Source organism: Lygodium microphyllum, chromosome 26 (assembly GCF_053477565.2).
Source record: "Lygodium microphyllum isolate KBCC chromosome 26, Lygodium_microphyllum_v1.1.10, whole genome shotgun sequence".
Classification (NCBI taxonomy): Eukaryota; Viridiplantae; Streptophyta; class Polypodiopsida; order Schizaeales; family Lygodiaceae; genus Lygodium; species Lygodium microphyllum.
In genome coordinates, this window is record NC_141160.1 from 97,616,193 (window position 1) to 97,760,371 (window position 144,179).

Genomic DNA, 144,179 nt, shown 5'->3' on the forward strand with positions numbered 1-144,179 from the left:
CAACAGACTGGCAGGCAGAGAGTCTCCATCCTCTAAAAGCACGGAGAGAAAGAAACCTTCCTCAAAAGCCTCTTTCATCAAATATGGAAGTGTGCTAACAGCCATCATCTAGGAGGTTGTAAAAAAATCTCAACAAGGAGAAGAAGGAGAGGATGAGACTCTAGATAGGTCGCCAATCCACCATGAGAAAGAGCCATCGAGTGACAAGACAGAAACTGAGACAGAGAAGGAGGATTAGGAGGTTCAATCCAGAAGGAAAAAAGCAAAGAAGCCCACTAAAAAGATAGCTCAGAAGAAGAAACAAGATGAGGATAGGAAGAAGGAAAAATAAGATCTAGAGAGAGCCTAAAGGGAATCCCTAAGAGAGGCTGAACAGAGGGAGAAGAAGAAAAAGCAAGAGGCAGAGGAGTTGAAAGAGGAAGCTAGAAAAGCGAAGGAGGAGTCGGAAAAAGAGGATGAAGAGAGGAAGAAGAAAGAGAAGGAAGAAGATGAAAAGCTAGCAGAAGAATCAAGGAAAATAGAGGAAGAGAGAGAGAAAAGAGTTGTGAAAAAAGAGGTGGAGTTGAGGAGAAAGGAGGAGGAAGACATGGCTGAAGCAACTCACCAGAGAACAGCAAAGCTGACTTGATGACCTAGGGGCCACCATGATGGATGAGGGACCTGGCTCAAGCACTCATGTACCCGAAATCATACTGCTTATGGTCATCGAAAGCAAGGGCAAGGGTCCCATCCATCCCATCCCACCCCTCTTGGTGCCCACCAGTGAAGCAACCACTCTCACTCCAAGCATCCCAGCTAATGTCGATGTAAACAATTTTGTGGAATGGATGCAGTACTTCATTAATAAGGAACTGGCCCAAGGAAAGAGTGTGGAGACTACGGCCATTGGGAAAAAAAGACTTGCCACAAATGCCGGATCCAAAATTCCAAAAGGTAAAAGCTTCGACCACTCCAATCCCTACTACTATGATGCCACCAACAAACTATGATGAATATGTTTCTGAACTGCTCTCTCAGCTAGAGAAGGCAAAGGAGGAAAGAAATGTAGCGGTGGCCAAGTTGGAAGCGGAAAAGGAGTCGGTGGCAACCTTCCAGCTTGAAAAGATGTGGCAAATGACTATGTAACAAAAGGAGATCTTTGATCTAAAATAGGAACTGAAGGCCAAAGATGACAAGGAGGAAAGCTAGCGACAATGGCTCGAAAATGAAAATCAAGAGCTAGTAAAAATGTAGAGAAGATATAAACCTTTAATCATGCAACATGAGGATTTGGCAGCAAAAATAGATGGGATCGAACGAGACATGGAAGAGTTTGCCAAAAGGGAAGAAAAAAGGAAGCAATAAGAGGAGCAACACCACAGAGAGATGGAAACCATGACTAAAAAGTTAAATCTTGAAAGAAAAGAGCAGGGAAGAATGAGTAGGGAATTGGAAGACCATGAGCAGAGACTCATGGCCCTGGTACAAAGATAAGGAGAAAGTATGGAGGAGATGAAAAATAGAGCTGAAGAGTGGGCCAAAATAAATGAAGAGTGAAGACCTTGGCGCATCACCTGGCTCTTGTGGAAAAAGAGAAAGTCCTAGTAGAAAGTAGAGCATACTCAACAACGAGCTTTCCTAAATACTTTGATGGATGCCACTCACATGGAGCAAGGGGAGTCCCTTGATGTGGTAAAGAAGAAGCTGAGCATAGCACGCAGAGCTCTGCAAGCAGGGCTACACATGCCACCACAACCCGTTGGAGTTGGGTTGAGCTTTGATGAACAATGCAAGTACTTGTTGTTGGCCGGCCTAACCCCCTAGAAGACTGATGCACTGTGGTTTGTAGAGGAGGTACAGCAAGAAGATCGCCAAAGGGGTGAAGCTGAACTGCAATTTGACAGGGGTAGATTTGAAGAAGAAGTGATCCCACAACCCCCTTCACCCCACTCTGAAGAACAACAGCAGTCAATATACACATTCGCGAAAACAAAAACCGCCCTAAGGGAAAAGAGAAAGAACATGGTGGAAAAAGCTAGACAGAGATTGAGGGACAACCCTATGGCATAGCCGTTCGCACCTCTTCAACCATGCCTAGGTGACCTGCCAACCAGCTTCCATGCAAAACTCATCAAGAAAAAGAGAAACGACCTTTTAACTTCAGCTTCCTCCTCCCCAATGGCCTGCGCACAGAGTCCTTCCCCTTAAAGTAGTGGAAGAGGAGATTAGTGTTGGAAGCCGGCTACGCCAACAATGCCTGGAAGAAAGAGAGAAGAATCCCACTCTCTGGGGCATCGAGGATGCGGAGTATTGGCAAAACAAGGTTTTTGAAGTGCCTTGGTTTGTGCTCAGATACGAGTGCTAGCCAGTATGGCAAAGATGCATTTGTGACAACAATGTATTCTCTTAGATGACTTTTTGTAATACCCTTCCCTCTGAGAGAAACAACCCCACCTTCATGGTGTATCCTCTTAGGATAGGAGTAGATTTTGATACAAACACCCATGGTCGCTACAACTTCCCCATCATATATAACCCCCGTAGTACTACCTTAGCACAAGCTCTCACTTTCACCTCGGATAGCCTAGATGCTACCATGATCTGCTTCATTGCTAAATTCTCCTCTTGCCGCCTTCATTACCACATGCAACTACCTTAGGCTATTAAAAATCTTACTTAAGCAGGATCCCACCCCGGCAAAACGTGATCTCCCCCCACTCTTTTTTGATCCTAATGTCATAGATAGTTGTGCAATGACCTGCCTAATGATGTGAGCCAACCTTCTACCTTCCTTCTACCTACCTATTTTCGAATATATGAGTGATGGCCAACTCACTCGCTGTAACCACCCATTCCTCTCCACCACCTCTCTCCATGTTTGAACCTTAAGGGTTACATGTAGAGCTGGAAATTTATTAGTCACTCCATTAAATCCCCTTTCCCACTACATTTTGATGATGATAACTAGCAATTAGCTACTGCCCGAATCATGTAGCTCAACGAGCAAAAATAAATAAAATCAAAGAAAATAAAAGAGAAGGCCAAACACAAAGACAACAAACAAATAACAATGAAAGGAGCACACGACACATCCAAACACAATTCGCGGCACATGGCTCACAATCACTACACCTAGGGGTCCTCAAGTTAGGCACATTCGATGGCCTTGGTTGACCGGCTTCATTCCTAGCCCCCTAGCCATTTTTTACTCCCCACTTCATGCTTAGGGCACCTCAAGGGAAGGACATACCTAGGGAGGTAACACTCACCCATGGTTAGACTTGTCACCCTAAGCTACACACACCGCACCTCCCTTTGCATGAACGAGGTCCTCAAGTGTGGGACATCACCCAGGCTTGCATGTGGTTAGACCCAACTCCCCATTCCACCAGCACGAGCACAAAGCATTGCACGATGAGGTAGACACTTCCCTTAGGTAGAGCACTTTCTCCTTTCAGGTACAACAAGATGCTGCAAACCACCAACTTCGAAGTCCCCCATCATCCACTCAACATACCTTGGGTTCTCCATCCAAATCATTACCAAAGCTTCCCAATCAACGGAGTCCACATGTGGCTCTATCATCACCCCACCAGCCACTTGCCCAAAACCCACCCTTCCACAACAAAGAGCTCAAAGTGCCATGGGACTGGCACCCATCTCCTAGAGGGGGTAATGTTAACCTCAATTTGAGATGGCAGAAATACGAAGCAAAGAGTGGAAAAAGGACAAAAAAAGAGCAAAGGCGGTCCCTAAAGCTAAGATGAGGCAAAAAGTACAATTTTAAATGGAAGGCACCTTTAAAAAATCTAAAAACTCTTGTAAAAGAGCGCCAGGCTCCCTCCTGTGCCATTTGTAAAAGAATAGACGAGTGTAGGCTTAAGGCATGAGGCAAGAAGAGGGAAATAGGAAAAAGGACCTTGGCACAACATCCGGTCATGTAAAAAGCGATGGGTGCCCATGGGATTTTAGGCTTGTATATAAATTTCAAAAAGTGAATGGAAGCTCATTCTTTGGTGTGTGGCTAGCAAGAGTCCTCTGTTCTTCTCTTCTTCTCTTTACCTTGCTTGTGTGTGTGCTCTTGAGAGAGGAAACATGAGAGTGTGAGGGAGTGAGTGTGTGGGAACGAGGAATCAAGAGGGTGAAGCTATTCACTATCTCCTCTTCCCTTTTTCTCTTCTCTTTTCTCGCACGTGTGTGGCTATGGTGGATGGAGCTCGATGGAGGAGGCTTGAGGATGCTTGAGCTAGCATCTAGGATCGTAGAGCTGTCGGTGTGTGCGAGGGAGGATGCAACTTATTTCAGCATCGAGGTAAGCTCACTATACTCGTAGGTTTGAAGGCGCATCGGCTAGGTGAGAGATAGCCATTAGAGCTTGCTTGAAATGCTTGAAACGATAAGCAGTCCGTGGATCTTGGTGGTTGAGTGTGAGAGACATCCACACAAGTCAATATAAATTCAAGGTAACCATTCCAAGCTATGTGATAGCACATAGTAATAGCAAGAACAGGGTCTGGGGCTGAATGAAACTATTAGCAAGACCGAGACTTAAAACAAGAGACACATTTACCCAAACACTCGAAAGATCATAATATAAAAAAGGAAGTGACTGATTCGCCACCTAATTCAGAAGATCAGCCCGTTTTTCCCATTCCTTCAAAGATTAAAGAGGGAGTAGCTCCATTTCCTCAAAGATTGAGAGGATCAAAAGCAGGCAAAGATAATGACAAGGATAAAGGAAAATCTTTTGATGTATGGGATAAACTAGAAAGTTTACACTTGTCTATTAATTTGAGACAATTACTTGAAATTGCTCCTCCTTGTAGAATAGAGATATATTGTAGATTAGTATGGTGAAGGGCTAAAAGGAGCAATCCTATGACTGTAAATACAAGAGGTGATAATACAAATACAGGTGTTAGATCCGTAAGAATCGTGGATTTATTCTTGGAGATCCAGGGGCTCTAGTTGTAGGCATGGAAGTGATGAAGCACATGATATTTGGGGCTTAGCCGGATGGCAGAGCAACAATGAATTTAATGAAGGAAGAAATGATGCTTAAATTAGGGTTGAACAATAAGAAGGAGATTACAAGTATTGTCTTACGTTTAGTTGATCAACGAAAAGTGACACCTTTAGATCTCTTACATCAAATTCCGACTGTGATTTGCGGGGTTAGATTTTAGCATTAATTTCTTGGTTGTCCAATTCTTTTGGGTAGACCTTGGCTATTGTAGTCTCGATGCAACCAAAGCTTCACAAAGGTATTATCACAATAGGACCCACGCATGATTAGGTGCAATTGAGAGTTGTCGCAAGAGAGTTTTTGCATGAACCGATGGAGGAACACATGGATATGAATAGATCTAATGCCTCTATAATTGAGGAGGAATTACATGAGAGTTTGGAGACTGAGCAAAATTATGCTTGGTTATGTAGGGATTTGCATCATCGAGCCTCATTAGATGGGGACAACGCAACAGTCAATATGGTGCACCAAAAAAATGTTGCAAATCCTTTGGGAATAGGGGAGTATTCTGTGCACTACTCTTCGGAAGATGACAGTGATAGTGATGGTTAACTACTTCCGATAGTGCTTTATTTGATTTATTGGAAGTTTTTGTGGATGAGAAAAATGTGGAAGATGAATGGGAAATTTCTCATCTTGATGCTAAAAGCTTAGTGAGGGAGCGTACAAGGTCAACTATTAATGAAATGCAAGAGTATGATAATTTTCAAGATTTCTTCTTTGGGTTTAATTCCCGAGTTATGATAAACAAAGAAGAATATTTGATGAAATAGAGGAGACAAGCAATGAGCAAGATACTGAAGAGCTTATAACAATATTGGAGACTAATGAAATTATGACAAAGGATTTGCATGATACCTTTGCTTCTATGCAAAAGGACGAGATTCCGTTTGGGTTTGATCAATTATCTTCACCCATTCAACAACTTTACTTCCATTATTGGAGAGAGAGAATCAGAGAATCTCATAGTAGTAGGAGTTGTAGGTTGAGTTCAAAGACAACTTGCAACCGTTGTTTTTCCTTGGCACCTTGCCTGAATCATGGGATGTCTTCCGTATTTCCATATGCACGAAGAAGCTTGATGGGCTGAAAATCAAAGATGTTGAGAGTGCGTTATTGACTGAGAGAATCAACAAGAGAAACAATGATGCTTCCCACTCTTAACATGCATTGACCGTTAGAGGTGGTAGACATTGCAGGTATGATAATGATCATAAGGGACAGGGACTCTTAGAAGTCCAAGTCACGTGGTTGCAGTAAGTCCTGTGGACAAAAGTCTAATCTTACATGTCATTATTGTGAGCAAGCAAGACATATTAGGCCGTTGTGCCATAAGATGCGCGACGATAAGCGCAAGGAAAAGGGAAAAGAGAAAGTGGAGGAAAAGTCTTCTGAGCGTAGTATTGTACCTGCAAAGTCCAGTGTGAAGATAGAAGAGGTTAATGCCATGCAGGCCACTGATTCAGATGAAGATTACATACTTGCGACTTCTTCATGCGATGCCTTACAGGCTTTTGAGATACATTCTATGTATGCCCAATGCTGGCTTTTCGATTCGGGTGCGTCATTTCATGTGACACCCTGTAGAGATTGGTTTCATACCTATCGTCCCATCTCTGGTTCTGTGCATCTTAGTGATGACAGGTCTCTTGACATTGTGGGCATTGGAGACGTTAGGCTACAGTTTCCTTCTGGTAGTTCTTTTTTTGCATGATGTACGCCATGTACCTGTGTTGACTCGCAGCCTTATATCAGCTGACGATGGAGGGTATTTTGTGTCTTTTGGAGACTCTACATGGAAAATTACTCATGGTAGACTTGTGCTTGCAAGAGATGCCAAGTCTCGCAGCCTCTATCCCTTACTTGTATTTGGAGCTACCTTGGATCATATTTTGTCTGTGGGTTCTATCCCCCATGTATCCCTTTGGCATGCTCGTTTGGGGCATATGTCCCTTAAAAGAATGAAAATGCTCTGTGCTTTGCAGTATCTTCTGCCTTTTGACTCTTCACATTTTGATTCTTGTGATCATTGTTTGTATGGCAGCCAGACTAGAAACACGCATAAAAAGTTAGGTAAGAAGTGCATGGGTGAGCCCTTGGCTCTTGTGCACTCAGATGTATGTGGGCCCATGCCTTGTCAGTCACTCGGTGGGGCAAAGTATTTTGTTACTTTCATAGATGATTACTCACGTAAGGTTTGGGCTTATCCCATAAAGAGAAAATCCGATGTTTTAGACACATTCAGCATTGGCTTGCATTGGCAGAGAACGAGTCTGTGAAAATACTAAAATGCCTAAGGTTAGATAATGGGGGTGAGTATGTATCACGTGCTTTTGAGCAATTTTGTGATGAGCGGGGTATTAAGTGTCAGTTGACCACCCCTTACACCCCTCCCCAAAATGGTATGGTTACACGCATGAATAGGACCATTCAGAAAAGGGTTCGTAGCATGCTTAGCTAGGCTGGCTTATTGCAGTACTTTTGGGCTGAGGCACTTACTACTGTAGTGCATCTCATTAACAGGTTGCCTAATAGTGACATTGACTTTCATGTTGTAGAAGAGGTATGGGTAGGCAAGCCCCCCTGTTATGATCATTTGCGTGTCTTTGGATGTGAGGCATTCTGTCATATGACCAAGGACAAACGCAATAAGCTAGATCCTAAAAGTGTAAAATGCATTTTCATTGGCTATGGAGATGCAAGAGAGATGGGTTACCATCTATGGGATCCGCAGGCGCGGAAAGTGATCCACAGCCATGATGTCAACTTTCATGTAATATTTCCGTTTGAATAAAAATATTACTAGACCAACCTCCCGCACACCCTAAATTCGTGAAAAGATTATCTCCATTTCCGGTAGTTGACTTATGACCGTACGCAAAGGAGTACTCCGCATTGGTCAACTAGGACCGAGGATCAAAAAACCGCATCACCTACGAGGAAACATCCTCTTGGTAGGAGGCCAAAGGGATAATGGATGGATATATGGCTTTTTAATTTCTTTATAAAAATTATTAGCCTTCTTCCCCCCAGTCGAAGGCCGTCTTGGAGGGAAGGGAGTGAGGCGCGGATGACTAAGCTCGTCTCGCTGGAGCTCGTACAAGGGGTAAACCTATGCAGGATGCCGCGTGGGGGGAGGGAGAATCCCCTCCCCTCCCCTATATAAATCATGAGGAATGATCATGAGGGGAAAAAGGAGCTAAAAGACACGCTGGCTGCCGTGAAGGAGGAGGCCGTGCTACGTCATGTGAAGGGAGGTAGCAGAGAAACTGTGCCGTATTTGTGAAAGGAGGGGAGGACTGGAAGTCGATGCCGTGCGGCCATGCTGCAGGACCGGGAGGACGCCGCGCTGAAGTAGTGGGAGGAAAGAGGGATTGGAGAGAGAGGGTGGGAAATTCTGAGCATGAGGGGTGAGAGAGGGAGAACGACGCCCTGACTGTGGATGATGTCGTGGTGCCGCGAGGAGGAGGGAAGAACCACTATTGTTCTTGGAGTCGTTGATAGAATCGCCATCATCGTGCTGGAGTATACCACCATCCAGTCGCCAAGAGCCGTCATCGAATCCTCTTCCCTCCACGCCACGTACAACATTACAGAAGCTTCCAAGAAGCTTCTTGGAAGCTTCTAAGGGGCTCTTTAAGCCCCTTTCCCCCCTTGCATCCCCTATAAAGCCCACCTTAGCTCAGGTTTTTTAAACCCCCTTCTCGTAGACTCACACTAGCCGGTTTTTAAACCCCCTTTCTTTCCACTAAACCTCCTTAAGTTCACTTTACCACCCGGTTCCTTTTAAACCCCTTTTCCATTACAACTTTCACAAGCCTTTATACCCCTTCCCCGTTTTCTAACCCCCTTCCCATGGATTCCCCATAAAGCCCATTTTACCCCCACGGGTTCTTTTTAAACCCCTTTTCCACTGTAACACCCACAAGCCCCTATCCCGGGCTTTGAAGAGAAGAAGGAGAAGCCTATAAGCCCCTTCCACCAATCACCCACAAGCCCATTCCTAGCCTCGGAATTTTGAAGAGAAGAAGAAGAAGCTTATAAAGCTCCCTTTCCGTGAGACCCATCGTAAGAGCCTTTCCGCAAATAGGCTTCAAAGCCCACAAGCCATCCATAAACCCATTCCTAGCCACCACCCCGGTTTCTTCCTAAGAAGATTATAAAGCCCCTTTTTCAGCAAGCACCGTTCATCTGAAGTCTCGCGAAGGAATCTCCTATGTACGATGGAGAAAGGCAAAGATCATAAGGCTGCATACCAAGATGAGTAAAATTGGTAGACCGCGAAGGCAAACCACAAGCCGAAATCATGCCTATGATGGCCCTAAAAAGTCACAAGGCGCGACTGCGGAAGGATCTTCTCCTAGTATTTTACGTGGATATTTCCCGGAGTCCACAAGTCCAGGTTTTATCTATTTGGATTCCACACAAAAGTATTGAATTAGTCACGATAACTTCATGGATTAGGAAGCACTCATGCATGTTCAAATTCAACTAGTCAAGTTAAATGCAATTGAAAAATGAATTGGCTATTTGAACATTTACTAGAATTAAGATATGAAAATTGGTCATTGGTATGTTCAATGGAATGAATGAAAAGAACATAAGGTGTCTATGCATTTTTAGGACCTTACCAGTAAGTTTCCTTTTGTGCATTCAAAAGTGACGAGCCTAGGTCAACTGTTGCCTCATTACAAGGTTGAAATTATTGAGGTACACCTTTTTTACTAGGCATGGAAAGATTAATGGCATGTCACATTTTTAGATAAATCTTCTTGGTAATGATTCATTAAGGAAGTCGTTATCACCCGTAGGAAATAGCAAAACATGGGAATAATTCTAAGGGCTGCATTAAATAGGTTAACTCTAGCTTCAATTGGCATAAATCTCATTTAACTATGTGTAGTTAGGAAAGGATTGCATGTTGCACACTCATCGCACGTAAGAATTTCATTCATTCAGTGTACGAATATTTCTTTCAGAAATGTAGTTAGGGAAAGGCTACACGGTTCATTTTAACATAAAACCCTAAAAGCTTAGTAGCATGAATCGTGAATGCAGGTCCTAATAGGATCAATGGAAGTTATGTGAATTTTAGCAGGTGCTTGGTCTTAACAAGAGTAGTTAGGGATTGCGAATCTAAAGGAAATGAATCGCGTGCTTACGTGAGTTATGACGTAATGCAACTAGTTTTTCCCCTCTTAGATCAAGACAATATCTTTAGGAATGTTTCGTCCTTTTTGTAAGACAAGTAAATGGGTTTACCCAAAACACCTAAACCGCAAAGGACTCATTTAGGATGGTTAAATCGATACAATATACTCCAAGTGCTAGCTAGGGTTTAGCACATTAAGGACTTGACCTAGTTTCACGCACCTATTACCAAGACGAACCAAAGGTCCTACCCACATTCACGGAATGTAGGGCACAATTGGACGCTCATGCATAAAACGATCTAAGGTTTCTACCCTAAGGATCACTCGTTCAAATGATGAAACTCGGATTGAGTTGGAATTCCTAGGACCGAACGTTGTTGGCCTAGTATAATTAGGAATGGGTTGGGTAAGAAGACACCCTAAACCCTGCTTCTCGTCTGGAGATAATTCCGTGACTAGAAAACGCCATTCAATGGGTGAAATGATCCCATGGAATAGATGCGACACTTGTGCAATAAGTTGCAACGTCGCATAGACTTGTGGTTTGTTCACAAGAGAGTTTTGCCATTTCTTGAAATAAGGTTGGTAAGTTCTTGCGCAAGTTTAACTTGCAAGAGGATGAGTAGTCATCCTGTTACATCACCTTTCTTGGGGAAAAATTGCCAAGTAAAGGGAAGTTAGGTATTTGCTTGGAAGCAAATGATCAATCAATAAATTGGAGCGACATGGTTGCCAGGATTTACTGTTTATAAACCCTAAGGTATTGGTTAAGTTGGGTTAACAGGGTATGGCCCTAACCCAAGGACAAAAAGGTGAACAAACAAACCCTTGGGGATCTTGCCAAGTCGTAATTGATCCCGGATCGAATGCTGGATGCATTCGGAGAGAAGGATTCACTCCTTAACAGTTGGCCAATTAAACGACCCCTGGAATTGATTGTGCTTGTAATAGTTTAGGAAGCACTGTTTGCATTGTTTGCTCAAAGAACTAAAGGATGAAATGATATCTAATGCTTCAAGTTGAAGGCCTGAAGGGAGAGGCAGTTTCAGTTACCCCCGACTGCCTGCCTGACCCTAACCAAGGGGGTTGTTGACCGCGCCGGGAACATGGACCGAACCCGCTGCGAGAGGTCTCTCCGTTGAGCTCTACTTGGAGCAGGAGGACGCTTGGGTGCCAGGGGGGCTCTGGCCGTAAATCCCTCGCCTTCCTGGTCCTGCACAAGAGGCTAACGTGACTCGGGATTGGATCTCGAGGCCCGCGTACTAGTCTACGGGCGGAAGCTTGGATTAGTGATCCCTGGCGGATTACTGGATAGCCTTCGGGCGGATTATGGACAAGCCTACAGGCGGAACTCCTTGTATTTCAAAGATAAAATGATGAAATGATAATAAAGAATTTGTCTGATATTGTTTTTCTATGTCACGTGATAAGATTACGTGAAGGAACCAGTGCTTAACAAGATTAATTAAAGAAGCTGATTGTTATATGTCAAATTAATGTGTTAGATAATTACATAACTAAAACAAACCGAGGAAAGTGCGGAGGATGGACCATGGGTCCGTCCTGCGGTTGGGTGGTCCCGGTTAGCCGGGAACTTTTCTCAAAAATCTCGAAGAACAGCGGGATGATCATCATCATCAAAACGAATAACGAGAGCGATGACCTAGAGTTACGTCTTACCCTATTTTACACTGTTTTAGGGGAACGGAATGGGACTATGCCTTATGGCAGAGAGGTTGAGCCTTGCATCCCTCTCGTTTTCCATTCTCCTTGAACCAAGTGCAACGTGAATCTGCTTCGGACCTGGCGTTTCTGCGTAAAGTAGTTCGCTCGGGTTTGACGCTAGTTGCTGTTAGCTAATGACCAAATCAAGAAAACCCTAATTCAGGTCGATCCTAAGTGGGAACGGCCAGGATACTTCCGCTACGTGGCAGACGCGGGAAGACCTAGATCGCAAGTCCTGTAACATTCCATGGGAATGCCGAGCGGAGCTTTCTAGATATCCTTTCTGATAGACTGCTAAGACGTGTCCTGGATGATTCTAGTGGGCACATTACATTTCATGAGGACAAAATGCATATGCAGATTGAGAAAGTGGTTGAGGTACGCAGAGTTATCTTTTAGGAGGAGCCACATGCTCCCATTCAGCTCACTCCACGGCCAGCTAAACAGCGTGCAATATCACCTGATGCTCATAGCCCAGATGTTAGACATACTGATGTTAGACAGGATGTCAGTTAGGCAGTAGAGCCTTGGTTGATGCACTGTACTAGGGATAGACAACCTCCTAACCATTTTGCACCCTCTATGGATTGTGTACTGGTTACAGATGTAGAAGTGGCTCTCACTTATGATGAGACTATGCAGAGGGGTAATTGTCACTCCTGGGAGAGGGCTATGCAATCTAAGCTTGACTCATTACATAAGAATCAGACTTGGGATTTGGTTTCCTTGCCTCAGGGTAAGAAGGCTTTGCCATGCAAGTGGGTGTACAAGCTAAAAAGTACCCCTGGACACCCCAAGCCGGTAAACAATGCTCAATTGGTTGCTAAGGGTTTTAAGTAGGAGCATGGTGTTGACTTTGATGAAGTCTTTTCTCTTGTGGTCAAGATGACCACTCTATGCTTAGTCTTGGCCTTGGTTACATAGCTTGACCTGGCCTTGTACCATATGGATGTCAAGATGAATTTTTTACATGGGGACTTGAATGATGAGATTTACATGGAGTAGCCTAAGGGCTTTGTAGACCCTGGCAGGGAACACCTAGTGTGCAAGCTAAAGAAGAGTCTATATGGCTTGAAGCACGCACCTAGAGAATGGTACCATAAATTTGATGCATTCATGCAATCATAGGGCTACCACTGTAGTGCTATGGATCTGTGCTTGTACACAAAGAAAGCTCGTGATGTTTCTTTATTGATTTTGGTACTCTATGTGGATGACATGCTTTTAGCAGGGACAACTAATGAGGAGCTAGATGCTCTTAAGGCTCAACTCAAGAAGAGCTTTGAGATGAAAGATCTAGGACATGTCTCTCATATTCTTGGTATGTGCATTACGTGCAATAGATCTCAAGGACTCCTCTATCTGTCACAGAGGGAGTACATCCATAAAGTACTTGAGCGCTTCCGCATGCAGGATGTTAAGCCTATTGGCTATCCATTACCTTCTCATGTGAAGGTTTCACAGGCCAATTGTTCGCAGACAGATGAGCGGAGGGCCGAGATGCCCAAGATTCCCTATGCATTAGCCGTGGGCAGTCTTATGTATGCCATGATAGCCACCCGTCCAGATATAGCTTTTGCAGTTGGGGTTGTGGCACATTATATGGCTACACCTGGCAAGAAACATTGGGATGTCGTGAAGGGTATCATGAGGTACCTGAAGGGCACAACATATATGTGCCTTTACTATGGAAGCCAGGATACGGGAGTCGTGGGATACACTGACTTTGATTATGTAGGACATGCAGATAGTAGGAAGTCCACTTCTAGCTATGTGTTCACTTATACTGGAGGGGCTATCTCTTGGATGTCTAGGGTACAAAAGTGTACGGCTCTTTCTAATACAAAGGTTGAGTATATTGCAACCACAGAAGCTTGCAAGGAGGCTATTTGGTTAGGCCATTTGATTGTAGACCTTGGTATGACAGATGCTATGCCTACACTGCATTTGGATTCTATGAGTGCCATTCAGTTGGCCAAGAATCCAGTCTTCCATGCAAAGACGAAACATATTGAGGTGAGGTATTACTTCATTCACGAGGTCATTGAGGACAGTTCTGTTGACCTTGTCAAGATTCCGACTGAGCAGAATCCTGCAGACTTGCTCACAAAGAGCCTCACTATAGACGCTTTGCCTTCCTCAGGAGATTGATGGGTGTTGTGGATGAGATGATGTCTTTTTCCTCATCCTGTTGTGCATGTATACATGTTGTACTATCTTTTCTTTTTTTCCCTCTCACTGGGGTAGATTCGCCTTTAAGTGGAAGGTTGTTGGGGGTAAAGGCGCTTCCACCTAGCCGCCCGTGTATTACTACACTTTACTACACTCACAGTATCTGCCACTACACACTGCAGGTGGCGGGCGCCTGTCACAGTCACTTATTCTTTATTCTTTTAGTGACAGTTTGAATAAAAGGAAGGCCCGGCCACACATTGTGCTTGTTGGAGTTTCCACTTTGAGTTTCACTCGCTCTCTTGCTCTTACTCTCCATCCGCCATAGCTCTCACCACCAAGCTTCTTCCTCTTGGGTTCCACTTCCCTTTCACTTTGCAAATAGGAACAAATTCAACATTAGAACATGAAAGAATCATGGTACCCACTAATAGGGGGCAAGGAGCTACAAATGTCCCTTGGCTTTATCATCAATTCCATCAAATAAATCATCTCGATTGGGGAGTGTCTTTATGATCAAGGATGGGAAGTTTATTTGTATGTGTAAGTGGTGAGTGTGGTATAAAAAGGATTTTACCACATCCTGTTGAAAAAGGTTATGGATTTTACAATTTATGGTGATGGTATTGAACCACATCTTTTATGGCATGAACCAGTGGCTCCAACCAATTTCATAGAGCTTAAGAGGATTTTTTCACTATTTATGTTGTCGTATACAGGGTGAAGCAAATGAAAATCTTCATTTGTTGATACTCAAACTGAAACAAAAGAAATGGAGGTGGGCTTACCAAGATCAACAATGTCTTGAGCATCATAATCATATTCTATGACATTATCGTCAAAATTTGCATGATCAAAATAAAAATAAGCATACAGGTGCACAGAATTGTTTAAAGGAGTGGCAAGTGTCCATGGGGCAAGATGTGTTAGATCATTATATGGTTGAGATTATTGAGTTCTCACAATCAAAAGAGTCTTTCAAGGCATTAGTTGTGTATCAAATGTCTTTCAAACCTCCATCTCAAGATTTACTATTTGACATTAATGATGGGCAACCTATGGGAGTGAGTAATCAGCTAGGTCATGTACTTATGAAGAAATCTACTGAGATACCTGTTATCAAACCTAACAAGGTTCAAACAACTTATGTGTGCAATTTTGAAATCGAAACAACTTGTTTTGAAGTGGCACCTAATAAGTTTATGTTATTGGGTGGTCAATTGCAAGGTATTGTTTTGGAGAAATTACAGAATGTTCTTAAGAAATATTCTCATGTGTTTGCTTGGAGCTATGCAAATTCAAAAGGCATGAAACCTGAATTGTGCCAACATTATATTGATATTGAACCTAGTGTTAGACCTATATGCCAGCATCAGCGGTGCACAAATCCTAACTGCACAAACAAAGGGCATGTTGAAATTACTAAATTATAAGATGTGGGTTTTATCTATCTTGTTGCGTATAGTGATTGGGTTTCACCTATAGTCATTGTTCCTAAAAAGAATTCTAATAAAATTCATATATGTGTGGATTATCACGTATTGAATAAGCATACTCGTAAATATCATTTTCCTTTATCCTTCTTTAATCAATTATTAGATCGGTTGGCAGGACACCAATTATATTCCTTTATGGATGGATTTAATGGCTATAATCAAATTCTAATCAACCTTGAAGATCATCCCAAAATTACTTTCACTACAGAGTGGGAGAATTTTTCCTATAAGGGAATGCCATTTGGTTTGTGTAATGCACCAGCTACTTTTCAGATAGTAATGATGGCAATTTTTCAAGATTTTTTTATTAAATTGATGGAAGTATTCTTAGATGACTTCTACATGTATGGTGATGAAGAAATTATTGATGATCGATTGGAAGACATATTCCAACGTTGTGAGAGTACATGAGTTTCTTTAAATCCAGAGAAGTGTGTTTTTTGGTGTCACGGGGCATATTACTAGACCATGTAGTTGCAGGTGATGGTATTGCAATGGATATGGCAAAAGTACATAAAATTGTTGATTTACTTGTACCACAAAATTTGAAGCAATTACGAGGGTTTCTTGGTCATTTAAATTTTTATCGACACTTTATTGAGTCATTTGCAGTAGTAATTGCACCTTAAACTGCCTTACTTAGGAAGAATCAACCTTATGATTGGGATTCAGCAATGCAAAGCTGCATTTGAGAAATTAAAACTTAGATTAGTTGAAGGACCAATTTTGGTCTCACCTAACTGGTCTAAAGAGTTTCATATTCATGTTGATACTTCTATGGATATAATGGGAGTGGTTCTATGCCAAGTAGATGACAAGAATATCGATGTCAACGTAATGGGAGATTGACTAAGGTTCTGCAATGCCATTAACCCCCATATTAACCCTTGTACCTTTTGAGAAGTAGGGTATCAATTTTTTCAGTCCAATTGATCCACCTACATGATATCATTCTAATAGGTATATTTTGGTAGGTACTAATTATGTAACTAAATGGGTGGAAGCTAAAGCACTCAAGACTGATCGAGGTAAGGATGTTGTTTTATTTCTTTACGAGAATATTATTACTCGCTTTGGCTATCCACTAGAATTGGTTAGTGATCTTGGATCTCATTTTTTGGATAATTTAGTTTTGAAATTGATGGATTTTTATAAAATTAAACATAAAAAGTCTACCCCTTATTATCCTTGTGCCAACTCTACTGTCGAAGTGACTAATTGTATTGTGATGGCAATTTTAACCAAAACAATAGTTGAGAATAGATGTGATTGGGATGAGTGTTTACTAGAAGCACTCTGGGCGTATCGGACTACTTACAAGGTAACAACTAATATTACACCTTTTAGTTTGGTTTATGGGACTGAAGTTGTATTTCCTATTGAGTTGGGAGTTCTACGTTGTGTGTTGCATTATCTAATCGCCTTTGTGAGCGAGAATCTCTTACTAATTGCTTGTGCAAGTTAGTTAAGTTGGATAAGGATCGTATATTTGCTTTACAATGTATCGAAGCTCGTTATAAACAAAGGAAAGCTTGGCATGATAGACACTTGAAGCTTAAAGATTTTCAAAAGAATGATTTAGTTTTATTATATGATAGTCGTTAAAATAAATTTTGAGGGAAACTTCGTATACAATGCTTAGGTCCATTTCAAGTTAAAGAAGTGTATGATAACGGTTCAATGGATATTCAAGACTTAGAGGTAGTTCATGCACCTTTTCGAGTTAACGGTCTTTGTTTGAAACCTTTTGTGACTTAGTTGAAAATTTTGGGTTGGATGATGTACATGAATTATTAAAATGTTTTTCTTACTTATTTTGGTGTTTTGTTTTGTTTGTGGGGGAAAATATTCTTTATGGGATACATGTATGGAGATTTTGTGGATGGATGCCCTCAAAACTCACCTTGATGATGATAGTCCTAATCATATGCATACATGACCTTATAGCATTCCTCATTTTTAGACACATAACAGGTTTTTGTATGATCCGCGAGAGGTGAGGCATGTTGTGGTACATATTTTGTGGTTGTCTTTTGTCTGCAATATATCATCCACCATTTGGTTGTAGATCTTGTCAGTGGCATCTATTTGTATGTGCTCGGTTCCTCTGTTGTGACAGTGTCACACTTATTTTTGATACTATGGTACCACTTCCATGCACAATGCTATAGGTTACACTTGCCAGCATCATGATTATGCTAGTGACTTTTCTTCTGAGCATGGCATTGGTCAATCTAGGGTGGGTAGAGAGTAGCAAGAGTTTGCTAGATATCAATCTATTGTCTGTCACCTTACTCCATCATATTATGACCCGTAGACTAGTGTTAACTATCCTTGTTGGGATTTTATATGTTGGTATATGGGCGTGACTGAGGGTCATTTGTTAGATTGTTTACCAGTGGCACCTATGCCCTATTATGATGATGATGCCTTAACTCCACTTCATGATATAATAGAGATGTCTAGTGATGCACTTGACAATGCTTTTGATATATTTGATGTGAGGGCACTAAGGATTCTTTAGGATCCTCCTGTACATTGTGATTTGCCTGATGGATTTGATGTTTACCATTTACATGATTTTGGGTTACATTTGTTGTTTGTTTAAGAGGATTTATGGGAATGTGATGATTTTTATTTAGCTTTTTTATTTTCTTAGTTTGTTTATTATGTGTTCTAATTTACATAAATTAAAAAAAACTACTAATAAAATAAAACTTTTTTTTTCAAAAATGATTCAATTTTAATGTAAGGTTTCCTTTGTTTCTCAACTTTTCACACATTAGCTTAGATAACTTTCACTTAGTTAGGTACTTAGATGCACGTACAGTTGGGTTTACCTTTCAGTGTAGATTTTCTTTTCAATTCATTCTGGGAACCATGAAGTTACAATGCACTATTATTAGGTGTTTCCTTACCTTATTTTATTTTGAATTTCTTGTTATTACTGCACTTTCTCTTATTAGTAGTCTCATTTTGTTATGATAAGAATGTTGCACTTATGAGTGTTAAGTTTTAAAGTGAGGGGGTTCTTAACTCATGCATCATTGCATATTTTCTAGTTTGAATTGGCTAATTAGAAACTCCATAGAGTATATCCCCTAAGGATTTGTTTTATTTCTTGCTTGGACTTGTTGAGTAACAAACCATCACTCTGTGAAATTTTGACTGGTTTGTCTATGATGAAGTTACTTCTGTTGAGCCTTGTGAGATTAGCCTAGATGTCAACTAACTAGTTAATATAGCTCTCATGATTAAGTTTCTCGAGGAGGATTGTTGAGCAAAAATGTTTGAAGGCTCGATGCTAAATAGTGACCGTGTAAGTACTATTTTAAAAAAAACTCAAAATATACTTAACCCAACAAACTCAAGACTTGAAAGAAAAAAAAAATCCATGAAAAGAAAGAAAGAACGAAAGAAAAAAAAAACTCTCAAAAGAAGATATCCATCGCGTTTGAGATCCTGGTAGGCTGTAGGGATTTCCTTGACGAGTGCCCTAGATCTGATGCCTTGCATCTCTTTGGGGTGGGACCTTTTGAGCATGGTTAAAAAATTGTCTTTAAAAAACAAAAAATAACCAAACCTCTGATAAAAGGAGATAGAGGTGTAATAATAATTATATTATATAAAGTAACCAGTTAGTAGCTAGATACATTGTCTCTTCTTTCATGGAGGGCTAGTAATTTTTCCCTAGAGACTCTATCTTGTGGAGAGTCATTCATTAGTTTTTTTACAGTCTAGTGTTGGTATTGCAAGCGTAAGCAAAGTCTTTGTCATGGATATCTGGAAGGAGAGTAGCATAGCACTTCTTTGGTTCGAGAGGTTTTTCATTTCTTAACAACTCTTATGGTTTTCTTTTTGGTTGGATTCTTGCTTGGAAATTGTAATGTCATGCATGTCAGTGGGGACAGAGTGGTTAGAGAATTGGTTTTACTGCCACATTAAGTTAGTTCTTAACTATAGAAGAAATAGATTATTATTTATTGGAATATATTGATTTCCTTTGTGTTCCTTTTGCAGGATGGCTACAGATGTAGCTCTGCTCTTGTGGGGATGCTCGCGGGGCTTGGAGGGGGAGAGTAATTATTATTATTTCCACACTTCTCAATTATGGTCTTTGGAACCTTTCATGGATGATGTTGTCGCTAAAGCCGTTCTTAAAAACTGGAGTCATTTTCCCTTTGTTAGTTTATGGGAGCTCACTCAAGCTAGTGAGGGAGAAATGATAACTACTTATTTTGAGCCATTTTTCCACTATTTTTTGGCAAAAACTAAAGAGTTTTGGCTTTGTATTATGCATTATTTTTCATAAAATTTAATTTAAAAAATATTAGAAATCCATATTTGGGCTTTACTGAGGTGGAATTAGAAGTTGAGGGTCACGATATTTTTAATGGAGAATTTAGGGACCGAAAAAAGATAATGGTACTAAAAAGCAGATGTGGGGAAAAATTTAGTGAAATGCATATACATTTTAGAGATGGGTAGAAATGCAGGTATAATTTAGTATGCATACATAGAATTCGGGTCAAGAATCCATAGGTGGGGACAAAATAGGTCCAAAGATGTGGAAAGGTGTCAGGGAAACTCTTGCAAGTCCTATACATGGACTATTGAATTGATGTAAGAAGATAATATTACCTAGTTTGAATTAACATATTTTTTAAAATATATATTCTATTATTTTTATGTTTGTAAGTAAGTTATGTGAATGAACCTTGTTCTTAATGAGTTAATTAAGGAAGCTATTTTTGGTATTAAACTAAATGTGATATGTAATTATATAACTAAGCAAACCTGTCATGAAAGGAAAGCAAGAGTGTAGATTTCCAATAAATTCACACCCTAGCCTGGTCTTAGTTAGCCGATAGGTTCCCATGAGAAGTGATAGATTAAGGGAATTATAGGAAAGGCTAGATGCTGACCGAGTCATAGGAAATTATCATAGATATCTACCTCATGTCATTTTAAGGGGCCAGATTGAGACTTTGTCTTCTAGACTAAGGGGTTGTCGCATTAGTCCCCCCCTTGTTTTTTATCCTCTTTAAACTAAGTGGATACAAATATTTTTCAATTTGGGTTGAGTTACATAAGTAGTTATCCATAACTATGCTAGAAAACTCTTAGTCAACCTTAGAAGTTATTCAAGAACCTTGTTATAAGTCAATCCTCATGGGAATGGAGTGGAGCTTCCTTTATGATGGTAGATTCAAGCAACCCTATGCAACAAAGTTTAGATATTTGGAGGGAGTTTTGGATGGCGTCACCCAGGTCTATCTCTTGATGAACTACCAAAATTGTGTTGTCAAGGGTTCGCTAGATAGGCAAGTCACATGCGATATTATAGTAAGAGGAAATTGTAATTTTGAAACTTACATTAGAGCTATTTGCAAGCGTGAATCAGATAAATTTGACTTAATGATCGCTTGTGAAAAATGATTTATTACAATTGATGATGGATTTTTTTTAAGAATGATGAAGCATGATAGAGATTCCTAGGGTTCCTAGCTATTTTCACTTTTGTTATGCACTCTCCAAACTTTGATTATCAATTTATGTGTATCTTGAAGCACATTTATAATCCTTCTCCTTTGTGTTGAGAACAATATTGAATGTAAATCAGTGTATATTGTTTCAATAATGCAAATTGCCTCACTTATATTCAAAACAAACTCAAGAAAATTAAATGGATGGAACATCTCAAGGTTATTAATTTGTTCATTTAAAAAATATTAATTAAATCATATCCTCCTCATAGGTGGACATTGGATTCAACCCAATCACTACATATATTACCAAGTAACCCGAGTTATTTCAGTCAAACTTGTTGCTATTCTAAGCCGCTCGTGCTGTAATAATTATTATATTGAATATTTCCATGACCTTCCTTCAAAATACAAAACTCTAGACATTTTTTCTAAAATCCTCATTTATAAAGCCATTGATGTATTTGAATTCCATGGGTAAGCTATGTAATTAGAATAATCCCTACTTTGATGTATCATTTTTCTAACTATTGCAACTAGATGTTTTTATTGCTCCTTCCATCTGTGCATTAAATTGTGCAAGATCAATGTTTCCTTGAGTCTTATATTGTGAATGTGTAAAAGTTTAAATGGAATCTTGAATGAATTATGCAAAAAATTAAGTATGCGTATTGTAATTTAGGGTATTACTCCTATCTCTAATCCTATTAAGGTCCAAGAGAAGAAATTTTCCCTTAAGCAAGTCAAGCCATTCGAGTGCGACAACAAGGGAAAAGATAATCAATAGATGCCAAAGTTTGGATCAAGAAAATAGAGGATTATTTCCTTTCGATTCAAATTAGGCCATGATAACCAAGCTTAAGTTGGCAAGGGAAGCTCAGCTATAGTGGAAGTAATAGTGTCACAACAATGGGAAATCCGAGCTGGCTGCTACATGGGAGCTATTAAAAAAAGATGTGCGTGGAAAATACCTTTTGCTATCTTATTACAGTATGAAAATGAACGAGTTCTTTACCTTTCACAAGATGGGGTTAAGCTTGGAGCCTACTATTCTTGGTTCCTAACAATCTAGAAATAGGCATCAGCTATGGACTGATAGCTAAATTTTATTATGGGTTAAATCCCCCATTGGATATTCAGCTAGAAGTAATGCGACCTTAGACCTTCAAAATGCATTGCTACGGGCAAAAACTCTTTACTAAAAATTCTAATCTAGATCAAAGGGCAAAAGATATTAGGGGCAAGGTCCCCTAAACAAAGGACCATGTGCCTTTATTAAGAGAGTCCATGTGTGTATTAAGAGAAAATCTAGAATGCAAAATCAATGGAAAGTCGAAGTATAAATGAGAGACTTATTCATTGGTGTATTATTATTTTTGTGTAACGTCCTTCCTGGTCACGACCCCATAGAGCCCCCCCTTTGTAAATTAAAAATGATTTTTTTAAAAATTCCTCCCCCCTGCCGTCACCGACACATGGTGAGGGGGGGAAAGAGGAAATCGACGTGGCGAGCGGAAGGAAGATGACGATGGCAGTGGACATGGACGGGAGGGAGATGAGGTTGACGATGATGCCAAGGCAGGAGGAAGGAAAGCTAGCAAAGACAATGATGTTGATGATGGAGAGGGAGAGGCCACGGGCCTACTATCCCTCCACAGTGCCATGCAACCAATAAGTGGTGGGTCGGGGACACCACCACTACTCCACATCCCCCCCCCCAATTGCAATAAGGAAAAGGCCTTAGGGAGAAGGCCTAACGGCCTAAATGTTGGAGAGGAGAGAGAGAGAGAGAATGCGAGGAAGAGAGAAAGAGAAAGAGGAGAAGAAGAAGAGAGAGAGAGAGATGGCAGAGAGGGAAAGAGAGACCCCCCAAAAGGGTCTCCTCACTTTCCCCTCCTTAGAGAGTGGCCACACGCACCTACTCCCCTTTCACGCGAAATTATCCCCCACCGTAGTTTATTTCTCTTCCCAAAGTGGACCCACTAATCAAGAAAAAAAGCACAGAAGGCTTGTGTAATTCACGTCCAGGGAAGACGAAGATCGGGAATGGCCCCCAAGAGGAAGATGTCACACGCGAATGGCAATCCCGCAACAAAGGCATTGGGCAAGGACATCACTACCCATCCAACAGCGGTACCAGTTGTAAGTAACGTATTTTCAAATTTGATAAATGCTTGCTTTGATTCCCACATGAGATGCATTAGACCCGTGTTATGCCATACGAGAATAGGACCTTAAAAAGGATAAACTGCATCGTAAGTATTCGAAAGACTAAATTCCCCAAATGCGCGTATCAAGAGAAGACCATAGTATTTAGATGCTATACAATGAATTCATAAATATATAAGACTCAAGAATTGTCAACTTCCCGTCCTCGCAATAGTAGGTGCATTTTTCATCACTTTGAAGGTATATGTCGCAACTCGCATGTTTGATAGATTGCATGATAAGCAACTTATTCTAGAGGATAATCATTTTTGAACCTCTAGACCCTTACCAAACTCTCGCTAATAGCTCATGCCGTTAGATTGGGAATCTTGATATTGTGCTTAACTAGTACAAACAATGATCGTAAGGATTAAAGACTAAGATGCCTTTGGGATCCGCCCGATAACCACTACATTTATCAATCCAAATTTGGGGATTGGGCTAGATACAAACAACTCCGTGCCTCAAAGGCAAGTAGAGAGCTCAAGGGGTTGGGGAAACCCGAGGCAAAGGAAAGACCGATGCTTTCCTACTTGCTGAGAAGAGGGTTATGTTATTGATCAATATAAGTGCTCAATAAAATTTACATTCTTGCATAGTTATATAAGACCTTGGCATGTGTCTTAGTCGAAGTGTTAAGTAAATTTTGCATGGAATCGCTTAGATCCCAAGGGGGAGAGCAAATATACGATGGAAAGGTTATCATGACTATTACTATAATGTTTGGAAAAGGATACCATTGTTTTGTTGATTGATCAAATAAGGTCCTAAATGCTTTTGCATTAAACTGATTGTTGGATGTGATTTGGATGATTATTCCAAGTGGTTATGCTTGATGGTAAATGCATGGCAGGGGTCTGTGACCACAAGTTGCCATGGGAAATAAAGAAATGTTTTCTTGGATGATGATACCAAGCTGATTGCCTTGATTGTGCTTGATTCTTAATTGGATTAATTAAGGAATGATATTTTTCACGGGTGGATCATATCCAAGGTCACACCACGTTTCAACCCGAGAGGCCACTGCTCGATTCACAGGCCGAAGGTCGAGTGGTGAAAAGGCCAACCACGGAAATTGTGTCTCACTCCTAGATTGCTTGGGGTCAGTGGAGCTCTGGACACCCCTTGCTGAGAGTCCAGGACGGAGTTGTAGATTGTCGTGAGCCCAACGTCTGGGGCATTGGAAAATCCTATTCTAGATAAATGATAGAAATTATGGTGCCATGTGTTTTGGACCAGGTACTTTTGTTGGACAGAAGGGATACATAATTCTCCTATATCGATAGGAGACAAAGATTAACTGGAAAATAAGTTAAGGAACTTGTTTGTCAAAAGGATTGCGTGCTCTATATTCGTGTTTGTATTGTAAATTACACAAACAAACCCTGTTCCCTAAAGGCTTAATTAAGGAATCTGTTTTTAAATGTCGCACATAAATGTGATAGGACCTAATTAGAAAACTAAAGCTATCAAGGGAAGCGGGTGGGCAGAACCCTAATAAGTCTGTCATCCTACGGTAGCAGGGTGGGGTCTCAGAGAATTGGGAGGCTTCTCACAAGGTTTTACCGTCATCCGACCTTTAAGTATTTATAGGTTAGAACCCAATTCATGCCATTTTAGGATACCGGAATGGGACTATGCCCTAGGGGCAAAGAGGTTGAGCGGCACATCCCTCTCGTTTCCCATTCTCTTTGAACCAAGTGTTGCATGGGTCGGCTTCGGATTGGGTATCTCTACGTGAAGTAGGATGTCCAGAATCCAACGCTAGAATACTGTCATGAGACCTTGACCCTAGGAGCCTAGATTTTTAGGTCGATCCTAGTGGGTTCGCCGCAAATGTTCCATTGCGAGATGGACTCGATAAACGCTAGGCGACAAACCTTGGAACATTCCATGGGAGTGTCAGGCTGCAATGCTTAGATTCGTTTCTCAATGGACTGCTAGAAAATGCGCTTGGACAGCTGATAGGCGGGTGCGTTACATTCTGGAATGCTTTAGTATATTATTAGATACTCGTATTACTTTATAGATATATTATTTCATGATTGTATTATTTTGTGAGAGTCAAGCTCGCTCTCCTCTTGCATATTGTGTTTATCACTCCGAGTTGTATTTTTCACACCCACAACGATTGCATGGGTTGCACACATGGAAATATAATTACAATAGTATAGGCTAGTACTAATTAGGTTAAGGTACGAGTTGCTTTAAGGAATGACTAGGCGAGAGTCTACAAAGTAGATATGATATGCAATTGAGGGTACAAACCCTAATTCATAGTTGTGAAAATCCTAAAACACAATGTGGAATGCAATCCTAAAACACAAACAGGGTGCCATCCTAGAGAAGGGGCCTAACTCGAACCCTAATGTTGGTTTATATATAAGAGTGGGAAGTCTTAGTTGTATTTATCATTTTGGTATATCCATAACACGAAAGCTCTATTAGTGCAACTATTAAAGCTTTTCATTCACTTCTTCTATTCTATCATCTTATCTCTGTTGTTGAGAGTGAGAAAGAGAGAGAGTGTATGAGAGTTGTGTTGAGTGAGAGACTAAGGGAAAGTGAAGCTCTACATCTTCTTCTTACTTTTCTTCTTCTTATTCCTATCCATGATAAGAGATTTAAGTTTAGAGTGTGTGAGGTTGTGAGTTTACAAGAGAGTGAGGGATCCAAGGAGTGAACCTCTTTTCCATCTTCTTTCTATCCTCCTCCTCCTCCTTCTTTTTCTTCTCTCGTATGCTTGGTGGTGGATGCGAAGAAGCAATGGCATTGAATTGTGTTGCTTAGGTTGTGGAACCATCTTCAATCCTTTAAACTTTTGGACTACAATGTGGGAAGGTAAGTTGGTGAGTTCAGTGAACCTCAAAGCTAGTCTTGTGCTCTTGCTTTCTTGGGTTGGAGAGATGGATGCATGGTTACTTAGAACAGAGTGTCGAGAAGATAAGGTGAGAGATTATCGTCAATGTGAGTTGTAGCTTCTAAAAGAATAGGAGTCCACCCAATCTCTCAATTGTTGTGCGTAAGCCTAAGATTTTGGTTTTGTTATTAAGACAAAGGATAGTGCAACCACCGAGGTTCTCATACACCTACAATTGGATGGGATAAAAGACTTTTCCACTTGAGTGTGGATGGGATCCATGGGGTTATTGATCATCTATACTTGTGATTTGTATACTCCAAAACATATGCATGTAGTTTAGAAATGCCAAATTGGAAGGAATCAGTTTGTTAAATTGAGATTGGAAAGATTGAATTTGTTAGAGGAAGAGAGAACACAAAATTCAAACTCAAAAACATAAGAAAACTAAAAAACAACACTATGGCACAAAAATACACAAAATACAAAACACAAAACTAAAACTCTTCTTGCTTTAAAAAATTGTGTGATATTATTGTGGAGAAGATACGTCATGGTTGTCATACTTGTTTGCTTGTGTGTCCATTGAAGTGAAAACAATACAAAAATGAAAAACACAAAGATACCAAGACTCAATCTACTTTGTTCAACATGGTGCACACATTAATGCTATTGAGAATTTGTACTTGTTTTTCATCTTGTTGCTCCAATGTTTGCATATGCATAGGGGGGAAAAGCTTGATGGAAACAACACAATGTATTGGACAGAGATGAAGGTTGCGAATGTATTTGTGATTATATGTAATGAGAGAGTTTTTATCCTAAATGTTTGCTAAGCATCATTGTTGATGATCGGAGAGCCTGGTCCTTATCTTTATTGCATGAGACTTTTGACACTTAGGATTTTGAGGTTAGTTTCATTCATTAAAGAGGGGTATTCATTCATGAAACATGATTAAGGGGAGGTCAGGCAAGGTCTAACAACAAACCAATCTAGGTGCACAATCATGGTGCTCCCATGACGGTCTCGGTACATGTTAGGTGCTCCTCTCCAATTTTCCCACGACAAAGCTATTCAAAGCTTGCCTAGTGCTTCCACCCTCTCTTAGATTATTTGCCTAGCGCTTTCACCCTCCCTTAGAGTTTTGATGAGCTAGCTGAACTTTATGGTTGTTTTCTTGATGCTTGACATTTAGTCGACATAAAAAGTAGAAGCTTTTTTTTATTTTCTGACATTAAGTTGGTGTGGGTCTACTTCTCGATTGCTACCTCCACCCCTCCCAATGTTGATCCACACCTCTAACACCTCGAGGTCAACATGATCCACGCATCATTGGCCCTATCCACGCTTACACGTGGTGCATCTTGATTGCCGTGGACCTTGGGTGATAAGTGCTCCATGCAACTCTCTAGCTTAAGCCTTACAAGTTACTAGTGGCTTGGGTTGTTCACAAGGAACTTTAAACACTTTTCCATATAGTAAAAAAAGAGAGATTTTCTAGATACTTATCAAAGTATCTAGAAAAAGTCTCAACTAGTAAAAGTGGAACACTTTACAAGTTAGTGATCTAGTAAAATATTTCTATATAGAAAATTTTTAAAATTTCTAGTTGATGATCTAGTAAAATATTCCTAGATAAGAAAACTAGTTGAAACTATAGATATAGTAAAATTTTCCTATACAAGAAAACTAGTCGGAACCATTAATACAAGCCATTATCACACTAATATATCATGTTAAGAAAACTAATCATGATTTGTTCACAATGTTGTATTATTAGTAATAAAATTGTGATTGGATTCACTCAAAAAGTTGTCTTGAACACTACACTCTCCGCTTCACCATGTTCTACAGCACCTAAGGTAGGTCTAGAGTTGTCATCCTCTTCGGATCTACCCACCATTAAAAAAATTAAGTCTTGTTAGGTCTTACTAAGCCTCCCTTTCTTTTTTTGAAATGCAAATCCTTCCTGCTTCACCAACCATGTTGTCTCTACATGCATTTTATGCTTACAATCAGCAAGGATATCAAAAGTCTCAAACATATACATAGAGAACAAAGCTCAAAAGCAATAAGAGAAGACCTACCATTTTTAGCAAACTTCCTTCCATTTTATCCTAAAAGCACTGCAATCTCCCATAGCTCCACAACATAGATCTACTCTACTGGTTGTATGCTGCAAACCCTGTAGTCCTATCCACAACAAGACAAATTATGAAATTATATTTAAATTATTTGCTCATGGGACCATATTGTATCATACTTACTAATGGGGATAAATGTAATGCCCATCCAAATCAATGCATACTCTTATGGGAATATGCAATTCTATCTAGACTCTTAAACAATAAGATCTACCAAACACATATGATAGTGTTGAGTTTGCCCACATGATAGGAATCCAATAGATTGAAGTATCATACCAAGTCAAATTGATTTAGCTTACCACTACATGCAAATAGGATATCAAAACCCTCAACTTACATTCTTCATTTTCAATGTTTTAGCAAGTTGTTTAGATAGGAGGATGAAACATATAGATCCATCAAGCTCAAACTTCAACCAATCTAACCTTTTATTGGGCTTGCTACAACCAAAGTAGCAAGAGATGCATCTAATGTAAGAGCACCAAAGTAGGAATAGCTATACCTTCTATGGATTTCCTTCATAAGGATACATACCTTCTGGTGGCAGTCCAAGGTTTGATATGCTTTCCCTCCTCCAAGCACCTTGTTGGCATTGCCCGTGTCTAGAATAGCTGCTACCATGACCACTCTGACTCCATAGGCAAAAAGCTACTAGATAGAACAATCCTCATAGTGAGGTTTCAAGTGCACATAGGCTTCATCTAAAAGATTAAACAAAGATTCACAAGAAATAAGCATTGATTTTCTCAAATGCTAGCTAAACATTGATACTCTTATTAGAAATGATGATGCCGATGAAAAATGTCCTACAAGCAAGCCATATCCCACAAGAAGTTAGTTTGGTCTTAGCTATTGAATATCCAAGGTGAACTAAAGTACCAATCCATAGATGGTCTCAAGAGAACTCAGGAAGCCACTCCTTCAAATCCAATATGCCCAATGATTCTTATTAATTCATTAAGCTCCAAGATTTGATACAAAAGGGATCATTTTCTAGTTTTATTCTACAAATTTTGTGCATCATGGAATTCAGTGTGATCTTTGCTGAATACATCTCCTACTTCTTCCACATGTCACCATGAGCTTTCAGCCCTTAGCTTACCCATTGCTGCTAGTGATGTTTCCACTAATGAGTATACTCCCAAACATGTCTATCCACATGATTTTTGAACAAGGCCTATGATAGGGGGTGCTTCAAAGGAGAAAGGCATGCACTATGTTGTTAATTGCGATCCTAGACAAAGTTTTGATAGTGATTGTGCATCAAAATAAAGATTTTTGTTGGTGAAAATTGGTACCTGAGCAATGTAGCAATCAATAATTTCAAATTATGTGTTGTTTCTCCCTCAGCCACATAACCTGTTTGAAGAGTCAAAATTAGCACAATGTAAAGTTGCAGCTTGCGATCCTTCACATAATGGCTGCAAATTTTGGAGCTAGTATACTGATAGCATTATAAAGAAACCAAATTCATCGTTTATACACTCATACATACAAAGCTTTTAGTTGGTTACACCTTAACACCACCTAATACTACAGAATCATAGAAAAACCTATCAATAGTGTTTTACAAAATCATAAGGCAGCCCCTCCTAGCTTGCCGTGCCCATCCTTACTTATCCTCGGCCGGCTGGCCTGACCCACCACTCTCCTTTCTAGTGTATAACTTTATGTACATGATACATCAGCTCCCTGCCCTGTTATTCCTCACGGCTTTCCTTCATAGCTTCTCAAGGAAATTCTTGTAGTCTTCTTTCTCATCTAAAAGATTGCCACAAAACTGACCCAACAACATCTGGTTGATATTGCAGGAGCTTTGACCATATTAGGCTGCATACTGGAGGACACTCTTCTTGTACTTGTCAATGACCAAAATCTGTGCATCCTTCTAACTCTCATGCTTATGTGTGCTTGCACACATGCATGTGTACTGATTTCCCTTTTGGGGTTTTCCTTGTACAAACTCTCATTAAAAATCCTGAGAGGATCCCTCTAAAAGAAGAGCCAAGAAAGTTATGTTGTATATAAGTAATCAGAATAGCTTTGACAAATTATGAAGACCCAAACAAAAGAGAGAGAGAATATATGCCACCTCATTTGGAGCATCATGCTTCTGCCCTGGTAAACTATACACCTTTCTTTTTTTTTTCTTGTTCCTCCTTGGAGCCTTTACTCATCTTTGAAACATCCTTTTATGATGATGCTTTGCTTATTGAAATTGAAACCTGTATATGTAGCAAATATCAATACACATAGTGAATGTTAGATGAGAAAACCTCACACCATCCTAGTCCTTGAAATATTAGCACACATTTTGAACATTGAGAGTGAGAAAACGTGAACACCAATGTACTCTCGGCTAGTGTTGTCACTTTTCAGAGATGATGATGTAACATAGATGTACCTTCGGATCACAACTACTAGCTGCTACTGTTGCTACTCCTGTTGTCGCATTTTTCATGTAAGGCGAGCTCAAAACCTACCACACATTCAAGCATCATTTAACATAGTTATTAAAGCATAATCTGTTCAAATTAAAGAGAAAAATCTTCAAGCAAGTGTGTTAAAGTTGAAGATTGATGTTGCCTTATCATCTGAGCTTGCTTCAAATTGCTATTAATTGAACTTATCTAATCAACCAGCTACTACAACTGCCTTAATATGGCAGCAGCTAGTCCAACTCCAACAAATCTCACATTGTGATGTTGATGCTGATCATGGTAGGACAATGATGCATGGAAATTCATGATACATGGATTCTACATGTGTTGCCCAGCTGGCAAAACTCCCTGATGTAAATAATTAGTAGATAAACTATTTGCCACGGCTTGCATAGAGCTCTGGTTTGAATTAATGTGGTTTTGACAAGCCAATACACATAGCAAATGTTAGATGAGAAAACCTCACACCATCCTAGTCCTTGAAATATTAGCACACATTTTGAACATTGAGAGTGACAAAACTTGAACATTGATGTACTCCCGGCTAGTGTTGTCCCTTTTCAGAGATAAGTAATTCATACTGTGACTAACTAGGTGGTGTGCTCCTATTTAAGGGGCATCGAAAGTGTGATCAAATTATGTTTAGCCATACTATCAAAAGCCTACCTAGATATGTTTAATGCATGTGCTAAAAAAAGACGAATGCCTACAGAGCTTCAATCAGAATCATCAGCAGATCCATAAACATTACAATATCATGAAAGTGAACAAGTCAAATTAGGAAGTAACCAAAGCCTTGTACAATTTACTGTTGTATATGGGATTCATCCCTACTGGAATTGATGTTACCCATTGGCAATGTCATTGATTGTATTTATCTTCCTTTCACCATATGGCAGATTAGTCATGAGAACGCCAAATTGCTAAAATTTGTCTAGCTATTACAGAAATTTGGTCAAATACAAGTTTCTGATCATACCTCACCAATGCCAGATGAAGCCCGGGTTATGATGACAAACTTCCCGCGCACATTCTCCTCGAGGACCTCATGGAAGAAGCGCAGCAGCACGCTGTGGAAGAGGAGCGAGAGCCACAGGACAAAGACCCTGGAGAGGCCAATGACAGGAAATAAAAGGTTGAGGAAGCCCCACATTAAACCCTACTATGCTCAAAGCTGGGAGCTTGTGTCGATTCACAATTTGTGTCTCCCCACCATCGTGCACATAAACATCAGGCCTCTGCATTTGGGTATTGCACACAAGTTCTTTGAAGTAGTCGAAGCTACTTTGGCTGTGTTTGGCTATTTGGGCAACATTACAATTTGTTAGTCAATAAGCTCCTCTAGTTCTACATGTAGGCTCCCAATCTCTTTCCATATTACTTTAGGTATTTTTCTTTTGTGAAAATCTTGCACTAATGGAGAACTAGTTAAGGCGAAAGTCATCCTCTTCTCTAATGGTTGAGAGTCCTATCATTCTCTTACATTGCCTTGCCATGAGCAAACCCATCATCTGAGCCTATCCACATCAATATCCTTTCCATTAAGGCATGTTGCAAGCTCTAGTTTCCTAATAAATTCCCTAAGGTCCTATCTCTCATGGCCTTGGGACTCAATATAACCCAATAGTGCCATCTTGAGTTGTTTTGGAGTGATAACTCAACCCCAAGAACAAAAGAGGTCCTCAATGGATGGATGTCTTTTCATTTGAGGCAACATACCCTAGAAAGTCACCAAGAAGAATAGGAACTAACAAAGTTTGTGTTTTAAGATGATTTTGCCACTAATAGCCAATTCCCTTGGTCAAAAACTCTAGCTCTACATCACAAGCCTTGGAACAAAGATGCCATCTATGCAAAGGCACATTAGCATGTGACTAGTATAAGATCTCTAGTGGGTCCTTGCATTGGCAAAGCTACTATGATTGGAGGGGCATGCGGACATTGGTGGTATTGATGGTGCAGTTTTACTAGTCTGGAAGTGGAAGCATTCATAGGGATGCAAGTTAGCTCGGAAGTCATCAATGCCAACTACTAGGCCTTCATGCTTCCTTCTCACTCTCTGATGACTCATGTGGACTTTAAATATAGTAATGCAACTCCTCAATGGCTCCTCCTAAATGTAATGATTGGCCTCTCTCCAAGTAAAAAAGAGAAGACAACCCTATTGAATGCACACACACATACACCCACACACATCATTATAATAAAACATACAATTTCTTTTAAGTTAATTCCTTGTGATGTCCATCAATATAATAAATGTGGGTTATTACTAAAACATACAAGAGAAATATACTTTCATGAGATATTTAGTAAGGGTTATATAAGCTTTTCTTATAATGAGTTCTCCTCCCATGGATAATTCCAAATACCTTGCCACATTGGACCTAGGTGGTGGCATATAAATATCCAATCAAGTGGCTTTGGGAATCTTACACTATAAGTCTCTCTCTCTCTCTCTCTCTCTCTCTCTCTCTCTCTCTCTCTCTCTCTCTCTCTCTCTCTCTCTCTCTCTCTCTCTCTCTATATATATATATATATATATATATATATAAGCTATCCAATTTCTAGAGCTAGAAAGGAAGGTAGACAAACACATGGGTGAGTGTTACATCCATGAATATCATTGATGATTACATGACTTATCCATCTTGTTTATGTTTTTATGACATTGGTGGTATTGATGGGCCATTATTTTGTGAGGTTGAATGGTGACTTTCTTTTAACTAATTGGTTATTGCATCTCCATTGTGACTCCTTTGTATCAAAATCCAAAATATGTGTTTGTCCGTGCTAAAAGTCATGGATTCTAATTAAGAAATTGTGTAAGCATTGTTTCATGTCAAGAACCTAAGTCAGAGCACCACAATCAAACGATGAAGAGCCAAGAAGAGGAATTTTTAGAGTCGCCTGAAGAGTGGGAGAAAAGGGACATCAATGCTTTTACAGCCATTGCCATATTCTTCAATAAAACAACCATCCTTGTTGAATTTGACTTGTAGATTCTGTTTTGCCATCTATCCACCAAACCGACAGTAAACTCTTGGTAATAGAAGGTACGTGTAGTACATCATGTAGGCTCTTCTTTCTACCATTGGGCATGAGCAACGGAACCACACCTATATGCGGAGTATCATGCTATGTATCATCACCAATACATACAAATCCATGAGGCCCTGCTATTAACTCATCAAACCATTCACCATGAGGAGTCATATGATCGGATGCTCCTGAGTCTATGTACCACTTCTCATCTTTGCCTTGCTTAGTTCATGATGAAGATGCCATTGCCATCCTTCTGAAGTATGTGAAGAAGGTATTTCCAACCCTTGTGAACCTTAGCAAGTACCATCTAGTCATTCCTGGATGAAGAGAAGAGGAACCATAATGAAGGGACTTCAGCATTTACTTCCCGTGAGCAAGTGTTAGTCCATACAACTTCTACAAAGTGCTCCTTCTGTCATAAAAAGGGCATATTGTAAGCAATTGCAGCTACCAAATATCATTCTCAACCAACCCAAGGCCTTCCATATCATCATCCTATGACTTTACAAGCACCCAAAACAAGCCAAGCTATTAGCAAGAACATTTAGGCAATGTATACATGAAAATTAGCATAATCTAGGCCTAAGATAAAGCTATTAGTTCATAGTCAGCAAGACTAGAGAATTTTGCAATAGCTTTTCACTCACACAAAGTCCTTGAAGATTATCTAGTCTAGATGGAAACTTCTAATGCAATGATCCACATGGCATGTGGGACCATAGGTGGCATTGCCTTAGCAAGTCAATAATGTGAATGAAGTTGATGATTCCTAAAATTGCCGTTACTCTTCAAACTCAACTTTACAACCTCTTGTACACAAGTGATGAAACTGCCCAAACCTCATTAGCCTTAGTGCCTTGGAAAATGTGATCTATGTATTTAAGATCGATTATAATTTCCAAAAGGTGGTGCTTTAAACATTCATCAATGCAAGTGCAAGGGAAGCTATAGGGGATACTAACCACTAATGCCAGTGAAGCAAGGAAAGAAGAATAAGACCCACTATTGGGTTCATGGCAAGAAGGAATCTTGTTAAATATTGTTCTTAGAAGAAAACCCAACATGTAGGAGATTCAGTTATCGCTACTAAGACAATCCCTTTGATCCAAGGTGAGGTGGCCCAATGTGGCCACTCCCACCTAAGAGCTTCTTCTCTAACCTCATGGTGACAATGTCCTAGTTTATCTTATGAATGGGAGGATTACATGAAGTGGTATTTCAAGAGGAGGAACTAGTGCCTTCCTAGGAAATATTAGACCATTCACCTTGAGGACCATGGTACTTATTGGGTGTACTTTTATTTCACTTTCTTGAATGAATCCATTGCTACATTTTGGGAGCTAATTTGTGAGTCTAGTCCTCAATGTGATTAGCAGCTTGGGACTGGCTTTTGCTTCTACTTTGAGTGCTCTTTCAAATATTATGTATGATTGATGAGAATAGGATGGCCTTCATGGACTTTGAGCAATTAGACTACCCTAGAAATTGGTAAGCGGCCATATGTGGGGAGTTGTTTCTTCATCCCATGCTTTGACTTGAGGAGTCTTTTTTGTGCTATCCCTCATGCATATCTAGTCTATGCATAGGACTGGGACAACCATGAATCTAGCATTTTGTTGAAGTCTTTTAATCATTTCTGTTTACTCATAACATTTATTGAGCATCAAGAACTTATGGATGTGAGTGATCAATGCAAAAGTCTAATTTTTGCAGCATGGAATGCCACACATTTTAGTACATTTAACATTTTTCTTTGGAGGCTAGTTGTGTTGAAGTTTCACATAGACATAAACTTAGTAAGTGATACATCTTTTATAACATTGTACATTGTGCAAAGGAGAATTTGAAGTGGTTTCTATCGTATATAGGTATCGAGCTAGGTCAAATGATGGTAAATGTTAAATCATTGATCAATAGAATTTACGAAGAAAAATTTTGCAAAATATTGTAGGTGTTAGTTAGCTATGGAGGTTGAAAGACCAAGATGGGAAAATGAAGCTTTTCTTGTACACTTAGGTTGAGCTGAGGCTTGGGGAACCTAAAGGGATTAGAGGTGGCTCTAATACCAGTTGAAATATGAGAGTGAGGTCAAGAGAGTGTGCAAAAGAGAGAGAGAGAGAGAGAGAGAGAGAGAGAGAGAGAGAGAGAGAGAGAGAGAGAGAGAGAGAGTACAGGAAGAAGATCTTGCTTAATGAGTTGTTCACAAGTACAACTGGTACACTCTCCTCTACATTGAGAGTGACCTCTAGACTATTTAAATAGCCTCTAGATGGCTAGGGTTAGGGTTTCCCCCTGCCCTCTAGTTCATTCACACCCACCTACCCTTGCCCACGCTTGCATACATAGGGTTCATATGCCTATGTCTCAATATTCAGTTCCACAACTCCTTGGACATTTTATATAAAGATAGACATCATAGATATTGTCTATCATAGACATAACAGGCTATTATGTCCTTGGCCACCAAACATGAGTTACTTGAGGTAATGCCCTTGGCCACAAACACAAGTGATTGAGGAAAAATAGATTACTAGAAGCTAGCAAGGAGAAATTTTCTCTACTCTATTCTAAAGCTACCATAATTAGGATGGTGATAGAGGCTCTACCTCTCAATTTAAAGAAAACTATAATTATTTATTGGTATATCAAATCTAAATATCTTAAATTCTAAAAATCTTGTCTAAGATTCTAAAAATATGGTAGGTTTTGAGACTCCACATGGGTTGAAAAATACAAGATGAAACTGATTTTGAGCTTTTATAAGAGCATATGGAAATTTGATTTATGGGTAAAGAATTATAATAAATTCAGTTAGACATCTCGATGGATAATCATTATAACTTGAATATACAAGTGGCCTATGCATCATTAAAAACATTTGTACTTTTGTATTTATAGCATTTTAAACAAAGATTTTTCCCTTACTTTGAGAAAATAGATCGATGTCATGCTCACTTTGATATTCTCACTGAAGGTTACACTATGAATGAGGCTTCTTCGTTCATGTCTAGGAAATTTGTTGCATGAAATACGACCAAGAAAAACTATTGCTTCAATTCCAGGATGCCTATGAATTTGTATTGTGTATGTGATAGTTTATTGAGAGAGGCTAAATATTCTTTTTTGGCTAGTCACGACAAGACCGTGTTGTGTTTTGTTGGATTATGAGAAAGACAAAGTAGCTTTCTTGGGAAACATTGGTTCCCACCACACCAACATCCCCCTCCCCCCCCCCCCCCCCCCCCAAGATGGAGCTTCTTGTTTTAATGTATTTATTTTTCTAATACTTAGTAAATCTCTATAAAACCAATACCTTTGTAAACCTTTGGTTTTTTTTTTTTGAATTGCAAACGAATGTAATGGTGGTTTAATCTCAAACATTAAATATGCCCAAAACTAAACTAAAGGGATCCAAAGCTATCCAATAGTAAACTCTTGGCCATTTGTGATGCACCAATACACACGGTTGCCATTAGTTTAATATATTTTTAAAATATTTTATTCAACAAGTATCTTGGTTTATATTCATCTCATGACATTAAAACTTTTAAAGAAAAATATTTGTCTTTTAAGTATTTTTTTCTTTCAAATTTCTTTATCTATGGTAATTTTTTGAAGATAAAATAAAAGTGATTGTTTTATTTAGTCATTTTATTGTTTTTTCTAGATCATGTATGTAATTATATATGCTTACACATCACTCGGACATCTAGAAGAAAGAGGAATATCTAGGGATTTGACAAAACTTTAGTGTGAACTCACACTTCCAAGGAGCCGCAGCACAAGCGTCTCCAAGCGAAGCGTCTCGAGAGTCGACCCTCAAGCTTATGTCGATTGTCTTCCCATGATTGGCTCCCGATGTTAGTCCCGCCTCGATCTGCTGGGCGCTGCGACTCATCTCTCTCCAGCTACGTGCACACTGACTGAGGCAGCTGCTCGCGAACCTTCACCTCCTTGGTCAATGGTGGCTGTCATGAGCAGACGGGCGGGTAGGCTACTGGCTGCATTTGCAGCTTGGTGGCAGGCGTGGTCTCCTAGTAGCGCCCTTGAGAAGGCGGCTGGCGTCTCGACTCAGGCTGTTGCAGGCGCTGGTGTTGGCATTGACAAAGAGAGCTGGCATTGGCGAAGCATCCTGATTCCTCTGGTTGATCAGCGCCGCATCCAAACAGGTTTTTCCTCAATTATTTAAGCTTTGGGTAAATAATCAAGGACGTCCTTGAGCCCCACTCACGCACACACACACACACACACACACAAGCTCTCTCACACATTCACCCTATCGTCAGACTCACACGTGCATACGCAGCCCACCCCATGCACAACAAACACACACAGGGAGAGAATGATAGGATGGTGGTCATCCTGAATGATCTTGAACCACGTGATCCTACAAAGCATGCACATCAGTCGTATCTGTCCTTCAAGAAGTGCCTGTAAGAAAACATAAGAACATGCTGCAACTCGGATGCCCTCCACCTATTCAAATTTTGTCGATCTGCTGGTCAACAAAGGACATATATAGAACAATATAAATGGGGAGTATCTGGGTTGAGAGAGATGACTTGATGTAGAGAAGGCATGCTAACATGTAAACACAAGTTCCTATAGGCTATAAGATGTAAACACACCCTAAAAGAGGCTGAAATTTAATCAAACTTGCATGAAACATGGCCCTTCCATGCTTTTGGCCTTTAAGAATAGGTTGCCTTGATGTCGCCTAGGTTTAGAAAGACCTACCCAACGTGAATGTCAAGAAGGTATCACCTAGTCTTGGGATGAGGCCAATCAAGTCAACTATCACCGAGGGAGAAGAAGGCTACCTAGGCCCAAAACAGAACATACACAGGACTAGCTGCCGTAAAATGCAAATGATCAAGCATTGTTCTAGTAATAGCAATCGTCACCAAGTTGGACTTGACACCATGTGGAACTAATAAGGGGCCGCTTGCAGTAAAAACAAGTCTACAACATGCCTAGAGGAGACAAATCCCTAGCCTAAGTGTCAATGGTGTAACCTAGGGAATGTGGCTCTAGGATACGAGTGTATGGTTAGGATGAATGAAGAGCGACTAGGTTGTGCCCAAATGCTCTAAAGGGAATATGTGGATATGGAATGTGGCCAACCTAAGGATGCACTAATGGAGTGTCTATGTGTGATGGTGTGCCTAGATAAATGGAGAATCTATGAGATGTGAATGGGGTGCCTAGGGTGAGATACACTCCTTAAGGTTGGGTGTCTAACCTTAATGCTTGTGGGATCAAGGAGCAGAGGTCTGCAAGGAGAAGCATTTACCAAGATTGAACATCAAACTAACTAGAAATTATGCTAAATGGGGGCAAGAGACAAGCATCCTCACCTTATGGTGAGTTTTGGTTCTTTAGCTTCAAATGTTTACCTAGGCTCTGCTTCACTTGGGCCTGCTTTTCTTTTGAGGATCGGGTATCCTCACCCTTAAAGTCAGTAGTAATGGAATATTATTCTGATTGTGTGTCCACAAGGAATTTCATATTGCAATCTTTGATCTTGGGTAATTCATTTACTTTGGTGGAGAAACAAGATTAGTAGATGGTGACTATTGTTCTTGTGGATCCGAAGTTATGAATTTAGTAGCTTTTTTGGTTTAGTCATTTACCTTCCACTACATGTTTTTAACAAGAGATGGGGGTTGTAGATCAATTCAACTCAAGAAACCCTAGTTGTAATGATTGTGAACATACTATGCATTGCTTCATCTATGCTATAGGAAGAGAGCAATGCTATCCAATACTCACTTATGGCTCCTCGATTCCCACTCCAACTATGTGAGGACAAACTTCCTTGGCATGTCCTCCTCATCTCTATATTTCATTACAATGACATAACTAGAGTTAGCATTAAAATTAGATTCACATTATATAAACAAGCTTTGGTTTATACTTACGCCCACTACAAATGAACATGTGGCAAAATAGAGGTCGACAATATCAAGCATCTATCAAAAAAAAATCAAACCTCCTCTGATCTAGATAATGCGGCCATTCCCTTCGATCTCACAGGTGACACCATATGTCCCCGTGCAAGTGCTGTAACGTGTATAACAAAGGAATCTAAATATGTAAAGAAATGTAAGAGACAATTCCCAAACACATGCATAATTAAAGTAAAATTCAAAATCTAGAAGAATATACTAGGGGGTTTTGTTGGGGGGAGGGGCTTGCTCTTAAGGTAGCCTTTGCAGTAACTTGTGCTACTGAAGACTAAGTGTTGGGGTAAAGGCGTCTCCGTCGTGCCGCCCCGTGTATTACTACACTGACAGTACCCACCACTGCACACTACAGGTGGCGAGCGCCCATCACGTCACTTTATTCTTTATATTCATTTTAGTGACTAGTAAATAAAGGAAGGCCCGGTCACACATTGTGACGATTGGAGTTCCCATTTCTTGTCTCTCTCTTTCTTGCTCTTGCTCTCTCGCCATAGCTCGCGTGCAAGCTTCGATCCTTCTCACCTTTCAACTGGTATCAGAGCTTGGCTTCCTCTTGCTCGAGCTCGACTCGGTGCCTCTCTACCTTCGCATCGACTCCCTTCACGCATTGGGTCTCCATCCCGACAGCCATAGCCGATCTCCCGAGCTTCCGACACTCCGCGGCTTCCCGAGCTCCCTCCGGGCATTGTTGGGCTTCTTCAAGGCCTTGCCCTTGAGGTATTGCATCAAAGTTTGAAGGGTTTTCCTTCAGTTCTCAGTTTTAAACAGGTGGAAGAAGAGGGGCAACCATCATTTGAAGCTTCCCCGAGCAGCCCGTCAGCAGTTCCCCTTGTGCTCCATGTGGTTTGAGCCCACTCAAGGCTTCTTGGAGCACTACTAGTGCCTACCTACCCTCCCCATTTGTCTTCCCCAGCACACGTGGCAGTCCAGGCCTGCTCTGAGATCACACAGGCTGCTCCCTGCTGTGGCAATACTTTACACACGTGGCATTCCTCTTCCTCCAGCTCCCACTTCCTCCTAGAGCTTATTGGGCATTCAATAACCACGTTGGCCTTGCTTTATGCCCTTTGGTACTGATCCATGGCACTTAACCTTTGAGCTTTGAGCTCCACATTTTCAGATAGGCTAAAAATCACAGGTCTACATGTTGTAATACAGGGCAGCCCCCTGCTTCTCATGCCTGAGATCAGTGGTGATGGTCCGATGATGCCCCTTTTGTGCTCGGTAAATGCCTATATGATTGGGGATGATGTGCCATTGTTTGGATAGGCTTTTGGAGCTGGATTGAGCCCTTGTTTGCTCAGATTTTTACTGTTATACAGTGCTGGAAACAGGGCAGCCACACTTGGCATTGGCATTTGATGCTTATACTCTACTCCGGTTACCTTGTTTGATGCCCGTATGCGGCCTACATGATGCCTAGTGCCTTGGGAATGTATGCACATGATTATGCCATGATTTTGGCTTGAAATATTGGCTGAAATTTCTCAGTTTTGATAGTCAAACTTAGCTATAATAATAGTGGGCTGAAGGTACTTTGGATGCTTTGTCACTTACCTATTGGTACCGGATGTATGCTTTGGGATTTGCCATCATGTATCTGACATTTGGGGACGACTTTGAGCTCATGTTTGAATCTATGGAATGTATTTGAGCTATGCATAAGCTCTGTCTTGGTTGGTATTCACTGGCATTTGGACCGACTTGGCATGCTCTTGGACCGCTTATGCCTCATGTCTATGCTTGACAGTTAAGCTTCAAACATTACATACTTTGGTTCGTGATATATGCCGCTTGGTTCGTCTATGCTTTACCGACATTGGGAGCTTTGCCTTGGATGTATTTGAGCATTTCCGACTCAGTTTTGATCATTTACTTGGTTGCTATCGGATGTCATTCAGTTGACAGAGATCTTATTTTGGAATTATGTATTGCTTGTTGGTTGCTTCCATCAGTTGCTAATGTATGTCATGCTCTTGGGATGCGTATGATGCATTGACTTGGTCACTTGTCACTGGTACTTTGTCTTGGGTTGCTTGAGCCCTTGAGCTCGTTTGTACACCTTTTGTACCAGTGGGAGTATCTTACATGCTTACTTGACCTTGAGCAAAGATTACATGCTATTGGAGCAGTCTATGTCATTGAGCAGTTACAAATGTATTGAGACTTTGGGATTATACTCCGACAATTGGATGTTACATTGAGTATATGTCTTGGTTCACAGGATGCTTATGAGCTGAGTCTCAGTTTTGGATCCGCTTTCTTTTGAGTAGACACCTATTTGTGTCAGATTTTGGCAGTTGCAAGTATATTTTGCCTAGATTATCTGGGGGTGTGCCTCTTACTGCCAGATGCTATTTGACATCTCTCGGTGTTATGCTCATGTATTTTCACTGACATTTGGCTTTGCTTTGTCCTCTTTATGCAGGCTTTGGACCTAGTATTGTTTAGTTGACATTAGATCCAGTTTGGGACAGTTTGCTCTCATTATTGCAGTTCTGAAATTTATTACAGCAAGCATTTATTGGTGGACTGAGCCGTATTTTTTATGCTGAAATATCCTGATTTGGTATACCACACCTAGTACTAAGTGGGCAGCATCTTTTGGCACACTTTTCTCGCCATTTGAAGCTCATTTCAGTGGACTTTGGGCATTTTCAGCAGTAAAACAGCCAGCAGTTTTACATTGTCTGTGCATTTCCAGCCTGCATTATGGCGTCCTCTTCGACTGATAATGTCATATTTAACATCACAAAGTTGGATGGTACCAACTACTCGTATTGGAAGAGTCAAATTTGGCATGTCTTGGTACAGAAATCTCAGATTGAGCCACTTCGGTTGAGCGGGGAGCAGCCTGAAACTATGGACAATGACGACTGGCTTGAACTTGATGAGCTATGCAAGTCCACGATTGTATTGTCTCTCACTCAACAGGTACATTATAATGTATTTGAGGAAGTAGAGAGTGCATGGGATCTATGGAATAAGATCAAGAATCTTTATGATAAGAAAAGTCCGGCGAGTCAGATGTACTAGTTGAAGCAACTTATGGATCTGCGCATGAAGGATAATGTGACTATGTCTGCTCACTTGAGCCAGTTCCATGCTATACTGAAGAACCTAACTTCGCAGGATATAACCTTTGGAGAGGAAGTAACTCCTCTTTTCTTGCTTGGGACTCTGAATGAGTCATGGGATGTATTCCGCACTGCCCTATGTGCCTCTAGTGCTACTCTGAAATTGAATGATGTTGAGAGTGCTCTTCTGCAGGAAAAAGTTAATCGCAAAAACTTGGATGCCTCTCGTGTTTCACATGCTTTGACAGCTAGAGGCAGAAATGACAGGAATGATCGTGGTCATGGCCGTGGCCGTGACTCGTAGAAGGGTCGGTCTGAATCTCGTGGAAAGTCGCGTAGTAAGTCGCGTGGGCGCAACGCTAATGTCACTTGTCATCATTGTGGGAAAAATGGCCATATCAGATCACAGTGTCATGAGTTGCGCAATGAGAAGCGCAAGGACAAGGGGAAAGAGAAAGTGCAGGAGAAGTCCTCTGATCGCAGCATAGTACCTGCGAAGTCTAGCGTCAAGATTGAGGAAATTAATGTCATGCAGATGAGGATTCCGATGGTGGTGATGAGTTCATACTTGCAGCTAGTTCTTCTGATGCCTCACACTTGACTGAGACACCTAGTATGTATGCACAGTGCTGGTTATTGGATTCAGGTGCGTCCTTCCATGTGACGCCTTACAGTGAGTAGTTTCACTCTTACCGTACGGTATCTGGATCAGTCAGACTTGGAGATGATAGGTCTCTTGATATTGTGGGCTGTGGAGATATTCAGTTGCAATTTTCCACTGGCAGTTCCTTTTTGCTCAGGAATGTACGTCATGTACCTGCGCTTACGCGCAGTCTTATGTCTGTAGGACAGTTGGATGATGCAGGGCTTCATGTTTGTTTTGGGGATTCTGCCTGAAAGATTACCAGAGGCAGACTTGTGCTTGCTAGAGGTGCCAAGGCTGGCAGCCTCTATCCTCTTGTTGTATCTGGGTCTTCTGTAGACCATGTTTTGGCAGTCAGTTCTATCCCACATGTATCACTTTGGCATGCCCATTTGGGGCATATGTCTTTAAAGGGAATGAAAATGTTATCTGGTTTGCAGTATCTTCCGCCTTTGGACTATGCATGTTTTGACTTGTGTGATCATTGTCTTTATGGTAAGCAGAATAGGTCTACGCATAAGAAATCGGGTAGGCCATGCATGAGTGAGCCCTTGGCTTTGGTGCATTCAGATGTTTGTGGGCTCATGCCACGTATGTCTATGGGTGGCACGAAGTACTTTGTTACCTTCATTGATGATTTTTCTAGGAAAGTGTGGGCTTATCCCATAAAGTAAAAGTTCGATGTCTTGGCAGTCTTTCAGCATTGGCTTGCTCTTGTTGAGAACCAGACTGGGTATAGGTTGAAATGCCTTAGGACTAACAATGGGGGAGAATATATCTCACGTGCTTTTGAGCAGTTTTGTGATGACAGGGGTATTAAGCGTCAGTTGACGGCCCCTTACACCCCACCCCAGAATGGTTTGGCTGAGTGCATGAACAGGACTATTCAGGAGCATGTCCGCTCTATGCTTAGCCATGCAGGCCTACAACAGAGCTTTTGGGCTGAGGCAGTTTAGTATGATAATGCATGTCATAAACCGATCGCCTTCAAGTGGATTAAATTTCGAGGTTGCAGAGGAAGTTTGGGCTGGTAAGCCACCCTCTTATGCGCATCTCCGTGTCTTTGGATGTGAGGCATTTTGCCATGTGCCCAAGGACAAGAGGAGTAAGTTGGATCCAAAGAGCATTAAATGCATCTTTCTTGGTTATGGTGATTCAGGAGAGATGGGCTATCGCCTATGGGATCCGCAAGCGCGGAAAATAGTACGCAGGCATGATGTAGTCTTCCATGAAGACAAGATGCACAGGCAGCCTGAGAAGGTGGTTGAGATTCGCAGAGTGATCTTTCAGGAGGAGCCTAGAGCTCCTGCACAGCCAGTTGGACAACCTACAGCTGCAGCAAATACTCATGGTTAGGGTGTTGGCCAGACAACTGGGTAGGCAGCAGAGCCTACAGTGAGACGGTCTGCTAGAGACAGACGTCCTCCTGATAGATTTCAGCCCTCTATGCATTATGTTTTGGTTACAAATGCAGGAGAGCCTTTCACTTATGATGAGGCTATGCGCAGGGGTGACAGTCACTCCTGGGAGAGGGCTATGCAGTCTGAGATCGACTCCTTGCATAAGAATGAGACTTGGGATTTGGTTGCCTTGCCTAAGGGCAAGAAGGCTTTGCCCTGCAAGTGGGTGTACAACCTGAAAAGTACCCCTGGACACCCCAAGCCGGCATACAAGACTAGATTGGTAGCAAAGGGTTTTAAGCAGAAGCATAGTGTAGACTTTGATGAGGTCTTTTAAACTGTGGTTAAGATGACCACCCTGCTCTTGGTCTTGGCTTTGGTTGCTCAGCTTGACTTAGATCTATATCAAATGGATGTCAATACGGCTTTCTTACATGGGGACTTGCATGATGAGATCTATATGGAGCAGCCTAAGGGCTTTGCAGAATTTGGCAGGGAGCACCTGGTGTGCAAGTTGAAGAAAAGTCTTTATGGCTTGAAGCAGGCACCTAGGGCATGGTATCATAAGTTTGATGCCTTTATGCAGTCACAGGGCTACAGCAGGAGTGCTATGGATCCGTGTCTTTACACGAAGAAAGCCCGTGATGGTTCATTGCTTATTTTGGTACTCTATGTGGATGATATGCTGATAGCAGGAAAGCTCATGATGAGCTAGATGCTCTTAAATCTCAGCTGAAGAAGAGCTTTGAGATGAAGGATTTGGGACAGGCCTCTCACATCCTTGGTATACGCATTAGACGTGACAGGCATCAGGGACTCCTCTACTTATCACAGAGGGAGTATATTCATAAAGTCCTTAAGCGCTTCCGCATGCAGGACATAAAGCCTATTGGCTGTCCATTGCCTTCTTATGTGAAGATATCACAGGCCGATTGTCCGCAGACAGATGAGCAGAGGGCCGAGATGGCCCAGATCCCTTATGCTTCAGCCGTGGGTAGTTTGATGTATGCCATGATAGCCACTCGTCCAGATATTGCCTTTGCAGTTGGTGTTGTGGCACGGTATATGGCTACACCTGGTAGGAAACATTGGGATGCCGTGAAGGGTATCATGAGGTACCTGAAGGGCACAACAGATATGTGTATTTGCTATGGCAGCGAGGATACAGGGGTCATGGGGTACACTGACTCCGATTATGCAGGACATGCAGATAGTAGGAAGTCCACTTCTGGCTATGTATTCACCTATGCTAGAGGTGTTGTCTCTTGGATGTCCCGGGTTCAGAAGTGTACGGCTTTGTCTACCATTGAGGCCGAGTATGTTGCAGCCACTGAGGCTTGCAAGGAGGCCATATGGCTAGGCCGTCTAGTTGCTGACCTTGGGATTGATGCTATACCTACACTGCATTCGGATTCTATGAGTGCCATTCAGTTGGCTAATAATCCGGTCTTCCATGCGAAGACGAAACACATTGAGGTGAGGTATCACTTCATACGTAGTGTCGTGGAGGACAAGTCTGTTGACCTTGTCAAGATCTCCACTGACGAGAATCATGCAGATCTGCTCACGAAAAGCCTCACTACTGAGCGCTTTGCCTTCCTCAGGAGATTGATGGGTGTTGGATGAGATGTTGCCTTTCCTCATCCCTTGTACCTATGTACAGTTGTACTGTCTTTTTTTTCTTTTCTTTTCTCTCTCACTAGGGCAGATTCGCCTTTACGTGGGAGGTTGTTGGGGTAAAGGCGCCTCCGCCGTGCCGCCCCGTGTATTACTACACTGACAGTACCCACCACTGCACACTGCAGGTGGCGGGCGCCCGTCACGTCACTTTATTCTTTACATTCATTTTAGTGACTAGTAAATAAAGGAAGGCCCGGTCACACATTGTGATGGTTGGAGTTCCCATTTCTTGTCTCTCTCTTCCTTGCTCTTGCTCTCCCGCCATAGCTTGCGTGCAAGCTTCGATCCTTCTCACCTTTCACTAAGAAGTATTACTCCTCCACTTGTGCACTAGACACTCACCGTCACAAACAGAAAAGAGAATAATCTATGTTAAAACCCCCTATAAGTTTGAGTTTCAAGTTTGCAAACACGGTCTAGTATAGGTTGGTTTATGCATATCTCAGTCCCTCAACCTCAATGACATGACCCAAACCTTACATGGCTTGAGTTAATGGAAGCGGAGTCCTACCACAAATAAGAATCGAGAAAAGTGATAGAGACATACTTTGAAGCCCATTTTCTATAGTGCATGTGGCGCTTGGTAGATACATCCAACTTCCTCCTTTGGGGTGATTAAATAGTCTTCTGTCTTTGATAATTTCCTATTTTCTCCACAGTGCATGTTCTTAAACAAAGAAGCAATAGGATAGGCCCTCCCCTATTTAAACTCCATTGTGCAATCTCACATGGTATCAAAGCCACATGTGGGAGCCAGAGTCTACGAAGAGAAGCACATTGTTCAAGCATCCAATAAGTTGGGTGACAACCTTGTGTTTAATGTGTTGCAATGTAGGGCAACACAATTTGTTGTCCATGCAAGTTGACTTGGAGCTCTAGCAAGATTTTTTTAATGCAAGTGTGCCTTCCAATTACTACATTTATCCTTGGGCATCATCATATTAGGTTGGGCGGCCTATTTTCCAAGTCGACAACCTATTGTAGTCAGGCAGAATCTATGTTATTAGCAGGTAGCTTCCTCAAGTGTATTACGTTTTGCACCTGGGCAATTCTCTCCTACATAGGTGGCTTCTTTTCTTGCATGCATCAACCTTCAATTAGGGGGCTTCTCTGACAACATGTGATCAACTTTTAGGCTGCATTTTGAACATTGCTAGTCCCTCAAGCCTTGGGTAGATATGCGCAACACTTTCTACATGTCAAATATCATCATTTCGAGGTAGAGACTCTTCTCTTTTCCAAATCATCTTCTCAAGCTCCTTGATCAAATTCCAACCAATTTTAGGCTGCTCAATTTTCATCCCCTGAGGAGTTCGCATTTGTACTTCAACTTGCTTTCCTAGCATTGAGTCACCTCTACCACCTTGGATACCCCGTGTCTCCATTGTTGTACATCAGTCCTTTATGATTAGAAAATTGATGGACCCCAAATTGGCAGAGAACATCCTAGTTGCAACATGTTTTCTCTTATTTTCTTGCATGTACTTCTTTAAGGGCATTTATGGTCGACATGTATGCTTTGGGGGTTCGTGTGGATCAGGATAGTACAAACCAACCACCATCCTGGCATTCTCTCCCTTCATATTTTTTTGGACCTTTTGGTCCCTGATTGGCAATGATGATATCCCTTGTTCAAGTGCTTATCCTGCTCTCTATCTGCATCAGAGAAGTTGGAGGAGATTCCCCTACACTAAGGGATCACATCCACAAGGTGGAGATCTGGGATGAGATTGTATCCCTTGGTCATAATATTGCTTCAAAGGACCTAACTATGAACTTCTCTCACATCTTACGTCACCGACCTATGATATGTTCTATACTAGTCTTCTCACCTCTCATATATGAAACTATCGGTTGGGTGGAGTTAGTCTCGTTGGTGCTTAAGCAGGATGAGCACCACATGGAGAGAGATTTTGGCAGAGCTTGTGCACATAGCCATGCTTTTGTGGTAATATCAACAAGTGCATGACAAGCTAAGCAGAAGGAAGGGAAGAGTAAGAAATGGGAGTCATCTTTAGACTAATATAAATTGTGTAGAAAAGCCTAAAAGATATCCCATGTGTCCTCATTGTGGGAAGACCTCACACCCAGAGAAGAAGTGTTGGAAAAAATACCCTTACCTTCGTCAAAGAGTAAAGGGTGAATTTACATCAAAGTCGTTGTCAACCTTTATTTCACCACCAACTATTACCACAACCGAGTCAATGTTTCTTCACATTCATCAAGTGGAGGAGCCTTCTTCTGTTGTCTCATCTTTGGTTGTCTCGTCATTATCTTCCCTAGGCTATTTCTTAGGCATGCTAGGTCATCCTTAGGAACCTTAGGCTAGTTTCCTTTAGGCTTAGCCACACTTTTTCAAGTCTTTCATTGCACACTTCCTTCTTACATTTACTTCCGCTACATCTAACACTCATTTAGCTCTCTTATTTATTTAACATAGCATCCAAAGCATCTCAATTTCAAAAATATGGTATGCAAGTTTTTTTCTTGATCCCTTCATGCACATTCTCTGAGACTACGAGAAACTCCTTTGTAACTTAGTGAGAGTACCCAAGCCGCCCCATTAAAGGAATATATATATATATATATATATATATAATGGCACCATAGGAGGATCAAAAACATTATTTCTCACCACAAGACTTCATGCCACCCATTAGGCACCACATTGCAAGATCACTTGCCCAATAGTTTACAATACAATTCCTCCTTTAAGACAATATGAGAACCATAGGTGGACTCACTTCCTAGGTTTCATTCATCACATTTACATTTATAGCACTTACCAACATGGAGCACTATTTTTTGGTCTCCCAGTCCATTTTGGCATTCATCTCTCTCTCTCTCTCTCTCTCTCTCTCTCTCTCATATGTATATAAGTATGTAAATGTGTGTGTGTGTGTGTGTGTGTGTGTGTGTGTGTGTGTGTGTGGGTGGGTGTGTGTGTGTGTGTGTATACGCATATACATACATATAGCCTACTTACTTGTTGACTTGAGTTTAAATCTCACTAAATATTATCTTCTACTTCATATAAAATAATATCCTTAATTTGTGATCCCATGTATATGTATTGAAGTCGTCACCAAACAACCAATACTTATACATACATACATACATACATACATATATCTCAAAAATTGAGTGGTTATGCTAGTGAAAAACCACTTATTTTATCAACCCACTAACCTGGGTCCAAGTTTTCCTTTTTCTACACCTATACTAGATGCCTGTGCGGAATGGAGGAGTTGAACCCAAGACTTATTCACTACACATTTAACTTAACCAAGCTACTCTCTCCTTAACCAAGCTACTCTCTCTCTCTCTCTCTCTCTCTCTCTCTCTCTCTCTCTCTCTCTCTCTCTCTCACATATGTATATAAGTATGTAAATGTGTATGTGTTTATGTACATGCATATACATACATATAGCCTAGTTACTTGTTGACTTGAGTTCAAATCTCACCAAATATTATCTTCTACTTCATATAAAATAATATCCTTAAATTGTGATCCCATGTATTGAAGTAGTCACCAAACAACCAATACTTATACATACATACATACATACATATATATATATATATATATATATAAAATTGAGTGGTTATGCTAGTGGAAAACCACTTATTTTATCAACCCACTAACCTGGGTCCAAATTTCCCTTTTTCTACACCTATACTAGATGCCCGTGCAGAATGGAGGAGTTGAACCCAAGACCTATTCACTACACATTTAACTTAACCAAGCTACTCTCTCTCTCTCTCTCTCTCTCTCTCTCTCTCTCTCTCTCTCATATGTATATAAGTGTGTAAATGTGTGTGTGTGTGTGTGTGTGTGTGTGTGTGTGTGTGTGTGTGTGTGTGTGTTTTTATGTATACGCATATACATACATATGCCTAGTTACTTGTTGACTTGAGTTCAAATCTCACTAAATATTATCTTCTACTTCATATAAAATAATATCCTTAAATTGTGATCCCATGTATTAAAGTAGTCACTTAACAACCAATACTCATACATACATACATACATATATATATATATATATATATCTCTCTCTCAAAAATTGAGTGGCTATGCTAGTGGAAAACCACTTATTTTATCAACCCACTAACCTGGGTCCAAATTTCCCTTTTTCTACATCTATACTAGATGCCCGTGCGGAATGCAGGAGTTGAACCCAAGACCTATTCACTACACATTTAACTTAACCAAGCTACTCTCTCTCTCTCTCTCTCTCTCTCTCTCTCTCTCTCTCTCTCTCTCTCTCTCGTGGGTTCATGGGTTCCACCCAAAGAATGCTTCAAGTGTGGAAAGGGATTCATGGGTTTGAAAATCATGCATAGAATGCTTTGGGGTGGGAAAATAATGCAATAAAGTCACACTTAAGAGGATGCAATGGCTAAGTCACTAGAAGATAAAAAGAAATGTTGTGATAGTAAAATATTGTAACAATGGATGCTATTGATACGACATTTGTGAGCAAGGGTTAAATGAACACGACCTATCATCATGTAATGCACCCAATTTCAACTACCTCTTAATTTTGAGTAAGGATGTGACTCATTTATATCTTGAGCAATTGAACTCTTTTGAAAACCATCTTCTAAAAATTTGCTTTTTAGGAGAAAGCAAATCCAAGCATTGATTAATGGACCGCTTCATGCAAGTTTGAAGAGGGTAACACATGCTTTCCATATTTCATGTGTTTGACAAAGATATGTGCTTCAATGGATCATAGATCTATTTGGACAAAAGGCTCAAAATTTCATTGCAGCCTTATCAGCCTATCCCTCACCTCAATAAAATGGACAAAGGATTGGAAAATCATAAGTAGACTGCTGGTTGTTAAGGACTCTCTTCACATGTAATGTCTTCTATTTGGGTTTACAGACATTTTTTACCGTGTCCACGGATAAAACAGCATACTATTGAGGAACTATCCTCTTCACACATTCATGAATTAAAAGGAGTCATCTCAAAAAAGAGTGTGTGCATGTGCACACGCCTACTCTATAGAAGTTGTCTGTAACTTTGATGGTTGGGCAAGGTATTACACACACACACACCCCTGTGTGGCAATTAACGTCCTCATGCAAGCTGTAAAAGTACAAAAAATTTATTATAAGATATACAAGGTACGAATTTGAAGAATCCTAGTAAATAAATGCATCTTATTTAGAATCCCCCTTGGTCTCTCCATAATGGAGTACTACCTATCCAACTCCAAAAACCTTATGGGGACTGAAATTAACTCTTTCCAACACTTCTTGGCATCTTTGCAACTGTTCAATCCATCTGTATGTTTACACAACAGTTGGGCTATCATGTTTATAATGTGCACCCCAGAAGGGATATACAGAGTATGAGGTTAATTCAATTCAAGAGCAAATCCATGCTGGTTGCAGGTTGCAGGTTGCCTTCTCTTGTATTAAGAAGGGAGCAGTATCTGAAGCAATTGAAAAGCATGTAGATGCTTACACAGAATCTTCAGAGAATCGAAGCCTTGATACTCAGTTATCAACACATTTGTACAGAATTTACCAAATAAACCAGACTTGAATGGTGGCTGCTTTGCTTCATCTTCCATATATGCTCATTTATGAACACATCTGTACAACATTTATCAAATGAACAACTCTTCAAACAGACTTCCTCATTTTTGCAGTGACTCTGGTGTGATATCACATACAATATCTACATCTCCAGAACTTTTGGTTCCTCCACATGATTAACAGGCATGTCATTGTCAGCAGGATCACCTTTTGGTTGCTCCCTGCCTTTTTCACTATTGTGTGACCCTTTTCTACTCAAGGCATGACTTACATTATGAGCTGTCTTCTCAGCCTGCTTCACCATGCCCTTTGCCATATTCTTCATGTGCGTTCTTTTTGTTGGGGTTTGAGGAGAATCATGATCAGTGGCAGAGAAAGGATCATGTTCCTTCTTGTGTCCAGTACTGTCACCTTGGTGTCTTCCAATATCACCAGAAGAATGCTCCAATTTCATTCTTACTGTTGTCCCTTTGTTACCTACAGCTAAAACTTCTGCTGGCAACTCTTTCTGGTCCCGTGGGCTAGTGGGGGATAAACGCCATTGCCACCTCTTCTTTTTGGGTTTGGTATTCCTTTCTGCCTCTTCCTCTTCACTGCTACTAGAGCTTTCGGATCCCATATTCATGGTTTCCAAGGTTTCTTTCTCAGTGATCAACTCGTCATGCCTCTGCACCCCCTGCCTCTGTTGCCATTTCTTTGAGACAGGTTTACCGGGTCTCATGATTGATACAAAACCACCTTCGTCACCTTTTCCGAGATTAATTGTTTCAAACTTGTCATCATTTAAAGACTGCTCACTTGCTAAATGGGTAGCATCATCTCTTGGAAGAGAGGATTGAGAGCTTTCTGGATGTAAACCTTGCTTTACAGACCCTGGATCCTGCAACATGAGATTAAAAGAGCTTTGTCATATTCTATTGAAGAACTGCTTTCATTTCAAGGTTTAAGGAGCTACCTTCTGACTATTTACTTTTTCAATCACTTTCAATGCAATATGCAGACGACCCATTTTGACATCTTTTAAAGGCATCCAGATGTCATGCCGCTGACCCCCTCTGTAATCTGCCAGATCCAGTTCGCAAAACCTGACAGTACAAAAAGAAAACAAAATGCATCAATCTAAAAGTTAGAAGAGCAACAGGGTCAATCAAATCAGAGGCCTTTGTATACCCAAGGTCATCATCACGGAATTGATCCTTGTCACGAACATGAAGTACCAGAAGTGCTGGCAAATCCCAGCTTGCAATAGGAATTTTGAACTCCTCCTGCCATTTTGGATTAAGTGTTTTCTTCCAAACTTTTGTTTTAAAATGGCAGGTAGCAAAAGATCCTTTGACAAACGGGTCAGCTAATCCTGCAGTAGGCAACACTGGTACTGTAACATCATGTTGTGCTTAGTACTACATCACTGAAAAATGAAAAGCCAACCATATAAATAGATACTGAAAACAGTTCCAAATAACCTAGGGTTTTCACTTGCTTCCTGGCTTTTAAAATGCAAATATTTTTTACTAAAGTAACATGTTGAAGTATCTGATCAGCTTTCTTCTTACCATGTGTGCACATGCATGTGCACACATACAACATGTATGGTGGTGCACTGTAGGCTATGGCAGTGTGAGGTAAATGAGAGGTCAGGCAGGTGGAGGCTCAACACCCCAGTTGTAGCACGAAGATGGAGGAGTGCAGAGCCTTTATATATTGACAATACATCTTAACAAACTAAAAATTCATAAGGCTTAAGATATACTTTGTGATCCTTATCATTGAGGAGATTTTTTGTATTCGTTCCTTTAAAAAGGAAATCAGTGTTGTAGGGCTTTTTGAGAGTGCCCAGGCCATGCAGAAGCAGAACGAGTTTAATAACCTCAATGTCTGGGCCAATGAATAGTTTCTTGTTTTTCTCTAAGAAGAGCTTATTGTCAAATCTGGTATTCATACCATACACTCTTTTGAAAAAACTACAGTAATTCTGGCATGTGGAGAGAAAAAAGGAGAGAATCAAGCAGATCTTTACTCTATACTCACCGATGTGAGAAGAACGTCTAGCTTTTTTTAATACCTAAGATATATATCACTGGTATGTGATAGTTTGATCATTGCACACCCAACCTGACTATGGCTATAGATTTGTATATTTGACAGCACCACATGTGTTTCAGGATATGGATGTTCAGGTAATCTTTTGAAACGTTTGCCTAAGAATTGTAAAATCAGCAACAGCAATTAACCCAAACTCTAATTATAAACTGTTAGAGAGACTGTTTTGGAAATCATAGAAGTTCCCAACTTCATCGAGTTTAACCGTAATTATGAACTGCTAGAGGAACTGTTTTGAAGATTTTAAAAAGAGGTCCTCAACAATATTTGCTTCGTGAGATTCGATCACAAGTCAGATATTTCAAAATAGTTGGTACTTTGGGTAATATTTATAAGCCAACTTTCAGATGCACCAAGCAATGTCTTACTAACTTCAGAACCATACCTTTTCTTTTCCCCTAGAAAAGTAAAAATTCTATCAACACACCTCAGAACAAAGTGTCCCAAGGCTAAAAAACCAGTACAAAGCAGCAATGTAAGGGACTTCCATTTCAAGAATTATATAACAAGGGGAAGTCTATTACAAAGCTTGAGTGATCCAATGAACCATACCATTTAGATCTGAGGGTTTTAAATCCATAGCCTCTAAAATCTCTAAATGCACATTGGCAGCTGGAGACCTTTCTTGAACCTGAAACCAATCACCTATGAAAATAGACAAACCAAATGCAGAGTATTATCACTTAGATCAGAGCTTATCAAAATATTATTAAGCAATCAAGCAGAGTCATTTAAACAAAGCATTAGACTAAGGGTGAAAGGAGCAAGTTCATTAATGTTTCAAACTGTGGATACCTACTGTGTTTCATTGCTTTACACATAGCAAACAGTAACATAAGTACTAGCATAAGCATGATATCATAGTACTCTGTGCCAAAATACTGACACCATATTTAGAACCCTTAACCTAATAAGTCACATAACATACCAGAATCATTATGTAAAGTGAGACCTGGCATATTAGAGGTACTAATAACTCAGATAGTGAGTGAGTTTGCAGTGTCATTATTTTTATGCATATATGCAGGACTTAAGGGGCAGCATATACACCCGACTCATTATTTTTTTGCAAATCCAGAGAGTGATAAGGATTATGCACTCCGATCATGGGTGTCATGCTTTCTATGGTGGCCATGTGGAAGCTTAAGACAGTGTAGAGGTTTATGATGCACTTCTGATCATGGGTGTCATGCTTTCTATGGTGGCCATGTGGAAGCTTAGGACAATGTAGAGGTTTATGATGCAAACAACTCCACCGAAGATTGCAACTTGCAGAGATGGAGGTGGATGGGAATATTGAGGCTAGACACAGGTACTTTGGGTCATCAACGACATCTCTTTGCTCTCTAATAGGCTCCTTCTCTCTCACAATGGCTGGAATAGACTTCCACAAGCCCCCAAAAACGTTTTTCCACTTGCATAGGCAAGTTTTGCCAAGTGGCATCCTTCTAATCCCATTTTCCAACATTATCCAGCTTAACCAATATTCTTGTGCTCAGAAAATTAATTTCGCCAGCCAAGTTTTGCCATGTGGCATCCTTCTAATCCCATTTTCCAACATTATCTAGCTTAATCATTATTCTCGTGCCTAGAAAAATAATTCCACCAGCCAATAATTAAATTGGCTAGGCCAATTTGTCTTCCAAGTATCCTTGAGCATTTATTGACCCTTATATCGGCATTAATTAATTAATTGATGCCTAGTCTCTCATATTGCCATTGACATTAGTGGCCAATAAATTGCTCTAGGCCCAAATCTGACACCAGGTTCCACCTAGTACTTGTCAGACATGACTTATTACAACTTTTACCTTTGGTATCAACTGATATTTTAAGATCTTGTATCCCACACTGTGAAATAATTAACTTGCAACTCACATGTACAAGTCACATTATCACATTTGCACATTTGATTAACTTTTAAACAAATGCTCAGGAAAACAATAAAATTCCACGTCCTCATGACACACCATCTCCTTGAAATCCTTGCAATTGTCCTCCATTGCACTGCAATGTGGCAAAACATCCCTTGCCACTACTAGAAATGCATAGTAGCATCATAATCAAACAACATATACACCTATTGCTTAACCATGCTCATGCCCTTTACATGTCTAAAATTCTAGCCACTTAAACCAATTACAATCCACACACATGAATCATAACCATTGTCAGAACCACAAGGGATGCATCCACATGCCAAAACCCACCGTTGTTTTAGCCACCGACGCATTGTAATGCATAAACTAAGCATAATAAGTGCCTCATCGCAATGATATACCACATGATACTTATTTACGGCATACATAAACTACAAACCATATGTAACTTATGCAATTGTGCTTCTCTTGCATCACTTGCAAATGCATATTGCATGCCATCCATGTATCCCATGCATGCCTTGCAAATGCACATCACATCCAAATGTATATTCCATGTATTCCATATATGCTAGTAACCTTGCAAATATATAGTTTCAAAGCTTGGATACAAACCATACCACATGCATACTGACTCACATTGACTAGTACACTCAATAGTAATCCCAGTGGCAGAAATACTATCACTAAACAATATGTCGGATGCAAACCAAGTACATCCAAGATCCACTACATAACAAAGATGTCCATCACTAGAGGAGTGGAGATTCAACCTCCCCATTGAGCATCAAGTAACACTCTGGGCCTTCTATGCTCTGTTGAGTGTCACGGGGATGTAAAATATTGAGATACTTTAATCTTGTTGATAACATTTAATTAAGTTATTGATCAAATGTGCAAGGTTATTTAAGCGCATGTGATGCACATGGTAGTTATTTCATGGTAACAAACCAAGGACCCCAAGGATGCAATGGGAGTCAAAGACAAAAATTGTGATAAGTTATGCAAACTGGATTTTGTCAGTCGATTGAAATCAGATTTGACCCTAGGACAAGGGTTTCGCTAATAAGTGTCAATGGTGACGCTAGCGACTAGCATTAATTAATTAATTAATGCCAGTCTAAGAGTCAATAGAGATTGGGGACCACTTTAGATTGCAGACGGCCTAGCCAATTTAATTATAGATGGGCACTTTTAATTTTAGGCAGGGTCAAAAGGGATAAATTTAGTTTTTAGAATAATTTAATTCTGAAAATTAATTAAATGGCTGGATAATGCTAGAAAATGGGTTTAAAAGGCTGCCACTTGGCAAAAATGGCCATGCAAGATTGAAAAACGTTTTAGGAGACTGGAAAGAGGTATTCGCTGCATTCACACACACACACACACACACACACACACAGAGAAAACAGGCTGTTGGTCTGATTTTCTCGCTATGGGTAAACTTCTAGAGTCAAGAACAGCACAACAACTCCTGTAAAGCAAGCGACAGCAATTTTGAGGTCTTCAAGAGCTGGCAACAACAGTTGATGGCTAGAGACAGCAATTTCTGGTATCTCTGGCAGTAGGCAATGGCTCCTAGGCAATTTTTGACAAGCTGCAACCAATCTAAAGGGTTTCTCCCGCAAAGAATTCTTAAATTGCTCTCTTCTAGCATTCTTTCACCTTTTCCAGCTTGTGCTCAATCATTATTAACATTTTCTAGCCTTTTGGATCAGATTTCAGTCAAATTTGGTGAACAAGAAGAAGATCTCTGCTGTAAACCCTAAATTTTTGCAAAATTTGGGATTTGACAGCCACCTCAAGATCCATGCCAATTGGTGAAGGCATTGTACACTGAATTCAACACCTGAAATTTGTGTAATTGTCATAGAATTAATATGCCATCCCATCCATTGTAAATTGGGGCAGTATTTGGCCAATTGGTGGTTCCATTTGTGCAAGTCCTGGGTGAAAAATCAAGGGGCAATTGGCCCGAATTGATTGCTGATTGTTGCTTCAGTAAAGCGGCTTTTGGAACTCTAAGGAGATTGTGAAACTCACCTTGTACTCATTCCATTAGCAATTAAGATAAAGAAATACTAAAAGGGGCGTTAGTTTTGGGGCCAATAGGGTGTCCAATGTCCAAGATTGTTAAGGTAATTCGTGCATTTCAAGTTATGTTCATTTGCTATTTGTTATAATTAAGTGCTTAATCAAGGAATTACCACCCTTTCCAAGAAGAAAGGCTAGTTTCATGGTTCCATTGCCAAGATATCACTCAATTCCTTGATTTGGTAGGCCCAAGGCACCTAATTGCAAGCCAAAAGCTCTGTGCTAGTGCTAATTTTCACTCTCAGCTAAGAAATTACACCAATATGTCTTCGTACAATAAGATACAATTAACCAGTGATGATGCCTCTCAATATGAACATTCACATGGAAATAAAGGAAATGTATTGTTTGATCTTGGATAAGGCACTAACCACGGACAGCAAGCTGAAAATGATGTTCTTTGGCAAGATATAAGGACCCTCAAGGCATAATGAGACTAAAGACCAGCAAAGTGAAGAGGAATTTGATGACTACTTCAAGAGTCCGATGAGGATAGTAGCAAATCTCTTTGCTGAATTGGCAAAGGATCCTCAATTCACCCGATTTTTGAATGCTCCGAAGAAAAACAGCAAGGGCAAGAAAAAGAAGACCTCTTCTACACATTTGAGACAGCAAGGTGCACTGAAGGTAATGACAAAATCTTCATTTGAAGCTCCCAAGGATACTAATGAAGCAAAACAGTTGGTACCTACAGAGCAAGGAATGCAAATGCAAGGCCATCGTGGAAGTGCCAATCCAATGGATTTTAGACAGCCATGGCCCAAGTATACATGCTATGATGGAGTAGCCAAGATATTTTAGTGGAAACACGATTTTTCATGCTATAGTTGGACAAGGACCGCATATGGGAATATATGGCATAAATCCCTATGGTACGGAGCATCCAATGCATGGCGTGCAAGGCCCAATGTATTCGGGCATGGCTGAAAATGTGCAAACCCCTATATATAGTAGCATTGGTTTGATCCCTGGGGCACAAAGTAGCATGTTTGGTAATGCATATGCACCCCCAAATGCTTATGGGGCTCAAGGAATGAATGCTGGTCATGCAAATACTCCATTTGGTGTTACTCTTGATGTAAATTCAGCAAATGAACCCTTTTTGCAATAGCCAGTGTATGACAACTTGACACCCAAAGGGGCCAAAGGGGCAGCAAAAGACTATGATGAGGGTGGAAAAGCAGTGAAGTTTGAGTCTTGTGATGCACAAGATAGGCTGAAAGCTTTCACTTTCATTCAGTAGTTTGATGCAACCTATCCAGGGGGAAACTTCACGGAGTCCTCGAAGATTTGAAAGGCAACCACTTTCTTGCAAGGAAATGCATTGTAGTGGTGGTCCACTTTTTCAATGCAAGGTAGAGCACCATCAACATGGGTACAATTCAAGCAAATGTTTGCATCAAATTGGTTGACAAGTACCTTTGAGGTGGACATCATGACAACTTGGAATAAGTTGGATGCTAAGGAATGTAAGGTTTTGGAGCAATATAATAAGAAGTTTTGGGATGCATTGTTGCCTATACTTCTTATCACCCTATACCCCTTCATGAGCAAGTGGAAAAATATGTTTGTAGGCTGCCTAAAGGGATCAAGGATTTTTACATTAAATCCATCGTGTCTCGCATTTCTCAGCTCATAGAGATTGCTGCTACATCAAATGCTTTGCTGAGTGGGAAGGATTTGGGCTTCCTAGAGAGTGGGAAGAAGCCAAATAAAAAGTCACTTAAGGTTGAGAAAAGGGGCAGATCTGAAAATTGGCCTAAAAAGAGACCAAAACAGCAAAGAAAGGTCTCGAAAACATTGGCACAAAGTAGGGAACTAATAGCTGCAACTAAATGTTTTATTTGTGAACAGAAGGGTCACATTGCAAGGGACTATCCCAATAGGCAGCAGACTGGAAAATCAAAAAATCAGGGATATTCTAAAGAAAAGAAGCCCAAAACATCAGTGGAATTGGTGCCCGATGTTGTTAGTGATCAGCCCAATGATGATGCTACTGAGTTGTGCAGAGCATGGTGCAAAATTAGGGATCAACATGCATTGATTTTCTTTGATAATGGTGCACGAGCCAACTTCATCTTTGTTGACATGGCAGCCCATCTAGGCATTAGAGAGGATGAGATGGGACCCGTGGGGAAAGTTGAAATTGGCATATAAAAGCCATACAAAGCCTATTACACCACTCATTGGAAAACTTTGTTTTTTTATTGATCCTTTCATGCTTGGTCTTGTATTTCAATTCAGAACTAACATTGCAAGGATTCTACCAATCCTAACTAGGCTAAAGCCTGTTTTTTGGATCTTGTCTTGGTAAATATTACCTCCATCAACTTGGAGACAAAGATAGTATCTTCTCTCCCGAGATTGGGTCTTGGGCATCTTTTCCCTTACGGCTATCCTGGTGGTTGTGCCTTAACATTCTTGACTGGCATAGAAGCAATCTCCCAAGATCAAGTTTCAAGTATACCTATGACACTTGGTCAGTATTGGAGCCATCTACCAAGATCAAGTAAAGGCACATCTCAACAGCCTTAGTGGCTAACTCTTTGCCACTCTTCCAGTTGGCGAGTGTCAAGTCTTCCTTCATTCATTTGCATAGTAATTGCTATCCTAGCACTTCTCGACTACCACTAGAGCTATCTCCTGAGGTTGAGATTCGAGCTTACCCACACCACTTGGTCAACCTAGGAGCTCTCTCCCTAGATCAAGTACAAGCATGCTCCGCATACCCAGATGGTTGATTCTCCTTTGGCTCTTCCAACTAAGGGATGTAAAGTCTCCCTTTATCATGAGCTTCATTCTTCATCATGGTTCTTAGCACCCCATGAAAACTAACATCAGGTTCCTCTTCCTCCTTCGGCGTCGACATCCATGACTGAGAGGGGGTTCCTATCCTTCACTAGGTATCTACAAGTTTCAACATTTGTCTCCGACATCAAATCCCCTTCCTTGTTGTACCTACCCTTTGCATTGCATGATCATCATCATCGTTTAAAATGACGCTTATGCAAGTGAACTTTCCCAAAAGGGATTGTGTCCAAGTGGTAGCTTGTTGCATGCCCATTCTCATCACATAGCATTCATCTATGCATCTTGTTGTGTAGAGCACCCCTAAGTGGATCTTGAGCTATCTCCACCAGCTTTCCTATTAGTACCACACTTTCATACTTCTTCACCTTTTTCCATTATCTCACCGATACCTTGAAGGGGGGTTGGCAACTTGGGATAGTCTTTAATTGTGTGATGTTGAATCTAACCATCCCTTTATTTCACCCATGGGCACAGTTACTCCAAAAATAAATAAATAAAAAGTTCAAAGTGGTTGCATCGCCCCTTTGTAAGTCCTCATAGGCCACTAGCAACTAATGAGCACCCTTTGTCCAATGCCTTGGCCTTTCTCGGATGACCCTTTTGGCTCCCACGATAAGATAACCATCCCTCAATAGTCTTGCTTGGTCCTTGGGCAGTTAACAAAAACACCCTTGACCCAATGCCCTGGCTACTTTAGGGTGGGATGCCTTGGGATATTATGGGCTTAGCAACGCTTGCAATCCCTTTCTAGTTCCGATTTTGGGCTGAAGAGGGGATATTAAGCTAAAAAAGATACATTATACATTAAACCTTCATTAGCTTATTAAAACAGCCCCAAAACTCAAATATTACCAAAGTTTTTGTGTCCCATAAGCAAAACACCCAAACTTTAAGTGGATCCACATCTATAAATAGAAGATTTCTTGGCCACTCAATTTATTCCTTGTTTTGTAGGCTATCCCAGTTCTTTCCGGTCCCCGTCCATGGAGCACTTTATTTAGCCTATTGTCGTAGTCATCTCCACCTATCACCCTTCAACCTAGCAACTCCTATAGGCTGCGTTTTGCCCCAGCTTGCTGAGGACATCATCATCTATACCAGGGCGTTTTTGCATTTTCAGCACTTTTCTTCAACAGCCTTTGCTCCAACCAATGACTACTGCACTTAGGATCTGTCTCTTGTGGATGGCACACATCGACACCTACCTCAGCCCACTCCTACAAGAGCCACCAGCTGTAGGACTGCTCTCCCCTTAGTAATCTTGTACACTCTTTCCTTCATTTAGAACCTCCATTCATTCACTTTAGAGTTCTCCTTCCTTCTTTGTTTGTGTTAAATCAAAGCAATATCATTAAATGTGAAATATTGAAGTAAATCCATATATTGCAAGATATAAGATTTCAAGGGGTTAATTAGTTTTGTTGCTTCAATACATAATGCCAAAAAATACAGTGATTATATCAGTCAGGCCAAGAGTCAAGATCCATAAAATATGTGAACCACCAACAAAAGTTTTTGAAGGAACACAGTACATAACATGATATGGAAAGGTTATGCATGTCACCTGCATCCATTCAAAAGAAGAAGGTTAGAGCCTTGCAACCAATGTGTATTGCAAGTATCGGGGGCACAACCCAATTGTCATCCATGTCACCATATCTAATTAAATACCTTGTTCTTGTTGTTCAAGTGATATGTTTAACCATCTCAGCCTTTGAACCTTAGCTGCAGCATAAGTGACATGGAGAAGGATGCCTCCAAGCTTGTCAAGTAGGGGAATTTTAGGACCACCAGCCTATATATATATATATACCTCTCTTCGTATACATTCTGAGCAGTTTTGCTCAGTATTTGTCCAAGAGGTATGATCTACAATACGAATTCTCCATGGGCCATGCTAGAGGGGTGGAAATTCGACACCCCAAAGAACCAATATTGCTTGCATCAAATATGAGGCTGTCACCACAAAACACCCAGTTCTCTCAGGATAAAAACATACAAATATTGCAGATACAGCAAACCTATTAAAGCTATTTTAGTGAGTATGCCTTGTGTATGATATGGTAAATCAGCTAGTAAATCGGTTGCACTCAAAAGTACATACCAACATGATATGTTGCTGTCGTCGCAGCAGGTCAGCTGGCTCACGAAGGAAAAAGTATTGTTCTTGACATGGAGTAATCCGTAATGCTGGAGCAGTATGAAAGCAGGGACCAGTGCAGGGTGTATAACAGAGCCGTATTAGTGGTGACTGTAGATGACACAACTGTGAGTAGGCTGGGGCTCCCATGGCATAAGCAACAGCTGCTCGAGACTGTGCGCCCGGGCTCCCATGGCATTAGTGACAGATGCTATAGTTGTACACAGACTGATACTCTCCATATCACCAGAGCAGGAGAGAACTGAGAGGCTGTTGGAGCAAAGTCGTCAGAGACCACCATCATGGAGCACTTGCACTGTTGAGCAGCATGAGATCACAGGACAATTAGTGGCACAAGGCATTTCCAGGCTTGCTATTATCGACCAATGACACCAATGCAGGTTACCGGAAGAGAGCAGAGGGTGGATGGTAGAGAATAGAAATCCCAACCAAAGATGAGACCTGGGTTGAGAAGAAAGATCCATGGAGAAGAAAATACAGGAAGCAGAAGCAACCAAGAGAGGGCGAGCACAAAGTGCTTGTGGGCAGTGATATTGTATGCTTTGCATGGCAAGATTATGGTGCCATACCTTATGAAGGCTGGCCTAATGGCAGCATACAACGGGGCTATGCAGGACGGTCCTGTATCAAACACCCAGGGCAGCCATAGTTGCCAACACCATAACTGAAGAAGGCTATTACCATATTGGTACGTTTCTTTCCAGGTCAGTTTGGAGATTTTAGTACAGATTTCCTTGGGAAAGAGTACAAGATAATGAAGTGTAAGTTGCGAGTAATGCTGGTGGGGATTGTCAGCAATAATAGGGCCAAGCCTGATCAAAGTAACTCCCATGCTTAGCCTGACTTATTATGGCAGCAAGTGCATTTATTTTCAAGTTATGCTTAAGTCAATGTCTTGGGGGGGGAGGGTGGGAAACCAGCCTTCCTTCTTGGAATGGGCGGTGATAACCTGATTTAAGAGTTAACTACAGCAATAAATAAATGCATATAAAATGAAATACACACTTTACCATAACATTCTTGGATAGTAGACACCCTGTTGGCCTCAAAATTGGCGCCCCTTGCGATATTTCTTTAGCTTTCATTCAATTGGAAGGAGTACAACTCGAGATTCTTCAATCTCCTCCTGCTAACCAATTGCTCTTGTTGTCATAAATGACCAGCAAGCCTTTTGGGTCATTTGCCCCTTGATTCACCCAGGACTTCTTCTCCAATTTGACCCTTGGCTGGCCAAATGCTGCCCCAAATCAATTTGGGATGGGCTGGCTCCTGAAATCCCTTGATAATCTTCAATTATCAGCTGCTGATTTCAGTCCCTTGAGCCTTCAATCTTTGGCACGAATCCCAAGGTGTCTGCTAAACCCTAATTTCTGCTGTAAATTAGGGTTTACTACAGAAATTACAGATCAGCCCACCAAAAATGACTGAATTCTCCTCCAAATGGCTGAGAATTGCTGAGAATGGCTGAGCATAGGCTGAAGGAGATGAATGAATGCTGTAGAGAGAGAAAATTCTGAGATTTGTCGCGAAGAACTGATCAAAATCAGCTGCTGCCCTGCTGTACCAGCCCCAAACGGATGCACCAACAACAATAGGAGCATCAAAGATTGTGATCTTCAAGAGAAAGTGCATCAGCAACAATTGTCAGCTTCCCAAGGTCAAGAATATGCAATCTCCATCACCAAAATGGTCTCCAATGGCTGGGAAATGGCCCCAAAAGCTGGCAGCAACAATCCAACACCTCTTTCCAACAGCTCCAAAAATGAAAAAACAAGATTTTCCTCTCCCTTCAGCCCTATTTAACCTTTCCCCCACTTGCATAGGAAAGTTTTGCCAAGTGGCAGCTTTCTTAATCCATTTTCAGCAATTTCCAGCCATTTAATTAATTTTCAGAATTAATTAATTCTGAAAATTAATTCAGCCCTTAATCCATACCCAGAAAATTGACCTGGCCCATCAAAAAATTAATTGGCTAGGCCATTTGCAATCCAAAGTGGTCCCATGCATTAATTGACCCTTGGACAAGCATTATTCCATTAATTAATGCCTAGTCCCTAGTGTCACCACTGACACTTAATGGCCAATTAATGGTCCTAGGGGCAAACTGACACCAAAATTCACCTAGAATCTATTAAGTGTAACTTGTTACAACTTTTGCCTTTGACACCCATCTTTTTCACAGGGTCCTTCGGCCTTCAACTGTGAAAAAGTAGCTTGCATCTCACATGTGCAACACACGTGCATCTTTTAATTGCACATTTGATTAATCCTTTAATTAAATGTCAATTAAACATAAGCAAAGCATCAAATTTTCATGTCCTCGTGACAGACCTTTTTGAATACCACTGAAACTAATGATCGTACACTAAAAACCAGCACTCCGTAATCAATCTCTCATGATCATAACCTGATGCAAATGTACAGTTTCAGAGCTGCAGTGAAGACCATACCCATCTGCATACATACCACAGTGACTAGTACACTGAATAGTGACCTCATGACAGACAGTGTGTCAACACAGTACCTTGGATGCATGCTGAATACATCCGAGATCCACTATACACGAGAGCAGTCCATTCTTGGAGGAGTGGAAGTGCTACCTCCCCCTTGAGTATCAGGTGGTACTCTGGACCTTTGCCCTGCTGAACCTGAAAGAGCCCGATCCAAAGTCGGCTCTAACTGAAAGGCATCAAGGTAAAGCTGCAACAACTGAGGATGGTCTGCCAAGTCATCCTCTTCCATCCATTTAGCATCCATTGGTGAACAGTTGTGAAACTTCACCCAACAGCTTATGGAAGCTTTATCTTTGACCTTTTCTCTTTATGTGCCAAAATTTGCTAAGATATCAATATCTTATTTAACTCCTCTACATTGGACTGAATTTCAGCAGATACATCCTTAGGCACATCAACATAAAAAGGCCTCAACAAGCTCACATGAAAGGCATAGTGTAGAGGCAATTTCCATGATAGCCAGTATTAAACGAAGCATTTGCATGACTAGCACTTATTCCTTGAGCCCCAAAAGCACGACGAGGTACTGATGCTTACCCATATGCGTGATTTTGCACACCAAGCATCATACCAATGCCGCCATACATCGGATTATGCATTCCATGAGCCATACCCGAGTACATTAGGTTATGCAAGCCATGCATTGGTTGCTGAAAGTTATGGGGAGGTGTGCCATACATTCCCACATTCGGTCGCTCACCCACCTTAGCATGAACAATTGTGCTACCACCAAAGTAAGCTGGCTGCCCTAAATTCTCATGCAAACCTTGCTGTCCAAAAACCATAGGATTAGCATTTACATCATGAACTTGCGTTTGCATTTCTTACCCAACTGGCACCAATTGCTTTTCACCATGAGCATCTTTAGGAGCATCTTGGGAAGGCTTTGGCTTGTTCTTCGGTACATCTTGCTGTCCTGAAGTTCTAGAAGAGGATTTTCTCTTCTTGCCCTTGTTGTCCTTCGTAGGAGTGTTCAAAAACTGAGTAAACTGAGGATCTTTTGCCAATTCAGCAAAGATATTGGCTGCTGCCCTCATTCGATTCTTGAATGCATCATCGAATTCCATTTCTCCTTGTTGATCATCATCCTCTTTCTACATTGAGGGTCCAACATCTTGGCCTTCAGCCACATTTTAAGCATGTTGTCCATGATTCATGCCTTGTCCAAGATCAGGCATTGCATTTCCTTCTTCCCCATGTGAATGTGCATCATGAGAGGCATCATTACTGCTTGATTGCATTCCACTATATGAACACATCTTGCTGTAATTTCTCAGCTCAGCACAAAGACCAACACTAGCACAAAGCTTTGGCTTGCAATCAAGTGCCTCAGGCCCACCAAATCAAGAGATTTTATGTATCCCGGCAATGGAACCTTGAAACCAGTCTTCCTTCTTGGAATGGGCGGTCATAACCTGATTTAAGAGCTAATTACAGCAATAAATGAATGCATATAAAATGAAATACACACTTTACCATAACATTCTTGGATAGTAGACACCCTGTTGGCCCCAAAATTGGTGCCCCTTGCGATATTTCTTTAGCTTTCATTCAATTGGAAGGAGTACAACTCGAGATTCTTCAATCTCCTCCTGCTAACCAATTGCTCTTGCTGTCATAAATGACCAGCAAGCCTTTTGGGTCATTTGCCCCTTGATTCACCCAAGACTTCTTCTCCAATTTGACCCTTGGCTGGCCAAATGCTGCCCCAAATCAATTTGGGATGGGCTGGCTCCTGAAATCCCTTGATAATCTTCAATTATCAACTGCTGATTTCAGTCCCTTGAGCCTTCAATCTTTGGCACGAATCCCAAGGTGGCTGCTAAATCCTAATTTCTGCTGTAAATTAGGGTTTACTGCAGAAATTACAGATCAGCCCACCAAAAATGGCTGAAATCTCCTCCAAATGGCTGAGAATTGCTGAGAAGGGCTGAGCATAGGCTGAAGCAGATGAGAGAACGTTGTAGAGAGAGAAAATTCTGAGATTTGTCGCAAAGAACTGATCAAAATCAGCTGCTGCCCTGCTGTACCAGCCCCAAACGGATGCACCACCAACAATAGAAGCATCAGAGACTGTGATCTTCAAGAGAAAGTGCATCAGCAACAATTGTCAGCTTCCCAAGGTCAAGAATATGCAATCTCCATCACCAAAATGGTCTCCAATGGCTGGGAAATGGCCCCAAAAGCTGGCAGCAACAGTCCAACAGCTCCAAAAATGAGAAAATGAGATTTCCCTCTCCCTTCAGCCCTATTTAACCTTTCCCCCACTTGCATGGGAAAGTTTTGCCAAGTGGCAACTTTCTTAATCCATTTTCAGCCATTTAATTAATTAATTCAGCCCTTAATCCATGCCCAGAAAATTCACCTTGCCCATCCAAATATTAATTGGCTAGGCCATTTGCAACCCAAAGTGGTCCCATGCATTAATTGACCCTTGGACAAGCATTAATCCATTAATTAATGCCTAGTCCCTAGTGTCACCACTGACACTTAATGGCCAATTAATGGTCCTAGGGGCAAACTGACACCAAAATTCACCTAGAATCTAACAAGTGTAACTTTTGCCTTTGACACCCATCTTTTTCACAGGGTTCTTCGGCCTTCAACTGTGAAAAAGTAGCTTGCATCTCACATGTGCAACACATGTGCATCTTTTAATTGCACATTTGATTAATCCTTTAATCAAATGTCAATTAAACATAAGCAAAGCATCAAATTTTCACGTCCTCGTGACAGGGGGCTACATGGAGGAATGCCAAGAAAGGTTGTTGCTTTGAAACTATATCATAGATGTAATACAGTAACCTACGCATGTATAAGGCTCATTCCTTACCTAGTCTGAAAAGAGTGTTACATTACAAGGTATGGCGCCAAATACCCATGCCTACAGAAAGGGTAATCCCACCCAAACATCCCGAACCATTATGGAAATGGGATCTACGTCTGGAGATCTACATTTTTGCATTTTGCATTTGTGTTTCAATTCTCTATATTTCATGGTGCTCATATACTCAGTGTTTTCTTTTTCAAACCCTAGCGTATCTGCATAGGGCACGCATCTGTTGCTGGTTTATGACTGAGTTTTACAGTTTGGAAGCTGACCTACTGTTTTAGTAAATTGTAAGTACCCGAGACTGAATTGGGATTAGACACACACGGATTACAAGTTTGGAACCTAGACCAGCCAATTACAAGTTTAGAACCAAGACCAGCAGTGGCTGGTCTTAATTATACCTCCTGAAGGCCAGTTCTCCATTCAACTAAAGAAATACCAAAAGAAGTGCCAAAATTTGGGACCAACTGATGATTCTATGTCCAGAATGAGCATTCTAGCTCCCTTTGTGAGTATTTGACTTGCTGAATTTATTGTTAAAGCTGTAACTAGCATTTGCAAATTAAGAATATAGTGACCAGTTTCCTATGATGCTACACATTCTGTCAACCCACAACAGCAACATTATTCCAGCTGCAACATATTTTTACTTTCTATCTGAAAGATGTAGTTTCATGGTTTGTAAAAATTCATAATCCCTACAATTCTTTGCAACTCAAATCAAAGTGTCAATACCATACCATCTGGTGAAAGACGAGGAGTTTCTGAAGTCCTCATGCATGCCATAAGCTTCTCTACATCCAGCACGAGCATATTGGGCTGCAAAATAGGATTCAAATATTACAGTCAAATGAAAAGCTTTTGTGTTCACAGTTTAGTCATAAAATACATATGAGAGTACTTTTATGAATAAAAACTGCATAAATGTCCATTCAAGCACCTTGTTTTCCTCAAGGAGATTCTTCTATTGGATAAAATACCTTAAAAAGATGGGAACTCCCATATGTACAAAAGATGATACCACTGGCTGAAGCTCTAATGTGCAGCTACCTTTTGCTACCATGTTTTCTTGTTGAAAGGAAATAAATGTGGGGACCTTTGATAAGGAATGGCAGTGTATGGAATGAAAGTCAAGAGGAAAACAAGACTGAAGACAAAACACAACTAGCTTGAAGAAAGAAGATGCCAGGTTCCAATAAAAGGCATGCAAGACAGCAATTGAAGATGAAGGCATGCAGGAGAAGATCCAAATCTGAAGGTCAACATGAAGGAGAAGTCCTAATGTCAAACACAAAGGGAGAAATTTGAGGTTAAAGTGCATACACAAACCAGGTGACCTTGTAGATGTGACTAAAGATGTTCGTCCATGCAATAGAGTTAATGGAGGTAGTTTATGTACAACAGCTGTGAGGATACACTAGGGGTTGCAAAGTGTATGAACACCACTAACAAATGAACTTGGAAAACACAAATACAGGATGAGAGAATGATGAATGAATGAATGAATGCAGGCATAGCTCCCGAGCATACCAAGTATGTGGAGGTATGCAATACAAGGAATACTTACTGAAGAAGGGCAGTCCACAAGCTCCCCCCGGCCCCCCCCAAAAAAAAGTGGGCTGAGGGAAGCTTGAGGTGTGTCGTACTCTGACAGATCTTGAATGCAGAACCCCACCAAGATGGACGTTGAATGTAAAAAAGAGATGACTTGTGCAGTAGCAATGCAACAAAAAACTGCCAAATGCAGCAGTCCCACAGTGTGGAGATGTCGCCAAGACTGAGGAGGGCAATGTAGACTGTAAAATGCAGCAGCACTCTGACTGTCAAGGGACACCTAGCTCAAACGCAGCAGATGTTGACGATAAAACCAGCAGCATGGCAGTGAAAGGCTGTAAAAACACAGGTGTTTAATAATCACTCAGCAGAGCTGGAGGATGTCAACAAGGTGGAGAAGGAAGAAAATGCAGTTGCAGCCACCCAAAAGCCAGCAATCTCATGATGAACATCCATGCAAATAATGACCAGCAGCCACAGTCACCTGGCACTTTGGCATACAAGGATGATGATAATAGAGCAAGCAGGGCAGGTGCTGATGGGGGCCAATGTCAAAATGCAGCAAAGTTGATGACAGTGAGGCAAGGACAATGGAATCTCAGCAAGAAAATTGAAGGATTTAGAAGATGGAAATAGAGGCTAGCCCACGGATCCCTTTAATAGAACTTTTTAATCAAAAAATTACCTACCAAAACTCTCAATTTTTTGTCTCTTTTAATGAGATGCCTAGAATTTTCTTCTGGGGCTGTACAAGAGCCGAAGAAATCAGCCCATAATTTGAGATTAAATTTTGTCATAAAATCTGATGTAGCTCAACACCCCCTCTCAAACCCAAAATGAAAGCCTAAGGGAGATGAGAAGCAAGCTTTGTGCCCCTAGCCCAAAGGTTCCCACCCCAAAGACACCAAGGCATCACGCAAAGGATGTCTAAAGGATTGTCTTACATCCTCCCATGATTGGAAAGCCAATGGATATCTTCTTTTGTGTACTTTTCTTTTCCTCAATGGGCTCAGACATACGCTTTTTAAGCTCATATAAAGAGAACCATAGAGCTAAACCACCCCCTAAGTGTATCAGTGAAGAATGACAAGAGAAGCTAGGAATGTTGCATGGTGATCGCATCACCGCTAGTCTATTCAAGATCCATTTTGAGCATTGTACCTGCAAATCTCTGCTTGATGAGTTGAAGGGGAAGCGTGCTATACAATGCAAGGGTTTCACCCCAATTAGGTTCCCCCTTTCAAGTGCTCAATTTGCATAAAGACAATGCTAATGCAAGATATAACACAAGATGGGGAGAACCTCGTACAAAGTTGCTAAAAGCAGTGAACCTCATTAGCAACAAGTAGTATTTGAGCCAAAATCCCACCAATTGAAACCCCCATTGATTAAGTTTTCTACCTGCCACCTCACCCTTCCAACCTACGCCTCCCTCGTCTGTCATTTTCTGTGTTGTTGCCCTCACCACTTCTCGCTTGCCAACAAGCGCCCTCTTCCCTTGCAATTTTTCCACCCTAGTTTACCTTAAGAAGATATGCTAGGCCTTGTGTGGAGAAAACTCAAAATGTATGAGCATGACTAAAACACAATAACTTAGACCAAAACACAAAACACAAACAAAATGAATTAATGCTGTAAATGAAGAAAAGAGTGTACAAGATGCTCAAAGGCAAAGCTGTCCAACAGCTGATGACTTGTGGGAGCAAGCTGAGAGAGTAGTTGGACAGTGACGTCCACAAGAGATGGATCCCAAGGGTTATAACCACCAATCAAAGCTGAGATTATGCTAGAAATGGAAGAGCAATAGGCTGGAAGCCAAAGCACAGCAGTCTAGAGGGCTGGGACTAGTAAACACAGCTATGTACCACCTGAAGAGGGGTGCAGCCAGCCACACACAGCAATAGATAACTGGACAACAGCTGGAAGAGTGAAGTGCGATGTTCGGCAGCCTGCAAAAGCACAAAATGCAAGGCTGAACTGATTGCCTGTTGAGTTGGAGCAGTCGTCAAGTGATGAAGGTGGGCTTGATGCAGTTGCTAGACAGCAAATGAGCAAAGGCAATACTAGAGTGACTCCTATGGACCAAGCAATTTTAAAAACTCAATCCTAGACAATGTATATGTTCCATAAGCCAAACTCTAATCTAGGAGGACCTAGCTATCTATAAAGGGATAGGCTGCCCACCACTCAGCCTTGATCTTATTTTTGTTGTTTGCAAGTGCCATATCTTCGCTGTCCACACCCCATTCGCGGCAGATATCTCAACTAGAGCTATCCATAGCACTTGTCTTGTAACCAACCTTTTATATATAAATTGCTACCAAGACATGTTGGCTCAATGATTCAAATTAATTTGATGCCCACGTACTTTGAAAGGCGATTTTATTACATGAGTGTTTCAAAATATGGTTAAATGTTCATTTTTCTATGTGAGGGTGGCCAATGGCCAGAATGCCCTATAATTATACTTAGGGTCGTCATTGACGAGATGCCCAAGAGAAATTAAAAGTTTAGTTAGACGATCAGATTGACAAGAAAGCTCAGAATGACTAAGACTTTTGTACTCAGATAGTCAAATTGACTAGACACACATATAATAAGTGGTTTCAAAAAGTGAAACCAAATGCTCATGATCAAAGAAACAAGTCATAAACTGGTGAACCTATATAATGAAGCTCTCTAGGAGCTAAATTTGGCGACTCCTAAAATTTAGGAGATTACAATTTTTAAAAGTTGCTCAAATGGAAATTATGTTTGCAACAAAGGCTCCGGAATTTCACAAGGAACAATTTTGTCTTCAACAACTATCTCAAATTCTTAACCATTTGAGAGATTTTTAGAGGAGATGGTTTAGTAGCTTCTTTCTCTAGAAAAGTGACATGTGATATCTAGAATAGAACGTGTCATTTTGAAGAGACAAGTGTCCCTACACTTGTCATTTTCAACTAGTTGTCATTTGTAACCTCTACTTTCCACTTTTGAGTACCCAAACCCCATCCTATATATTGGAGGTCTCTTTATTTGGAATAAGCTCTCATGCTGAAATTTCGGCCACATGCTTTGTATTCTCCTACCTATCTCTTATCTAAGAAGCACTTTCTACTTCACTTGATCTAATCCAAGCACTAAAGAAGAAAATCAGCTTGCTGCCCAGAGTTTGCAAAATCGAGAATTTTGGTGAACAGCTGGAAGGCTCCCAACACTCTGTATCTGTATACTTCTCTAATTATGAGAAGATAGAAAGATACAAGGAGCTAAAAGCTGATCCAAAAATTCAAGCTTTGATGGAGAGAACCAAAGCACGGGCTGAAGTGAAGGTCTTTGAAGATTTTCTTGCCGAGAAGGCTCTTGAGACAGATAGTATAACAATTGTGAAGGCCTGTCTTAGCATGAAAGGTATCAATGTTATTGATGCAAATAAGTCTATGAAGGTAACACATCACCTATCATTCGAGGATCCACCCAAGTGGTGACTTCAAAGTCTCATCATACACAAGCTGCTTCCTCGTCCCAAGAATACCTCTATGAAGAAGGGCAAGAAGAAAGTCAAAGACCCTCCCATTTCCATGCCAGTTGAATCTCCAAATATGCTTTTGGCAAAGGAAAACGATGCTAAAAGAGACTTCAAGCCTAGACAAAAGAGCATCAAGTTTGACATTTTCTATGGTAAGAGAGATTCTCAAAAATTGTGTCTTTTACTAGACAATTTTATGTTGCTTTTAGTGGTGATTATACAGAAAAATCAAATATTAGGATGGCTAAAATGCATCTAAAAGATGCTGCTTTAAATTGGTGGCTCAAAGTTGTTCAAGAGGAAAAGAAATCCAAGTCTTGAAAGGAGTTTAAGGAGATGGTTAACAATAAGTTTCTGCCTTCATCCTTTGAAGCCGATGTGCAACAAGAATGGAATGAGCCGAACCAAAGCCATGGCCACAATGGTAAAACATAGATCAACAAGTTTACATTTGTTTCTCTTAAATTTACATCTCTTAATGAAGTTCCATCCAATATGGAGATGGAAAAGTTTATCCATAGAGTGATATGGTGAGCTGTCAAGATGACAAAGCCTGATACTTTGGAAGCAGCCCAAGATGCGACCTTAGAAGCTAAAGGACTATGTATGCCATGGATTCTTGGTAAAGCCTCAAAAGAAAAAGACCAAGATGTTTAATCAAAAGAAGCCAAATAAGCAAGAACCAAAGCATAAAGATGGAGGTATATCACCTTTGCCATCCAAAAAGAAGTTCTACATCCAAACCCCATCAAAGCCACCTGCCCACTTGAAATGACTTGTCCCCTCCCAAAACCAACAAACTATAATTAGTCAAACTCGGATTGCATAACCTCTTCATAAGTATAGGGCTCATCAAAATCTGTAACCATGACATAATGTATAATAGGCTCACAGCAATCAGAAGGATGCCTACAAAAGAGATTAGAATCTACATAGCAAAGTTTCATAGTGAGATGCTTCAATGTGAAGCTAAAGTAAAGAGAATCCAAAATGAAAGAAGAAGTAATATAGTAATAAAAGGTATGAATGCAACGGAAGACAAATGAAAGACGATCCTAAAGCAAAGTAGCTTGAGGACAAAGTAGCATATGGGCCCCACTCATTAGTCTAAGAAACTAAGAGTGCTAAGAAAAAGCTAGAGTAGCCTAGAGCACCCTAAGGATACTAGCTAGGCAAGACCTTTGCCTATCAAGTGGGCCTAAAAATGTGGTTGAGACAGCTCTCTATCGCTAATTCCCCCACCACAAAGAACCGCATCAACAAGATGTGAGGAGATTCAAGATGAGTCAGTATCACTTAGAAAGAACATACAGATGGAGGGCACAACATATCGCATCTCACCTCACCTAAGTACCATGTTTTCTACACCAATGGGGGCTCCATCACAATAGGTAATAAATTCATCCTTGCAAGTTTGTAATCTGGGCATCATTCCTCCTCTCCAAATGGCACGATCCCTAGTCAACAACCAAAGTCCTCTTCTCTTCAACCAGTACGATCCCCATTCAACAACCAAAATCATTTATATTCCAAATTTAAGCTTCAATCTTCTTGTTCCTAGCAATGTAAGGCCTCATTCACCTCGGCAAACAAGCCATCTCCATGTGGGAGGTTAGAATCAAGGATGATACATTGAAGAGAAAGCCTATGGACCAGCCAACAAGAGGGTGGGCTTTAGCATCTCACAACCCTTGCAACTCATTCTTGGCATGCCCATGATGCTCACCTAAACAACTCACTTCAACAAGCTAGCCGCAAGTTTGGTAGAGGGGTTACTAGACCTCAATTCAAACTTCACATCTTCCAATGCTTTCCGCTAGAAATCTTTGAGACAAGTAACATTGGGAACCCTTTTACTATCAAGAAACAATAGGGTTTGTAAGGAGGAACATAGAATGTGTTGTCACAATAACAAGTACGCTCTAATACCATGTCAAAATATGTGACGATGCAAAGAGATAGTAGGGTTTGCAGGGAGAAACATAGAGTATGTTCAAAAACACTGAAATAGGAGAAACTCAGAAAACACAAAGAAGCAAGATGACAAAGAACTAAATCATGCTATGTGAAGAAAAGTTGATACAACGGAGCTAAAGCTCGGAAGATAACTGCATTATCTTGTCTGAATCAAGCAGTAGCACCTGTGGGGAATCTGCACAGTGAAGGGAGTAAAACGCAGTCCCTCAGACGATGGGCTATCAAAGTAATTACTCGAAGGTAAAGGGCAGTTGTCGAGGGAGTGAACCACAATCCTCTAATGTTGTCAAGGAAGAAGAGCTATCAAGGGAGTGAAGAGCAATCCTCGAACACCAAGAAGATGGCCTGGGCTACAAACACAAATCCTAGAGGTGTGTGAGCTGCCAAACACAAGGAAAGATCAGCCCAGATGCTAACGATTGATGCCAATAATGGTTGCCAAGGTAAAAGAAGCCTCGCAAACAATCAAATGCAAAAAACGGATGACACTTGGAGGAAGAGGAGCTAACGCCAAGGTGTGGATGTTGTCGCCGAGTGGAAGACTACTGACACCGGGGTAGAGGAGTTGACACTAGGTAAGGGAAGGCCTCCAAACAACAAAACACAAATCTTAAGTGTTGCTTGATGAGGAAGAAGTCGACACCAATGCTAGAGAAGATGACGCCAAGATGTGAGGATCTTCCAAGCTGCCAAACGCAAGGTGGAAGGGCAGCCTATGATGACACCATGATGATGAAGATGGTTCCCATGCTGATGAACAGAAGGTAGATGCTAATCACGAACCGCAATGTCCTCCTGAAGGGCTGTGAGACAGTGGAGATGCTGGAGGGAGAAAGGAAGAAGAATGAGTGGTGGAGAATGAATGAGGAGAGGTGAGTAGAATGAATGGAGAGGTGACCTATTTATAGGTCTCGACTATCTAGGGTGGTGCACCACTGTATGGGCGACCACTAAAACAGCGCCCAGAATGAGGGTACTAACCCTTTTTGGAGCTGTCAATGTAACCCTAACTAAAGTGAAGAAACTAAAGAAGTGGTTTCTCAACACCCCCTCTTGGGCCCAAAAAGGATAAAGAGAGAGAAGTGGAGAGGTAATGAAAAGATGTAGAGGATCCCTGAGATCCAAGATTTCCACTGGAAAGGTAATCTATAGTAAGGAACAGTAGACTGGATGAACTATAGAACCTAACTCCACCTCGAGAGAGAAGCCACGAGCTCCGTAACTCCATGTTAGAAGGAATTTGAAGGCCTCAACACCAAATCACGGCTGAACCTTCAAGGCCCCAATCTAGGTGGTACTTGAAGATCCATGGTATCAAGAGAAGAAATAACTACTCAAAGACAGCCATCCCCAAAAAGTACATGGTGGGTGAAGAACTTCATGATGAGGGACCCCCTCTGAGAGTGGAGGTGCATGGGCCCCCTCTAAAGCCAAAGAAGAAGTAGGAACCCTTGCAGAGGGCAAAGACAGTACATCCCCCTCTTCAAGAGGGACGGAATCTAAAAACTCATGGACCAGGGACTCTAAATCATCTAGTGATGAAGGAAGTGCCGCCAATCATGTCGAAGAAGGTATTTGGGGTGTAGAAGATGTCGAAAAACTCCCAAAGATGGCCTCTTGAACCTGAGTAGTTGAGGGTGGGAAAAGGTGAGACTTGTGTTGGGCAACAGTCGATATCTCTCAATGGTGAGACATGAGCCAAGGATGGGCAACAGCAGATGTTTCTCAATGGAGTGGAGTGCAGAGCCGAAGTAATGAAAGGCATCGAACAACCATTGTCTCTCGAAGGAGTGGACTACCAAGGGGACAATATCCAACAATCACTGTCTCTCCATGGAGCGGACTGCAAAACCGTAGGTTATCGAGGTGGCATTTCTGAAACCCAAGAACAAGTAGAGGAAACCTCCGTAGCACATTGCGATGGTCTCAAGGAGGTCGAGATACTAGGTGATCCTCCTTTGGCTCGAAAGGACTTAGTGCGCAGCGGATGCATCTTATTGCCTTGAGCATTAAAATCTGAAAGCTAGTGCAGAATATACTGTGTCCTAGAAATGAGAAATGACACAAGTGCCGAGAGATAGACGTGTTTACTCTGACGGTGTTGAGAGCAAAGGTCCATATCAGCAAACCTCGATACCTGTGGAGAAGTCATAGTACCACAGTGTCAACTTATAAAAGGAAGGATGGAAGGGAGAGGAAGAGAAGGGTATCTCTATCTCCCGATGATGCAATGGAAATGAAGGGAAAAATCAGTATCTGATGCCGAACCCGCAACCTGTCTTTGCCTTCTTTTTAGCTCTCCAAGTTCCTACGCTCTGATACCATGTCAAAATAACAGGTATGCTTTGCTACCATATCAAAATATGCGATGATGGAGAAGACAATAGGGTTTGCGGCAAGAAACACAGAGTATGTACAGCAAACACAAAGAGAGAAGAAAAACTCAGAAAACACAGAAAAACAAGATGATGAAGCATTGAATCATGCTATGTGAAGAAAAGCTAATACAGTAGAGTCAAAGCTCAAAAGATAACAGCACTACCCTGCCTTAATCAAGCAGTAGCACTTATGGGGAATTTGCATAGTGAAGGGAGCGAAACGCAAACCTCAAGGCAATGGACTATCGAATAATCACTAGAAGGTGAAGGACAACTGTCAAGGGAGCGAACCACAATACTCTAATGCCATCAAGAAGGAAGAAGATGATCACCAGCTGTCAAGGGAGCGAAGTGCAATCCTCGGATGCCAGGAAGATGACGCATGCTACAAACACAAATCCCAGAGGTGTGTGAGCTGCCAAACGCAAGGAAAGATCAGCCCATATGCTGACAACTGATGCCAAGGATGGTTGCCAGGGTGGAAGAAGCCTCGCAAATAATCAAACGCAAAAAACTGATGACACTTGGAGGAAGAGGAGTTGATGCCAAGGTATGGATGTTGTCGCCAAGTGAAACATTACTAATGCCAAGGTAGAGGAGGAGAAGCCAGGTAGGGGAAGGCCTCCAAACAACAAAACGCAAATCTAGAGTGTCGCCTAATGAGGAAAAAGTTGATACCAATGCTAGAGAAGATGACACCAAGGTGTGAGGAGCCTCCAGGCTACCAAACGCAAGGTGGAAGGGCAGCCTATGATGACACCATGATGATGGAGATGGTCACCATGCTGATGGAGAGAAGATGGATGCCAACCACAAACCGCAATGTCCTCCGGAAGGGGTGTGAGGGTAGTGGAGAGGTTAGAGGGAGAAGGGAAGAAGAATGAGTGGTGGAGAATGAATGAAGAGAGGTGAGTAGAATGAATGGAGAGGTGACCTATTTATAGGCCGCAGCTCTCTAGGGTGGCACACCACTCTGTGGACGCCCACTGAAAAAGTGCCCAAAATGAGGGTACCAGCCCTTTTTGGGGGCTACCAATGCAAAACCCTAACTAAAGAAATTGAAGAAGTGGTTTCTCAATATGTGTATGGTAACAATGTGACACAAAACTCAAAAACATAGAAGAAGAATGAAGTAATGGATCATGAACTATGAATCATGTTGGATGTTGATACAATGAAGTGAGCCTCAAGGTACCACGTCTCTAGGACAAGTGTTGAGGTGAGCAAAGTCAAGTCAGTGACACCAATTAGATCACTGCACTGTCCTGGCTGATCGGGCAGCAGCACTTGTGAAAGAATGCTTTGTGGAGGGAGTGAAATACAATCTTCCAGTCAAAGGAACGTTGAAGAAGACACCCGTGATGAAGGATAGGACTACACACTGAAATCTCTCCAAAATGATGGCTGCTATCAAGGTGGACTATTGGGCAACCAATTGGAGGAGAAATCTGATGTTGAAGATCAGCTGTTCATTAGTGGGAGCAGTAGGAGGGCTGAAAACTGGCCAAGGATGCTGTGAATGATGCCACCAGTTGTCAAAGGAGTACCCAGACAGTAAAATACAGGCATATACACGCTGTAGGCGACTGGAAGAAACTGGGCAATTGGCTGAACATGGACACCAGTCAAAAAGCAGCAGGACAGATGCTGAATATGACATTGGCTAATCAAATGCAGCTGCTGCAGATCAGGCTCCAGCTGAAGGAGCACACGAGTGTTTGGCAGCCACAAGCTGACTGAAAACCCTCCTCCCGATCTTAGAACAAAGGCTTTAGTGGAGTCGGATCCACTAGCACTGACCTCTTTGAGGCGCTCGTCATGCTCCAAGACAAGTGGTGATAACTCCACCCATAGAAGTGTCTCATGGGTCCTCGATGTGATAAGGCTAGTGTAGAAGACATCGAACCCAGGAGATGGAAGCTGAGTCAAAAAGGATCATAACCATATCTTCAGAAGATATCATCCGACCAAGAGAGGCAAGCTCACCCCTCATGTCCTCCAACTTAGTGATGTGCTCCTTCATGGAAGAGGAGTCATCAATTCTGAGCATCGGCAACTTCTTCTCAAGGGAAATCTCGTGGGTAAATGTATTCTGCTAATAGAGAGACACAAGCTTGCGCCACACTTCTGCTGCGGTCTTCAACCTCTGAACATGAACAAGGACAGAATCTTGCAAAATCATAAAGAGGAAGGATCTGGCTCTAGAATTGAGCTAATTCCATAAGGCTAGGTGATCCATAGATATCCCATCTATGGGATCCTCTTTAGGACAGGGGATAGGATCAAAAACAAGCTCCCAAATATGGAAGGAGTCCAAAACACACTCCACCTTACAGGACCACAGAGAATAGTTGGAGCCGTCCAACCGGTCCTCTTTAGGTAGCAAAGGAAGTACGGGTACCTAAATAGAGGGTACAAAAGGATTCATCTTCACTTAGATGGAGCCTTTTGTGATAAATGAATAGAAGGGAAACGATTACAAATAGGAGATTCCTCCCTCCAACAATACTCGCAATAATAATCACACCTCCGCTCAGAGGAGTGTCGAGAATGGCAATCCCCATCTAAGTCGTTAGAGCCTCAAAACAAAAAAGATATATTCCTCTTGTGCAATCACGTACAAAAAAAAACCTGTGTTTGGCTATAGACAGCCCCAAAACAGGAGAATCAGCTACACGGTACAAATGTCCCGATATAGAAGGTTAAGCCTATCGACTGTATATAGAAGGATACGAAAACACAAAACACTAATGGAGAGGCTGTCGCCTGATGTTGGAAGATGTCGCCTGACCAAAGAGCATTGTTAGCTGTAGCCAGAAGGTTGCCTATTCAACAAAACCCTAAGCAGGATCTAACATCTGGTACGTAGAGAAGGTCACCTCCACACAGAAGTAGTCGACTAGATGCAGAAAGCTAACAACTGGACTAAAGATGTTGTTGCCTAATAGATAAAGCTAACAATTGTGCTCTAGATGATGTCGCCTCCTGATAAGAGCTCCACAAATGATTGCATTTGCCACAAACCCAAGGTCTGCTACCTACTTATTGGGGCTGGGTGTCCTTCTTTGCAATAGATCACAACCTCTGTGTCTCTCTCAGACAATGATACCATGTGAGAGTGCGCAACGAAAAGGAATGGAAACACAGAGACAAAGAAAGAGAGAGAGACTGCAAGAAAAGAATAATGAAATCTGCACTGAACAAGAAATAACGCTGATACAAATGGGAAAGCAAAAGCAAAAGAAGACTGATCAGTCCTTGCACGCAGCCCACGATGTCAATGAGGGCACCGGATCAAGCTAATGACAATGGCAGCACAAAGCACGGAAGAGACATAATGTCAAAGTGTGCACCTACCAAGGAGGATAGAAGACTGGAGAAGATGAATGATTGCCAAGTGGGGAAGGGCTGACTATAAATAGCCATAAAAGCCCAAAATTGGCCAAGCTGCACCTGTAAGTGTCATAAATGCTGGCCGACTCGCACTCTAGAAAATGCCAAAAAAATCAAGTGGCCACAGAAAAATCCCAACTAGTAGAAGGGACAATGCTTGACAGGTAGAGGTAGACTGGGAAAGTAAAAACTGACCTAGAAATGCACATAGAAAACCGACAACTGAAGGAAATGCACAAAAAGGCATGCTCAAATAGAGCTGTCTCCTCCATCAAAACGCATGACAAACATGTAAGAGCTCCTAATGTCCTCGTCTACTGACTCACATTGAGGCTCATAGGAAGGAGATGACAAGGCATGACAATCATGACTACTAACACCCACGTCTTGATGAACATGATGCATATAGCAATGGCCTATCTCCCATGGGCTTGCATGAGTACTCCATCCTCTTTTGCTAATGTCAACTTGTGGATCTGGGCAGCCTAACTGCAGTGTTTGCATCAGCAAGATAGCCACATGTCTCTCTGACTTGTCCGCTGCTATCCACTTAACCTCTTGCTACCGAGCTATGAGGGGTGCGGATGGCCACCATGCAAGCTTGGACCACTAGCAAATCAGTATCATGTCTACATTGTGTGCTCTTTGCATTTGACTACAAGTAGCATCGTGCCTTCATTGCTCTGTTGACTATGTTGTTTTTGTGCTCATGCTAGCTAAGTGAGTTTGACTACGTCTAGCAAATGATAGCTTCATATTGCTTGGTTACAAATGTACGCTTGCTTGTCACCATGACAAGATGCATCCATTGGATCGGTTATGACAAGCCTTGACATGCAAAGTTGCCCACATTATCTGTGCACTTGACCTCATGTTGCTTTCACCTTTCAAATGCAGTTGATGATTGCAACGTTTTACCCTACGCCATGTGTTGACGCATATTGTGGGCCTTCTAGCCGAATCCAGCATGTTTCTAACTTACTGATTGTCCAATGCTAACATGCAATGTTAATCCTATTTAGGATTTGAATCCTTATTTTACGTACGCTTGATTGCATCTTAGTGTGCACTTGATTGAGTCATTGCTCAATACATTGACTACAGTTTGTAAGCCTTAGCTCGTTCCCATGCATGCTAGTTTGTGTTTTGAGTTCTTTGCATTCCTATCACACTCCTTTGCTACTCTCTCCCAACAAAGGTAATGTGTAAGTACTTTTCCATTCTCATTTCCCTTCATCATGATCATGTTGTTACCCTTGTGATTGAGAGATTTATTCTTCTGACATGGAGCTTTGGTTGAGTGCTATGGTAATGGCTCTAGTGAACAGTTCTTCTCAGCTCTGGTAATATTGAACGCCCTCATATGCTCCTAACCAGAAGAGGCAAGTGCAAGGGTGGAGAGAGGGCATGTCCATGCTCTTTTTTTGCTGGTAAATTTGATGTGTGTCGTCAAGTTCATGTTTATGCTAATCAGAACCTTGGATTGGTGTGTCCAACACCAAGTTCATGTTGGGACGTGCAAGATCTGTTCATGAGGTCTAGCACGAGGGGACCCAAAGGGCATGCATATGCTCTAGTGGAGGAATATTGGAGTCACCACGAGCTATCCTCGAGCTTATGTGGCTACAAAAGGTACAAGTTGGCTAGCTTCACTACTTTGCTTTCAAAGAGGGATTATGGCATTTAGACTTCTTCTTTAGGGTGCTTTACTAAGGCGCATCCAATGGACTACACGCTTATGGATTATCCATGGTGCACCCGGGTGTTATTGTTCTTTGCTTGTTCACCTGTGCTCTAAGAGGGTGTTAGAAGTAGTCATATCACAGGCTCACAAGTGCTTATGCCCTATGGACAGACCCTTTATTGTTTATTTGATTATTGGCCAACCTATTTTGTGGTAGGACAACTCCCCTATTTTCTTCTATAAAAGGAGGAAGTATGGCCATGGTCGATAATTCTACTGCTCTATCATCACCAATTGAAGGATGATGCTTGCCAAGCTATTGACGATGGCACCGGCTGTGGAGATGATCACCAGCAGCTGAATAATGGTTGCCACACTCAAGGAAGAGGGGCGCTAGGCTGTGGCAAGAAGTCGAGAGGCTGAGAAATCAAGAAGGATGAGCAGCAATCGTCAAGGATGTTGAGTGGCTGGACAGATCCCCTATTTACAGACACCTCTCCCATGGGGCAGCAACATGTCACCAAAGGGATTCATTGAGAGTCCGTCATATATGTACACCTCTCCCGTGGGGTACATAGTGCAATTGGGTAGATGTGGGCATTGTTGCACCAGCTAAGGATTGAGATAGTACCTGATATACACCCACATCTGAGGATGCACGCATTCGTCAATCGATGTACAATATATTATGAGCTCAGAAAGAGATTCCATTGCTTTTTCCACAACAAGTTTGGGCCTCTCTGCAAGGTGGAGCATGCCTAGGGCTGCTTTTATTGAAGCTCCAAACACATAAAGAGGACCTATGGAGAGTAGCAAGGCAAAGGCAAAGCCAATGAGAAGGCACATTCTTAAAGATTTTCTTTAGCTTTCTCCAAGGCAAGCTTGCCACATACTACTACGTCAGCAACACTTGTACGTTATCCATAAGTCCAAGGGGTCACAACAAAACAAGCAATTGCACTTTGTAGAGCACAGTGCCTACGTCAACCTGGGCACCACTTTTGACCTCCTTACCTTCGGCAAATCTGAGCTATCACTCACCACAGAAAACGAGTATCACCTTTCAGCAGACTCATCATCTTGGATAACACCGTGAGAGATTTTTTTTGCTTTGAGGAGAGAGTAGCATTTCTACTAATTTCAAGAGATCATTTTTACATGATAGTGGTCTACACTTATAACCCTTATGCTTGTAACCACAAGCATATTTAGTTGTTTTCATTTTGATTGTTGTTCTCGAGTCGAGATGACATGGTGAAATGTACTCATTACTTCGTCTCATAGGCCTTTCTGCCTTTTAATAACTTCTTCCCTCCCTTTTTTTTTTGGTAATCAAGTAGCTATCCTAGTGGTCAGCCACTTATTTTATTAACCCATTGACCTAGGTTCAAATCTACCTTTCTTTACACCTACACTAAATGACTATGCAGAATGCAGAAGTTGAATCCACTTCTGATCACCACACATTCAACTTAACTAGCTGAGCTACATCCATTTGATTCCTCCCCCTCTCCCTCCCCCCCCCGCCCCCCTCCCCCCCAGTGTGTGTGTGTGTGTGTGTGTGTGTGGAGAAAGTGTGCACGCATGCATGCATTCATTGCTTCCATTTGCACACACACAGTTGTAACCCCCTCACTGTGCGCTTTTTCTGCCATATCCCTCAAACCACCCGAGGATGCCTTGTATATTTTTTATTGATTTTGCATTCAGCTACAGCTACTGTTTAGCACACTTTTTTGTTGTCTTCTTCTAAGTAATATAATTATCCACTCTTTATTTTGGTTTTAAAAAGAATTGCAATACAAGAATGAATGCTAATGCAACCAGGTGCCACTTAAGCAATGCCCTCACAAGGAAATTGTTTGCCTTGCTCAAGCGCCTTTGGAGGCAGCATAATGCACAGGCACCTACAGAAAGGATGTTGATGTCACAAACAATGGACAGAAATCGTAATCTGTATGTGCCAAGAAGGGTAAGCAACTCCCTCTCAAACAAGTCAGTCAATGCCGAAGGGGCCGAAGTTGGCTCTAGTGCCCTGAACAGTAGGAGAAGCATCTGAGCTGGAAACCTATGAGGAGAATAGGCCTTTGGTGGCAGCATCAAGAAGATGCCCAAAACTCGGCCTTGAGAGGAAGCAAACAGTCTCCAACTCCATGCTGATCAGGAAAGAGAGAACACGGAGCCAAACTGAAATACGAGCCTATCATGTACATGCCAGAGGAGAGACCTGGTAACCTACATACCAATGCTTCATATTGAGATACTTTTGGTACAAAGCTAAACATAAAAAGCGAACTGAAATGAGTAGTGCAGTGGAAGAAGTAAGGAAAATGCCTAAAAAAGACACTCATGACAATTAGCCTATGGGCCTGACTTGACAGTTAGGCTAAAAAGTTGGGGAATGACTAGCTGGACTTGCCTAAGAACCTCTCTTGAACAACAAAATGGGACCAACTAATCATCAAAAGAACTTTTAGGGAGGTCAGAAGCCCAGATACAGAAACCAGACACCAGTCACCAGAGAAATGGGGTTTCACACTTATAATGCAAAAATAAGGCCAATAAAATTGGAAGCTTACAAAATGTATAGGAGATGGGATATAACTCTGTCCATTATTAATTAATAAACTCAATAACAAAATGTGCCCTGGTGCAGATCATCTCTAATATTTGGACTCCTCAATTGTGGATATATTTATTTATTAATATCCCAAATCATACATAGAAAATACCCAGAAACAAAGTATAGAGTTCCATTCACTTGTTAGGTTGCACAACTGTGCCCAGGAAGCATACCTCCACAAGAGACTGCTCAAAAACATCTGCTACCATTTTCTCCTGAAAACAGTTTGCTAGAGATTACAGTATGCAGATACAGTAGAATCCACAAATTAACATCAAAGCTTCAACTTTGATCAATAAACTAAACTGGAAAGCCCAAACTACCATCCATCCTGCCACCAAAGGAAGCTCACTGACATTCATGCCATGAGTAGACAGTGGCCTAGCAGTCATCTGAACATAAGGGGGATTTTCAAAGCAAATCCGTACACGACTCAAGAAAGGCCATTCATTTGAGAATCTTACTCCAATTCGAACCTGACATCCAGAAACCAAAGTTAGTTCCCTTTACCAATAACAAAACTTCTTACATGGCACCACCCAAAAACAACACAGTACCTTTCCTTCAATTTGTAGCCTTGAGATATGAATGTTAGTCCATAAGCCAAATCCTAGACGGCGCCTCATTTGCACAGCAAGAATTGCATCCATATCTTCTGCTGCTAAAAAATCCAAGCACATATCCATCACCTGCGAATCTTGACAATAGAAGATATCATTACAAAAAAAAGAAAATGACTCTTAAGCAATCCCTGCATAAGTATAAAACTACAGGTTATCACCAGGTGATCATCATCATTGGAACGCTCTAATGTCCGAACTCCAGTGAACATAGGTGGGCTTCTGCCTAGATACAAATGCCGCAAGGTTGCTTGCCTCTAGAAGGAACATAAAACCCATTCAATTGTAGTGATAAGGACTTGTTTTCACAAGTAAATCATCCAAAACATACACCTACACTTAGAAATGCATCCTATTATCTTAAACAGTTCTCTTCATTATTTTTGTCAGTCCATACAACTATACCTTACTTTTGTGCACAGTATTTTCCAGTTGATTCATAAAAATAAACATAATATAAATCTGAAATACAATCCAGAACCATTTCTAGAAACCCATTGGATACATCCATAACTCATGTTTCTCAACTGTTTTAAGTTTATTCTCAACATAAACGATGGGCTGAAACTGTCAATGGCATTTACTAACATGCTACTGTCAATGGAACCAGCTATAAACCATTGAAAACTTAACATAATCTGTTCATAAACTGATCACTTGCCGATATGAGAACCGATCACAAACTACTGCAAATGTGACCTCAAACTGATCACAAACTGATTGCAAAAACTGATCTGCAATCGATGCAAAAACTGATGCAAAACTAATCCCAAAAGTGAACATAAACGGTTCTCAAACTGATCGAAAACTGAGTTGAAACTGATCAGAATTTTGGTCTCAAAACTGAGGCAAAAACTCGCGCCAAACTAATCATGAACTTATCACAAACTGATGCAAAAGTATAGTCTTAGAGCCACGGTAACAACCATACTCATCTGCATACACCTCATAGTGACTAGTACACTGAGTAGGACCCCATGGCAGACATACTATCTGCATAGTACCTTGGATGCATGCTGAATGCATCCAAGATCCAGTACATACGAGAGCTGTCCACACAATTGGAGCAATGGAAGTTCTACCTCCCCCTTGAGCATCAAGTAATACTCCTAACCCCTGCTCTGTTGAACCTGACTAAGCCCGAGCTGAAGTTGGCTATGACTAAAAGACTTATCTAGGTAAAGTTGCAACAATTGAGATTGGTCTGCCAAGTCATCCTCTTCCATCCACTTTGCATCTATCGATAAAACAATGCCGAAGCTTCACCAAGAAGCATATGGAAACTTTACCTCCAGCTTTACTTGCCTCGAAACCTCCACTAGGTTGTAGGCCTTTCTTCCCCTTAAGCATTGCAATGCTTTATACTTTCACATTGTTGCAATTCCAACTTAACTAATATGCAACATTGCATCCAATCGACTGGCCCCTCATGTTAGAGGTAGAGTCATCCCCTAGACAGGCTGTGTTAGGGTTTCTGCACAGTACAATAGTATACAGCATACGGCAAAGGGGACACGTCAGCCGCAGGATGCCACGTCAGCAGCTACAATTGGACTGTCTGCAGTCGTACTGTTTTTTTATTGTTTTTTTACTGCAGTCGGCCGACCTGGTGCTGGTATTTCCTAATTTTTGGCTATAAATAGCCAATTGGTAGCACACTCAGTCATTCATACATTTCAGATTCTGGTCTTGAGATCTGTTGGCTGAGACAGATTGTGCTTTGGCTGACGAAGATCGAGGTCATCAAGTTGGAGACACACGCAGATATTTCCTCTGCCCCCGTGTATATTTCTACACTCTTATACAGCATACTACACTACAGATTTTCTGCATTTACACTCTCATTTTCTCTCTCTTCTCTCTATGTTCACTCTCTCTCAGTCTATGTCCTACGCTTCTGCATCGTTGCACTCTGACATGGTATCAAAGCGGTGAAGATGGACTAACTGAGGGCTGAACCTATCTGAAGAGGAAATTTCAGCATGACACAAGGCTGCATTTCTAGGATTCGAGGGCGAGTGGGAGGGCTACGCATCGGATCAAGGCTGAAGCGAGCATGGGCGTGCGGGAAAGGAGTCCAATCAGTGAAATTGCTGCAGGTTATTGCCGTTCAAAGGGGAGAAAGGCTGCGTTTGAGACCTTCCATTGCAGATTTTACCTTTTCATTGCCTCCAGCGAGTGAAGAAGGTTTGGGCAGCGGAGGAACCAGCCCTAGAAGGCTTGTTTTCACAGTCAGAGGGGGTTGTGCTTATGTAGGTATTGTAGGTTAACATGTCTACAAAGACTGATTTGGAGTTCCAAGCGATCATGGACAGGAAGGTGCCTGTCCTACTGGCTCTTCCATCATATCAAAAGCTTGATGGTGACAATTACCACATCTAGCGGGTGATGATGTTGGCAATTTTGGAGTCTTATGATTTGGCAGAACTAGTGATGGAGCATATTAACAGGTCCTCGGTGAGGAATGAGTCCAAACTCTCTTCCAATGCTCATGCGGAGTTGACCAAGCCCCAGTCTCATTGGGACAAACTAAATGCCAGGATTCGATCTTTTCTGTTTCTGTCTTGCACTACAACCATGATAGCTCACATCGAGCACTTGACGGTAGCTCGAGAGATATGGCTGGAGCTTGATCAGATGTACAACTGGATGACCCTGATAAAGAGGGTTTCTTTGGAGGTGCAGATATGGACCTTGTCCGTAAATAAGTCTTCTTCGCTTCGGGAACACATCAACAAGCTTCGGCAGCTTCAGATGTAGGTTCAAAATGCGGGGAAGCCTATTTCCTCCGAAGACATGGCGATCACTTTACTGTCCCTGTTGCCACCATGATTCGGTACCTTTTATTCCGCTCTTATTGCATCAAGGCAGGAGTCGACTCTTCGGTGGGAAGAGTTGGTTCCTATGGTCTTGGACCAGGAGGAACAGTTGAAGGGATAGAATGCTTCCGAATCGGAGGCTTTGGTTGGTCAAGCCTCTCATAAGAGGGGGAAGGACCAAAAGAAGAAGAAGGAGGACAACAATCCAAGAAGGACAAGGAGAAAAAATCGACTTGCCATATTTGTGGAAAGACCGGTCATTGGAAGAGGGATTGCCCCGACAAAGACAAGAAGGACACGAAGGATTCTGGAGCAATAGCTGCACCCTCATCAGCTGCTTTTCTACACTTAGCAATCATTCGGGACTCTACACCGAAGACTTCTGATGCTGCGATGACAGCTCCCCAGGCTTGCGAGTGGATCGTGGATAGTGGTGCCTCCCGGCACATGACTCCTTCTCCCGTTGGTGTTGCCCATTTGCGACCTTCACGTGGGCAGATTCTCATTGGAGACAGCTCTTTTGTGTCTATTGCTGCGCGGGGTGAGATGCAGCTTATTCCAAATGGACGCGGTGGTACCCACACTTCTGAGGTGTTGCATGTGCCAGGTTTGGGGTATCATTTACTTTCGGTCCATAAGATTTGTGCTCTTGGTCTCTTGGTGGAGTTTGATAGTGATACTGTTCGAGTCCTTGATCGTGGATCGAGGAAGGTTCTCTCTACAGGGTATAAGGAGAATGGCGTCTACAAATTGAAGTCTTCTTCAGCTCTTACTTCTCTTCTTCTTACTTCTCGGACACAGTCCAAGCTATGGCATGCTCAGTTTGGCCACCTGAACTACGAGTACCTTCGAAAGGCATCGCGAGGGTCGTTTGTCCGAGGATTGCCGGACATAGTGGTGAGCCATCAACCATATGTCTCTTGCATTCGTGGGAAACTGCATCGGGATGCAATTCCCAACAAAGCTTCTAGGCGGTCTACTTCACCCATGGAGCTTGTATCTACGGATCTTTGTGGCCCGATGAGGACCAAGTCCCTGAAGGGGAGCTTGTACTTCATGTTGATCGTAGATGACTACACAGGATGACTTGGGCCTATTTCTTGACTTTGAAGTCGGAAGCTTTCTTTCACTTTAAGGATTGGTTTCTCTTTGAGGTGAACCATTCTGGCCGGCAACTAAAGACCTTGTGTTCAGACAAGAGAGATGAATTTATGTCTAATAAGTTTGCTCATTTTTGTGCACAGAGGGGCATTCACCAGGAGTTTGCTAACACCAACACTCCCCAAGAGAATGGCATTTGGGAGCGGAAGAACCGAAATGTGATCGAGATGGCATACACCATGATGAAGCACCGACAGACATCTCAGTTTTTGTGGGCCGAGGCAGTGGCTACCGCAGTTCACATCCTCAATCGATCTCCGACTTCGGCCGTTGACAGGATGACACCTTTTGAGACTTACTTTGGGACTAAGCCTGATGTCACTTATTTTAGGATCTTTGGGTGTGACGCTTATGTGCACATCCCAAAGACACAGCGTGACAAGTTCGAGCAACTTCCTAACGACAGGTTTTTGTTGGCTATAGCTCCCAATCCCAAGGTTATCATCTATTTGATCCCATCGAGCGGGACGTCTACATGAGCTGCAATGTGCGGTTTGTGGAAGTTCCGGCCACAGAGGGGGGTGAGGAGCGCCCCGTTCTTGGAGATCCAGGGAAAAGTTAGGCTCCCGAGACAGTTCCTTTGGAGCGAGAGTCTTTTAATGGAGATTCTCCTTCTGATTCCGAGTCTTCACTTCCACTAGCCACCCCCGAGGAGATTCCGCCAGTGGATGTTCCTGAGTCTTCAGCAGATGGAGATCAATGGGGAGGAGAGGTTTGTCCTCCTCCTCGTTGGGCCCATGACACACTCCGAGATTCAGGGATCGAGAGGATCCTTGAGGAGTGGGAATTGCAAGATGGACCGCGGAGGTCACGAAGGAACCAGGCACATTCTTTGAAGCTTGTTTGCTCCAACTATTGTTTGCTAACCCATGTTATGCAGGATCGTGAGCCCACTTCAGTGAAGGAGGCTTTGCAGTCTGAGCATTGGCGGAAGGCCATGAAAGCCGAGTTGGAGGCTATTTAGAGGAATGGCACTTGGTCTCTTGTGCCTCGTCCCTCTCACAAGAAGGTGATTGGTGTCAAGTGGGTCTTCAAGACCAAGTACCTTAGCGATGGTTCTTTGGACAAGCACAAGGCTCGCTTTGTTGCTAAAGGTTTTGCTCAACGCCCAGGCATTGATTTCCATGATACTTTTGCCCCCACTGCTCGTATGGCGACTATTCGAGCTGTTCTTGCCTTGGTTGGCCATAGGAGATGGCCTGTCTATCAACTGGATGTGAAGTCGGCCTTTCTGAATGATGACTTGCAGGAGGAGATCTATGTTGAGCAACCTCCTGGCTTTGGATACTCGGATGGGAAAGTTTACAGGTTGAGGAAGACTTTGTATGGCCTCAAGCAGGCTCCGCATGCATGGAACGAGAAGATTGACTCATTTCTTCAGTCAAAGTTGAGATATCGGAGCTCCAAGGCTGATCCGCAGCCTTATGTGCACATTTCCGAGGTTGGTTGTTTGTGTTGTACGTTGATGATTTGATTCTGACAGGGGATCATGCACAGAAGGTCCGAAAGACCAAGACAGCTTTACATCTGACATTCGAGATGACGGATTTGGGGCTTCTTTGTTTCTTCTTGGGTCACAAGATCTATCAATCTCAGAGGAGGATTTTCATCTCTCAGCAGGGGAACATTCAGGAGCTCTTGGTGACTTTTGAGATGGAGACTTGTCGGCCCATTACTACTCCTATGGATCCGAATTGGAAGGCCACTTCACACTCAAATTTTCCCATGATGGATGCTTCACGCTACTGTCAATTGATTGGATCTTTGATTTGGCTTCTCAACACTCATGTTGATCTTTGTTTTGCTGTGGGTCTTTTGGCAAGGTTCGTGACTAAACCCAAATAGGTGCATTGGCAGGCTGCCCTAAGGATTCTTCGGTATTTGAGGGAAACTTCTAACTTAGGGATTTCTTATCCCGCAAGTACAGATGCTTCTGATCTGGTTCTTGCACATTGGAGTGACTCGAATTGGAATGGCGATATGGACCACCGACGGTCTACTACAGACTACTGTTTTACCTTGGGTACAGGTGTTATCTCTTGGAGTAGCAAGAAGCAGCCCATGGTAGCCCTTTCTTCTACTGAGGCGGAGTATCGGGTTCTGTCTTCCACCATATGTGAGGTTGTGTGGCTTCGGAGATTGTTGGAGGAGCTTGGTTGCCCCCAGACTCGTCCTACTCTTCTACGGTGCGACAATGAGAGTTGCATTACCTTGATGCGCAATCCTGTATTCCATGCCCGGACGAAGCACATTGAAATCCAATATCACTTCATTCGGGAGAAGCTTCTGGATGGGACCCTTGATGTGGAGTACTACAAGACGGAGGATAATCTTGCATATTTGTTCGCGAAGGCACTTCCCCGGGCTTTACTTCGTCAGCATTCCAGATTCCTTAGTCTGATGCCTCGTCCAGGATCTGAGAGGGGGTGTTAGAGATAGCGTCATCCCCTGGATAGGCTATGTTAGGGTTTCTGCACAGTACAATAGTATACAGCATATGGCAGAGGACACGTCAACCGCAAGATGCCACGCCAACAACAAGATGCCACATCAGCACAATACGGACGCCACGTCAGCAGCTACAGTCGGATTGTCTGCAATCGGACTGTTTTTTTATTGTTTTTTACTGCAGTCGGCTGCATTAAAGACCTGGTGTTGGTATTTTCTATTTTCTGGCTATAAATAGCCAGTTGGTGGCACAATCAGTCATTCATTCATTTCAGATTCGGGTCTTGAGATCTGTTGGCTGAGACAGACTGTGCTCTGGCTGGCGGAGATCGAGGTCATCAAGTCGAAGACACACGCAGATATTTCCTTTGCCCCCGTGTGTATTTCTACACTCTTATACAGCATACTACACTGCAGATTTTCTGCGTTTACATTGTCTCCTTTTCTCTCTCCTCTCTCTGTATTCACTCTCTCTCAGTCTATGTCCTACACTTCCGCATCGCTACACTCTAATACCTCATGTGTACCTGACATGCTAGGAGCACCAAATGCATTAAGAATCATTCTTGTCTGCATACTTTGGACCATTGCAATGTGAAACATCATGCTATTGTATTGGCTCTTTCTTCAATGCATCTTGTTGTTCCGAAGATCTCAATGATAATTTCCTCTTCTGGCCTTTACTACCCTTCTTTAAGGGTTTAAAAAGCACATAAACTAAGGATCGTTTGCCAAATACATAAACATTTCAGTTGCTGGCCTTAGCTGATCTTTAAACAGGTCATTGAATTCCTCTTCCTCCTGCTAATCATCAACTTCAAGAGACCTAGAAGGACCCACCTCTTGTCCAATTCCCTCATTCTCAACTTGATACCATGTTGCGTGCCTTGCCCAAGATCATGCATTGCATTTTTCCTAATACTTTGTGAATTTTCAGAATGAGAGGCATCATCCTTGCTTGATCCCATCTCACTATCTAAAGGCATTCTCATTGTAAAGCTCAATTGAATACAACTTCAGTACTAGAGCAAAGCTTCTAACCTTCAATCAGGTGCCTCAAGCCCACCAAGTCAAGGGAATTGATAGTATGCCAACGATGGAACCATAAAACCAGCGTTCCTTCTCGGATAGGGTCTTGATTTAATACTAATTACAACAAGCATAAAATTCACATAAACTGAAAATGCAAATATTACCACTTTAATCTTGGACATTGGACACCTTGTAGACCCAAAATGGATGGAGTACAATTGAGCTCCTCTAACGTCCTTCACTAATCCAAGTGCTTCTTGCTATCAAAACTAACCAAGCAGCCTCCAAATCAATTTGCCCCTTGGTTTACTTGGGAATTGGCCTTCACCCTACTCCTTGAAAGACATATTCAACCCCGAATCTAATACTAGCCGACCGACCTCTTGAATGTCCTTGAAATTCCTCAACTTCAGCTCTAGAATTCAAATCCTAGGCCCTCAATTTTGAGCACGCATCCCGAGGCAACCATCAAAACCCTGATTTCTATTGTAAATTAAGATTTATAGCAGAGATTGATTGAAATCTCTTTCTTTGATGGCTCAAACTGTTGAAAAATATTGAGATAACTTGAGAGATGGATGGGAGATAAGAGAGAAATTTCAGAGTCTCATCGCAAGAAACACTGAAAGCTTGCTACTGTCTTGCTTAAATAGCCATGGAAGCTGTCACTATAGCTTAGGACCACCAAAAAGACTGTTGCCCCCTCCTATATGATGTCATCCAAAGGACCTCGGGTTGCAGTCACCTACTCCTAGAGGTCTCCAAATTGTTGTCACTTGCTATAGGATTGATCCATGGTAACTATAAATCACATCAGCAGCCTCCCCTTGCTCTCTAACAATCTTCTTCTCTCTCACAATGGCTAGAATAGACTACCACCAACCCCTAAAAACGTTTTTCCCACTTGCATGGGCAAATTTTCCCAAGTCGCAATCTTCTAATTCCATTTTTCAACATTATCCAACTTATTAAATTAATTTTCAAAATATTAATTTTTAAAATATTAATTTTGAAAATTAATTTAATAATTATTTTAGCACTCAAAAAATTAATTTCACTAGCCTATAATTAAATCAGTCTTCCAAGTATCCCTAAGTAGTTATTAGCTCTTAGACCGGCATTAATTAATTAATTAATGCCTAGTCTCTAATGTCACCACTAACATTAGTGGCCAATAAATTGGTCTAGGCCCAGACCTCTGACAATCGGTACCACCTAGTACCTATCGGGCATAACTTATTACAACTTTTACCTTTGATATCTACTACATTCTCAGGGTCCTTGGCCTATTACCATGAAATAACTGCCATGTACATCACATGTGCTAAACAACCTTGCACATTTGATTAATATCTTAATCAAAGGTTATTGGCAAGATTAGAGCATCTTAAAATTTCACATCCCCATGATACTCAACCTTCCATTAAGACATCTACAATAAAAAATAAGGTAGAAATCATAATCTAAAATGTCATTGACCACTCAAAAGCTTTAGCAAAAGAGAAGTGCCAACACCACCTTGATGCACTTGGTAGTCTATACAACTATACCTTACTTTTGTATACAATATTTTCTAGTATAAAAGAAGCAACAACCTCTTGATTCCTGAATTACTAGATTCACATCAATAGATTTGGGTATCAGCACTGTTGGAGTGGTCGGCTGCTTTTCATCCCTGTATTCTCATCAAGAGTTGATCGATACCATTTTGTTTGAAGTTGGCACCTTCGAGCTCATATGAAGATTGGAATTCTTTCATGACGATGATCGGTTCACCATGGGGTTTTCTACTTGCTGCAAAATCATAGCTTATTCACCAAGATAGGCATTGGCGAGCTCTGCAAACGAATACGACTGCTGCTTCATATTGAAGGAACCTTCCGGCCTGCTGATGAGGAGCTTCGACCATCTCTTTCGGCAACCACAACATCTGATGTGCACATTTGGAGGAGGCAGATGTCGTGACACTGGGCGTTGGATCTTTTGCATTTGAAAGACGAGAAGTCCTACCCTCTCAAGAATATTGTCATTACACAAAATATAGGCCCTAGTTCCATATTCTTTTCACTTAATCCACACATCAGACAAGATAGCTCAGATCTAACTCCTTCCTTCTCTAATGCACACGCATCTCGTTTCCAAAACTAGCCAGAACTACAAACTCCATTTTTTGCCATTTCCAGAACTCCCCTGTACTATGACTACCATGTGGCAGATTTTATGCAGTAAGTATTGAAAAATCAGGAATTTGTATAAACATATGCATAGAAGTAAGATGCCGACAGATATTACATACAACAGCATGACTAGCCCAACATTTTGTAACATTGAAAGAAAGAATGCCACATCATAATGTTCAGTTTTTCATAAGGAAAAGGTTATGTGCAGTTTGCAGTTACCTGCTCTTGATCCCATTGCCATATGCACTCTTAAGTCCATGTTACTAACCTATTCAGATTTGTAACCCTCTCTTTAACAAATTTGGCTGCACAGTTGTAACTTTCCCTTGCCTTTCAACTTTCTAAGACTTTGCAATCCAATCAAAATACAGCTCTCAACTTTACACCTTTCATGTAATTGAAACAATCTTGTCTATAATTTAACCAAACAAAAAGCATGGCTCAAAGAACAAGAGATTTGTTTAACATCCCTAAAGAAAACAAGCAATTCAATTTGTGAGACCAAGGCTACATATTTTCTGTGAGCACATAAAAGTGAACTTGTGTCTTACAATTGTCCATGGTTTGTACTTATCCAGAAACCAAGGAATCAGTGCTTTCAAAAGCTGCTGTGACACAAACTCCTCAAGAAAATGCGGCCATATTTTTTGAATAACTTGATTAAGCCATTGTGCTGACTCAAGGTCTGAAAGAGGCTGCAAACATAACAAGAGCATAAGCACTTGTAAAGCGTAGAAATTGGTATGCTAAGAGGCTTCATTTCCTTCATTTTTTACCAGTCTTTGAGATGCAGACCTCCTCTCTTCACTCCGAACTTGTCTTCGTATCCTTGTAATATAATTCATATCAGCCTGCAAAACAAAAATTGACTCCTTATCTACTAAGCACAACCGAACCATAGTAAAAACCTTCTAACTTATACCAGGAACAGTCAAAAACCACAAAGCAAAGTGCAGAAATACCCATGCAAAACTTGTTGCTGGTCATACATTTTACAGACATTCTCGACACCATTTTGCACTCAGCCAGGATTTGACACTATTGTTTAGGATACTGAATCACAGTCTATACCCCCACTTGAAAAATTCTGGTGAGTTCCAACATCACACTCGATTATCCTTAAGAGGGGGTTGAGCCACTTCCTTGTGCTCAAGTTGAAGCCTGGATAAGACCAGAGAAACATCTGCTACATTATGGCTTGCTCCAGTGGCATCAATCCCTATGGTTTTAGTTCCAGCTCTGGAACTCAAGCTATCAGAAATTGTTCATGGCAATTTGCAGACATTACTTGGTCTGTAAAAGTTGCATCACTTTGAATTAATGACTTAACCACAAACAATTAAAGCCAATGCATTCGATAGGGGACACCCAACAGTGAAAAGGCAAGGACCCTGTAACACCCGCATAGATATCCAACCTGCACATATGCCACAAGCCATACAAAGCATGCAATGAACCATAGGAACGCAGGTCAAGCTCACCTTCCAACCATCGAGCCAAACAGCTCACCCTTGAGCATGGGGCCAGCAGCATACCCTGCCAAGCACCAATGCCAATATCCCATAGCATCAGCACTCACCATTCCAGTGTGCAGATCAAGCTGCCATAGGCCTCGAGTCCAAGTGCAGTGATCACACAAGATGTGGCATAAATGAGCCCATGAGTCCTTTTTATTGACCCCTTAACCACCCTAGCCTTAGGGCACTTCACACGTAGTGACCTAATGCTTAGTGGTTAGTGGCCAATACCACAAGTGCCCATCCAAGATGTCCACAAATCTAACAGAAGGCAGCCCAAGGGGCTATCACTCCAAGGATATGGCCATATTTTTGTTAAGCTACCTCAACATTAGCCTAAAAGTTAATCCCAACTTAAAAGCAAATTTGTCTCTGCTATTGTATAGCCCCAAAACATCCTCTAGATAAAATTTATTCAAATTACAAAACTCCAGAGTTTTTGGCAGGACCATTGGCTAAAAAGTTCTATAAAAGGAGATCGTGCACTAGACCACTTTTTCATCTTGTCATCGCAAATCCCTGATTCTTAGTGGTAGCCATCAGCCCTTGTCATCATCATCCTCATTGCCATCATATCCATCAGCGGAGGAATGTGTTACGAGCTGCCACCATGCCTTCCATCAACTGTGTTTCCACCAAGAACTTCCACCTACCATCCTACTTACATGAAGTAGTCAAACACTGAGCAGTGAAAAGTGGGCGAGAAATGTTATGGGTCTATTACTCACATGTCTATATCATACACAATGATGCATATATAGTATATACACTTTTTCAACTCCTCACAACTCCTATTATCATAACCCCAAAACATTCTCTAGAAAAAGCTTATTCAATTTACAAACTCCAGAGTTTTTGGTAGGACAACTGGCTGAAGGAGTTCTATAAAGGGGGCATGGGCTGGACCACTTTTTCATCCCCGTAGTTCCAAATCCTTGATTCTCACTAATTGCCATCAGCCTTCGCTGTCATCCTCTCATTGCTATCATCTCTATCAGATGAGGAGTCTCTTAGGAGTTGCCACCATGTCTTTCATCACATGCATCTCCACCAAAGCTGACACCCGGCCATCCTCCTACCCAAGGTAGTCAAAACAGCGAGCAATGAAAAGAAAACGAGAAATGTTATGGGTCTATCATTCAAATGTCTATATCATATTCAATGACACAAATATACATTCTTCAATTCTGCTCAAACATACTCGTTGCAGTGCCTTAACATGGTAAGGAAGCATACTACACAAACATGCAAGAAATATAAAAACGCTTCAAATATCTATACCAAAAAGGCCAATACACAATTTATTAATGGCAACACAACACATTACTTTGTACAAAAAGCAAAACCACAATAAGAGAAGTCCAAGCCACAACATGTCCATATCAGACTAGTGTCTGCTAGCTATAGCAATTGGCAATTAGATTCACTTCATCATCCACATTCTCCTTCTCCCTCTCCAATTGAAATTGCTTATAGTTTACACAAGGTGATTGAAATGTCCCCCTTGGATCCAACCTGCACACGAGACACAACACAAGTCGTACCCATAGCAAAGAACATAAAAGAAATGGACATCAGGCTCACCTCCCAGCCATAGAGCCAAATGGGCTCACCCCCGAGCCTAGGAGCTCGCAACATACCAAGCCACAACCACATCTCAAGAGCTAGTGTCCCATGCCACCAACTGGCACCACCCTAGTACGCGGATGGTCAGCCTCCACGCTAAGAGTCCAAGAGTGGTGGTCGCACAATGCTTTAGTCCTATAAATAGCACTTGGCTGCCCTAGCCCTACCCTAATGCATTTGCACTAGGTCACTTTGATGACCATAATGACCAATACAACTAGCACCCCTCCAAATGTCCACGAATATAACAATGATCAATGACAAGATTGATAATCAATGAATCTTTATCAAATGAATAGCACACACATCTTGTAGCTACTCCTTATAGCCTACGCAAGAGGATCAATGACAAGATTGATAATGCATAAATAATTGTAAAATAAATAACATACCTACCTTGTAGCTTAACAAGCCCTCAATGATATAGCAAACATGTAGGAGGTATTTCTAATAGCTTGTCTAGGATCCTAGGCTCATTCATATATACATGTTTATTGACCGAGTCCCTACATCCTTGGAAAATTTTCATAAAACTTCATGTAGAGTGCATAACTTGATCTTTTTTATCACAAAATGAACTCAACAAGCCCAACAACTTATAAAACCGCTATAAACATTACATGTTCTTATTTTTTAGGCTTCCCGTCATTGACAACTTTTCACAACATATATTTTAAACGCGCTATTTTTTGGATGTTAAAAAAAGGACATGTTTGCTCTCTTTATATAGCATAAACCCTACTAGCATGTAAAGTCAAAGAAACTCTCTCATTTTTTTTAGGGAGAAGAAAAATTTTCTATTAATAACACCTCCAACCAAATCCCCCCCAAGCAAAATACAAAGTACAAATATCCTTGTAAAGAGCAACTGAGTATGTTATAAATCTAATGATTGTGTGAAGAACAACCAATCTGGTGGGCTATAATACCAATCCAATGGGGTGTGAACAACCAATCTAGAGGGATATAATGCCAAACCATTTGAGGGGCTAGGTGAAAGAAGATGATGGAATCCCAAGTTCACAAAAAGGTACCTCTCCTCCTCATCATCCTCTCAAAACCACCCTACAACTTCTCCTATCTCTCACAGAGATTATGGATTATCTTTGTCCAAATCCTCAAGTCTTTGCAATGGAGACATTTCAATGGTCTATAGCATGGCCACACCTCACAATCCAAATGTACCAAGCAACAATACTAGCTATCAGCTCCTATCTATGATCATTTTCCCAAGTCCATTGTGCCTGCAAGTAGTCTAGAGTGTGAATCCTACTCAAATATTGGCTACTCATGAAAGGAGTAGCTCAACTAAAAATTCGCACATCTGCATGCTAGGCCTCTATCTATGACCCAAACTACGTCCCCCCAAGTCACAATCATAGTCTCTATTGGATTGTCAAAGACCATCCTCAAGGCTCTCCTTCACCCCTCTTGAGCTCTAGGACACTCATAGTCACAAGTGACAAGGGACAAGGATAGTGACAAGTGACCCAATCCACATGCCAAATGCTAAGCTCCTATGTGTTGATAGCCATAGAAAGAGAGAAATGTTTCTAGGCATGCTAGGCATGAAGTCGTCATCCAACCTCCTCCAAAAGTTTCACAAAAAATGATGTCAAGGGAACTCTCTCTTTTACTGCACATAGAAATAACACTAAATTATACTTTGTCAATACACTATTTTTTGGATGTCAAAAATTATGATGAGCGTGTCCACTTCATACAATAAAACCCCTTCATTGACAATAGCACAAATCCAAAAACACTATATACTTTGGCAACAAAGCATTCTCAATACTAAAGATAAAGGTGTCTTTGCCCTTGTGCTCCCAATACTAGTTGGAGATATGCTAAAGAAGCCAATAGGAGCAGAAGACTCTCTCTCTCTCTCTCTCTCTCTCTCTCTCTCTCTCTCTCTCATATATGTACATGTTTATGAACTAAGTCCTAGATCCTTGGAAATATACTTTACTTATAGTGCTTAAATTGAGCTTTTGACCCCAAAATGAGCTCAAAAGGTCTAAAAACCTACAAAACCATTGTAAACATGATCTATTCTTAGTTTTAAGACATAGCTTTTCAAAAACTAAAATCATCATGCTTTAAAATGCATTGTTTTCAGTTTGTCAATAATGTGATATACTTGCTCCCTTCAATAGCCATAGGAAGAGGGATATCTTCAAAAACCTAAAGTTGTCATCTAGCCTCCTCCAAAAGTCTCTATCACCATGATTTGAGACTATAATCACTTACCTTTAATCAACCGTAATATTGCACCTATGGTTGCTCAAGCCTTTGTTCGACACGAAGCCTAAGGAAAAGCTAACATGCTGCTTTTCTACATTGTATCTAGCATGAGTATGCTATAAGCTATAGTTCAAGAGTAAAATCAATGCACTCACGAATCATAGGAGGCACCTTTACATGTCCCTTTGTTGCCACCCCATTCCTAGCTACAAATCCCTCCAGCATCTTTTAAACCTGAGCTCTCAGCAGTACTTGATACTAGTTGGAGTAGTTGACCAAGCACCCATCTATTGGGGTCCTTATAAAAGCAATCACAATTAACCTCATATCATACAAGGTGGTGTATGTGTAGACGCCCTTGTATACCTTACTAGCCATCTCACCTCAATAAGAGAAAGACTAAGCAAAATCATTGCCCCTAGTAGCCAAAACAAAGGTGCTTCTCTTTCTTCTAGCCTTATTTTTCCCACATGCCTTTGAGTATGCATGTTGAGTGTTGAAATGACTTGTTTTTTGGCTGATTTTTTGTTGTTTTTGAGAGCTGAATGGTTGATTTTATGAGATGATTGATTGATTTAGAAGTGGTTTGGGAGTGTTTTAAATAATAATGATTGTGTTTTGGAAGTTCATGATGTTTGTTGATGATTCTGTGATATTCTGATAGGTTCTGAATGGTTCTGTATACCTTCTGTTTTGTTCTGTTTTGGTCTGTTTTGTTCTGATTGTCTTCTGTAAGGAGGGAAGGAGTATTGATTGATAAAGAATGAGATATTGTGAAAGCTTATTGAATGTTTTGTGAGAGTTTGAAATGGTTTGAGAGTGAGTTATGAGGTTTTGATGACCTTCTGTAACCTTCTGTAGGTCTTCTGTAGAGCTTCTGCTTCTGTTCTGTTCTGTACTGTAGCTGTTCTGGTACTGTTCTGTAGACTGTTCTGTATGCCTTTGTAAGTGTTCTGTGGAATGTATGTGTGACTTTGGGAAAGTTTTCTAGCCTTGGAAAGAGGTGAATACAAGTGCAAAAGAGCTGAAAGAAGTGGAAGAAGTAGCCGTTGAAGACTCAAGTGAAGACTAGAGTGAAGTGACAGTAGTGAGCTGTGAAGAGACACTGTAGTGGCTCTGGTGACTCTTCATATCAGACATACCTCTTGGGAGGGGTATCCATGACCTAAGAGTGATTATTGAGTGTGATTTTGAGAGATTGTAGTGAGGATATGATGTATTATTGATGGAGTGAGAGAGAGAGAGTCAGAGATAGCCAATTCTACTCAAACAGAGTGATTGTATATGAGAGATTGAGAGAGAAGACTATGAAGATATTGAAGATGAATACTATGTGATGTATTTCCATTCAAAGATGGTGTATTTCTTTGATTTCTTTGTTCCATTGATGGATTTTATGAAGATATTGAAAAATATGGTTGATTCTATTAAAATCCTGGGAGATCTACATGATGCTGCATGAAGATTTGTTGTGCCTGGTGTTCTTTTCTTCATTGTGATCATATGAAACATGATAAACAAGCTTGTTGATGTTACAAGATAGATTTTCTTGCAAGAGAATTCCCTTTTCCTTGGTGTTCCTCTTGGGGCTCCAATGCATCACCCTCTTTCTTTGAATTTGCAGTTCTTACTGCCATTACTTCCTGCATACAAGGTTAGGTTGTGATCCTACCAATTATGCTCAAGGAACCTGCCACCACACACCGATGCCTTGTGATTGACCACATTGATCAAGGTGCTAACTCTCTTTCTTTTCTAGCCCTCTCTCTTTGAATTTGCACTTCTTATTGCCATTACTTCCTGGGTGCAAGGTTAGGTTGTGAAGCTAGCAATTATGCTCAAAGAACCCACCAGCACACACCAATGCCTTGTGATTGACCATATTGATCATGGCAATCACTCTCATTCCTTTCAAACCCTACTCATTCTTTCTAACCCTCTCTTTGAATTCGCAATACTTACTGCCATTATTTCCTGCGTACAAGGTTAGGTTGTGATGCTAGCAAATATTCTCAAGGAACCCGCCACCACACTCTGGAATCTGATGCCTTGTGAATGACCTATAGTAGGTGAAGCTAGATAATGATCCCGATTCCTACCATCCTCCAAAATGGCAAAACCAGATGCTATAGACTTCGCGTTGATCATAAAAAGGTAATATATCAACTGTTGTAGGTTACCATTAATCCTGAATGATTTTATCTTTTCTTCAGTAAAGCAATGTCGAGCTACGAAATAAACGCAAATTTGACAAAGAAGATCTGGATAGTAGTGACCTGGTAAAGGAAAGCGAAAGCTAAGATGAAAATCCAGACAGAGGTAAGACGGAAGACGGAGGCGAGCCAGAGCAGGAAAAGCACGACGCCGATGGGCAAGACCAGGGGCTGCCGAGGCAGCATCTGCAGGACCTGTTCCGCAGAAGGCAGGGGCATGGCCATGGCCTCCTTGTTCTGCTCTTTCTTTGCGACCGCGATGGATCTCTTTTTTTCTTCGTAAAAGACCACGATGGATCTCTCTCTCGCGCGCGCGCGCTTTGTGACGATGGTGATTCGATATCTGTAACCTTGGTCTTCAATGTCCTGGACGATTCCTGATCCACTCCTGAATCCTGATCCAGCTTTTTATGAATCATAGATCACCATAGAATGTTCGTATGTACTGTTTCAACTGGGAGATAGAACCGAGCGAGAAGGTGCCTTCTGTCACCCGTGGAAACATTTACAGAATATTCTCAGCTCTTTCATGACTCGCGTGACACTAAGAGTCCCTATAGATTGTGCAACACTTCAAGAGGGCAAAAACGCCCTTCAACCCAAAAAAAAGAGTCATTTTCAAATGTCGTGATTGGCCTTTTTTAAAGTAGTTTGACACTCAGAGTCCCTATTGTGCCTCACTTGAACACGGCAAAAAACGCCCTTGCGACCAAAAAAGAGTCGTTTTCAAAGCTCGCAATCGGCCTTTTTTAAACTAGGTTGACACCCAAAGTCCCTATTGTGCAACACTTGAACAGGGCAAAAGCGCCCTTGCGGCCAAAAAAGAGTCATTTTCAAAGCTCACGATTGGCGTTTTATAAACTAGGCTAACACGTTCAGTCTTGTGATGTTTTTATGAAATTTATGTAAAGAACGATGTCCAAATTTTAAGTTCAGGTATTGCATTTATTATGGATATTGAGAAATTGACAATTCGCCCTTGCGGCCAAAAAAGAGTCATCTTCAAAGCTCACGATTGGCATTTTATAAACTAGGCTAACACGTTCAGTCTTGTGATGTTTTTATGAAATTTATGTAAAGAACGATGTCCAAATTTTAAGTTCAGGTATTGCATTTATTATGGATATTGAGAAATTGACAATTCCGTTGAATATCTATTTGATTTTTGAGGATTTATCAAAATACTTTATTTTAAAAATACTAGAAGAGATGAATCAAGTACAAAGTGGAGTAAGTGTGTTTATTTATTAAGTGTTGCAAATCATGGAATGCATCATTTACAATATATTGATTTTCTAAATCAAGTTTCTTCTCTTCAAAAAGTAATATTTTTACATCTCGTTGGGTGTCCATATAGATTATTGTAGCCTACAATAGTTGAATTCTTTTTCGAAATCGTTTCTTGCTCCAAGTTCTTGGCCTTTTCTATCCATTGTGGCCTCGATGCTAAACTCAAATTTTTCTTTGAATGGTTGATAGTTTTGGATGTCCTTTTTCATCTTCTTGACAAGTCTTATTTTGTGTTGCTAGAGTCTTTTTTGAATGTTTGTCATGTGACCTACGTCACCTACATAGACCATTCCGTTTTGTTCGCATTTGATGATATAGACCTTTCCGTTTTGTTTGCATTTGATGATATAGATTATGTGCAAGCTCTTGTCTCCTTGCATTGTCACTTTTGGATTGGCTTATAGGTGTTGATTGGAGTTGGTGTTGTATGATGTAACTGTGCTTGAGTTGGCGGTAGCATTTGTAGCAGTTGAGGTTGGTGCTTTGGTCCCATTAGACGTTTGATTTCTTGTTGATTTGCTAGACTCTACTCTTCAGCAAGGAATATTACTATTATTAGATATACTTCTTATATTACTATTATTAGATATATTTCTTATATTTTGTGTTAAACATCTTGCGGGTTTTTAAAGAAGCTACGTTTTGAGTACTTACATGGGAGGTATATGAAAGCACTAAATGGATCACTTTGGGTGCCATGGAGGAGGGTATATCCATCTTTGTTGAGTAAGTACGTGACTTGTTTTATGGTCACAATAGGCCTTTCATGGTCATAAGTGTACTTGTTTGCTACCATATATTTTTTTTAATTGTGTCCACTTCTTCTTTTTTTACTTCTACTAGGTTTTTGAGTGAGATATCGAATCCGTATGTAAGATTTTGATTGTGTACGTGGAGATGCCATTTTTTCTAGTGTCTAGTAGAACTTGGGCGAAAATTGTTCATAGTGGATTGTCATGTGTATCTTCGTACTATAGTTCAAATTTGTCAAGTATGTGTTTTAGAAGTCCTGTGCAATGAGATGTGTTTGTGTTAATATGGTTAGATCATTAGCAAAACTAAGTATTGAATATGACAGCAGCATTTGTACCATTTGCAGTTCTATTCTACTCTTCAGGTGGATTTTTGTTGAGTATACATTTGGATGCATCCATCAAGTTTTGGAGGTATGTGTAGTTTGTGAAGCCACTAATTTATCTCAATGGTCTATGGCCAAATATGTTTGACATTCTCATCTAGTTTGTTGTCAAGTACTTGTACCATTGTGCATTTTCAGGACGGTCCTTGATTTGTTGTTCGGTGTTCCTGTGGTTTTGAATGTATGGCTTGAACATTTGCATGCAAAGTTCAATATCGTTAAATGTATTTTTACTGTTGGTTTTTTAATAGATTTTCTGAGTAGTACTATTTGTATCTGTGTACCTAATCTAGAGTCATCTTTGTGCTTACAAATGTTGTTTATTTGTAAAGAAGAGTGAAAAGTTACTGTGTTAGTTTTTGTGAAAGTAGCTGTGGTCGACAGGCCGGATAGTCTAGTTTGCAGCTACTCATATACTTGCTATAAGCAGCACACTTTTATTATTGGCAATGAGATTGTAACTATAGTAGCACATGAGGAAGCTTTTTCCATTGGTCCAAGTGGAAGTCGATGAATTGTACTAGTCTTTTGTGATGCTAGATAATGTTTTTGTAAGCATCTTGTAGATTATCTTCAATTTCAAATGTAGATGCACGTCTGGTGATGCTATAGTTTTTGTGATACTCATAGAATGTCAAGTTGTCTAAGCATGCTAATCGGGCACAACACAAATTGACGAGGTGCATGACAATATTCCCTGCCTTGGTGGGAGATATTAACTTCAAAAGTATTGCGAAGAGACCATTTTTTGCTTGTTGGAGTCCAAGTCTTGCAAACCTAGTCTTTTGGCATCGTTTGTCTAAATGTTTAATGTATCCATTGGCTCACCATTCATTGTGTATTTCAACAAGTAGAATGAGATGGATGAATTTGTTGCTCCTTGAATGTTCATGTGGACCCCCTACAAGACTAGTAATGTTGGGTGATATGGCACAACATTGTGGTGCTCAACTCAAGGACATCAATACATGTATTGTTGCATTTCAGGGTCTATTGTTGGTTATGGATTATTGTGTGCAACAAATGGAAATCCGTTCTTGCATTTTCCATGGCTGTCGCTAGTACTAGTAATATAGCAAACATAAAGACACCTATGAAGTTGTTTTGCCAAGAGATTGATCATCGTTTGACGAAATATACGCACAGATCTTGTTTGTTATATCGTTAATGTATGCATCATGCAACCATAAGATGACATGTGTATGTAATGAGCCCATGTGTTGAAATTCGTACCTAACAACATGATGTTGGATGTGCCCTAAACAACTAGCTTTTCTAATGATGTATTGATTAAAAAACAAGTGGAACCTGGTGAAAAATGGGATAACATACTCCACAAGACAATCTTCCCATGAGAATTCAGGATTGAATTGCTTTGCAATGGCTTCCAATGTGTTGATCTCAACCCACCTTGTACTAGTCACCTCATCTGCAATGAACGTAAGGAAAAAGTGAAGCATGTCCCACACATTCACCATTATGATAAGGTCCTTCAAGTTACGATGGTGCAAAGAGAAGGGTACATGTCTAATGACTTCCTCATTGGAAATATTCTTGTTCGCTTATTTGTAGTTGTCGATGTCTCTTTGCAAGCAAGTACTACTCGTGATGTTTGAAATCGGTATCACTTGTTTAAGTTGGTATAAGATTAGGATATAGGGTTTGTGCAGGGTATAGATAGAGAATAGTGTTGACGTGCACATATATGATCCACATCCAAGTGGAAAGAGGAATGGGAATAGTGCATTATCCAATGTGATATCTAGGCGGAATGAGCCTGTTGCAAGTAAGCCGTCTGTTTTGGATGTTGCTGTTCTTTGTAGAAGCCGACTATTGTCCCATACCATTATGCATGCAAACTCATTTTGATCGGCCTTTTGAAATGCTCCAGGCTTGACTGTGTTGTCGAGCAAAGTATGACCTACTTCATTTTTTGTTTGTAATATTGGATTGAATGGGAATCTTTCACGATGTTGTTCTAGAATCCTCTCAATTGATTTCTTACTAAGGATGCAAAGACTTGTCCTTGGATTGAATGGGAATCTTTCACAATGTTGTTCTAGAATCCTCTCAATTGATTGCTTACTACGGATGCAAAGACTTGTCCTTGGATGTTCATGTTCTTCTATTGTGTTGTATTTTTGGATAATTGGATTATGCATGATATTAAACATGAATACATCAACAATAGTAGATGTTGTCAAGTCTTGTCTCGTGAATGGATAATAAAGTAGTGTATCATTCCAACAGACTAAAGGATTGTTAAGAATCAATCGTCGATCCAATGTTCCATTTGCGATTGCCCATTGTCATTTCGGAGACTAACATGGAGACATCAATGATGCTTAGAAGATGTAATTGTAGTGGTTTAGCATACAACATCCTTTACATGTAGTCCCGATAATTGTCAACCGCATGTTGTTAGCATACAAGAATTAGGATAGTGCTTGACAAAGCTATTGTAACTTGCATTTGCTTTGTATATATGTTACTTGTTTGTGAGGTTGTAATTTGATGTTGCATCTTGACTACTCCACAAGTTGAATATATTGCTAGTGTGCCAATGATGCTTTCATATTTTGTTACCCAAGATAATTCAAATTTGTGTATACCATACTAACTTATAGCATATGATTTTAGTGTTGTTTTTCTAGAAGCCATAGTTTTCATTTTCCTAGAAGACCATAAGAAGGACCTATGAATTGGTATATGCATGGAGTCCATTACTATTGTGTATTCTATTAACATAAAAATGTATATTTATGTATTAGAATAATATGATTCCATGATTGAATGGATTGTAACATCTTAACTCGTATGCTTGAAATAACTAGAAAATGTCTTCAAGTATAGCGAAGCAAAATGAAATGACATCTCTTTAAAAGTATGAAACGCATGAACTAATGAGTTTTTGGAGATAATTAGATGTCATTAAGAACTTGTCGTACGGCTTGGCACGTTCTATTGTCAATAGTACCTTAGAAAATAGAAAATGAAAAAACAAAATATTACTTAATCAAAGTCTAATATGTGGTGTTTCTTATGTTTGTCTTTGTTTAAAAACATGTTTTGTTTGAGATTGAACTTATAAGTTTGTAAAAGTGAAATAGTAACAAAAAAGAACACACAAACATGTTATACAAGTAGCATGCTGAAGAGCTGACACAGGTCTCTTCATTGTTTTATAATTATGGAGGAAGGTGTCCTTCCCCCAACTTTTGAGGAGGTGAGGACTTTTCTTTGCTTTGCTTTTCTTTCCTTTACATTTGATGATAACAAAAATTTGAAAATATAGAATCTAACCTTGTCAAAGATTATATGTATAATAATTGTAGCTACCTTCGCTAAACTTTACCCTACAATGATAAGATAAAAGCAAATAAAAACTAATACTTGGTAATTACTTAATCAATTACGTTAATTTAAAATAATTCTCTTAACCCCTAATTGGCTCCCTTTTTAAAAATTAAACCCTTAAATCTAACACCTAACTAATGCCATTATTTAAAATTAACTCATAATAGTAATTAACTCAAACAATAGCTACTCAAACTACTAATGAATATGAACTACTAAAACTAAAAGCATAACTACTAAAACTACTTATAAATATTAACTTCCAAAAACCAAACTTCTAAAACTAACACTAACCACTAAAAATAAACCAATACCAGCTTTTGAACTAACGCCAACTAACATGTATCACTGATTAATTAATTTAATTACATAATTTCTAAATTAACAAAAACTAATGTGCATCATTTATTGACTAACCTAATGCTAGCTATTAATGAGTAATGTAATAATTTAGTACTAATCCCTAACATTGCAAAAAAAAAAACACTAATCATGAACTTAGTAATTAACTATCCTAATAAATAATTAACATGAATGTAATAAATACATAACTATTAGATAATTAACATAACACTAATGTAAATTAACTAATTACTAATGTAAGAGTAACATAAGACATAAGTAACACTAGTGTAATCAATAATTAATATAATACTAATATAAATTAACTATTATTAATATATGACTAATGTGAATTAACTAATTACTAATTACAAGTAAATGTTAACATAACTAATTAAATGTTTAAACTAACTAAGCTACTAATTGAATTTGAATGCTAAACAAATGATGCAAAACGCTTGCATGAGACGCAAAAGGATGACTTAAAAACAACAAAGGATGAAGCCCTGGATCAACCCAATGCTTAACTTCTCCACATATGAATATGCTCTCTCTCTCTCTCTCTCTCTCTCTCTCTCTCTCTCTCTCTCTCTCTCTCTCTCTCTCTCTCTCTCTCTCTCTCTCTCTCTCTCTCTCTCTCTCTCTCTCTCTCAAGCCCCTACACGTCAAGCTCAACTTCTTATTATTTCTTGCCTTCTCCCCCCTTAGGTTGCCCTTGCCTCAGCCGCCTATTACCATGTCGACACCCCCCACTTCTAGGTATTGTGACTATGCAACCTACTTGCTATTGCGACATCCCCAATTAAACAACATCTTGTGCACTGATCTATTGCTAGACAAGGGTAGGTACAAAGTGGGCAATTGTGGAGGTGTGCACGTGAAGCCCGCCAGCCCCTGCACCCTCAAGCTAGCTGCTTACTTGACTAGACCTCCCTCAAGCATTACTATAACTAGTAGGCAAAAGTGAAGGAGGCAACTAATCATCTTTTATCCCCTTTCCAACACACCCAATCCTCCCTCCCCTTACATCTAGATGATGAGTAGCTTGAACCAAAGAAATCGAAGTTCTCAATCAAGGATTATGAGAACCTACTAAAGGAGTCTTGAGTCTTCAATCGTTGGTTGAAGCTCTAAGGTGAGCTATTGTAACTGTATGCAATAGTCTATGTTCTCTTTCAGCTCCAGCCATTAACCTTGGCACATTGGCTTCCTTGCATTTCAAGGTTGTGCACAATTCATCCTTGCAATTCTCACATCCCCCCTACACCATTCACTTGTGTATCTCAACACAAAGTTCTTATTTCTGATTGTGTTTTTGAACACTAATTTCATATTCCCAACTATAAACCTTAGAACAACAAAGACATCTAGGAAAGGTACCCAAAGGTCCCACTTAGCAATGCACTTTGCCAATCCCACCACCATTGCAAATTGCACAATCAAGGGTCTAGTGCTCTTAGGCAATAAACATTGTGGTCACAACTGAGGTCATGGAAGAGGTGTAGGGTTCTTCATAGCAAAATGGGCAGCTTGAGGTGGCCACTACTTTCCAAAGATCCAAGAGGAGAGTTAGGCCTTAGACAGAGGCTAACATGGCTACTACAATCAAGGCCATGGAGAGTGGCATGTCTCAAAGAGTTGCTGCCTGCAACTATGGAATGAGAAAATCTACCTTGGGTGTGTGTTGGAAGGGAGAACAACCAAAAAGCACAAAGGACCATCTCCCATGATGTCAGAAGAGGAGGAGGAAGCAATTGTCCAATTGGTGCTTCAAGAAGCAAGATGTTGGCCATAGAGCCACCACCCAAGATCTCATTTTAAAGGTAGTTGAAATATGCCAAACACGAATGAACCCCTTCACTGATGGCATTTTAAAGCCCCATCTTGAGGTAAGGCTCAGGGTTGTTGAACCTTTGGAGCACATCAACGTGTTGTCAATTTGAGGCTTGAAGTGGTCAAATCATTGTATGACAATTTGGAGCTTCTATATAGCTAGCACAAGTACCCACATTGCAACATTTGGAATGCAAATGAAACTGGCTACCATGGGTCTAGAGATGGGGGCATGAAAGTTTTAGCCAAGAAGGGCACTTAGGCAGTGTATGGTATGACATGAGACTCTCGAGAATGGTTGACCATTCTCAATTGTGTGAATGTTGAAGCCTCTCATTGCTGGGATACTACATATTCAAGGGGAAGAGAGCGATGCACAACTATCTCAACCAATGCGAGGAAAGGGCCATAATGTCCATTCAAAGAAATGTATGTATGACAATTATTCTCAACATGGATGGAATATTTTAGGCAAGTAGTGCTAAATGGTGTATCGTCAAGCAATTGTCATTTATTGGTATTGGATGAGCATAGTAGCCATACCAATTTAGAGCTTGTCGAAAAGGCCAAGTCATGGGGCATCGATATTGTCACTGTCCCATCTCGTATGTCCCATCGACTTTAACCATTGGATGTGTCCATCTTCAAGCTATTCAAGATCACCTTCAAGAAAGAAAGGGCAATTTGGCGATGAAGAACCATGATGTAGTAGTGAGCAAGGCTGATATTGCCTGCATTGCTTCAAGATCACTACACAAGGCCATGACAGTGGGGAACATAAAGGCAAGATTTAGAGCCATGGGCATTTAGCCTCTCAATCGAGATGCACTAAAATTTTATCATCTCCCTTTGTTCCCATATGGCCTTTGTGGCCAATGATGTTAGCATGCAATAAAATATTGATGCATTGGATAGTCAAGCATTTAGTGAGGTGCCCAATAAACCTAAGATGGGGGAATGAAGAGGAGGCTATTGCTACAACATTGGCTGATCTTCAGTAGCAAACATCAAGTCAATCTGAGTTGGTGGATAGTGTTGGGGCCTCCCCAATGTCCAATGTGTAGGCCACTTTGACTGAAGCCCTTCCATGAACCCTAGAACTCCTAAATATGCATCGTGCCAAGATGAGTGTGCATAGGCGAGTGGGAGAGGTATTTGTGGATTACACCAATTTACTCATATTGACCTCCAATCAATACATTGAGAGCATGAAGGCAAAGACCTTGAAGCGAGAAGAAGCAGAGAGATTGAAGAAGACAAAGAAAGAGCAACAAGCCTAGAAGAGAACTGAGCAACTCGCCATCGTGAAGGCAAAGAGAAGGCAATGGGGGGAGCAACTTGCTTTGTAATAAGCCCACAAGGAGCAATGTTTGAGCGCAATCTTCGAGTTGTCCTATGGGAGGGACAACTTATTCTCATTGAGGAGTTGAGGCCCCTTGCCTTGCCATTTGTCTACTTAGCACATGCATGTCTTGCAAGGCTTGCAAAGCATAGGGCTGCAAAAGCACACCGCACAATAGCCACTTGTTCATCCTAGGATAGCTACCACCATACACCATGTTTTGTAATTTGCGTTCTTGCAAGCATCTCTGGGTATCACCTTGGAATGTTTTGTATGCAATCTGCCTAATACAAAGTTAACCTCTTTATGGTTCTTCAAATGCCCCCCTTTCTATCTCTACATGCATGTATGTGAAATGTATGACAACAAACAAAGATGGAGCTTAGAGCGAGCAAGGCTCACGTAATTCATTTTGTGCTGCCCTTTGACAGTGGAAGCAAGATGCAAGCTATGTAATGTGATCTGAAACAATAATTAGAGTGTGCATTTATATTGATAATAAAAGCAAATGTGTTTCACAAATATCTACCTTGTGATCAGCTAATGAACATATGAGAATAATAAAACGTGCCCCGATTTATAGGTAATGAAAAGTGCATACGTACCAAAAAAACACAATGCATCATAAGACCTTTGAGTGTGTACCACCACCAGAAAGTCAAAAATCTACCCCATCCATGTCACCACCATGTTTACACATGCTACATATCAATATACATTGAAGTTGCATAGTTAATCCAACGGGTATAACTATGAATTGTGAAACAACAATAGTACACATGGAACTCATATAATTAGGAACTCAAATAACCAGGAATAACAATACCTTCATAACTATGATACATGGAAATTGTAGACACCTTCTAGACTCATATAACTTGGAACTGCAATACCCGCATGAAGATTGCGATACAAGACCTCAATTTTGAGCAATTATTACAACATGAGACCTTGCTTACATCCATGTGATAGGCGCCCCACTAGCCTTGCAAACCTTGGGCATGACATGGCCCTTACCACTTATTGTCAGGACACCCACACATCATTTGTCACATACAGTCACATGAGGATCAACAGCAGTTGCAACACCCCGACTAATGTGGAAATTTCATTTGATCACATGGCATTGGTAGTTGCAACCCCTTGGCTCATGTGGTGATCATCATTGCTAAAATGAAGCTTTTCTATAGGCCAAAAATTAGCCTTAGCACATAGCTTAATACCAAGATAAGGACTAAGCAGCATAGCTAAAGCCTGCATTATGATGGAGCTCATGTAACCAAGAATCCATCATTGAAATGACAAGAAGCTAACAACACATAATAATCCTTCTTAGGTCGTGGATACACCTCCCAAAAGGTGTGTCAGATGTGAAGAGGCACCAAAGATATCATAGTATCCTGTGAGATTTGGCTTTTGTCATTGTTCTTCTATAACCTTCTATAAATCTTCATCAGCTACTTCTTCACTTCAGTTAGCTTGAATAGAGCTTCCATTCATTATTTTCTAAGTCAAGAACACTTCCCAAAACATTCATACATCCAACATAACACTCAACAAAAACAAACAGCACAGACCATATAACAACATGACAACAGAAGAAAAGAACTACATAAGCTATAGAACCTTACAGAAGATCAACAAAGACCATAAAAACCATAAAAACCAAACCAAAGCCAATTCAATCTTTCATAAACCTTTTAACACAACCTCAACCATCTCTCAAAACATCCATTCAATCATCTCAACTACCAAAATAGAATAAAACCAGGCCTTACAGAACCAATCAGAAAGAATCACAGGACCCTTTAAAACAATATATCCTCATCAAAAAACCAACATAAACCCTTCAAACATACTCAAACCATTCGAAACACTTCAAAACATCTTCAAATTCAAACAATCAATCACCAAAAACAACCATTTAGCAATACAAAATCAGCCAAAAAACAAATCATTTCCACACTCAACATATTCCCACACTTAGAAAGAAAGCGTCCTCACGATCTCAGATATAAAAGGAGAATAAATGCTCTAATATCTGCTAAAAAGAATCTTCAATCCATCACAAGTCACCAACTACTATCACTTCCCCAACATATCAGCTTCATAGAACCTGTATCTAAAACACATATGAAAGGAAAACCAATAATACCAAGAACCATTTCAACATCATAAAACAAAAATAACTCAAACTATTAAAGGATATCAAAGTTCGGCATCCAAGGCTTCAACTGCAACCATGTTATAACTAACATCATCAATCTTCATAGCTTCATCTTTCCCGGCTGCACACCAAAAACATGGAGCCCCAAGAGAGACACCAAGGAAAAGAGGTTTCTAGTGCAAGAAAATCTATCTTGTAACATCAACAAGCTTTTGTTTCATTCTTTGGAGAATCACAACAAGGAAAAAGAACAAATCTTCATGCAGTATCATAGTAGATATCTCCCATGGATTTGATAGAATCAACCATAATATTCAACATATTCATAGAATCCATCAAAACTAACAAGAACACAAAAGAATACACCACTTTTAAATGGAAAGAAATCACATATGATTCATCTTCATTGTCTTCATAGCTTTCTCTCTCAATCTCTCATAGATAGATACATTGTTTTCATAGAATCGGCTATCCCTTGCATATGACCTCTCTCACAATAGTAAATTCTCAATAGTACATCAAAAACCTCACTACAATACTCAATAATCACTCATAATAATCCTTCTTAGGTCGTAGATACATCTCCCAAAAGGTGTGTTAGATGCGAAGAGGCACCAGAGACATCATAGTGTCCTGTGAGATTTGACTTTTGTCATTGTTCTTCTATAACCTTCTATAAATATTCATCAGCTACTTCTTCACTTCAATTAGCTTGAATAGAGCTTCCATTCATCCTTTTCTAAGACAAGAACACTTCCCAAAACATTCATACATCCAACATAACACTCAACAAAAACAAATAGCACAGACCACAGAACAACATGACAATAGAAGAACAGAACTACAGGAGCTACAGAACCTTACAGAAGATCAACAAAGACCATAAAAACCACAAAAACCAAGTCAATCTTTCATAAACCTTTTAACACAGCCTCAACCATGGCACATTCCAAACAATAAGGGGTATCAATACATGGGCCTAGCAATGTAGACATCTCCTCAATCAGCAAGAAAAATAGGAAAAATAAGAAAAAAATAGTTGAACCTGAAAACTAACAATGCCATGACACTAACATCAAGGAGAAAAATACCTAATGTAGAACCTAAGACCTCAACTCCAAAACCTGAGAAAAAGGGGAATGCTAAGTTAGGAGAGTATCACCATCCAAGGCAACAATTGGAAATCATCAAAAAAGTGAGGGATTGGGTAGAAGAAGCTCAAGCACACATAGGAGAATCGATACTAGACCATGAGGATGAGGGGTTATCTAGCATAGAGCTTTCCTTCTCTCCAACCTACATATGATTAATGGCAAGCCAAGGGCATGCACGACATGATAAACCACAAGAAAGTGAGTGTACCTTGACCCAATGTGACATGGAAATACATTCTCAACAACCAAGAGGGGACAAATCCAATGAGGTCAATGTGAAACTGCTAACAACCCTCATGTCCACCCAAGTGTTATCACCCTTTAGACAACTGAGGCAAAACTATGGTCTATGGAAAAAATTCAAAGCATGGGTAGAAGGGCATAGTGCAAGATTCTAAGAATGATAACTATATTGCAAGTGTGACACCCACCCCAATGCCAAGTTCCTAATAGATCAATGCCTTTTGCGAAGTAACTAAAAACCATGCAATTCTTCCAATTGCAGCATTGGGTGATACAAATCAAAGGGAAATCATCGATGCATGGGCAAGAGTGTCCTTAACCATACAATCTTGTTGGCTTGGGGTAGTCCCCTTGTGGAAACTACATGGGCAAGAGTGTCCTTAACCATACAATCTTGTTGGCTTGGGGTAGTCCCCTTGTGGAAACTGCATGATTCAATGTAACACTTGCTAACGGCACAAAAGTTCGTCCATTTGGAGTGTTGAAATACTAGCCAACAAGATAGCACGAGTTCAATTCTCCATAAACTTCATTGCCATGAAGAGTGTGGATTATGACATAATGCTAGGAAGATTGTGGATGAGAGGTGCCAGATTGATACAAGACTAGGGCAATCGATTGATGTTCTTTGAGAATAGAATGGAAGTAGTCCGAATAGAAATGGAAACCTAGAATATCTCACCCATCGACCCAGATGCCTCTCTACAGTTTGCAAGGGAAGATCGTATAGCAAATCCAAATACATCCCCCTAACAAAGTACATCCTATGTCTAGAGGATTAGCATGATTAGACTCCATTAACTTGTTGTTCTTTGATGATGAGGATGATTACAAGAAAACACCATAGTAGAGATTTTGGAAATTTCCCAAGTTTCAATTTCAAATAAGTAATAAATATTTAGCCACATTGCTAAATCTTGATCCATATTTGAAAGTGGGATTTGGGAAGGTAGCTTATATAGCATTTAGGGTAGTGTGGGAGCTTGAGTGCATGTAAGAAGCGAGCTTTTAGAGCAAGCTTTTGGGTAAGCTTTTTCTAGCAACCTCAAGTTTTATTCCACATAGTCTATTTGGTCCTCTTTTTCATTTGGACATATATCAAGCACGAACGTTGCTCCATTGCCACCACCACCCCTACCACCACCACCAACACCACCACCACTAGCACTACCACCATCACCAAGACATCTTACTCTCCCTCTCCTCATTAGAACCATAACCAATTCTCCTCTCTCTTTCTCCTCATATGTTGGGGACAAACCACTAACATCTCACTCCCACTACAAGATATAGGCCTTATACCGACGTTTAAAGGGACGAAAATACAAACAACAAAATTTGCCCTCGTCATTGCAAAAAGCATCGTTATTAACGACTCCATAGAAACGTCGATATTGGCATCACTATCAGCGTCGCTATTGGCGTTGCTATGCACGTCGCAAACCGTCGCTATCAACGTCGGTATTGGCATCGCTATCAGCGTCGGTATTGGCGTCGCTACCAGCGTCGCAAATCGATGCCGATTTGCGACGCTGGTAGCGACGCCAATACCGACGCTATTTGCGACGCTAATAGCGACGGTAACAAGGAAAAAAAAATTGTGGTGGCAGGGCATACATATAGCACTGTGTACTTTATGAGAGCCATACAAAATAGTTTCTGCACTACTGTGTACAATGCACTTGCAAACAAAATCAATGTATATTGAAAGCATAAAACTAATACATGAAATAAATACATGATCACATAAAAAGTGATTGGTACAATCATGACAGGATATCACTAATACATAGAACATGTCTACATAGATCAGGAAACTAAAAAATAAAGGTGTGTGAGCTCTAGGGATCCAAGGGCGAGCTACGCATCCTTATCCCCCGAAAGCTTGTCCCGCCGCAAAGGAGCATTGAACGGACTCTGCAGAAAAAGAAACAACACATCAGTCCACCATACAATAATGCATTCAAATATCTCATGGTAACTACGGACAAGAAAGATGAGTGACTTACAGGGCCGCCGCGTCTATACAATCGGTCAATCAATGCAGTGAGACTGTGCTTCTCTGCATATCGAGTCTCAAGGCTAGTCGGATTACGATTTGTAATGGAGTGCTGCAAAGAAAACAAAATGCTAACTATTAGAAACATGATTGTCAGTACAAAGAATATTTCAAAAAAATAAACAAGCAAAACAAAAGAAAAACTTACAAAGTTCTCCAAATATGTCATGTCGCCGCCACTCCCAAGATGATGGACCACTCCGACCTCGAGTCGTGCCCTCGCCGCTTCGCGCTGTTGACTCCAACATCCTGGAGAATCTGTAGCCTCCTCCCTCAGTCAGCGCCAGTCGTCTGCATCTAACCACTCGGGCTTTGCAGCCCCACTCTTGATTGCCTTGCATGCGTCAGATCGTTTATGTGACATGTATGCACACATGCAATCTATCATCCAGCCCGTAGAGAATCTATCTACTGTGGCTAGCACCGAAAACTCCTCGTGCAAGGATGCTACTATGTAGTCCTTGCTCCCCTCCGGTATGTTCTTCCAATGATCCAAGACGTTGTGCCGAAAAACTTGTTGGCACAACTCTCTCATGCGAGCCATCACCCTCCTCCCCTCATCATTCATGATGATGGCTCCTGACCTACTATCGACCAGATATTCATAACCCCTAGGAGTTTGCCTAAGATGGGTCCTCTCCCATCTATGCCCATGCTCCTGGGCATATCCAAGAGACCCCTCTACATCTGGTGTACCGACGGGGGTAATATCTCTTGGAGTGGCACCCAAAGGGGTGCCATTGCTGACGGCTGCGCAAAAGCCAGAGTAACTGGAGTAGACGTCCCCACAGGTGCGACAAATCCTAGAGGTGACGCAGCTCTAGCTGAACGACGAGACGGAGACACCGCGTCCGTGTCTCCACAGCATCCACCTGAGCCACGAGAGCGAGGAGTCATACATGTATCCCGTGTCGACCGCGGGCTCACTGCCTCTGTATCTCTGCAGCATCCCCCTAATCCCGATGCACTCCCTCCCTCTGGCCCAAGTCGTGAGCATCGAGATCGTCTGCTCGAAGCCGAAGCATCCGATCGAGCTGAAGCAGATCTAACAGATCTAGCAGAGCGCCCTAACGAAGAACGAGACAGCTCTTGGTCTGCCATCTCTCTGAATCTGGCGATTTAGTCTGGAGACATGCGTGCGAAGATGTCCTGTAACTCCTCATCGCTCATCCCTCGACTCATCCTGAAAATGTCACCTGCATAGATAAAAAATGATGTTAGAATAATCAATTTAAATTGTACAAAGCACAGTAATATAAATCATTTAAAATAAATCTCACTTAAAATGCATATCTTATGTACCCTTATAAGCGATTTGTCAACGAATTGAGTAAGTGTATGCTCCAAGTATGAAGTATCCTATGGTCCCATGTTAATCTCCTGACACAACTCCGCATACACTGGAAGGTCGATAGACATGTCACCACAAACGAATGAGTCCGTCTCGTTCTCAAAGAATTCTTAGACTTGTGTATTTCCATCATTGTTAGCCGATGCTGGCTCCAAGCTTTCGACGGCCTCCACCCCTTGCAATATCGACCCCTCTATTTGCATATTATCTTCATGTATGCTCAGAACATCGCTTTGATCATATACTCTCACACTTCGGGGAGTTGAAGGTATAACATACCACCATCGAGGTTGTTGGGGGTTTGGATAGAAGATTACCTATTCACAAATACGTACAAGAGAGTTCAAACCATTGTGACATAAACCATGTCGTAATACAATTAGTAAGCAAATGAGTCCATGCACCTATTCACAATGGGTCGGCAACATAAAGGTGTCACGCAAATCCGTCCATTTTTTTCCGGAATCTATTTCGAGAAATCCAGATGGACCTCATCGAACTGTTGCTCCAGCTTCTCCAAGTACCACTTTGAACCACTGCACATCGAATAGTATCATGGAGAAGCTACGGTAATCCACCGTAATAATACTTTGCAAGTTCCCAAAATACTCAATCTCATCCACAACCGTGTTTGGATCCGTTGCTCGTCACCGGCTCTCTTGCTCGAACCTTGCCATGACACCACAATCCATTGTGGAGCGCATTTTGTCAATACGCTCCACGCGAAAATACCGTCCGTGCGACCACGCTGCACTATATATTTTGTATTGTACATTGAAATACTCAAATTAGATGTCGCATATAAAATTTAGATACGACAGATTCTAAATCCCTCATCACCTTTGGACTACATCCCCTTGAGAATTCCCACTCCTCCATTGAGACCTCTGTCTCTTCGCGAGACGCTGCGGTCAAGGCTCCATGCAACCATCGCGTTGACATAAACCGCGGCATCTCCTTCATGCCTTCAGGATATCGAATCGGTCGATGACGCGTACTACGTCGGAATTCAGCTCGCGCTTCCTCTTGATCTTGCCTAGCGATCTGGTACTTGGCGAGCCACATCTCCATAGAGGCATGGTGCAACATACAAAAGCGATTCACCTTCTCTTCCATTGAGGCATCCATTCTTTTTTCTACCCCATTTCCAACCACCACATCTCCAGTCAGTCTATCATCGTCCTTCAGCGACCATAGCATTTCATTGTCTAGTTTCACTGTTGGTAGCCATTGTGAAATATGCACTAGCGCCTCAGACACCAACCAACCTGCGGCCATGCTACCTTCTGGCTGAGCTCGTTGTCACACAAAGCCTTTCACGGTTTTCATGAAGCGCTCCAAGAAGAACATCCATCGCGTATAGATAGGTCCAACAATCTCCACTTCATCCACAACATGCACAAGAAGGTGGATTTGTATCGTGAGCATGCTGGTGGGCAGGTATTTCTCAAAGAGACAAACTGTCTCCACTGCTCCCCGCCTCATGGATTCAATAGAGGACGTCTTAATCTCTTTTTGTGAGATTCGTTGCACCAAAGTCGACAACTTGTAAATGGCTCCACGAATTTCTGGAGTAAGACATCCTGTGATCACGATCGGTAGTACAAACTACCACAAATGAGAAAGCATTATGAATAATGGCTACATTACAAATAGCAAAATGCCCACGCTAATTACAATCCATTCATAGTACAAACCTGACATATCTTATGCCAGTCATGGGATTTTAGCCGTGATAATTGGTTGTCTTTAGAAAATGCGGACCTGAGAGAACGCATCATACCCGTCGAAGTGCGGATAGACTTGATTACTTTAGTGGACAAAACCCAAGGAGCATGAGGAAGCTGCATGCGACCATCAGCACTCGACTGCGGGCCAAAGCGCCTCCATCTGACCTACCTCCTTCAAATCCATTTGTGCCCCTATAGTATCTCTCTTTCCTATGATGTGGTCCCATAACAAGCTGCCCACATTCTTGAAAATATGCATGGGATCCAACAAGTGGTTGATCTGTAAGTGGATCCAATATGGCAACTTGTAGAAAATTGAGAACCGCTGCATTCCATTTGGATGTGATTCCGCGTGGACCATTTTCAGCTCGTACCAGCTTGCGGTGTTCATACGTGTAGGAGGTCGTCCAAGGAAACCTTCCCTGAGTTCATGATCCTCCGGCAAGAAAGTAGCATGTCCTTGATATACCATCTTCTTCATGGTTCGTGACCTTCGGGAGTTTAACTATGGCCCGCACAATGGACATGCCTGATAAGCTAAGGTAACCAGACCTGTTCCAACACCACGATCTAGTGAATACTTGATTGAATGAGATAAAATATAGATATTACCAGCGAGAACGGAGGCCTGCTCACCTGAGCACTCTCCCAATGCTGGAAAGTCATGCATCGTCCACATGAGAATGGCTCGAATATTGGTTGACCGCCGACCATCGCGCCTGCTCATATCTTGCACAGTGACCCCCTCCTTCCACAAAATCTTAAGCTCATCGACTAATGGATGAAGATACACGTCCATATTTTTTACTTTGTAGCAGCCTGGGACAAGCAAGCTAAGGATGAGATGTCCTTTCTTCGTAGAAAGCCATGGAGGGATGTTGTAGTTGACAAGGACTATAGGCCACACACTGTAAGAAGTTGAGCGCAGACCAAATGGGTTCACGCCATCCATTGCGAGACCGAGCCGAAGATTCCTTGGTTCTCGGGCAAAGCTTGGGAAGGTAGAGTCAATGTGGCTCCATGCGTGCGAATCCGTTGATATTCGTTGAACTCCATCCGTGGACCTATTCTGCGCATGCCACTTTGTCAAGCTCGCCATGCCGGACGTACGAAACATGTGGTTTATGCGGGGAATGAGCGGAAAGTGTCTGAGAACTTTTTTGAGGGATGGTTTGCCCTTGCAAGTCCTGTCGATACCTGTGAGCACCACACTTTGGACATGTCTCCATAGTCTCGTATTCTCCTCGAAACAGACAGCAATCGTTGATACATGCATGGATTTTATTGTAGTCCATGCCAAGCTTCCGTAAAACATGTCGTGCATCATCACGAGACTCGGGCATGGTATTTGCAGGTGGTAATATACGATATTTCAATAATCTAAAAAAAATCATAAAACACCTTGAAAAAGCACAAATGTTTGTAATAATAGTGCAAAAAAAAAAATCAATGAAGCGTATGAATAAGGTACCTAAACAACTCGGTCACACTCGTATCGCTCCACCTGTATTTTGCTTGCACACTTAAGAGTGCAAGCAGTGTCTTCAGCCGAGATACTCGGCACCCATCATATAATGGTATGGATACTTCCTCTCTAAGTGGATCAGAAGTCTCAACATCCATGGGAATCAATGCATCGATCATTGCCTCTATCTCAGGCTCCAAGACTGTAGGTAGGTTTGGAAGGTTGCCTGTCTCCTCTGGCATTGACGGTATAGATTGGCCTTGCGAGTGGTGGATTGGCTCCTGCACTCTATCCATCGCATGCCCATGAACTCTTCTAATTGGCCACAAAGGGTGCACTCCCCCTTGGGACGAGACATCACCTCCCTGGATAGAAAATTTGATAGCAAGACCCAATCTTATTGTATATGGTATTCAATTAGCTTGCGAGTACAATGCATGATTGATATTAACTTCAAATTACCATTTGCTGAAAATCCGCAATTGCCTGATCAATGATCTCAGATTGAAACTCGCCAAATTGTCATACGTGTTCTATAGACAATCGACGTTTTCGTCTAATTGCCAACTTGCATTGAGAGCAAGGACATGGGACACGCTGATTAAGATACGCCTCACGATCTTGAACAATAGGACCTTCTTCGTTTTCCATCTTGTCTACGTTACAACAAACAATTTAATGACTTGTAATACAATTTGGGAAAACCCTTCACTCATTGTTTATTGGAGGTTCTAGAATGCACTTGGATTGAGATTGAAGCTTAGTCTCATTGAGTTTGACTGTCACTTCTCACATCAAGCATTAATTAAAGACACTTCATGCCTCTTATCATTGGATGATACATGAGCCATTTGTTAGATATATTATAGTGAGACAATAGGACTAATTGTGACATGTACATGCTCTCTTGATACTCATTGGATGCAATACCCCTATCGTAGGATGGTTTGATGTTTTATCTTGGTTCTATTAGCACCTTCCCCATCAAGTAGAAAAAAATTCAATAGTACATAAAGCTTCCATTGACATAGAATGCTTGCTTTAGATTACCTAAAAATTTTATGTCTTTCTTCTTGGTTCCTATCAAAGAAGAGAGCCTTACAAATAGTTTCGACATCAATACTCTTTTCCTTTACCTATGTGGCATATGACTATGCTTCGATTTCCCACCATCCTAAGTGACTTGGAATTTGAAGTGTTGAGGGAGGTCACCTCCTACTCTTTTCCCCTACATGCATCCATAAGGAGAGGACAAATGCAGCGATGGAGGAGTAGTCTTTCTTGTCAACACTCATCTGATGCCATTTTTTGTGGACAAACTCAAAAACTCATTCAGTGCCCTTGAAATTTTTAGTGACAAAGGTACTTGCCATTATATAAACATAAGAATGGGTATATGTATACGATACAAGCACACTAGATGATCTCCTAGTAGAATTTGTTGGGGCTACTTGTATTATTGTGAAGTTGTGAGTCTACATCTTGCTCATGCATTATCATGCATCTACTTCTCTTTGTTCATAAAAGAAGAATATATAATAATTTTTGTTTGGTACAAATGATGCACTAAGTAATTATGTGCAAAACCCCAACATTCTCAAGAGGTAGAATGTTATACTTTTACCAAATTAAAAATATTATTACAAAGAAAACACATTGATAGAAGAGCAAAACTTTCTTTTCACAAGAATTATATATAGAATAACATAATTGAATTGTAATTAGTTATAGTAAAATGTCAAAAGTAAATAATTACAATTGGTTAGTGTGCCTAAGTAGAAATATGAGCTTAGAACATGGGCAAAGAGAGATGAGAATAGAGCATGGGGCATGTAGGCTCGGGGGGACCAATTAGCAGGCATATTGATATCCATTTTATTGTATGCAAATGATGTGGTATTGATTGCAGACTCTCTTGAGGGCTTTTAAAAACACATGGATGCATTGCAAACATTTTATATGCATAGAGGATCAATAGTGAACCTTTGGAAGACAAAGATGATGGTGGTTAATAGTACATTCAAGTCATAAAAATAGACCTTGCTCAACTAGATGTCAAGACATGGATAGTACTAATATAGAAAGTAGAGACAAAGATGGCCTTTTATTGAGAGCATCTCCTTCATACCACAAAGGTTTTGCCCACAACCTCTTCCATTTCCTCCCTCTCCCTCTCTCCCTCTCTCCCTCTCCCCCTCCCCCTCCCTCTCTTTCTCTCTCATTTCCTCTCCCTCTCACAATATATCCTAACACTCTCCAAAAGCAAAAGGGAGAGGGAGAGAGAGAATGCACTCTCCCTCCCTCTCCCTCTCCCTCTCTCTCTCTCATTTCCTCTCCCTCTCACAATATATCCTAACACTCTCCAAAAGCAAAAGGGAGAGGGAGAGAGAGAGAATGCACTCTCCCTCCCTCTCCCTCTCCCTCTCTTTCTATTTCTCTCCCTCTCTCATTTCCTCCCCCTCCCTCTCCCTCTCTTTCTCTTTCTCTTTCTCTTTCTCTCCCTCTCTCTTTCTCTTTCTCTCCCTCCCTCTCCCTCTCCCTCTCCCTCTCCCTCTCCCTCTCCCTCTCCCTCTCCCTCTCCCTCTCCCTCTCTTTCTCTCTCATTTCCTCTCCGAAACAAGCAAAAGACAAAGTGATTTAAACCCTAAACAAGCAAAAGAAAGAGAGAGGGAAACTCACCGATGAGATATGGCGACTGTGGGGTGGCTCCTCTTCGCGATGAAGGCTCTTCCTCTCTTTCGTGAACAACGGCGACGGCGGCGGCGGCAAGCCTTCTTCCTCTCCCTCTCTCACGACGGTCGCTCTCTCTCTCACTTTCATTCTCAAAACACAAGATGCAAAAACGCGAAATAAACCCGCGCTCGATTTCAGCCTGTTTTTTTTCCTTGTGGAGTGTCGCTACCCGCCGTCGCTATAGGCTTAAATCCTTGTAGTGTCCCCTCAATAACATTACCACCACTAGCACTGCCACTACACCACCACATCTTACTCTCCTCCTTCTCATCAGAACCATAATTGATTCTCCTCTCTCTCTCTCTCTCTCTATATATATATATATATATATATCAAAGATAAGTATGCAATCTTAATCTAGTGATGTAAATAAGTTAAGGAGAGAGAACTACTAATATATATTATCACAATGATAATGGTTCAATTATGCATACATATGAGATATCACATTACATATACATTCATATCCCCCCACTCCCTTCTTTGCATATATTTTATAATTACATCTTGATGTGTTAGTATTTTGATAATACACACACCAACAAACTACAAACACATCCACTTATACTTGCACATTATTCTCTCTTCCTCTTTTGATTAGGCTTGCATATGGATTGAAGTTATGCATTCATTTACAATAGACCCTTGCAAGTAATTGCTTCACAATCTTTGTAAAATATAGCTCCATATGGCTTTATTACTTATAGTTGTTATTTCTTTCAAGAATTCTTCATTTTAAACTCCAAAATTCAACAATCAAATATTTTAATATACTAAATTTCACACTGTATTACATGAACTTACTACAAAAACTACAAAAAAAATACTAAATCCACAAATGCATTTGTAAGTTAATGAACTACTATGCATAAGAAAAATGAACATATTTATTAAAAACATCAAATATCAATCCAGCTGTCCATTGCTAGAGGGTGAAATATGTGTCCTCTAACTCCTAGACTCCCTCGTGAAAACCTACTAGCTCAATCAAACATGGAAGCATGTATTCCAAGAAGATAGTATTGAAGGGATTTTCCTCAATCAAATAGGGAAGCATGTGTTTGAAGAGGATGGTATCTATGGGATTTTCTTGAAATGTAGATGGATATATAAAGAGTTAGGTGAGTTACATTGCATCTTCTTTACGCTATCATCCTCAAATAGTATCATTGTAGGGCTAAAGTGTGGCCAATCAATATCATCAAGACATTTTAGAAATTGTGGATTTATCTTGACTCCTTACCGAAGAATGAGTTACAAGAAAAAAAATGCACTAAAGGTATCACTTTCTTGTAATCAACCATATTCTCTTTAGAAGAAGACATAAAAGTGTGACATATTCTAAAGAATACATGTGGAATTGGTTACCAGGAATCTAGATCCTTATTTCTCTTGCACCCTTTTTTCTTCAAATATATTTTTTGTAATGCATTCTTGTTGGAGGGGAATTCACCTTTTGGTAGTCGAGGAAGATAGAACATCTTTGGTACACCTCCTCATTCCATTGTTGCTCATCTGGTGATCCCTATATAAGCTACTCCTCCTTCAAGTGCACCTAATCTGTGCATTTTCCTAGCAAAGTTTGCAACATCCCCTTCTCCAATTGCCCACACATGAACCTACCATTCATAGTTCTATTACATATAGAAAACACATCGATAAGATACCATTGCAAATATACTTCTATAGAAGGATACCAAGTTATGCCTATAGAGAAGTCTCCATGCTGCTAACTTCTATAACTTTTGAACTCAATATCATCATCTGGTTTGAAATTTTCTTTATTTCCTATGTGAACTACAAGAAAAAATCTTTATTCACTTGAATATTGTAGTAGTTCGTCATTGGGGAGAGAGAGAGAGAGAGAGAGAGAGAGATTATGTGACCTTATAATCATCTCCCTAAGGGGACCTGATTTTTTTTTGGCCAAACAAGGGTTGCTGAAAACCCCTTCTTGGCGAGAGAGAGAGAGAGAGAGAGAGAGAGAGAGAGAGAGAGAGAGAGAGAGAGAGAGAGAGAGAGAGAGAGAGAGAGAGAGAGAGAGAGAGAGAGAGAGAGAGAGAGAGAGAGATTATGTGACTTTATAATCATCTCCCTAAGGGGACCTGATTTTTTTTGGCCAAACAAGGGTTGTTGAAAACCCCTTCTTGGAGAGAGAGAGAGAGAGAGAGAGAGAGAGAGAGAGAGAGAGAGAGAGAGAGAGAGAGAGAGAGAGAGAGAGAGAGATTATATGGCTTTATAATCATCTCTCTAAGGGGACGTGAATTTTTTTTGCCAAACATGGGTTTTTGGCAACCCCTTCTCAGCAAGAGAGAGAGAGAGAGAGAGAGAGAGAGAGAGAGAGAGAGAGAGAGAGAGAGAGAGAAAGAGAGGGAGTTTTGAATTACAAGTCCACTCCATCATCTCTCTAAGGGGATGTGAAATTTTTTGTCTCTAGACAAGGGTTGCCGACAACCCCTTCTCGGAAAAAAAAAATGACAAGTTGCCTCCATCTCTCTAAGGGGACTTGTGAATTTTTTTTTTTGTTAGGAAGGGATTGTTAACAACTCTATGTTTAGTGAAAAAAATTAGAGAGGACTTGTGAAGAAAAAAACTCACTCAAAAGGGATTATCGGCAACTCCTTGTTTGACAAAAAACATTTCACAAGTCCCCTCAAAGAAATGATGGAGAAGACTTGTGAAAAAAAAGAAAACATATTGAGAAGGGGTTGCAAGCAACCCTCTTCTCAACAAGTTGCTAAGAACCTCCTTCTCAACCAAAAAAAAGTTAAAGAAAGTCACATAATCTCTCTCTCTCTCTCTCTCTCTCTCTCATTTGTCTTTGTCTCTCTCTCCCCTCTTTTTATATTTTTATTTAGTAACTAATTAAAAATATTTAACAATTATATTATTAACTACACAATAAATTTAGTAGTGTATGGGTGTATACGCCTCTCTCTTTATGTGTGTATATGTACATATTTGTGCGTGGCCCTTATCTTCATTTCTCACTATGTGTATCTCTTGCAACTCTCTCTCTCTCTCTCTCTCTCTCTCTAGAGTCATTAGAACTCAATAGAGTCAATAAAAAAATAGAGAATATATATATATATATATATATATATATATAAATAATATATATATATTTTTTGATGAGAGAGAAGATGAGAGAGAAGTTTTAAAATAATATTTAATGAGAGAGAAGAGATAAAAAATAATTACTAGTTAAGATGATCAAATTATGTGTATATTTATGATATGTTTTAATATGAGACATGGTAGATTGAGACTTGTTGAATAAACTATATTGAAATGTTAGGACCTTATGAGCAAAAAAGAAGTTGTCTTTTACATTGTGTATGTGAAAAAATAAAGACTTATCAAATATTTAAAAAAGTTTTATACTATTAAAATTATAATCAAAATGTGACTTTTTAGTCTAATTGTACGTAGGCCAAAAACGTTTAAATAGAGGAAGTTGATCCCAAGTTGGAGAGAGAGAGAGAGAGAGAGAGAGAGAGAGAGAGAGAGAGAGAGAGAGAGAGAGAGAGAGAGAGAGAGAGAGAGAGAGAGAGAGAGAGAGAGATTGTGTGTATGTATGCGCATGTGTTTTGATAAAAATTCAAAGCTATTAATGTATAAGAAAAGCCCAAAATTAATATTGTAGTATTGAGAGAGAGAGAGAGAGAGAGAGAGAGAGAGAGAGAGAGAGAGAGAGAGAGAGAGAGAGAGAGAGAGAGAGAGAGAGAGAGAGATTGTGTGTATGTGTGAGCATGTGTTTTGATAAAAATTCAAAGCTATTAATGTATAAGAAAAACCCAAAATTAATATTGTAGTATTGAGAGAGAGAGAGAGAGAGAGAGAGAGAGAGAGAGAGAGAGAGAGAGAGAATGTGTGTGTGTGTGTGTGTAAAGATCTAAGGCTATTAATATAGGAGGTCAAAGGTAGTATTATAAGAGAGAGTGCTAGAAAATTTTGAAGCCGACGAAGGAGGTGGGTGCCCCCTTCTTTGGCTTTAAAATTTCTAGCACTCTCTCCTACATTAATTTAAAAAAGGTACCTCTCTATCCAAAGTACTTTTCACATTTCTTTCTCTTCTCTCTTATCAATGATTTTTAAAAAGACACCTCTTTCTTGTCTCTCATCAATAATTGTTTTTATCTCCTCTCTCTCTTTCTCTCTCTCATCCAAAAGTTATTTTTCTCTCTCTCTCCTCCCTCTCTTCTCCATGGAATCCTAATACCCTTCCAATTGAAATTCCTTACATTCAAAGTATCTAGAATATATTTTTAATTTTAAAGGCTAGGCAAACCATTGATGAATTACTTAGTTAAAGTGGATTAGAGTTTGTATGAGCAATACTCTTTAAAGCTATGTCTTTAGTTCTATAATCTATACTAATTTATTATTTAAGCTGTAGGTTCGGGAGGCATCAAAGCACCAAAGAGCTCCCGAACCTGCAACTCTCAAACTAAGGCAAATTTGAATTGATGAGAGTGATGGGTGATGAAAACCAAGGCAATCATGAGCAAATGATTACCTAGCCTCCTTGGAAGTTCGCAGACTCTTTGCTCTCTCTCTCTCTCTCTCTCTAGAGTCATTAGGACTCAATATAGTCAATAAAGAAATAGAGAAGATATATATATATATATATATATATATATATATATATATATATATATATATATATATATATATATATATATCTAAATAATTTTTTGATGAGAGAGAGGATGAGAGGGAAGTTTTAAAATAATATTTAATGAGAGAGAATAGATAAAAAATAAATACTAGTTAAGATGATCAAATTATGTGTATATTTACGATATGTTTTAATATGAGACATAGTAGATTGAGACCTGTTGAATAAACTATATTGAAATGTTAGGACCTTACGAGCAAAAAAGAAGTTGTCTTTCATATTCTGTATGTGAAAAAATAAAGACTTATTGAATATTTAAAAAAGTTTTATACTATTGAAATTATAATCAAAATGTGACCTTTTTAGTCTAATTGTACGTAGGCCAAAAACTTTTAAATAGAGGAAGTTCACACACAACACACCACACACACACACAGAACATGTATGTGTGTGCGTGTTTTGATAAAGGTCCAAAGCTATTAATATAGAAGTCCAAAGGTAGTATTGTGGTATTATAGGAGACAGTTGCTAGAATTTCTTAAAGCCACAAGGGGAGAGAGAGAGAGAGAGAGAGAGAGAGAGAGAGAGAGAGAGAGAGAGAGAGAGAGAGAGAGAGAGAGAGAGAGTGTGTGTGTGTGTGTGTGTGTGTATGTGTGCACATGTGTTTTGATAAAAATCCAAAGCTATTAATGTATAACAAAAGCCCAAAATTAATATTGTAGTATTGAGAGAGAGAGAGAGAGAGAGAGAGAGAGAGAGAGAGAGAGAGAGAGAGAGAGAGAGAGAGAGAGAGAGAGAGAGAGAGAGAGAGAGAGAGAGAGAGAGAGAGAGAATGTGAGTGTAAAGATCTAAGGCTATTAATGTAGGAGGCAGTCTAAGGTAGTATTATAAGAGAGAGTGCTAAAAAATTTTGAAGCCAAAGAAGGAGGTGGGTGTCCCCTTCTTTGGCTTAAAAATTTCTAGCACTCTCTCCTATAATACTACAATAGTACACTTGGGCCTCTCCTACATTAATTAAAAAAAGGTACCTCTCTATCCAAAGTACTTTTTCACATTTCTTTCTCTTCTCTCTTATTAATGATTTTTAAAAAGACACCTCTTTCTTGTCTCTCATCAATAATTGCTTTTATCTCCTCTCTCTCTTTCTCTCTCTCATCCAAAAGTTATTTCTCTCTCTCTCTCCTCCCTCTCTTCTCCATGGAATCCTAATACCCTTCCAATTGGAATTCCTTACATTCAAAGTATCTAGAATATATATTTTAATTTTAAAGGCTAGGCAAACCATTGATGAATTACTTAGTTAAGGTGGATTAGAGTTTGTATGAGCAATACTCTTTAAAGCTATGTCTTTAGTTCTATAATCTATACTAATTTATTATTTAAACTGTAGGTTCGGGAGGCATCAAAGCACCAGAGAGCTCTCGAACCTGCAACTCTCAAACCAAGGCAAATTTGAATTGGTGAGAGTGATGGGTGGTGAAAACCAAGGCAATCATGAGCAAATGATTACATGGCCTCCTTGGAAGTTGGCAGACTCTTTGCTCTGTGTGTGTGTGTGTGTGTGTGTGTGTGTGTGCAGCATTGGCAGAGAAGCAATAGTAGTGGCAGTGGGGAGCACAAACAACAGGTGAGCAGTAGTAAAAACAGGAACAACAGGACATGAACTATGACTCTCTCTCTCTCTCTCTCTCTCTCTCTCTCTCTCTAAGCCAAGAAGGTTGCCACCCTAAATCCCACCAGGTGGTAGTCCCTTCTACATAAGGGGATGTGGAGGGAAGACCAGAGGTAGCAGTAGTGGGAGACGAAATCCCAAAAGACGAACTTGTAGGTAGAGGCCAAGGCTATCAATGGATTGACGACAAGGATGAGGTGGGAGTAATGACATGACTAAAACTAGTAGGAGGAGGAGAAGTACTGACAGATGGCATGGACTAAGGAGGAGAGGCCAGGCTAGATGCAATAGTAGAAGGTGGGGTTCTTGTGATGACCAATGGAAGGTTGGCTATTGTTGGTGGGAATGCACCATCTTCATCCCCTCCTACCATGGGTGGCAAAATGGGTTGGCCCATCATAGCTGCAGTATCACCACCCCCCATCAACAACAACACGCAACATAGAAATGTCAACATCTCGTTCAATATCTGCACATTCATCTTGTCCATTGTCTGTGTCCATTGTCTGGCTACTCTCTGGTTCCCCTCTTCTTCAAATCATAGAGAAAGATCCTCCTACACTAGGCTCTTTATCTCTTGCTCGCTTATCTGTAGCCTGCTCATCTGCGTGCCGGTGCTTTTGGTAATATCATATAGAGGAGAGATTGGATAAGCTGCCAACGTCATCCCCCTTGGCTCGAAGCTCACCCCCACAGTTACCACAGTCTGGGCTTCATCCAAAGGGACGTTCCTATTCGCCTTCTACCCAATAATGGTGGAGTGTAAATCCTCTTCCTTAACCTACTCTGTGGGGTGCTTTGAAAAGGGAAAAAAGGTCATAATGCTCCTAGGAGGAGAGTAATAGAGAGAAAGAAGGGAGAGATGATGTGGTTGTGGAGGTGGAGCTTGTAGGAGAAGACATAAAGAAAAGGGGAAGAGAGAGAGAGAGAGAGAGAGAGAGAGAGAGAGAGAGAGAGAGAGAGAGAGAGAGAGAGAGAGAGAGAGAGAGAGAGAGAGAGAGAGAGAGAGAGAGAGAGAGAGAGAGAGAGAGAGAGAGAGAGAGAGAGAGAGAGAGATGGTCGTAAGAAGCTAGCCTACCGCCACCCAGGGACTTCGGGGGGAGGGGGGGTTGTGCTAGGAGGCGCCGCCCAATGCTAGTGGGCCACCACCCACCAATGGGCCAAGGGCTGCTGCCTAGGGACTTGGGGGATGGGGGGGAGTGATTGAATCAAGGTAGCTGGAGCTCGAGTGGAGGAGAGGAGTGTTGAGGGAGTTGACGCCTCCCCAACTTGCAAAGAGAGAGAGAGAGAGAGAGAGAGAGAGAGAGAGAGAGAGAGAGAGAGAGAGAGAGAGAGAGAGAGAGAGAGAGAGAGAGAGAGAGAGAGAGAGAGAGAGAGATGAGTTGGTTTGGTTAGTTTAGTTAGTTTAGTTAGTTAACTTACTTTAGATAGTTTATTTAGTTACTAATCTAATTTTTATTAGATTATTAAGTTTTTATTAATTTTTTAATTTTTATTTAATTATATTTATGATTAGTTTAATTTTATTATTTTAGTTTATTTATGATTACATTTTAATTATTTTTTAACTTTAATTATTTGTGATTATTTTAATTTTTTACTTATAGATTATAGATTTATAGATGTAGTAAGTTAGTAGGTTAGTTTCTTATGTTATTTTGATTTTTTGTTTTAGTTACTAACCTTTTATTAGAATAGATTAGTTTATTTTAGTTTTTTATCTATCAATTTAGTTTGGTTAGTTTAGTTAGTTAGCTTACTTTAGATAGTTTAATTAGTTAGTTGGTTTATTTATTTAGATTAGTAAGTTTTTAATGTTTTTTTGTTTAATTTTATTTACAATTAATTAATTTAGTTAGTTATTTTCAGATAGTTATATTAGTTTATTTAGTTACTAATCCAATTTATTGATTAGATTAGTAAGTTTTTAATGTTATTTCAATTTTTTGTTTGATTTTATTTATGGTTGGTTTAATTTTATTGTTTTGTTTTATTGATTGTTTTAGTTACTTACCTTAGATTAGTTTAGTGAGATAGTTAGAACGATGATTGATGATTGGTTAGTAAGTTAGTAGCCTTTTTTTTACTTTAATTGTTTGTGGTTATTTTAAATTTTTATTTACTATAGATATAGCAACTTTGTAGGTTTGTATTATTTGATTAGATTAGTAAGTTAGTAAATTATTTTCTTATGTTATTTTACATATTTATTTGTAGATATAGTTTAGGGTTAGTTTAATTTTTTGTTTTAGTTACTTGCCTTAGATTAGAATAGATTAGTCTAGTTAGACAGTTTACTTTAAATTGTAAGTTAGTTTAGTTTGAGAATATTTTATATATCCCTCAAGGTTACCACGTGCTTTTTGTCTAGTATGGAGGCTTCTACAGCAAACAACAATATGTCTATAGAAGGTATTATACAATGCACTCCTAATGTGCAAATGAATGTACGTAAAATGAAGGAGGTCACAAGGAAGAGAGCAATTTGTCGTGCACTCAAGCATGTTTGAGGACATGATAGTTCCATTGGTTTCTTGAGGTTCATTCATCACTTGGATGGGATGAAAGGCAAGTGAAGACATTGTTTCAGCATCAAAAAGCTTCAATTTCTCTTTGTGAGAACATTGGTGACCATCTATAGAGGATTGAGAGAAATATGATGGGCACCTTGCCTATTGCTAAAAGTGCCAGAAATAATTGTCTCAGAAATATGAAGGGCACTTTCAACAATTATTTCTAAGACAAGCAGGTTAATGAATCTACTGGTGAATGATATGTGGGCATCATTTTGGGGGCTTGGAGATGACCACGAGCATGTGATTTGCCAGCGGGGTTGTCAGTTGTTGTTCTTGCAATTTCAAATGAATGTTAGTAGGTTTAATGCATTGAGGCAACAATTGAGTTGTCAAATGAATGGCCGTCAGAGGAGAAAGAGTTGCTTGGGTGGAACTTATAAGTCCAAATTGTCTCCATGTTTTAAAGTGCTTGGGCTAGCACTTTTTTGTGATAATATATGCTTCTTTTTTGTGAAGCCTACATGTAAAGTGCTAAGATGTGCAATGCTTTTGATATGACAATGCATATTTGAGTAAAATGTATTGAGTATGTACAATGGGATGTCTCTTTCTCGAGGTTTACATGGAGCAGTTTTGATAATCCAATGATGGTTGGTATATTTACATTTGAGATTTTATATTTGATATTCAAATATATCCAATACATTTAAATTTGAAATCAAACCATGCCTTTGACAAAATGTGTTGATAACAGTTTCTATGGTTGCATGTTTACTTTTTTTTGTTTGTTAGTTGGAATAAATACATTGACTCAGATAAATTGACTTGGTACTGTGTGTCTTGATATTTAATGTGCATGTACATATATGTTGAGTCATGTCTTTGATGAAATGTGTTGATATTAGATTCTGTGGCCATTCAATCAAATATATGGGATGTTCGCATTGAGCTATTAGCAGAAACTATGTGTTGTGTGTTCATAGGGGTGTGCTTACCTCCACAAGGTATGAGCAACAACAAATTGCTAGGCTCAAGGCTTGAAAAGGGATTTTAGATCATGGCAGACCCATTCAGAGGGATGTTGAGAACCTGCCTTTTCATCAAGAGATTCCAAGTGGTCATCATGAACTAGGCTAGGGACAGTTTGGTATAGACTTGTTGGCTAATGCTTTGCTAGCCCGACATCACATGGATGTAGAGAATCATGCAATTGGTGAGTTGTGTTTTAATAATGTTCTAATATTTAACTCCCTAAAATCATGCATATTGTTCAGAGTATGCCTTTTCGTGCTGAGATTGCAAGTGGTGATAGTAAACTAGCTCAATGATGGTTTGGAGTGGATTTGATGAATGCTTTGCCATTGACGGGTGGTTGCAATGGCCTTGATCATGTGATTATCAAGTCACATGTTAATAATGTTTCGATGTCTAACTACCAAAATGGGAAAAATCATAATGGAGTGACTTATGAGAGTGTGTCTCACCGTGTTGAAATTGTAAATGGGGATAATGAGCCAGTTGAACAGCATGTTGATATAGATTTGGCTACGGTGCATGTTGATCATGTTGTGCCTAATATTTTAACATCAATATGTTGGAAATCACTGCAATGTGGAAAATTCCATAGTTAATGAGTCATGTGTTGATAATATTACTATTTTTGATCCCCAAAATGGTGGATCGTGCTCCATTTTACATGCTTTGCCTGTAACGAGTGTTCATCCAACAACAATCGTGGTATTGCTATTTCAAGAGCCAGATGTGCATTCCATGGGGAGTCTTTCTAAAATATGTGAGAGGTGCTTAGCTAAGTTGTGGAGATGTAAGACTTGGATGCAAGGATCAATTTTGTTTGGAAAGCACTATTGTCAAAATGAAAAAGTAATGTTGCCATCATTGCAATGTCCACCACAGCCATTGCATGAATTGTTGCATGGTATGCACCCTCAGAGTAGGATATTTAAAATAACCTACGAGCATACAATAGTGCTCTTGCATTTGTATCACTTGGAGCTAATGTTGACTAGCTGCCTGTTGTCAAGAATGGTTACACCTTTAGAGTGCATGGCTAGGTTTATCACCATATAGGTCCTCTACTTCCTGATGTGCAATGTTAAGAAAGGCCAAGATTTGCACAACTCTATGTTTATGATACCAAGCATGAGTTGTTTAATCGGCTGGGGTTTATGCATGATTTATTACCAGATTTGCTAGGAGAGCTTCAATGTATGATGCATCGACACAACATATATGCATAGGCTTTTAGGTTTGTGGGTATGCAACTGCAAAATAATCATGTGCAAGAACTAAAAATGAGTATTTTTGGTGTTTAAAGAACTAGCAAGCAGTATTCTACTCCTGTATCTACTGAGGTTGCGACTATCATGCTGGGGCAAGGTGACGAGAATACTCTTGATCGTTAGAATATTCATGTTTACACTCGGGGTGGTCGATGTGTTGCTATTTCAAACTTGCATAGAGCATATATGCCAATGCTATATGTCCTCCTTTTTCCTATGGGAGATTATGGTTGGCATATAAAGGTTCCCTACACTAATAGCACTTCTTGTTAACATATATGAATTGTCTGATAAAAATTATGTTACCCAAATGCAATTTTATGCATTCCGTCTTCAAGTGCGCGAAGATACTGAGGTGTGCATATTACACAATGGTCCACTATTACAACAGTTTATTGTTGATGCTTATTGTAGTATAGAGCAATGCATGCTAACTTAGTGTCACTAGAATTAATCAATGTTGTGATTGGAGGCCTACAAATGTCAAGAATCGCGTGGTGGGGGGACTTGCTTGAGCTGCTATGCCAAACACACACTGTATACACAAGAGGAAGCTCACTCAAGAACACAAGAAGAGAGATGGATGCTAAACGTTTTCTTGCTGGTTTTTTTTCTTCTTCTTCCACACACTATACAATGTACACAAAGTGTAGATAAGATACAACATAAAGGAAAGTGGCCTACTAAGTCAAACAATGCATAATCGACTACATTAATCGAATGGCGCTATGTCTTTGCCAACTGTAGGTAGGTGTAACAAACTAAATATAATAAGTGATAAGTCAGTGGCCATGTGAGTATCATAATGATCACCAACATGCTAAGTGTAGACGTGCGGACCCATCCTACCAGGTGGTCCATCATCAATATCCGCAGGTGTTGAGCTTGCCATCTCAACACTTCCCCTCAAGCTCAACTCTATCTCTACAACTCCAAGTAAGCTTCGAAACTTTCGAAGCTTCTCTAAACCCAATGCCTTTGTGAAAATGTCAGCTATCTGATCCTATGAGTTGACATATACCGAGTCAATCTCTCCTGCAAGTACCTTCTTTCTCACAAAGTGGTAGTGCATCTCAATGTGTTTTGTCCTAGCATGGAACACTGGATTTCTAGCTAGCTGTATGCTACTCATGTTGTCACAATGAATGACAATTGGACCATCTCCCTGCACGTCCAAATCACCTAATAACTTTTGCAGCCATACCACCTCACATGCTGCCATAGCAACGCCTCTATACTCAGCCTCTGTACTCGATAAAGCAACTGTAGGTTTCTTTTTCTTACTCCATGTAACTGCTGCACTACCAAGGGAAAATATGAATCCACTTGTAGATCTTCTGTTTGACATGCTATCAGCCCAATCTGCATCTGTGTATCCAAAGACCTGTACGTCCTTACCTGCCTCATAAAAAATTCCATAATGTAAAGTGGACTTCACATACCTCAATATACGTCTAACTGCATCCAAATGAGGCTTTCTAGGCATCTGCATAAAGTGACTGACAAGGGCAACAACATAGCTCAAGTTTGGCCTTGTGATAGTCATGTAAATCAAACTCCCTACCATCCTCCTGAACATAGTAGGGTCTTCTATCTCATCTCCAACATCAACACTCAACTTCACATTTTGCTCCAATGGTATTGAAAGAAGCTTACATGCTGTCATACCATACTTCGATAACATATCCAAGCCATACTGCCTTTGGGACAACCATATACCATCATCATATTTGATCACCTCAATACCAAGAAAGTATCTCAGCTCACCCAAATCTTTCATCTCAAACTTCTTCTTCAAGAAGTCCTTAACTTCAGCAATCCCATTGTCACTGTCAATTGTAATAATCAAGTCATCCACATAGATGACTATGATGACCAACCTTGCATCTCCCTTTCTCACATAAAGTGAGTGATCAGCATCAGAAATACGAAATCCAATATTGACAAGATACTCTCCAATCTTGTCAGACCATGCTCTAGGTGCTTGCTTCAGCCCATAGAGCGCCTTCTTTAACTTGCACACATATGTGGGATGCTCTAAATTCTCATAACCTGCTGGCTGCTCCATATACACTTCTTCTTGCAATTCACCATGCAGGAAGGCATTCTTAACATCCATTTGCTGCAAACTCCAACCTTTGGTTGCTGCCAAGGCAATCACACACCTAACAGTTGCCATCCTAGCAGCTGGACTGAATGTCTCTTCATAATCTATGCCATATGTTTGAGCATAGCCTTTTGCAACCAGCCTTGCTTTATACTTGCTAATTGAACCATCTGAATTATGCTTGACTTTGTAAATCCACTTACAGCCAATAGCTTTCTTACCCTTAGTTAAGGGTCCCAAATCCCAAGTCTTATTGGCTTCTAATGCAGCCATCTCCTCATCCATTGCTGCATCCCAATGAGCATGACCAAGAGCATCCTCAAAACAAGTGGGCTCAACATCCTCAACTAGTTTCACCATATAAGCATAATGGTGAGCTGCATAACCTTCAAAACCAAATCTTTTAACATGGTATTTAACCCTGCTAGATCTACGTACCATCGGATCACTCAATGGAGCCTTTACATTACTATGAGCTTTCTATACACCTAGTGTCTTGACTAAAGGAATACCAAGCTCATAATCCAAACTCTCTGAACCACTGGAATCTCCGTCAAATCCCAAATGACTGGTAGATGCATCATTACCATCCAGCTCTTTCTTCTTTCCTTTGTCCTTCCCTGCAGCACTTATAGATCCACCTGAAGATGTGGGGCTACTTCTTAGTCTCCCAGACCAAGGGCTCACTGTAGGTGTAGTACCAGATGATGTTTTTGGTCCACTAAGACTCCGTGATTCTTGTTTATCTTTTTGCATATAGATGTCTTGATCATTATCATAATCCAAAACATCACCAGCAGGTGTATACCAACTTCCCATCTCATCAAAGATAACATCCCTGCTCACTCTGAACTCACCTCTGACAGGGTTATAATAGCGAAATCATTTCTACTCTAAAGAGTATCCAATAAAAACACATTTTTTTGCCTTCGAATCAAGCTTTTTCTGTAGCTCATCTGGCACATGAACATATGCAACACAACCAAATACCTTCAAGTGCGATACATCAGGCTTCTAGCCAGTAAAGCATTCTTCAAGAGTCATCCCATGAACTGCAGCTGTGAGAGTTCTGTTCATAATTTAGACAGCAATATGGACAGCCTCAGACAAAAAATGTTTGGGCATATTCTTTTTAACCATTAATGCCCGTGCAACTTCTGAAATATGCCTGTTTTTTCTTTCTGCAACACCATTTTGCTGTGGGATATACCTGCAAGTAAATTTCCTCTTTATCCCATGAGTCCTCAAGAAGCCACCGAACTCATTAGAGAGGTACTCTCCCCCTCCATCTGATCTCAAGCACTTTACTTTTAAGCTTGTTTTTGTTTCAATAGCTGCCTTAAAAGATTTAAAGTGCTCAAACACATCACTTTTTTCCTTCATAAAGTATATCCATAACTTCCTTGAATAGTCATCAATAAATGTGACAAAGTATTTGCTGCCACCAAGAGATACATTCTGTGTAGGCTCCCAAATATCTGTATGCACTACATCAAGTATTTTTCTACTCACTTCTCTATCATATGTGAAGGGTTGTCTTGCGTGCTTACCAAACTAGCATGCTTCATAGACTTTATGCAATTCTGCAACTCTAAATGAAGGCAACCCTGTAACCAATCCTCTGGACTGCATTAATTTCAGCCTTTGCACATTTGCGTGCCCAATACGTTTATGCCATATTTCAATATCTGCAACTAGTCCTTTTCCTTTAGCATACATAGCAGCATCCATTACAGGAATTCCAGCATCTAAAGTGAACATTTGGCCAACTCTACTTCCTTTTGCGACCAACCTACACTTATCATTAAAGTCTTCTACAAAATAACCTTTTGCATTAAATTGGACCTACAACCCCTGCTCTACCATTTGGCCAACAGATACTAGATTCTTTGTAATTGATGGCACATGTAATACATCTGTCAGAATCTTTGTCTCGCCATCATACAAGGACAAGGGAACCTTTCCATGTGTGAAATTGGGTGGCATGAATCATCACCCGTCTACACATAACCTGGGTTTTGTAAGTCTTGCATCTCTCCAAACCATTCAACATGACTGGTCATATGATTAGATGCACCTGAATCGACTTACCATACATCATCATGTGTCCCCTTTCCTGTAACTGCATTCGTCATATGCTTCATAACAAATAGAAACTCATTTTTGTCTTCATTCTGTCGTGAAGACGATGCATAGTTTCCTTGTTGCAATTTACATTGTGAATATCATCCTTCTTTGCATAGCAATGGGCTGCAATATGGCCTGTTTTGCCACAATAATGGCAAACAATAGCAGAATTTCCAGAATCTCTATTCTGCCATCCACCTCTTCCTCTAGAGCTCCCCTTGCCTCTAAAGTTTCCTCTACTTCCAAAAACCTGCATTTCACCAAACTGTTGATTAAACCTGTTTTGCTGGTTATCGCCAGCACGTCCCATACCACGACCTCTCGAAGAGGATCTACCACGTCCCCTTCCTAAACTCGAGTAAAATGCTTGGACCTGTTCACCATTTCTTTCAGACGAATCACCCTGCATATTGATCTTTTTAGTAATCATGAGAGAGATTAGCTCATCAAAATGTGGAAATGGCTTCCGTACATATACCGAAGTAACAAATGATTTCCATGCCTTCTCATTGTTAAGGCCACTCAGAGTGGATGAAACCAAATCATCATCATTCGGCATCGCATCAATTGCTACTAAAGCATCTGCAATGCTCCTCACCTTCAACACATACTCATTGACAAACATTTTCCCTTTCTTCAAGGCATTCAACTCTTGCTTGAGTTGAATCTTTCATGCCTTTGTATTTACTGAAAACATGCTCTCAAAAATTGTCCAAGCTACATGTGAAGTTTCTGCATTCCTGATATGTCCCAGCATAGTATTATCAATGACTGCAGATAGCCAATACATTACCTTTTTATCTTTTGCATTCCACTCTTTCCATGCTTTTTATTCATCTGCAGTCGGAGGGATACCCAGCTCTGGCTCCTTTTCTTCACCTGAGACAAACTCATAAAGGCCCTTTCCGATGAGGAAGTTCGTCACACGGAACTTCCATGAAGGGTAGTTTTTCTTGTCGAGCTTCTCAATAATGGGATTTCCACTATTCTATGCCATTATCACAAGCAAGGATACAACACATCAAGCTAGTCTTCTGCAATCTTTCACAACATGTGCACAACACTACACCAAGCAACCTTTTTCACTGATTGCTCAATAGTACATGTAATCTACAACCTGTTTGCAGATAAACCTAATGTTTGCTGCCTGAAACACCTCAAAAATTACAGATTTGCAATCTGTAACCTGCGCACCTACTTTCGGTCAATACAGCCGAAATCACAGTGTACCCTGAAACTGTTGTCCGCAACCTTGCAGCTCTAAAACGGGGCTTGAAACGGCCTTAGATGCCCAAAATAACTGCGGGAGAGCCCTAAAGGGCCCATCTACAAAATATACAGTGATCTCCTCGCACACCAAATCTCACAACAATCTGAGATTTTTGCTCGACCTTGCTTCCGGTGCCTCCACAGGCACTATCCAAGAGAGAGAGTGAAAGAATGTGAGAGCTTCTTACCCGTTGCTTGCTTGCTCGAACCTTACTTCTTCTCCTTCACTTCAGCTTTCGAAGTCAGCCTCTCTCAGTGGCGTGGCTCTGATACCATGTCAAGAATCGTGTGGTGGGGGAACTTGCTTGAGCTGTTGCACCAAACACACACTATATACACAAGAGGAAGCTCACTCAAGAACACAGGAAGAGAGATCGAGGCCAAAACGTTTTCTTGCTGGTTTTTTCTTCTTCTTCTACACACTATACAATGTACACAAAGTATAGATAAGGTACAACATAAAAGAAAGTGGCCTACTAAGTCAAACAATGCATAACCGACTACACTAATCGACTGATGCTATGCCTTTGCCAGCTGTAGGTAGGTGTAACAAACTAAATATAATAAGTGATAAGTCAGTGGCCATGTGAGTATCATAATGACCACCAACATGCTAAGTGTAGACGTGCGGACCCACCTAGCCAAGTGGTCCATCATCAATGTCCACATGTGTTGAGCTTGCCATCTCAACAACAAAGGCCTGGCTGACATGGTGGGGGCAAACGATAATGGGCCACTGCAGATTGTTGGTGCCTTTGTTGGCAAGAGGATATTTTTACCGTCATCATTCACAGGTGGGCCAAGGCACATGTATCAATTATTTCAGGATGCCATGGCTATAGTGCAATGCAAGGGCAAACCTTACCTTTTTATAAACGATGACATGCAATCCAAAGTGGTTGGAGATAACTAATGCTTTGTTTCCTTGATAGAGTTCTTATGACCATTTGGATTTGATTGCTCGCGTGTTTCAGAAAAAACATGTTGATTTAACGTACATGTTATTGTGGAAGGACCTCTTTGGAAAGGTTGCGGGCTATGTTGCTGTGATTGAATTCCAGAAGAGGGAGCTACCACATTCTCACCCACTTTATGCGTTGCCAACAATGCCGTCCTCCTGCTCCAATCCTCTCTGCACCACCAGCTAGCTCGCCAAGTTAGCTAGGAGCTACCGGACAGTGCAACACAACTTTGAAAATCAAGGTAAAAATATTTTTAAATTAATTTTTTATTCAAATTCATACTTTGCTAATTTTAGATCGGTCTTATAAACCTTCTAAAGCATGTCACTATGATAAACTACTTTGTGATGAGTTGTCAGATAGAGTTAAGTTTTCAACCTTAAGTATTTGTATGAGTATGTATACAAGGGGCATGACCATGCAACCGTAAAATTTTTTGTTGGGATTGATTCGGCATGAAATGGTGGCAATGTTCACAAGGTGGACAAGATTCAAAGTTATTTGGATGCACGATATGTTTCTACCTCTAAGGCATGTTGGTGAATCTACGATTACACATTGCACAATGAAAGGCATGATATACATCATTTGCAGGTGCACTTAGCTGGTGAGAATTATGTGGTGTTTTGAGATACAGATAGTATACCAGATGTTGCATAGAATGAAGACCTCAAAAAAACTACTCTTAGTGAATGGTTTGTATACAATCACATTCATCCAGATGCTAGGACTATTCGCTATTAGGACTTTTTGGTGTACTAGGTGTAAAATGCATGACACAAGATGTGGACTAAGAAGAGGAAGCATGGAAATACATGTGGTCGGATGTATTTTGTGGTGCCTACCTATAATGAGCTTTGCTATTTGTAGATTCTTTTAATAGAGTGTCAGGGGTGTACTTCTTTTGAAGATCTGTGTACTGCTGATAATGTGATATGCGATACTTTTAGGGATGCTTG

General features: G+C 40.7%; 1 protein-coding gene and 1 long non-coding RNA gene across 3 annotated transcripts; one reads left to right on the forward strand and one right to left on the reverse strand.

Annotated features, from left to right (window-relative positions):
- Nucleotides 1-37,504: 37,504 nt before the first annotated feature.
- Nucleotides 37,505-54,108, forward strand: LOC148013584 (uncharacterized). The gene is made up of 2 exons (XR_015688958.1): nucleotides 37,505-37,911; nucleotides 53,671-54,108. It is a non-coding gene; the product is annotated as an uncharacterized LOC148013584 (long non-coding RNA).
- On the reverse strand, nucleotides 51,608-103,991 carry LOC148013585 (C2 domain-containing protein At1g53590-like). 2 transcript variants are annotated; one of them, XM_087668617.1, is made up of 12 exons: nucleotides 103,506-103,991; nucleotides 96,616-96,690; nucleotides 96,391-96,534; nucleotides 86,361-86,456; nucleotides 86,137-86,268; nucleotides 85,903-86,055; nucleotides 85,753-85,794; nucleotides 69,197-69,275; nucleotides 54,717-54,809; nucleotides 53,235-53,418; nucleotides 53,035-53,149; nucleotides 51,608-52,944 (listed from the first exon to the last, which is right to left on the reverse strand). In XM_087668617.1, the coding sequence occupies exons 1-12, from the start codon at nucleotides 103,665-103,667 to the stop codon at nucleotides 52,207-52,209; spliced, it is 2,013 nt and encodes a 670-aa protein (XP_087524743.1). In that variant the 5' UTR covers nucleotides 103,668-103,991; the 3' UTR covers nucleotides 51,608-52,206. The 2 variants fall into 2 exon arrangements, with proteins under 2 accessions (XP_087524743.1, XP_087524742.1); XM_087668616.1 differs by having other exon boundaries at nucleotides 53,020-53,149; nucleotides 103,506-103,990.
- Nucleotides 103,992-144,179: the final 40,188 nt, after the last annotated feature.

Excerpts from the sequence above, each read along its gene's own strand:
- LOC148013585 (XM_087668616.1), bottom strand. The coding sequence starts at position 103,667 with ATGGCCATGCCCCTGCCTTCTGCGGAACAGGTCCTGCAGATGCTGCCT. Across the intron at positions 85,795-85,902 it reads CTTTGGTGGCAGGATGGATG|GAGAAAATGGTAGCAGATGT; the intron begins GTAGTTTGGGCT and ends AACTGTTTTCAG. Across the intron at positions 53,419-54,716 it reads AAAACCCTCAGATCTAAATG|GATTAGCTGACCCGTTTGTC; the intron begins GTATGGTTCATT and ends TGCCTACTGCAG.